At 53.3% G+C, this 117511-nt stretch overlaps 1 protein-coding gene across 2 annotated transcripts; it reads left to right on the top strand.

Annotated features, from left to right (window-relative positions):
- The first annotated feature begins 18829 nt into the window (after window positions 1-18829).
- MGAT5B (alpha-1,6-mannosylglycoprotein 6-beta-N-acetylglucosaminyltransferase B) lies at window positions 18830-80378 on the top strand. 2 transcript variants are annotated; one of them, XM_051635066.1, is made up of 17 exons: window positions 18830-18988; window positions 25330-25442; window positions 40312-40456; window positions 49431-49543; window positions 50096-50169; window positions 51519-51689; window positions 52490-52654; window positions 53339-53508; window positions 63330-63461; window positions 64357-64490; window positions 65161-65291; window positions 67839-67994; window positions 68875-69021; window positions 70705-70821; window positions 77701-77775; window positions 78258-78532; window positions 80058-80378. In XM_051635066.1, exons 1-17 carry the CDS (start codon window positions 18921-18923, stop codon window positions 80254-80256), a joined length of 2385 nt encoding a protein of 794 aa, XP_051491026.1. In that variant the 5' UTR covers window positions 18830-18920; the 3' UTR covers window positions 80257-80378. The 2 variants fall into 2 exon arrangements, with proteins under 2 accessions (XP_051491026.1, XP_051491027.1); XM_051635067.1 differs by lacking the exon at window positions 18830-18988 and adding an exon at window positions 25077-25110.
- The last annotated feature ends 37133 nt before the right edge of the window (window positions 80379-117511 follow it).

Raw genomic sequence — 117511 nt, 5'->3', positions numbered from 1 at the left:
TCTTAGACCTCGTGCTGGGGGATTTCAGCTGATTTCTAAGTACTAGAAGCCAGAGAGAGGCTTGAGTTGAGGGCAGGGTGACCTGTGTGTTTGCAGAGGGCTTCTTGCATCCTCCTGAAGCAGCTGGAACGTGATGCTCTGTGGGTCAGGATGTGGGATAGAGCTGCTCTCCAACAGGAGCCCTTCTGCTGGTGCTTCTGCCCTCCCCTCTGTCTCAATAATTATTTTCCATCAATAAGAAGGTGCTCGGTTCTGTACAGCAGATGGAAGATGGTTTTAATTATTATTATTTTTAGAATCGAGGCCTCTGTAGCATATTCTGTACTGCAAGGAGTGAGGTGATGTTGTCTTTGAGGCACGGAGCAGGAGCAGCCCCGTTCTGCCGCTGTCCCAGGGCACTGACCAGGAGTTGCTGATGGCTCAGGAAGAGCTGGGGCCTCTGTGATGAGCAAAATGGCAAGTTTAGTTGCATCAGCACCCGGGTGTAAAGCTAACTCCTCACTCCAGCTCAAGGTCAGTAGCTGGGTGGCTGTAGAGGCTGCAGGTCCTGGGCTCAGGGTCAGCTGGGGTGGGAAACCAGTGATCCGGAGGAACTGGGAGAAGTGTGGTAGCTGATCCTCCCTGGGAAGGACTGAATTTTGGAGCAAATTCTTCTAGCTGTGGAGGAGAGACATTTTGAAGGGGCAAGAGGGACACAGGAAGGGAGGGGGAGGTGTGGTGCTGGTGGGGAGTGGATGGCCAGCTGGTAAGGGACTGGTGGGCAGGATGCCCGTCTGGGTGGGGGTTTGAGGATGAGGGTGATCCTGGAAACTTCCCTGGCTCTTTGTGGGGTGGCAGCTTCATCCTGTTGGTTCAGAAGGGTGAGGAAGAGCCTCAGAGTATTAACCCCCCGAGGATATTGTGTGGAATGGGAGAGGCACCTTGTGGTGTTTTTGCACTCGGTGTGATTTGTTGGGGGCCTGGCTGGGGATGCTGTGCCCTCCCCAGCCCCTTCACCCTCCCGGGGTGACCAGGGCTCAGAGCAGTGACACTGCAGGCTCTGGGCTGGGCTTTGGGTGCAGGAGGTCAGGTCCCACCTTCCTGCCCTGCTTTGGGGTGGGATGTGTGACCACTGCACAGAGGGGTTTGCTCCTGTTCCTGGGGCTCTCTAGGGCTCCCAAGCTCCTCTGCAAAGCACCTGCAGAGGAGTGGGTGGAAATAAGCAGGTGCCAAGAGCCTGAGGGGAGCAGAGGAAGCTTCTTCTACAGCTGGCAATAAAGTCCTGAAAATGGCAGCCTTTCTCTTCCCCAAGGCATCATTTTGCCACCCTCCAAGACCTGTAGCTGGGGCAGCCCATGACCAGGGTGAGCTGAGCACTCGTGCCATCCCCTGCTGAGGCTGCTTTCTAGCAGCACTCACTGGCAGTTTATTGCTCTGCTGGGCACATAGAGCTGCTGACCTGCATTTGGCTTCCACCTTATCTAGCAGAGGGACAATTCCAGCCTCTGTAATTAATGAGTTTCTCCTGCCAGAGTCCTGGGTGAAGCATCAACACAGGAAATTGGCCAGGCTAAGTGCTGTCTGTGCTTGGATCCTGGCTGCCCAGGCAGACCTTAGTCAGCTGAGATGGATTGTGGCTTGGTTGCTGAATTCATTTTTCATCCTGGGATCTGAAGGCAGACATGGGAGCAGCTCCTGTGCAGCTTGAGCTGCACAATTACCACCCCTGTCCTCTGTCTGGGGCCTCATTGACTGCAAATAACCCACGTGCTGATGCAGAAAGATCAAGGCTTGTTGGTCTGTGTCCCTGGGGCTTGCCTGGCCTTTGGTTTTGCTGTCACACTTGGGGACCAGACAGGCCAACACGGCTTCCTAAGGAGGTAAGGTTACAAAGCAAGGGGTTCAGGCTCTGGGATCAAGCTGGCTGCTAAAAGGCAACACAACTGCTCTGGTCTGACCTGGGATTTGGTTGATCTCAACAGCTCCCCTGGGGTGTGGATTCTGAGATGGGCAGGCTCCCAGGCACAGTGACAGCCACTGCTTCAGGGAAGAACCAAGGGATTTGGCACCAGATCAGCTGAGCTTGGCCCCGGGGCCAGGCTGTGACAGTGCTGGGGCCATGGGGATGCAGCTGCCTCTGCCTACAGCTGCTTCTGCGCTGGGTGCCTAATGCTTGAGGTGCTTCCATTTGCTGTTGTTGGCAAATACAGACGTTTTGGAGGCTGTTGGATGGTTGGGCAAGGATGCAGCCCCTTCCCATCACACTGATGGACTTCTGCCAGGCCAGGGTGAGGGAGGGAGCAGATCTGAGTCCCCTGAGGAGAAGAGATGCTGAGCGTGTTCCGACAGGGAGCAGGTTCATCCTGTGTGTGTGTGTGAGAGGGAAAGTGCATTTTTCAGAAGTAGCTTTTCCCAGCATTGCAGTTCATCTTGTTAATAAATCTCATGTAACACCTCCCTGCAGAGCAGCCTCACAAAACCAGCTCAACCAGGAGCCAGTCGAGATCAGAGATAAGCCTCCTAAGCCCTTATCATCCAATGCAATCAGACTCCCCATCTGCTGTCAAAGGCCCCTGGAGCCAGCCCTGCTGCTGCCCACAGGATGCTCTGTCAGATGCTCTGTCACTGCTGCCCCTTCCCTGCCTCTCTCTGCATTCTCCTTGTGTCACCTTAGATTAGTGACCTTGTGTCCCAGGTTTGTGTCTCCCCTTGGAAGTTGGTGGAGCTGATGGGCTGAGGTGACCACACACAGCTCAGCTGAAAAGCCAGCACCAGGTGGTTGATGGAGCCAGGTTCTATGTTGTGCTGTGTGCTCCAGTATGGAAAGAAGACCCCTCTCCTGGGGTTGCTTCTGAGAGTGTTTGCAGGAGGAGGAGATGGAGGGAAGCTCTCATGATGGGTATTTATTGATGAGATGAGTGGGAGTGCTTGGTTTCCTTTCCTCCTCCCTCTGTGTCTGAGCTCAGGGAGGGGAGCAAGGGGAGCCCTGGGGTGTGATGCTGCAGCACCTCAGGTCTCTGCAGATGCTCACCAAGGGGCTGGAGGAATCTGGTCTGAGCTGAGGACCCTAGTTTGCAGGCAGGGCACCAGGATGTGACATGACTTCAAAATGGCATCTGAGCACAGAGCAGAGATGTGGAGGTGGGGCTGTGGTGTGCAGTGTCACCTCTCCTACCAGACCATCTTTCCTGTCCTCCTGCTCCTCAGGTTGATCATCACAGAATTCCAGACTACCTGAGCTTGGAAAGGACCTCTGGAGGTCATTTGGTTCAACCCTCTTCTCAAGCAGGGCCACCCACGGCAGCTTGCCCAGGACTATGTCCAGTTGGCTTTTGGATATCTCCAAGGATGGAAGCTCCACCATGTGTCTCCTCCTCAGCTGGTCAGCATGATCTGTGACTGACTCCATGAGCAACAGGGCAACCTCACTCTGAGGGCTGATCTAGTTGAAGATCATCACCCCTACTCATTGCAGTGGGGTGGACTAGATGACCTTGAAACATCCCTACTAACCAGAACTATCCTAGGACACCTTGTGCCCAAGGTGCAGAGGCTTTGCCTCTCTTGGTGACCCTCATTGGTCTCAGTGACAGTGATGGAGCAAGAGTGGGATGGCTGGCTGGAGATCCATCACCAGTGCAGTGGGTGAGCAGCCACCCAGGCACCTTCTGCTCTGTTCCAACATCACACTTTCCCCACCAGCCACATACTAATTTTGGGGACCCACTAACAGCTCCTACTTCTTTCTCCAGTCATATTTCCTTTGAAATACTCACCATTCAAAAGCAAAATCCACCCCAGGTAATCTCAGGATTCAACTTGCTGCACAAAATGAGCAAAAACAACAGCAGGTAAAGAAAGGCTTAATTTAGTGACTCATTTTCTATAAAGTAATTATTTCTTTAAAAACCTGGGATTTGCTAAAAGTACCACAATCACTTTCTTCCATTATGGCTGCAGAATGAAGAGCTCATTTAATTAGTAAACATTTGGCGTGTCTTTAAATAGGTTTTTAATTACATTAAAAGGACATTGTTGGGGTGTCTTTCATCATTTTTAACAGACCTGGATTCCACCCCCACCCCTCACAGTCAGATGCAACTCTTGGGGTTTGATTGGCTCCTCCACTTCCCTAAAAAGGCTTTTTAAAGGGTTGGTTTGTTAGTTTGGAGCTAAGTTCTCCTGCCTCAGCTGTTTCTCTGCTCACTGGCAGCAGGGCTCGTGGCCTCCTTTGGGACTGGGGTGAGGGTGTCCCTGCCCTGGGCACTGCTACCCATGGCTCAGCACCTTTTGGGTTTGGTGGTTGCTCTCCTGCCCCAGCCAGCCCTGAGGGGCACCCCGTGCTCTGCACCCCCTGCTCAGCTACCTGCTTTTGCCCCATGAATCACCCCGTGTTGGTTCTGCCCCATCCCTGGTGCAGCAGGTGCTGGGGCTACAGCCCTGCAGCTCTCCCAGTAAATCCCCAGTGCTCTAACCCAGCTTGCTGGGAACTTCTGGAGAAAATTCAGCCCTGGGTGAGTCCCCAGGCTCCTGTTTGGCTTTGGATACATGACATGCTCCTTCCCCAGGCTGTGAGATGATGCTGGTAGGGGCCAAACCTGATTAATCCCAGCTGGTGACAGAAGTGCTGCTCATCCCCTGCTGGGGCAGGGGGCTGGCTGTGCCCGTGGGGTGGGTACATGATAGATGAGGCTCTGAGCAGCTGCCCTGAGAGTGGCAGGGGCTGTTTCTCTGCACCCCCCTGGCAGAAGCTGAGTTTCCTGACCTCTTTGGAGGCAGGTTTGCTAATGGAGATGGATGGAGCTGCTGCAGGGCGGGCAGCCTGGCCTGAACTGAGGCTCCCTGGGGTGTCCCCAGGGGAAAGAACAGCAGAAACCAGAGTGTGGTGTTGGGGAGGCAGTGCCAGCAGGACCTCCCAGGGATGGGTGGCACTGGGGCTGGCTGGGGACACGTGCTGGTCCTTTCTGCTCACCTCTGAGCCGTGTCTCTGCTCTTCATGCCTTCCACAGGCTGAACAACCAGACCGAGATGCCTCTTGTTTAATGTCTGCTTGTGTTTCAGTCATCACTGCTGTGTCCTCTGAGCAGCAGGAGCTGCAGGGAATGGAAGTACCCAGTGTCTTTGCCTGTAAGACTTTCTGCTCTGCTGGGTGCTGGCAGACTTCGCTGCAGCCACGTTCTTCTCCAGCATGGTCTGAGTACCTCCTCTCAGGTTCCTCGAATTTTCCTCTTACTCCCATCTTTTCTTCTCCAGCCCATCCACCACCTGCTCCCTCTCAGCTCCCCAGCAGGTCCTTTGCTTCTTGTGCAGTGACCATCATCCTCCACATGGCCTCAAATCAAGACACTGGGTATTCCTGACCCCAAAGCCAGTGGAGACATGGAGCAATGGGGAGTGGAGCCGTGGCCTTTCATCCCTTGTTGATCTCCTGCTTCCCACCTCAGTGCCAGCTCCAGTTTCCAGGGAGACAGCTGCTGGGAAGAGAGTGGAAGCACTGGAGCTGGCAGGATTGCACAGCTCAGCATCAGGCAGTGGGTGCCTCACAGTCCCCTCTGCTCCAGCCTGTCCCACCCCTCAGGGGACCGAGGGACCTCTGTCCTGCCTGCATTGCTGTGTGACAGTGCCCTGGGCAGAGGGGACAGTGCTGCAAGGGCTGGCCCTTTCCTGGATCCCTCCTCGGGGCTCTAAAGCCACTTTGCTTTGCAAGGTGAGGGACAGAGAGGGCTGCAGGGGGACAGGGTGGTGGTGGGAGCTGTGCTGGCTGCTCTGCCACTGTCCATGTCTCCCGTGCCCTGCAGTGTCTGTCCCCTGGAGGTACTGAGGGGATGGGTGCTGGGATGGAGGAATAAAACCCAGCCTGTGCTGGTGTCCTGGGAATGTGGCTGCCCTGATGCTCCTCCGTGCCCTGTCCCTGGCATCATGCTGAGGTCTCCAAGGTGGAACCTGACCAGCTTCATCCCTGCACCCACCACTGATGATGAAATGGAGCAAATGGTTGTGAATAACCATGTCCACAGCTTTGCAGGAGTTCCATGAAATACAAATGCATGATAACACCTGCATAGATTATTCAGTATCATCAGCACAGGGGATATTTCCCTGATAATTCCTGGAGCTTGATTGTCCCACCTGCTGGGTGTGCAGCAGAAAGGGAAGGCTCTGGGCATCCCAGGTCTTTCAGCTCTTCCCATTGTTCTTAGATTGCCAGCTCTTCTCCCTCCTTCCTGGGTGTGCTTTCCCCCAGCTCCCAGTGCTATTAACACCTCTAATTAGAGCTGCTTCTTGATGCACTGCAGTTTGTCTAAGTGCAGCTGATCCAGGCAGGAAGCCTTCAGAAGGGAACAACAGCTCCCTGCCCTGCAGTGATGTTCCTGCCCTGTTCCTCAGCTCCACAGCTGGAGGAACAAGGAGAAAAGCTGGATGGGAAAGAAAGAGCCAACTAAATGTGAGCTGCCAGCCCAGCCAAGACCATGCTCTGGCTCTGCACAGCTCCAGGTTCCACTGGCATTTTCCTCTCCAGCAGTCATTCCTGAGCATGTTGTGCGTGCAGGATCCCGTGGGAGAAAGGTGTCCCCAAGGGTGTCTGCCTGTGTTCAGTGCTGCCCCTTGGGAATGCCTTCTGTCAGGAATACACCCCTCACAGTGGGTGCTCCAAGGAGGTGGCGTTTTCTTCTGGGCACTTAGAGAAACACCCTCCCTGTGGGGTCACCCAGAGAGCAGTTCCTGGTCCTGAGGTCCAGGATGTGGCTGCTACTGGTGTGACTGGCACAGCGAGAGAGAGTGGAAGGAGTAACATGACACCCTGAGAACATGTGTTTGGACTCTGCCAGTGGCTGGTCAAGAGTCTGTGCCATGCCCTGCATGTGCTGAGGCAGTTTTCCTGATCTCATCTTGCTTTGAACTCAGCAGCTCCTCCTGGACCACCTTCAGGTCCGGGTGCTCCAGGAGGCAGAGCTGGCCCTAAAGCACAGCCACCCCCAGCATCTCTAACCATCAGACACCCCAGGGACATGGTGGAAAGGGTGATGCACTCCAGAAGGACCATTTCCCTCCCCCCTTTGCCTTCAGGTTGTATTAATTCCTCGTGTAATGAAGTCTCTATTCATAATGGCTGCAGGATCTGGCTGGTGAGCGGGGTAATGAGATTCTCTACCTGCTGTTCCTGTGCTGCTGTGATTGTGTTTGGAGGATGAAATTCTGTGTGGATTAATTAAAACGAAAAACAAAAGTAAAAAAAAAACAACACAACAAAACAACCAACAAAACAGGAATGACTTTGAGTTATTTACTAGTTTCCAGGGGACAAAGCAGTAGTTTCAAGTGTCTTACTGCAGGTGTTTGGAGGGGGGACGTTCCCTCCTCCGAGCGAGGAGCCCAGTCTGGTTATTTACTGGGGTTGGAGGAGATTTAGCAGTCCCCAAGAATGCCAAGAACAGCTCCAACTGCTCCTCAGTTTGCTGACTCTGATTTTCTCCTCTTGGTTTTGGAACTTCAGAAGAGACAGGCTCTGAGACAGCTTTGAGGTGGGGCTAAGGGGAAACACAGGCTGCGCCGGCAGCACGATCCTCCCTCGTGTCCCACTTGGTGTAAGGGAAAACCCCAGCCCACGGTGCCCTGAGGAACTGCCTGCTCTTGGGCAGCTTTCCATCCCTGCCAGGGTGCCTCTGGGTCACACAAATGCCACCACCTGTCCCTTGTGGTGTCCCCTTTCGGATCCCCATCGTGCCAGAGGAATCCTGTCAAGTGCCCTCTGGAGCTGGCTGAGGTTTTGTCCCTAAAGGACACGTCTGGGTCCCAAGCCACGGCTGGATCTGACCCCAGGGAAAAGCCACCAGGTGCCATGTCACAGCTGTCCCACTGCAGCAGGGTCCTGTGACCAGGGTGGCTTTGGCAGAGCATCCCTGCCATGCTGGGAGGGCTGGTGTGAAGTCGGGTGCTGAGATCCCATCCTCCTTCACACCCTCTTATCCGGTGGATCAGCAGCATTTTGGGGGATTGCTCTGTGCTCTTCCTGCTGCTTTTACTCAACTGCTTCTCCCCTGGTTGCCTTCATCCGTCTCCTCTCAACCAAGGTCCTCGGGAGCTGCCTAATTGACTTCAAAGGGAACAGGACTTGCTTGAAATTGAGCTTTGCATTCCTCTCAGCCTCCAAGACAGAGTGCCTGGCAACCCCCTCTCTGCCTCCTGCAGCAGTTCACCTTCACTGGTTTGTCTGTGGAGAAGAATTATAGAGAGAAAGAAAGAAAGAGAGAGAGAGAAATGAAAGAAAACAGTGCAAAAAAATTTCCCATTTCATAATACACAGGGTGGTCAATATTCCTTTGTCTCCATATTCAAATGATGAATCCTGCTGAGGAGAACCAAGTGGAACTGCCTCGTTGGGGATGAGAAGTTAATCTTTAAAGCCAATAAAGATTCAGGACAATATAATTGCTTTAAGATTTGATACTTCAGACTATTCCAAGTTCCAGTTTTTAACCTGACGACCTAGATCCTTGGCAATGGAGACGATTCAAGTGAGGACCAAGGACACCTTGGCATTCTGGAGAGATGTGGTGATGCTGTGGACCCTCAGGATTGCTCACAGCCCAGGTGACACAGCGGGGGACACGTGGGGGACATGTGAGAGCTGGAGACTGCCTGTCCCCAAAAGAGCAGAGTGGACAGGGAAGGGGAAGAGGAGTGGGATGGGAAAGGATTTAGGAAGAGGTGCAGGACACACCCAACCCATGTGGTATGACAGGATTTGGCCAGGAGTTGCTGCTCGTGAGGGCAGATTTTGGCAGGTCCAGGCTGTGGCTGTGACACAGACATGCCCAGCTTTGGGAGCTGCCCTGTGCCCCTGTCCCCAGCAGGATGCTGCCCCTGCTTGCCCTGTGCCCCTGTCCCCAGCAGGATGCTGCCCCTGCTTGCCCTGTGCCCCTGTCCCCAGCAGGATGCTGCCCCTGCTTGCCCTGTGCCCCTGTCCCCAGCAGGATGCTGCCCCTGCTTGCCCTGTGCCCCTGTCCCCAGCAGGGATGCTGCCCCTGCTTGCCCTGTGCCCCCACCCTGTCCCCCTGCTTCAGGCCCAGTGATTTCGAGTGGTGGGAAGTTGAGGTGTCCTCACCTCTGCAACCCTCATGTGTGACATAAGATCACTCCAGGTGTCGAGGCAGGAGGGGGTAGAAACACCTTCCTCTCTTCTCACTTGTCCCTGCTGGGGGACAGGAGGCCACCCTGAAGGCAAGGCACACACCCGAGCGAAGCTAATGAAGCAGCTAATTACAGGTCATTATTCACCAAGGAGATTCCTGGGGCTGGAGCTGGGGAACAGGACTGCAGTGGCTCAGTGGCCCTTGAAGGAAGCTCAACCCCAGGTCCCAGACATGTCAGGAGGCAGGGGCAGGGGGACACGGCTGCTGGGCCACATCTTGGGGGATGAGAGATCCTCTCCCAGCAGCAGCTGCACCCCGTGCCTCCCTGCTGGTGCCCATCAGGCTGGTTTCGTGCAGCGCAGTCCCAGATGCCCCACGGGGGTGAAATCTGCACCGTGTCAGCCCAGAATGAAGCGTCTGCTGCAGAGGCAGGGACCTGGATCTTGCTCCAGGAAAAGCTGGATCAGCAAAGCACAGCACCCTTTTCCCTTCCCTGCTGGGAGGGGGGACAGAATTAAACCCCAATCTTCTCTGCTGTTGTGGTTTTGCAGTTTATGTATGGGAAGGGAACACATTAGCAACGAGGTAGATCATTATGTGCTTATATTATCAGCAGTAAAGCAAAGTCACTTTTAATTCCTAATTCCACCATTGTCTGACACATTTCTCTGGGAGTTTTCTATTCATCCATGTATTTTTTTTTTTCTGGGTCTCCACTAATAGAAATTGCTTTGTTGTTAAACTCAATTTCACTCTTGACTGGATTGAAATATGTTTATTTCCCTTCTCTAATAATAATAATAATAAAAATCTAAAATGATTTCAACTCATTGTGTGTGAAAAGTGAACATTTTTCTTCATATGGCCTATCAGGTTGAAGTGTCTGAGGGTTTTGGAGGTTTATTTATTAATGGTCTAATTGCAGGATCTCAGCCCATAGCTGGGGGCTTTCCAGTTGTTGCTGTATGAGTTTGAATAAGTCAGGACAAGATATGAGTTCCTGGGTGATTCTGATGTCTTTTAGCAGAGCTAGGGCTGTAAAAAATGAGGCTTCTCCCATTTTCTTTGAGCAGTGGAGGCAGTAAGATGCCTCCCAGCATAGCTAGGGTGGGTGGGCACCTGAAGAAATAAAGCACCCTGAGCATGTCCTGGTGCTGCCTGAAGGGGTCTGCGGGTGGCTGCCTCCTCCCCAACCCCTGCTCAGATAACCCCTGGCACCAGCAGCTCCTGGGGCTGATCCTGCTGTCTGGATGGGGCTGAGAGGGGGAGGAAGGTGCTGGTGGCTCCCAGGCTCTGCCAGGTGCTTTGTGTTAAGAGGGAGAGTTGATAACAAGAGCTGCCTGTGCCCAGTGTCTGTACCTGCCTCCAGCAGTGCTGGGCTTGCTGTGATCCTGCTGGGCTTGCTGTGAGTTTTGGGGCTTTGGGGGATGGGCCCGGGCAGCATCCAGAGTCTGGGAAGGGGTCTGTCCCACTGGTTACTGAGAAGTGACTGGAAGGAAAGCCCAGTAGGAGGTGGGGACCCCCAAAAGCAGCTGGAAACTCCCAATGTGTTTGCTGCAGTGAGGGCACCTCAGGGAGCCTTCAGCCCATCCTGAGATCTCCTGCCCTCCCCTTCCACCCGTTGTTCAAAAGGGAGCACCCTGTTTGGGGGCTGATGGTGCTGTGCCCACTTCCCAGCACAGAGGTGTCCCAAGCGTCCCCAGAAAGCATCTCTCTCGGTGGGATGAGGCTGAGGACATGACTGGGACGAAGCAGTGGATTTCCTGCTCGGCTCTGGCGTAGTTGATCCATCATCTCCTCCTTCCAGCCCTCGGGGACCAACAGCAGCAACGGCTGAGCCCTTTTCCCCACCATCTGGGAGGAGCCGGGGCTCCGGGGGGTGCTGCAGGGACGTGGGGTGTGAATTCCGTGCTCGTGGGTGATGAACCCGTGTCAAGAAGCACGGCATTAGCTTGTGGAGCCCTGGCTGCCGGTGGGGCTGCATCACCCCCCGGTGATAACGCTGTGGGCTCTGTACCCTCCCCAGCTCCCTCCCTGGGGTGGGGGAGAGGAACGGGAGCTGCCCCGCAGCCCCCAGCGGGATGTCCCCGCAGCCCAGGCAGGGCCGGGCTTTGGCAGCCAAGGGGTGAGCAGGAGGGGGGGGTGAGGTGTGAGATGAAGACCCGCGGCTCCCCCCGCGGGGGGGTGGGTGCCCCGGCTGCAGAGCTGGGTGCCGGTGGGAGCTGCGGGTCCCTTGCGAGGGTCCAGCAGCGCTCGGGGGGGCAGCTCCGAGGGCTCCCCTGGCTGAGGCGGTGGCTGCTCCTCTCCCTCCCGATGCGGTGCGAGGGACGGGGCTGGCGGACACGCACCCTCAGCTCCCCCTGGGTGCTGGGACAGCCGGACTCGGGGACCCCCTGCCCGTGGGGCAGAGGCAGCAGCTCCTCGCAGAGCCCGCCGGAGGGGCTGCCAGCCCCGGGCTGCGGCCGCCCTCCCGCAGGGATTAAAAGGCTGGGGAGTTCTTGCTCTCCTTAACCCCTGCCTTCGTTTTCTTTAATTACAGCTGAAGCTTGACATGCCTCGTCCCTCTTCATTCTCTCCATGTTGCCTGAAGCCTCCCAGCAGCCTGCTGCTCCTGGCTCTGGCACTCCCCTGTGTGACAGGGGAGGGCAGTGTCCTGCCCAGGCTCCCTGAGCTCGCTTTGCGGTGTTGATACAAGCCCTGCACCCCTGCAGAAGTGGGGGGAGGCTGTTGGGGGGGGGGGGGCGCGTTATGAGCTCTCCTTTCTTCTCAGCCCCTTGGTGCGCTGTCTTGCATCCTCCTCCTGTCTCGAGCTCAACTCTCCCAGTTGCTCACGTCGGTGCCCGCAGGTCAGTGGGCTGGTGTGGCTGAGCCTGGGTATAAACCCCCCGCTGGGATGGCTGGGGGCACTGGGAGCTCCTGGACAGCCCCATCTGGGGAGGCAGCGCTGGCTGAGGGGCTCAGGGTAGTGTAATAAGCCCGGGAGGCTCCTCCAGCCTGTTTTTCTCGTGGTCCCCTCTTTGTGGTGTCCTTTTGATGCTAATTCAGTGGCTGAGCAATGAATTGTCCTGCCGGGACCGTGCCGGGCTGGAAAACGCAGCTCTGCTGAGTGTGACAGCGGGACAGAGGAGGGGACAAACCTGAGCTGGCAGCTCGGAGACGTCTGCCCAACAAAGGGACAGACCCAGCCCTTGGGTCTGACTGGGATTGGTTGGGTTTGTTGATTTTTTTTTTTTTAGTGTCTGGATCCAACCCGGAACGTGGTGCCTTGTCTCCTTCCCAGCAGGGGTTCTCTGGGGGGGGTTCAACCTCAAATAACCTCACCCCAAATGAGGATGCTCTGTCCCCTGGGAGCTGGGGTTCAGCATCTCCTATCCACCCTCCCTGGCTGCTCTCCCTCACCCAGGGCTTGATCCCTTCTTTGCTTCCCCTTCCCTGCCCAGGCTGGAGCTGGGCAGAGCTGCCCACTCCTGCCACGACTGTGAGGGGGGGGTCTCTGTTCTGCTCCCTGCTGTGTCAGGAGTCTCCCTCAGGGCATTTCCAGCCCTGTCCATGCACTGCACTGAAGAAAACACATCTCAGTAATCTGCTGTACAGCTCTCCCTCTCTCTTTAATTTTTAATTGCTGCTCTTGTTTCCTCTGGGCATCTCCCCTTGCAGCAGGGCAGTCAGAAAACCTTTCTGACTGATAAAGCTGGTTCAGGCTTTTCTTTTTACCTTTTTATGTTTTCTTCTTGGTGAAGCCAGGGTCATTGCTGGTTTTAATTAACACTGCAAGAAAAATACACTCATTTCCTTTTCGAAGAAGAGAATGGGAAATTCAGCTTCTCTTCTGCTCTCAAAACACACAGTCCTGTTGGGAGCTGAGGAGCCATCCTCACCTCCATTATTTTCCTCTGCTGTAAGTGAATTAGCAGCTAATGGAAGTGAAGGACTCACTGTGCTGACAAGCTTGCAAGGGCAGGAGCTTCCCAGATTCCCTATGCAAGGCTGTGCTGATGCTGCCCTGTGCTGACAGGAGCTGCAGGATCCCATGTTTCACACCTGACCTGGCTGTGCACCTCCAGCAGGTACCAGAGCTGTAAGTCCTGTGCTGTGTTCCCAGCATCCTGCAAAGCTGCTCCTGCTCCCCGGGCAGCCTGGAGTGATCTGGTGATCTTGGGGACCCTGGCCAGGCTGCTGAGGGCTGCAGTCAACCTCTAACCCTGCCCAGTCTGTGCCTGGAGGATGCTGCTGACCATAATCTTTCAGTCATGCAGAATCCTAGAACTGTTCAGGTTGGAAAAGACCCTTGGGATCACTGAGTCCAGCTCTACAAAGTTCTCCCCTAAACCACATCCACCAACACCACATCCAAATGACCCTTAAACACATCCAGGGATGGTGACTCCACCACCTCCCTGGGCAGCCTGTTCCAGTGTCAAGTGCTGTACATGACTGTGGGCTTCCAGCTGTTGGCCCAAGGAAGGAGAGGGTAGAGATGAACATTTGCCTGGGGTTATGTTGCACCTCAGCCATGCAGGGAGCCCCTGCGACCAGACAGAATTCCCAGGCACCCTCACAGTGGGTAAAACACCTCCCAGAGTGATGTCAAGTACACTCTCACAGGTGCTTTTTATCTGAGCAGCACTTGAGACTTTCCAGCTTTGAAGGGAAATGTTCCATCTTCTGGAGGCTGCAATTGTAGGGGACTCCAAGCAGATGAGCCTTTCACACCCACAGCTTCAGTGCTCTGGCAGCAGCAATGCCACCTGTGCTGCTTGCTGCTGGAAGTGTCCCACCAGCCACAGCACCTCCCAGTTTCTCTTGGTCCCTTTCAGCAGTCTCAAGGACACGTGTGGCTCCTGGGCTCCCGGAGGGTGAGGATGCACAGGTGGCTTGAGGGCACTGCCACCCCCTCCCTGCTCTTGCCCAGTGCCCTCTGCAAACACCCACATCTGAAGAAATTCAGGGCTGTTTTTTTGCTGCCCCTGGGAACAGGCAGAAAGGCTGGATGCAGTGCAGGGGAGGAGAAGTGCTGCCTGGATGGGAGCCCCACAGACACCCTAGGACCAAGTTGCCCATCCAGGCAGTTCCAGGGTGGCTGGTGATGCTCACTGGCACAGGAGATAGATACCAGACTGGAAGCCTTTCTGCCTTGTTGCTACAGAGATGGACAGAGGTGTGAATGCAGTAATTGAGGCTGAGCCAGCAGTGGAGCTGGAGCTGTTTTATCTCAATAAAGAGCGCCTTGTACCCAGCCGTGTCACTGGAGGGGGGATGGAGAAGTTACTGTGACTAAATGATCTTCTGCCCAGAGCATTTGGGCATTTGCAGTTCTTGCAATCAAATTAGATTTCTTCTCTCAAGGGCGAAATTGTGTGCAGGCAGAACTTGAGAAAGTAGCTTGTCGTAGCACATCACAAGTCGGTGGTTTGCTGGGATTCTCTTCCTCTCTGATCATTATTTTTCCATGAAGAGTCAGTAGCTTGAGGCTCAAGAGGAGGACCCAAGAAGAAACCTGGGCAGAGTCAGAGCCCCAGGTTCTGGAAAGCATTGAAAAGGGGTCCTGGGCTGGAATGGGGACTCTCTGGAAGGTCCTGGTGTCCTCTGGAGCTCCAGAAGCACTTGTGCGTGGCTCACCAAAAGCCAACATGAACACTGCTGTTGAGACCTGTCTGGAGGTTCCCATGGGTGTGCTGCCCAGTCTGTGCCCTTTACAGGGACAGGCTGTTTCAACCTCTGTCTATGGTGGTTTACAGCCCACCTTGCATTTATAACCCCTTTTTATCCTGTTAGCGTGGTATAGCCCCTCATGTTCTGGCCAGGGCTAGGGAGCTTCGGGGCTCGTGGTAACATGGTTACCCAACACTAGCTGAAAATTCCCGAGGGGTTTTGCTGGGCCAGTGGCACAGGGGGAGTCCTGGAGGATGCTCCAGTGTTGGGGCTGGAACCAAAGCTCTGCCCTGGGTGACAGGAGATGTTCCAAGTCTACCTCTGGCTGGGCAGGAGCTCTAACTGGTGGGAAACTGTTTTCTTTCACACCAGCTGGCTGATAGAGGTGGTTCCCTCCATTCCCTGCTGCTGCCTGAGTCAGAATAACAACAAACATACATGTGTGTGTGCCTATAACTTCAGTATATTGATTTTTGGGGCCGTTGTTTCTCAGCTGCCAAAGAAGATAATTCACCACTTTATTACCATCCTTGGATTTTAGATTTATCCCTCTAAACAGACAATGAACTGGTAGTTAATTAAGCTTTTTGTTTCAAGCAGCAGCACAGGGAAGGGACTGTCTGCAGCAGCACTTCTCCTTGGTGATGAGGGCTCTGGGAATGCCACATTTTTATCCATGGGGTGATGGATTCTGCACCTGATGGTGCTGGAGGTGACTGCAGAGGTGACTGTGCTGCTGTGCAGGTAAGTGGACAGTTGCAGTCGAATGTGCTGGCAAAATAAAAGCTCGTTGAATGGGGATTGCCAAGAGCAAAGAGTTCTGTGCTTGATTTTCTTATACATTTTTTTTTGCAGGCTGGTGCTGCAGGAGGCACCTGGAGGAAACCAAGGCAGCTGAGCTGCCTTCTGCCTGCTCAAGGCACAGCCAGGCACTCAGGGAGCTGTGGGTCAGCCCTGGAGGGAGCAATGGGGGAGGCACCATCTCCTCCCTGGTCCCTTTCCCCCTTGATGACCCTCCCCCCTAAGAATTACAAAACTAATATGTTGTTTCTCACCAGCCTTTTCCTGCTGGGATGTCTCCACCATTGGCTTCAGGGAAGAGATGCCACTTGGCATGACCTGACACTTGTGGGATGCACTGAGGGACCTCAGCACTATCCCTGTGGAGGTGAGAGGGGGGTTCTGACCCACAGCAAAATTCACCCCACTCTGAAACCCTTGGCAGCCCCTGGTGCTGCATCCTCTGGGAAGGGATGCTCTGTTTTCCTCTCAGCCTCTTGGGAAGATGTAGCTGGTTCCTGGCACAGGAGAGGCAGGGATTTAGCTGCTCCATGGACCACTTCATGGTGTGTGTTCACACACATTAGGAAGGTTTCCAGCCCCCATCGTGCTGAGCTGGGCTCAGAGCAAACAGCTCTGCCTCCCACTGCCGTGGCTGGAGTGGAGCAGCAAGTGCACAAACAACAGGTTGTAAAGGTTTTATCACAGGTCAGATGGGGATGGAGGGTTTCCTGTCAGAGGAGCAGGAGCTGGGAATGGAAAAGGCAGGCAGGAGCAAGGAAATTGGGGTGGTGGGATCTCCCCAGCACCTTTAATCTGCTGCTTCCCTCCTTTCCCAAAGGTCAGGTGAAGAAAACCAGGTACTCTGGTTTTCTCTGGAAAACCCTGGTTTTCCAGAGAAGGGCAGATGCACCAAAAGACTCCCAACTGCACCTAAAATGACAGCTCAGTGTGTCCATCTGCTTCAGCCTGGTGTTATCCTCCTCAGACTCAGTGTGGTAACAACCCCTTCCCTGTCTTCTGCCCATGAAAAACGTGGATGAACACAAAAACCCTTCTGTGTTTCTGAAATCCTAAAAGCTATGGTTTTCCTTCTCACTTCTCCTTGGCAAAAGGTGCTGTTCCATGGGGAGAAAAGGGCTGTTTTGTGGAAAATTTCCAGCTGTATTTTGTCTCTCAGCTCACCTGGGGCTGATGCTGTTGCAGAACATGCTGCCTGCAGCTCTGCTGACCAAAGCCATCCCTGGCCTGCAGCAAGGAGGACGAAGCAGAGGGAGTGCCTGGGATCCCTATGGAAATGGGAATTATGGTACCACAACAGCTGTAACCCAGCATTTCCTTGACATCAGCCTCACGGGGAAACGCCAGGATTCTGCAGAAGCAAAAGAACCCACAATTATTTCATAAAAGAGGGGGTGACTGGCTGCTTGGTGCTGGCACAGGACTCGCTGGGTAGGTGGATGTGTCATGCCAGGTTGTTGGGCTTGGAGGAACAATTCATCCCCAGGAAGAAACAGGATGGAGGAGGGCTGGGAGAGCCCATGGGAGGAGAGCATCCCACCACGGGGAAGGCAAAGGAGCAGCTTCAATTCAGAGTCACCCTGTGCTTTATGGTGGCATCAGGTGCAGAGAGGGATGGGTGGTTTGAGGGGGGCACGTTTGCACCACAGCCCCCCCTGGTTCTGTCCCAGAGCCTGATGTGCCCAGTGAGGACAACTACCCCCTTCCAGCTCTCTGCCGTTTTCTGCTCGCCCTGTTGGGGGGTGCATCCCCTCCCTTACGGCTGGTGGGGTGCACCCGTGCAGGCCAAGCACCCTGGAGTGCTGGAAAGGGGGTGTCCCCGGGCTCTGCGCACATCCGGCTCCTTTCAGTGAGGCTTTTTGTGCCCGTCACCTTCCACCCGGGAGCGTCTCTGCTGAGCTCAGCAGCAGCTTCTCCTGCCTCACATCTCACGGCCCCTTCTCCGTCTTCCCAAGGACGCTTCCCTGCCCCTTATCACACCACCCTGATCCTTTCGGCAGCACCCGGGGGTGCCCGGGGACACGGGGAAGGCCGTGGCTGCCTGTGTCCCCCCCCCGCAGAAGCCAGGCAGGGTTGGGGGGGGGGGAACCGGTGCTGTCAGAACCAAACCCCAGACCCCCCCTTTTTTCTCCCGCAGCGGGGCTTGCCTCGCTCCTCTCAGCCCCTCCAGAAGCCCCGCGGGGGGCTGCTTTTAAACCCTCCCCCCCCTCCAGCTCCTTCTCAACAAGGGCCACCCCCGGCTCCCAAAGCCACCTGCCCCGGGACTGTCACCTGCCCCGGGACTGTCACCTGCCCGGGGACGCGGCTGCCGGCCCCGAAACCCCCAGAATCCTTTCCCACCCCCCTCCCCCCCACCCCCCAAAGGCAGCATCCCTCTCCGCACCCCCAAACCCACCCCCCACCCCCCCCAAAGGCAGCATCCCTCTCCGCACCCCCAAACCCACCCCCCCACCCCCCAAAGGCAGCATCCCTCTCCGCACTCTCAAACCTACCCCCCCCCAAAGGCAGCATCCCTCTCCGCACCCCCAAACCCACCCCCCCCCCCCCAAAGGCAGCATCCCTCTCCGCACCCCCAAACTCACACCCCCCCCCAAAGGCAGCATCCCTCTCCGCACCCCCAAACCCACCCACCCCCAAAGGCAGCATCCCTCTCCGCACCCCCAAACCCACCGCCCCCCCCCCAACGGCAGCATCCCTCTCCGCACCCCCAAACCCACCGCCCCCCCCCCAAAGGCAGCATCCCTCTCCGCACCCCCAAACCCACCCCCCCCCCCAAAGGCAGCATCCCTCTCCGCACCCCCAAACTCACACCCCCCCCCCCCAAAGGCAGCATCCCTCTCCGCACCCCCAAACCCACCCCCCCCCCCAAAGGCAGCATCCCTCTCCGCACCCCCAAACTCACACCCCCCCCCCCAAAGGCAGCATCCCTCTCCGCACCCCCAAACCCACCGCCCCCCCCCCAAAGGCAGCATCCCTCTCCGCACCCCCAAACCCCCCCGCCCCGGGCTCCGCAGCCGCGTTACCACTAGATGGCAACGGCGCTGCCGGCGCATCCTGCGCGGGGCGGTGCGGGGCGGAGCTGCTTGCGCGGGGCTGCGCGGAGCGGAGCGGGGCAGGGCAGGGCAAGGCAGAGCAGAGCGCGGGGGGCTCCGCAGGGGCTGCGCGGAGCGGAGGGGCCGGGCGATGGGCTCGGCCGGCCGTGGGTAGGGGTAGGGCGGGCGGGGAGGTGCCCGCTCCGCGCCCCGCCATGCGCCCCCGCGGAGCCCCGCGCTCCGCCCGCTGAGCCCCGCTGGTCGCCTCGGGAAAAAGGGGGGAGGGGGTGCGGGGGCCGCCCCCTCCCCGCAACTTCGAACGATGATCACAGTCAACGCGGATGGGAAGATAATGGTCAGGAGATGCCTCGTCACCTTGAGACCCTTTAGGTAAAGTTGGCGTTGGTCTCTCTCGCTCCGCACGGGTCTGCTGCCCGCCTCGTTCGGTTCCCTGCGGGGTGGGAAGCGGGTGCGGGAGCACGTTTGGGGTTTTTTTTTTTGGGGGGGTTGAGCCCAGGTGAGGATGCCAGGAGTGCAGGGGAATTCGCCCCCGGGTCAGGCTGCTGGTCCTGCAGCGCTTCGCTGGTCGCGCCGGGTTCTTTTGGGGGGTTAATCGTAGGGGCTGTTTGCCAGTGTCTTTTAAAATACTTTTCTCAGAGGTGGCGGTAATCACGGGGGAATCGGTCCTTTGGTTTAAATCCACTCGTGCTGATCGTGATTTTGAAACCCCTGGCAGCAGGGCTGGGGTTGATGATACCCAAGCCTCAAACCCTCCAGCTCCAGCACCTCCGTGCCCACCTATTGCTTTCCACCCCCCCTGCTTGGTATAACTCTCCCCATTTTTGCCTCCACGCATTCACTTCCCCTCTCTGGTCCTTCCTCTCCAGCTTCCTTCTTTCACTGGAGATGTGCTTTGGTTGCTCCCAGGCTTGAGACACAGGAGAGATGCTGGGAATTGTTAGTTTTTCTATGGGGAGAAGGACCAACAACCCAGAAAAGGGGGAAGTGCCGGTGGAGCAAAGCACAGGGTGGGGTGAACAGCATTCCCTGCTGTTTTGGGGGGGCAGGGATCACCCGGGATCACCAGAGGGATCTGTTTGCTGCTTTTTTGCTTAGTCCAGGTCACTGCCTGGAGCTGGGAAGGAGAATGGGGCTGTGTTTGTGCCCCTTGTTTGTGCTCAGGTTTTGGGGGTGTTCTCTGCCTCTCCCTGGGAGCTGCCTGGCTCTGTGCTGCTTGCCAGGAGGGATTCCTGGATCCCACAGGAGTGCCCTGGTTCTGGGCGACTCAGCCGAGGAGATACTAGAAGGTGGGGGTGGTGGAGCTGGGGTGTGGAGGGTCCCCATGGCTTGGGCTTGCTCCGAGTGTGTGGTGGGGAATGGGTGTGAGAGGTGGGAGGAACACGGGGGCTCCTTGCTTGGCTGTTTGCTTTCTTCATGGGTTTGAAGTCTGTAGTGAGGAAGTGACTGGGCTGAGCATCCCCCTCCCCTGTGTCCTGGCCATCACCCCTGGGGCATGGGAAACCCATCTTCAGCTGTGACCTGAGATCAGGCTGGGGGAGCACAGGGAGTGAGTAGCAGGGGTGTCACCATGTCTCACAAATCCTCTGATTTGAGGATGAGGATGTGTGTGGGTGAGGGGTTTGAGGCAGGAGAGCACCAGGCTGGGGGGTCTCTGGTGTCCTGTAGCAGAGTGGAGCACCTGCATGGTCCTCTCTGTGTGCTCTTGGCTGGCTTCTGCTCTCAAACCAGGGCAGGCCAGTAAGGGTGCCACTGGAACCAGTGGGGTTATCCTGTTGTTAACCAGTCAGGCTTTCCCTGTGTAAGAGGAGAATCTGATTCCCAGCACCCTCTCTTTGCTGTACTGCAGCGTTCAGCTCTGCACCTCCTCCACGTTGCTGTCGTGCTGAGCCTGACCCCTCCACGTCACTGTCCTGTGTCCCCTTGTTCCCAGCCCAGCGTGGGCAACTGTTGGCCCTGCCCTGCTTCAGCCAGAACCGGGTGCAAATCACCACTGTCTCCCCGAAATCAGCACAGCTCCCCAAAAATCACCCCCTCACATTCTCAGCTGAATCAGGGATGACCTGCAGGGCTGGGAGAAGATACTGGCAATCAGGATGGGTCCTGTCCATCAGATGCTTGTTGGTGGCTGGGCAAAGCAGCTTCCTTGCTCTAGGGAAGCCCATGGTGTGATGTCCTGGCAGCAGTGCCATCAGCAAACAGCGGGCAGGAAACCTGACCCTTTGCACCAAAACATTTCATTCATCACACTCCAGACACTCTTAGCAAAGCAACGCAAAGCCCTGAGCTGTGAAAGCACCTGCAGCAAATGAGAAGGGGAAAGAGAGCAAATGAGTGTAAGAACAGTTTGTAGAAACGTCCGAGGATGGCTCTGATTTAATCTCAGCAGGAAAAAAAAATAGGTGTTTAATTTGTGCCAGTGCCAGGCAAGAATTCACTGTGAAGCCCTGGTCCGGCTCATCCAGCTCTTGGTTTGATGGAACACAGGATGTTCAGACAAGTTTGTCAGCTGGAAGTCAAAGCCAGGCTTTTCATGTGTTTATAACGTTGGCCAGCAAGAGAATTCACTGTGGTCCCCTTCCTTCAGGAAGATTCTGGTGCCTGAGCATCATTTCGACAGCGCCACGACAGTGTCGGGCTCTGGGCAAAACAAGGTTTGCAGGAGAGGGAACATATTTTATCAGCCTGGCTGCTGCTGTTGAAAATTGTGGCTCAGCCTTTGGGCTCAAGAGGCTCGGGTGTTGAAAACTTATCTAATAAAATGTATTGCCTGTCTCTGGAGCCCTTGGGTGGGTAATATTCTGCCTGAGGGTCCCAGCTGGATGAGGCAGCTGTCCTGAGGAGTCCCTGTGGACACACAGTCCCAGTGTCACAGCCCTGTCCCACTGGGTGCTGCTGGCCTTCCTTCCCCCCATCACCTCCCAGCTCATCACTCAGACCCTCCTGGCTGCATCCAGCCTTCAGTTCCATGGGCCAAAATCTGCAGTGATTGGGGCATCACTTCCAGTTTGCACTAAAGACTTGGAGAATTTGGCTTCCTCCTCCTTTGGGCACTCAGATAGAACCTAGAAACGTGGAGGTTTCATTTTGGGGAGGATGTGGAGAGGGACTTGGCACCAGAACCGTGCCTGGGTGATGAATGAAACGTGATGTGGGGTGACAGGCAAAGCCAGTGTGCAGTGTAGGTCTTATTTGGTCATTGGAGCTCGGTGGTCCTCAGAGAGTGAGGCTTGATTTTGGGAACAGTGCATTCGATGGGAAATTTGGAAGGTCTGGGCCCTGGTATGTTTTACCTGCTTCATGCTATTTGTTTTCTGCACAAAGAGTTTCCACTTAGTTGCAGGGCCAAGCATTTTTATTCACCTGGAGAAGATCAGCACAAAGAATGAGATGGGGTTGTCAGGCTGAGCTCCCTGCAGACTCCTTGGAGCTCTGCTGCTGGGCTGGATCCAGTTCTCTCCTAGGCACATTAATCCTGGTTAGGCTCCGATTTGAGGGGAAAAAAAGCTCTCTCTTAGGAAAAAAGCATCCTGCATCTCCCCAGCTCTCTGTAATCCAGTCAAATAAAAAAGCTTTTGTCTCCTAATGAGATGCTAGATCACCTTTGAATCTTTTTTCTTTCCTTCCTTTCCTTTTTTCTCAGTGCTTCACCATCACTCCTGCCAGAGTGTAATTATGAAGATTAAAATGCGTAAACAAGGTCTTGCATAATGATGAAGACATTGTCAATAGGAGGGGTGAGAATGAAGAGCAGGATCAGCTCTGAGTATTTCATCAAGTGATGCTTCTTTAGAAAACCCCTTGGGGGAGGAGGCAGCTGGCAGCAGGACGGAGCCTTTGGGTGGGTTTTGTACCCTGATGTGCTCCCAGGGAGGACCCTCGGTCGTGGGGCATGGCTGGGCTTTCATGTCCTTCTCCAGCTTCTACCTTCTTCTCTGTGCTGTTGTCCTCTCCTGTTGAGGAGGTGCTATGGCACCCAGCTTTCCTCCCCTCCTGCTCTAAGGAGAGATTCAGCCCTCAGAGGCTGAGGTGGGTGCTGCACTGCCCCCCCACGTTGTGTTCCCTCTTCCAGCCCCAGTGCTGCACCGCATGGTGGGCACAGGGTGTGCTGGTGGGAACAGGTTAATGTCCCCAAGCCACCCCTTTCCCAAGCAATATATGGAACACCACGTTGCTTCACAGCATCAGGGGTGCTCTGTCACCTCTGCAGTCATCTCCACTGCCAGGGCTTGGACCTGGCTTCCTGGAAGCCCTTCTCTGGGGTCAAGTTTGGGAGGTGTGTAGTCACCTCCACGTGCAAATGCTGCAGCTCGATGGTTCTTCAGCCTGTGCTGGGGGGTTGGCTGTGCTCTGTGAGCAGGGCACACCAGCCATGCCTGCAGGCAGGCAGGCCTTGAGGGTGGGCATCTGGATTGGCCCAGTGCACGATGTTTTTTATAGCTTGTTTAAACTGCTTTCCAAGCCCCAGAGCAGGCTTGCTCGGAAATAAAAGGGCCTTGAGCTGCTTCCCTCCTGGGATGCCTGCACAGGGATGTCGGGCAGTTTTACTCCTGCACTGGAGTGTCCCCTCTCCCAGGTGAGTCAGCTCTCCCCAGAGGGTTGGTGAGTGTTGCACTGGGTTGAATGTGCTGCTGACACAGAGCTCATTAATGCTAATGAGCCCAGGGTGTTGCTTTTTCTCTTGATTAGGCAGGGGGTTGGGAGCTGCAGGGTGCTGCTTGTCCACAGCCCGTGGCCAGGTGATCTTCATCTGCTGCAGGACCCGCTTGGGGATGGGCAGGGCTGGATGGGGTTAAATGCTGGTCTGTGGTGGGCAGGGCTGATCCTCCTTGGAGCAGGCAGGAGCTCAGATGTGTCTTGGTAGTGTGAGGGCATCGTTGGAGCTGATGGGATGGAGGTAGGGAGCTTGGGGGGGCCTGGGAAGGTGCTGTGTCTTGCCCAGGAGCCTCTCTGGGTAGGACAAGCCTGGCCATGCCACGCTGGGACAGTAGGGACCTGCCCTGGGAGCTTCTCTAGCAGGTCTCCCCAGGGAAGCCCAGTCCTGCTTGGGCTGCTTGTCACTGTACTTCAGCTCTCAACATCTCCTGTAGCTAACGAGTGCTTTGAAGCAAGTTACTTTATTTGCCAGTGCTTTCTAGCAACAGGTAATTGCAGGGCTGGTGTGCTGCAGCCCAGACTTAGTGGTTGGCTCCTAATCCTCTGACTTTGAACTACACAGTAATGATTAGATGGAGGGCTGTGGCATTCCCTTGCAAGCCTTTCTCTGGAGCTGCCTGTTTTTTTGGGGGGTGGCTGCACTGTGTTCCTGTGCGGGGCTCCTGAGCCTTGTGGATGAAGCTGTGAACTTGTAGAAGGGGGTTTCTGGTTCCTGCCCTCGGTGGTTAACTTCCCTTCAGCTCGGGGATGCTGAGAGGCAGAACTACCAGTGGGCACCCCAAAGGGGTTGTTCATCTCTCTCTGTCCTAAGTAGGATTTCTTTATTTGAAGACCATCCTGTTGTTTCACAAGCCAGTTGTCTTTTCTTCTTGCCCTCCTTGATTTTTTTTCCCTGGCTTTGTCCAGCTGAGACCCAGGATGCAGCCGTGGCTCGGGAGCTCTTGGCCTGGGCACCCAGCAGCAGCTCTGCTGGGGCTTTGCCTGTGTCTGTTGGAGGATGCTGAACTGTTGGAGCATCCTGAACCTCCATGGAGACTTGGAGGCAGCAGCAGCATCTCGGAGCCATGGACAGAGGCCAGGCATCCGTCCCCCAGCACAGCGTGCTCTGCCAGGGAGCCGGGAGCCTCGACCTTGTGCTCTGGGTGCACAATAACCCTCCTGCCTGCAGAGCTGCTGCCTCCTGCCTTTTCATCCCCAGAAATGGGACTGGCCTGGATTTGGCCGGAATAGGAGCAGAGCTGATTGCTCTCCCCTCTCTCACAGCCAGAGCTGACCACGAGCTTGGCTGGCAGTGACGTGCAGGTTGGCATCCTGCTCAGTGTGTCCCCGTGGGAGCTGCTTTCCTGCTGCCCATCCCGTGCTCTGGAGGATCAAAGCAGTGATGGGACAGTCCCAGCTCCCCAAGGGTCCCTCCTTGTCCTGCTGTGCACGGGGCTGCCCGTGCCTGCAGTGCTGGGCACAGTGGCAGAAACTGGTGGCCTAGTTACAGGGGAACAAAAGACCTTTTTTGTGGGGGGGAAAAATAAAGTAAAAGGCTTTTTTAGATCCTTTGGGAGGAAGGGAAGGTACAAGGTCTCTCTTTTCTCTGGAGGGTCATGGGAATTGTCTGTTGTAGTGGTTCATGGGGGCTGCTGGGTCTAGTGGAGGGTCACAGGGGCAGTTGTGGTCGGGCTCAGCTTTCCCAGCCCTTTGCTCTTTCTCAAGCTCTGCCCATCAGAGCAGGCTGGGGACAAGTCAGAGGGTGTTGTCAGGCACAACCCACCTGCTCGGGGCCAGGGTTTGGGCAGAAGCACCTCGGGGCTCTTTGGAAAGCCGGTGTGGGTCTGGCTGTGATTGGGGTAGAGTACTGGTGTGCTCTGGTAGGGCTGGGGCAGCAGGGCTGGAGAGGGTGAACTTGGGGATGGAGCTGCTGGGAAGGAGGCAGGGATGGTCTTGGCTTCCAAACGTCCCCCCAGAAAGCAGCTCGTGCTGCTGTGCAGAGGGGATACCCTGGGGGGTGAAGGGTGGTGGGGCTTTCCTCATCCCACATCACTACAGCTTTGCTTTCCCTCCTGCAGGATTTTCGTGCTGGGCATTGGATTTTTCACCCTGTGCTTCCTGATGACATCCCTGGGAGGGCAGTTCTCAGCCAAGCGCCCGGGGGACTCGCCCTTCACCATCCGCACCGAAGGTGAGCGTGGCTCCCTGCCCCTCCTGTCCTGTGGGATGCTGAGCTGGTGGGCACCAGGGATGCAGGGAAGATGGTGCTTGGGTGTCTCCATTCCCAAGGCTCCCTCCTGAGCTGTTTCAGGGGCGTCAGGATGGCTCTGGGTCCTGTTGGCCCTTCTTGCCGTGGCACGGGGCATCCATGTGCCTAAAGCCTGGCTGTGGTGACATCCCGAGGTGTCACAGTGTGTGTGTGGGGGTGGATGCTGAGCCTGCCTTGTGGCAGAGGGGTGGGAAAACGTTGGTGACTGGGGCTGAGGGGATCAGACCTTCAGTGCTGGGGGTTGGTGGGGTTGCCTGGGCTGCACCGGGTCTGACGTGCTGAGGATTTGGCTCTGTAGTTTGGGCAGGTTCTCTAATTTCTCAAGCTTTTGGCTTCTTTGAGCTGTAACTGGCAGAGGCAAGTCCTGCTTTGTTAGAGAGCTCATCAATTCAATGTAAACCTATTTATTTTTTCTTTATTGGATGGATTTGCCAAGCAAGGTATTGCTTCCAGATGAATTGCTGTGGATTTGGCTGCTGTCCTGTCTCTTGTTGGGGAAGATTTGGTTTGTTCACAGTTTCACACACCCTTTTGAAACACAAAAGCATCCTCTCTGCTGTTTCTGGAGGAAGGATGCTGTTTGGGAAGAGGCTTGTATTCTTTGTTAACTGGCTTGGCAGGCACCACCTCAGAGGCCTTTTTCTGGCTCTTTAACACCAGGGTCAAGCTGGTGGGATTCAGCCTTTCCCATGACACCTGTACGTGAGGACTGGCCATCCCACGTGGTGATACAGCTGCTTTCAGCAGGGCTCCTTGAACACTCCCTGCTCCGCAGAGGAGACTGATGGCTGGAAAAACCTCATCCAAAAAGGCAGGAGGGATGAAACACACTCAGCCTCACTGGTGCCACTGGGAAACAGGGAATCAAAGCCACCAGGAAGCTGGTGAGATGGGGTAACTCCATCCTTGCAGGCTTTCAAAACACGTCTAGTCCTCAGGTCTGCTCTGCTGGGAGCAGGAGGTGAGGGAAGGGACCCCAGAGGTCCCACCTGGCTGGGGTGATGCTGGGCTCATGGGGAGGAGCACCCAATGCCTGTTGGAGTCAGTGCAGGTTGATGGGACCAGAAATGGATGTGCTTCTTGTTACTGCAGAGCCTCAATAGGTCTGTTTGAATAACAAACTGGCATTTAATTAGCAGGCATTATGGATCCCAAGGAAACCCAGGAAGTACTGCTGGCTGTTATTGCTGCTGTTAAGTGCAAAATGCTGGTCTGAAGAGCAGGTTAATTTTGCTGGGCTTGATTAGCTCTTGATGTCAGTAACGGAGGGGATTGGGTCAGCATTGACACAAACCTTCCAGGCAGGTTTAGGAGATCTTGGAGGAGTCCTTGGATCTGCCACATGTTGAAGGCCAGGCTTGACTATTCCCTGGGACTGGGCTCCCAGTGGGAAACCCTCTGGGGGACACTGGTGGTCCCACTTGGGGAGGGAGCCTGCACCCTGCTGCTGTTCTTCTCTGCATGGAGCATTTGGTTTAGTGGGCCTGTTTCAGCATTATTCATTGATTAATTTGGTGCTGCCAGCTGGCAGCATCTCTTCCCCAAACCTCTGGCTTTGAGCTGCTTTACCAGCCTGTGTGTTTAGTCAGGTGTGTTTGTGGCTAATGAGTGTCTGCTCCTGCCACCCTTCCCAGGGGTGATGATCCTGCTTTTTGGGGCCATTTGCTCCAGTCCTTGTTTTCTGGTGTCCTCCCAGGCTCAGCAGTGATGCTCTACAAGGGAAGCTGCTCATGGCTTAAACACCTGCAGGGCTGAGTGGCTGCAAAGAGCCAGGGGGTTAGTCCATCACCTGAGCACTTAGAAGTCATTTGTATCAGAGAAATCCTGTTGGATTGTGGATAAGTGGTAAAAAACATGGTCCAGGCTGGGCTGGGGCTGCTCCCCTTTCTCCCTGAGTGTCCTGACCAGCCCATATTGAACCTCAGGTATTGCAATCCAAGGGGAAGCTTATGGAAATGTCCCAGGCTGTCCAAAGCTTTCTTAGCTTCTGAGCTGTGCAAGCAGCCAGTCAAAACCAAAAATGAAGATAGGTGTGAGACATGAAAAGGAGAAATGCATCATGTCACAGTCCAAAAGTTAATCCCATTTTTAATCTTATTTTTACATGTGAATCCCTTTCTTGAAGGCTCTCTCCAAAAGCTGAACTTCTTGGAGTGTGCCAGCAATCATTCCTCAGCTGGCTTGGTGATTAGATGCAGCAGGGGCTTTGTGTTTTCACAATAAATAAATCAAAAAAACCCTTCTGAATCACAAGTTATTTTATCCTAATCCGCTGCTGTCGAGTCAACACAGACAGAGGTGCCTTTGTTTTGAAATGGCCACCGAGAGAATTTGTTCTACAAACAAAGATCTAGATTAAAAAAACCCAAGAGAACAGACAAGTCTGGAAGTCCTGAATGTGGGAGATACTTTGGGAAGGGCTCTAGACTCCAGGGACTGAGTTTTCTGTGCCCTCTTTTGGCCTTCTCATTAGTAGTGAAAATGTTTGGTGGTTTTTGCTGAGGTTTTGGGTCTTTTTCCCAAGTGTCTCTCTCTTTGGGTTTAGTTTCCCTGCCTTGAGGCAGGAGGCTGATGATGAAGAAACACCAGGATCTTTAATTGTGGTCCTTGCAGTGAGGCTGGGGAGGGATTTGGCTGTTGTCCCTCTACCCCGGGCTGGTTGTGGTGGTGATGGACATCCCACTGGTGGAGCTTGCTGCTGGGGATTAGCAGAGGAAAATCTGTTATTAAGTGTTAAAAATACCATTGGAGGTGGCTGGAATATTGCCTGCAACTGCTGTAGCTAGTTTAAAAAACAAATAAATCACAAGGCTGCTGAATTCTCCTGCTGTTGATTCCTGTTTGTTAGGGTATGAGGTGCTGGAGGAGTTTGTTTCTGGCCCGCGGGATGTGTAGGACGGGTCCTGATGTCCTGAGATGGCTGGAGCTGAGCTCTGCCCTCACTGGAAGCTCCTGATTCTTGCCAGAGGGCTCTGGTTTAATTTCAGCTGACCTCAGTGGTACTTTGCTACAAGTGGCTCACGCAGCTGGAGGTGTCTCGGTGCTCGGGGTCTGAGCTGTGGAGCAGCTCGTGTGCAGGTCCTTGAGCCTCGATGCCTTTGGGAAGTGGTGGTTTGCTGAGCACTTGGGTGGTTCCTGTTCCTGTATCTGTCTCTTCAACCTGTTTTCAAGTGTTTCCTGCTCGGATTGGTGCTCAGCTTGAGAGCTCAACATCTGCCCTTTTTCCACCCCAAAATGAGCTCCCGGCAACATCTCCAGCTGGTTTCCTGTTGGTGACCAGAGTTGGGCTCCTGCCTTGTGTTTCCTCAACTGCTTTGGCAACAGGGTAAATGGGAGCAGGGGAGGAAGGACAAGGGAAGGGGAGAGCTGATTTTAGAGCACAAGCTGGAAAATGGAAGTGAGCAGGAGTGAAGCACATTCTCTGCAAGGCTGTTGCACCTTTTCCTGGGTTGCTCCATGTGTTTCAGGGTCTGATCTCCAGGCTGCAGGATATGGATCCCAAGGGGATATTAAGCAGGTTGTGGACTGGGCCAGAGGGTTTTCCAGTCCTGCACCACTGGGACTTTCTGCAGCTGGGATATGGTCTGGAGGTGGGCAGAGCACCAGAGCCTGTGGAGACTTCCCTTGGTCTGTGGCACAGCAGAAGTGCAGGTGGCCAGAAAACAGCTTCTGCTGCAGAAGCCTCTGAGGTTTGGTCATTCACTTCCATTTTGTAGGGAAAGAAAATGAAATGTGGGAAAGTTTTGAAGAAAGCTTGATGGAAAACCCCCCCTTGCTGGCTTGGGGCATCTTGCCCTGCACTCAGGGTGAAGTTGAGCACTGCTGCTCTCCTGGGTGGTCAGAGTGGCTCTGGTTTGCTGTGTTGGGGTACAGGAGAGGTCCAGCAGACAGCAGCCATGGTGTGTGTTGCGCTGGAAGTGGGTGTTCACCATCACCTGGCAGAAATCCTGCCCTGCTCTCCCCAAACCCAGGACCCCTCCTGCCTTCCAGCTTCTGGAGGGCTCTGCCTCTCCCGCTGCTGTCGTGGGCTCCAGTTCCTGGAGTCTCACCTGCTTAAAACAATTTGTTCCATCCATGAACACAGAAGAGGAGAGAGAGGGAGGTGGCTCAGGGCTGTGCAGCACAGCTGAATAGTTGGATGTTTGTGGCTTGTTCCTCTCTGGAGCAGGGATGTTAGTGGAGGAGGGGGGTGGGGGGGGGGGGGTGCAGAGGGGTGGGAATGATGCTGCAGAGGATAATGATGAAGGTTGCTCAGGGTTTTGTAGGGCATCTTCACCATTCCAGAGCCACGTACCGTGAAGTGATGGGATCTCGTGTTATTTCAATCCCTTGAATTGTTCCCTGAGGAGCAGAGCAAAGAGGCCAAATGGAAATGTGAGAGCCTACATGATCTCCTCAGAGGGGTCCTTTGCCCCTGCTCCAGTCTCTGCTGGTTTTCCTTCTGCTCCAGCCACATCCCAGCTGGCTTAGCACAGCCAAGTACCATCAGCATTTGTTCTCACAGAAGATGCAGAAGGTCAAGCTTGGATTTGCTAATGATCAGAGTAAGCTTGAAAAACTGTTGTCCTCCCTTGCAGTCAGCTTTGCTGGGAGGGGAGGAAGAGGAGGAGGAGAAGGCGTGTGTGCATGATCCTGACCTGCTGCATGCCCTCTGTGTGCTGCTCCTCAGGAGGGGATGCCTTGGCTCAGCCCTGCCCGTGAGGTCCTGGTTGCAGTGAGATGCTGCTGGGTCTGAAGGAGCTTTAAAGCACAACACAGAAGTGTTCATCCTCCCATCCCAGTTTCCTCGCTCTTGGGAAAGGTAACTTCTGGACCCATTTGTACCCCTGGGTCAGGGCCACTTGGATCCCAGTCTGCTCCTCAGTTCTCAGCAGAGCACATAGTTCTCCTGGCAGAAGCTTGAACTGGGCAAAATACCTGAAAGTTGCTTTTGGGCTTTGACAATCCCTTTGCTTACCTGACCTCGCCATAGAGAGCACCTGGGTGTGTGGGCTTGGGCTGCTGCCTCCTTGAGACATGATGCACAGACGTGAGGTTCCAGGGATGCTCGTGTTCCCTTTGCTTTCAAAAAGTCATGGGAATTACAGATTTATCCTGCTGCCTTTAGTGCAGGGTGAAGGCGACAAGAAAAGCAGTTGCAACAGCTCCTGTAACCAAGTGCTGGTGATTGGGTCGCAGGCAGGGAGGGAACTGGGCAGCCTCTGCTGGGCAAGCTCGGGGCTAATTATTCCCAGTTTCTTCCCAGATGAGTTATAACCCTCTCCCAGGCTGCTTGGGTGATGTTTTGATGTTGCCTGCTGGTTCAGTGGCTTGTAAGCAGCTTGTCAGGATCTGCTGCTCAGCGTGTCTCGCCCGCAGCTGCTGGGATGCTTTGCTCAGGCAGAGGGATGAGGCTGTTCCCATCATCTGCAGCTGGAATCTGCTTATGTGAAACCCTCTGGAAAAGCAGCAGGAGGTTCCCCTCTTCCTGCAGTGCCTGCGAGGCCAGGATCCAGAGTGTTTCCCTGGCTGTGGGTCACCTCCCTGACACAAGCTGGAACGCGCAGATCCTGTGTGTCCCCAGGGCTTAATTTTGCTGCTGCCACTTCCAGAGCTGGATTAGGGGCTCCTGGAGTTGCTGGAGGGGTGGCAGCCAGGGGACACCCATGGGCTGGAGTGTGCTGTGCAGCTCTGCACTGCCTGGGGCTCATTTCCAGCCTCGCTGTGTCCCTCCCATCCAAAGCTGCTCCAGGAGCAACCAGCTGGTGCTGTCAGAAGTTGTCTGGTCAGTGCCAAGCTGAGCTGGTCGGTACTGGGAGCACCTCCATGAGGTGCTGGAGAAGATGGGCTTTTGAGTTGTCTTCCCCTAGGGAAGTGGTGGGGCCACTCTCTAGCTGGCCTGGAGATGTGCTCTGGCAGCTCCTGCTGCTCTGGACCATCCTCTCACTTCCTCAGCTGAGCATCGGTGGGGAGAAGAGGATTTATGGAGAGCCCAGATGCAGGGTGAGGGCCTCAAGCACTGCCTCCACCCTGGCTCTGCTCCCTGCTGGCACCTGCCAGGTGCTGGGTTGTCCCAGGGGCTCTTTGAAGTGGGTAATGCTGTGTGTGGCAGCAGGAACAACTTATTCTGCTCTTCCTGCTGAGTGTGGGGAGGTTTCTTCAGTGATGGATCAAAGTGGTGCTCTGTGTTGAGGAATGGCTGTTGGTGATGGGTACTGCTGGGGGTGACTGGGGGGGTCACCTACCCCCCAGGTGCTGCTGGCTCTGCCATGGGTGACACAGGGGTCACCTTAGTCTGTGTTGTTGTTTTTTAACAGACCACTGCTTTGCCCATGTGAAGAAAGAGGGTGTTTGATCAACAGCATGTGTCCTCTCCTGCACCTGCTTCTTCTGGTGTCCCCATGGGCCACCTCAATTTGGTCCCAGGGTGCTGCATCTCCCACTGGGTTGGTGAACGTGCTCTGTGCTCCCATCTCCAGCCCCTCCTTTGAAAGGGAGTTTGAAGTGGAAGTGTAAAACTTTACTGCTCCCCTTAAACTGCTATTTCAGGCAGAGGAAGCAGTGCTGTTAAAGTAAGGAAAATAGAGACATCCATGGGGGCTCCACGTGACTCCAGGAGTTACTGCCCGGGATGTGCTGGGGGAATGAAATGCAGGGCACAGAGGGGTGAGAAGGCATGGAAAAACTGCTCTAGGAGGGGTTCAGGCTTAATCCACCCTGGGAGCACGTCTCTTCCTGAAGAAGTGCCCACCTGGTCCAATTCTTGTTCAGAGCCGGATGCCCGCGGGAGGGAGGGAGGAAGGAAGGAGGGTAGGAGCATGCCACCAGACTTATTGGAAGATGGAAGAGTGGATTCACGAGTCTCAAGCTGGTGGAGCTGAGGATCTGTGGGCAGTGATGTGCTCTGCCCTGCTGCCGCCGGGCCAGAGGAGGGAGCAGCAGCATCCCACTGATCCTGGCATCTCCCTGAGCAGCGGCTCGCAGGGAACGAACACATCAATTAATCGATTTTCTGTAGCTCAGAAGGAAGTCAAATGGCGTTTCCATCAAGGTGTGCTGAGCTAACACACCCCTCCGTGGCCAGAACTAATCTTAATGTCTATATTTTTTTTTTTTATTACACCTTTTCACTTCTAAATCAAAATTCACCCTGAGCCCAGGAGGCAGCAGGGACGTCAGGAAACAACCCCAGCCCGGTGGGAACTGCAGCAGCATCTGTAAAAGCTGGCTTTTCCCCACCGGTTTCTTTGTTTCTCTGGCCTAAATGAGAGAGCAGGGCTGGGCAGAGATGAGCTGAGGCTGGTCCCACAGCTCTGCCAGTGCCCCAACTGGTTCTGCTGGGGCTGCCCCAACTCGGCTGCTGCTGCCGGGAGGATCTGGCTGCTCAGCTCAGCAGAGGCTGGTGGGTCTGAAGGAAAGGGATGATTTATTCATCCCTGAAAAAAGAGTGGCAGGATGCCCAGCACTGTTTGGCCAATATTTTTGGCTGAAGGAGAAATGGTAATAATTTTGGAAATGTTAAATTAGTGAGTTCTGCTGTTTCAGAAACATAAGGGTTTGGGACAGCTGTAAATAAGGCAGGAGCACTGGGCATCCTTCCTGCAGCTGGGCCTGGGGTGTGCAAAAATGCCTGGTGGAATCATTCCTCTGCCCAAGGGGTTGGGGTTGATTTCCTGCAGTCCTTGGGGCAGGGTTTTTCCATACAGTTTTTCCTGGGTCAGCCAGAGGGGCTGTTAGAAGAAGAACTAGTTGAGTTTAGCACTGATGCTCTTGGAACGATGCAGAGACCAAGAGCAGAAGCAAAGGTTGGTGATGGATGGAAGGGGACTTGGGTCTGTGGAGCTGCTCTGGGGCTGGAACTCTTGTCTTGGACTCTCCCTGTGCCCTGGGACTGCTCGTTGCCTGGAACTGGAGGTCCCAGCTGCAAAACCAGGATCCAGCTTTGCTTCCAGTGCTGACAGCATCCAGCCTGGCACAGGATCCAGCTGGATCCTGGGAGCTCTGGTGTCTTCTGGGCTTTGCTACTGGTAACTGCCCTTGAGCCAGCCCTGCCCTGAAGCCCTTGTGTTTTAGGAAGCAATTTAAAATCGATGTAAATCTGGTAATTTGAAAGCTTTGCCTGCAGTGTGAGGTGTTTTGGAGCACTGCAGAATAGCTTAAAATGCAATTTAAAATAGCTCTGGTGGCAATAGAGGAGCAACTAAAAATACCCTGCTGGTACTTTAAAAAAGAATTAAAAAAAATGAAAGGGAGGTGAGAAAGGAGAAAAAATGGGTTAAAAGGGTATGATTGAAAAAACCCCAAACCTGCAGGGCAGCTTGTGCTGGGATTGTACATGTTAGTTTCCTCTTCCCCAGCAAATCTCCTGGGCTGCTGGGGAGAGGAGGAGACTGCCTGGGGGGTGGTGGCTTGTGGCAGGACTTGGGGACCGTCCCCCTGTCCCACAGGGAGCACCGTGTCTCTGCTTTGAGTTTGAGGGGGTAAGGAGAAAGAGAAGCTGGGAGGGAACAGCCCTGCGCTCTCCTTTGCGGTGAGGAAAGGGTTCCTGCCTGCGGCTGGAGGTGTCTGTGCTGCTCAGCATCCTGCCTTGCTTATTGATAGGGAAAGAGGGAGCGGACGTGCCTTGGGGTGGAGGCAGAGCTGCAGGCTGCTCGGGGTGGGGAAGCTGCTGGAGACCCTTGTGCGGGCTCAGCTCGGGGTCCCGCAGCCCAAGGGTTGTCCCGAAGTGGGGAGAGAGACCCCAGCCCCCGGGGGGCTGTGTCAGCAGAGCCCTGAGGGGGCTCCTGCCTGGCTTGGGGGTGGCACGAAGCTGCCAGCCCCCCCGTGCCAGGACCTGGTGGGCTCTGCCCGCTCCGGGATGCAGCGAGAGGGAGTGAAAACACCCCCCAGGCTGCACCTTTGCTGCCGGTGGCACAGCAGTGGATGAGGGGATGGGTAAACCCAGGGGTAGGTGATAGCAGGCAGGACAAAAACTGCTTGCCCAGGTGATGACTTGAGGTTGATGACCAGGGAACAGCTTCCTTAACTGGCCCTTTCCAGCAGCTCAGCAGCAGGTCCATGGTGCAGCGTCTGCTTCCCTGGCAGCCCCAGGCTGCTTCTTTGGGCACCTCCACGTCCAAAATCACCACTGCTGGCCTGATTGCTCCTCCCTGTGTGGCTCCTGGTGCTCTCTGCCTGGGGGCACTGGCTGAGCAGATCCATATTTTCTGGGTATGGCTTAAAATAACAACCCCCTAACGGTCTGATGGCAAGTGTGGGTGGTTTGCAGGAGGCAGCAACTGGCTGGGTGCCCAGGCTGGTGAGTGGGTGCCCTGGAGGATTGTAGCCATGTGCTTCATCCATCCCTGGAGCAGCTCCCTGGACACGAGGTGGTCGTTGCCACCCAGAGCTTTGGCCTGTCTTGTTGCCAGTTGGTGCTGGGTCTCTGGGCTGCGATTGTAATGGATTATGTGTCAGGGTGAGCTGGAGACCTGGGCTAGTTGGCTCTTTGGTGTTTTAATCTGCTTGAATCAAAATCAATAGTGAAGGTAAACAGAGAATGGTGGGGGAGGAGAGAAGGCCTGGGGCTTTGCTCCCCAGGAATGGGGAAGGTGCTGGGGTGGGTGCCCCCCTGGGAAGATGGGTCCACCTGAGGAGCCAGCTGGTGAGGTCTGGGTCTGGCTGTGCTGTGTGGGACATCCTCCAGTTTCTTCTTTGAGAGTACATTGTCCTTTTTGAAGGGTTTAAGTAGGCTGGAGCTGCCCTTTAAAAGAGAAAAACAAAGCAAAGCAAATGATGCTTTAGGTTGAAATAAATTCAGCTTGTATTTTCAGTGGACATAAGTAATATCTTACCATCTCTGAGCAAATTCCCTGCTTGTACTGGAGCATAAAGCTGTCGTGAGGCAGCCAGGCAGGGATGTGACATGTCTGAGAAGGGGGTGTGTGGGGGAAATCAACAACAAATCAGCCATGTTAAGAACAGTGGAGATTTATCGTGGAATTGCATTTTAAACGTCAGGGGGTTGTTTTGGTGTCATTCACGTGGGTCTGTGGAGGTGTGGGTCGAGGCTGTGCCTTGGTCTCCCCCCAGTACAGTCAGTGATGGGATTGTGTGGCTACCAGGGGAGGGAAGGTTTTGCTGCCTTGAAACTGGACTGGTTTTTGGGTGGAAAAGCTCCCTGAAAGTGACAGAGGTGAGGTGCCACCTCTGTACCCGTGGGGTGGCACAGGGGTCCTGCACCCACTTGGAGGAAAACACAAGGGATGCACTGGACTGGGCACCAGGGTGCAGCTCAAACACCGTTTCTCCTTCATCTTTCTCTTTCCCCCTCTTCTTGACATGAAGCTGACTCCGAGCAGCCTGAGACCTTCCGAGTGGGATGGGGCTGAGTGACCCAGGGACAGGGAGCTGTCATCTGGGTCCAGCAGCTACACAGGGCAAGGTTTGAATCAGTTCAAGTAACTAAAGACAACGTGGCCCCAAAACGCTTATTTGTTTCTCCCAAAGGGCTTCAGCTCCTTTTGAAAACCTCAGCCCAGGCGTCCCAGAGCCACGTGCAAACTGGTGTGATGGGGTGACACCCTGCATGCTGCCCCCCTGCTTCTGAAGTGCTGGGTGGAGCTGGCTCCCAGCATGAGCTTGGGGAGGCTGTTCAGGATTCCCAGGACACGATGCCTGAGCAAGGAAATCCACTCCTTCCCCCTTGGCACACCCTGGGCTTTGCCAGTGCCACCCCACAGCATCTCCACCAGTCCTAGTTCACCCTGAGCTGCCCAGCAGGGAGGCCCTGCTGAAGATGCTCCTTGAAATGCTGCTTCCTCCTGCGTGGTGGCCCTGAGACATCTGGCCCTGAACATCTCCCTGGTGTCCAGGGCAGCCTGCACAGGCAGAAGAACTCACCCTTGTGTCCTCCTGGCTCCTGTGCCAGGTAATGGCACAGGGTGGGACACCTGCCCAGGGACACAGACACTCCAAAGAAGTATTTGAAAGCCAAGTGCATCGTTAGTCAATTCCTCAGGGTTTCGACCCATCCAAATTTGAGCATGTTGGCTATTTCACTGGTTTCCCAGGGAAACTATTTCTTTTTATTTTCACTAGACATCACCCTTGGGGATGCTTCCTGGTTTTTTTTTTTTTCCCCATGATTTCATCCAATTACTTACTCTGTGCTCTTCTGAAGCACCATAAATAATTCTCCTCCCTCCGCTGTGTTTACCAGCGTCTCTCGTGAAATCCAGGAAGATATGATTGATTGCAATCATTATTTCCTACTGCTGCTCTGAAACCCACTGTCAGGCTCAGTGATTGCCTTTAAAGAGTGGCTGCCACTCAGGAGAACTGTCAAACCCTTGTCATCCTTTAGCAAACCCCAATTAATCCGTTGAGCAGTTTGACTTGTGTTTGTTTTCTCATCGTCGCTGATTATCAGGAGGGATTAGAATATTTCTCCTTTGTTATTAGCATCTTCTCTGTTTCGTTGTGGTTTATTTAAAATAAATAAGTGCCTTGCAGGACCGTTTTATTGGGGTTTCATGCCATTGAGTTGGGGTTTAGCTTGTTTGGTTTGCCTGTGGTGGTGTTTGGAGTCTTGTGAGGATCTTTATTGCTGGTTCAAGAGGAGAAGTTGGACTCACCTCCATCCTCCATCTCCCCATCTCTGGCACAGGTTGTTGGGCAGCCCAGCAGCTGTTGGGGGGAGGGGGATGTTTGGGTCCTTGTTTAATATTAACAAATTAATCCTGGCTCTTGCATTTTGGAAAGAGTGGCTTCAGCACTTTTCTTCCTTTCCTTTGGTTTTAATGAGACACACTTTCCAAGAGATGTCATAATCGTTGCCAAAAATGTCAAATTGTTCTTGTTATCCTCCTTAAGCTTCTGGAACAACAACAACAAAAAAAAAACAAACAACAAACCAGGAACAGAAAAAGAGAGGTGTTGATGAGGAAGGGCTTTAACTTCATCTCCCAGAGCTGGGGGAGATGTGCCCTGTGACAGCTCAGTTTTCTGGCAGGGTGCCTGAAAAGATAACCCAGTGAAGGCTGAGATATTTATTTTTTTAATTACTATTTTTACTTAGGATTTGGGATGGGGTTTGTTTTTTTTTTAATTTCTTGATGGGAGAAGGAATATGTCCGCTCACTGTTGACAGCCAATCTCAGAGGTTTGCTGTTGAAAAGCAGCCTGGAGTTGCTTGAAACCAGCTGGGAAATTGGATGATGGAGGGGAACCTCCATCCACCTCACTCCAAAGCTGAGCTCAAGATCTAAGTTCTGCCCCTCTGACAGTTCTGGGGTGTCTTTGCAGGAGCAAATCTGGAGCAAAAATCCCTGCTTGGGAAGCAGTTGGTCTGGGAAGGCAGTGGGAGAGCTGGGCTGGTGCTGGGGGCTCATGTGTGGGGACAGGGCTCATGGTGCTGCTTGCTCCTGGCTTCTCTAGGATCCAGGGGGAAAGGGTTTCATTCCCCAGTGGGAATACCCCAGTCCCTCCATAGTGATTTAGGAGCAGAGCTGTCTTGTTGGGGTGTACTTCTGTGGCAGGGACTCAGAGATGTCCTCACCTGGGGTGTGGGTATAGCTTGAGCAGGAGGAAATCTCCATCCTTTGCTCCTGATTGAGGTTGGGGGGGGATCCCTGGGGAGCTTTGCCCGTGTGATGGGGACAAGGACCTGGACAGCCCTGGGTGCCCTGCATGGACATCAACTCACTGCTGCCTATGGAAATCTGAGCCCTGGGTGGTTCTGTGCCTCAGTTTCCCTTATCTCTCTGCCCACCATTAGGGTCCTGTAGTGGGGCTGGAGAAGGAGCTTTTCCCGGGTCTCTGCAGGACAAGCTGTGTGTGTGTGTGTGTGTGTGTAGGTTTTATTCAAGGGCAAGAGCTGTTTCTCTGCCTGGGCTTTGTGAGCAGCCATTTAAATTTCAAATGAGCTTCACCACTCAACAGGCCTTCATAAAGAAATGTGGTGATTATGGTTTAATTCCTTCTGGCCAGCTGCAGTGACTGTATCAGGTTCTTTTCCTGTCCTCCAGACTCACCAGCCAGCACAGGAGCGTGTGAGAAGGATGCACGGTCCACACCTCACTCCAAAGCTGAGCTCAAGATCTAAGTTCTGCCCCTCTGACAGTTCTGGGGTCTCTTTGCAGGAGCAAATCTGGAGCAAAAATCCCTGCTTGGGAAGCAGTTGGTCCTGGAAGGCACCCAGGGCAAGGGTTTGGAGGGTGTGGGGTCTGTGAGCCATGAGCATAGCCCAGCTGTGGTGGAGATGTGACTGGAATGGGCTGAGTCCCAGCAGTGAAAGCCTGTGGGGAAATAACTAATGTGGATTTTCTGACTTGAGCACATTTCAGAGCTTTTCTGGTTTCCTCAGCTGTGTCTTTGCCCAGTTTGCTCAGCTGTGTTTGGGGAGGCCCCTCTACAAACTGAGCTCCAAGGTCCAAGTTTTCACTTCCCAGCATCTTGTAACTCTGAGTTCATTAGCACTTCTGCCCTTTCATGGGACCAGCTGTGCCTTGTGTTCCACCCAGGAGATTGGGAGATCTTCCTGCTGGGAAAGGCAAAGGTGGCTCCTGCAATTCCAGACCCCTCCAGGGATGGCTGGGGCTGCACAAGACCTCAGGCACCCACAGATTCAAGAAGAAGTCGCTGACTTCTTACCATGGGAGTGCCAGGAACATTTGGGAAGAGCCTGCTTTCAATCCCCATGAGTGGCTGGCTTTTCATCCATAAATGCAGGGACCCCAGGGGATGCACCAGCACAGCCACCCCCTGGCTCTGCAAGGCCCAGTTTTGCATCTGTTCAGAGATGCACAAGATGTCCATGATTCCCAGGAGCCACCTGAGGTGTCTGGCAGCCACTTGCCTTCCCGGGACCTCCCACCCAGCTCCTGCTGCTCCTGAAATTAAATCTGTTCTGCCCCTTGAAAAGCACATGTGAGTGGAACAGCAGAGATAAGCCAAACGGGAGAAGTTGAGGGGATTATGCACTGATTAAGTTATTAGTAACGTGAAATGAGCCAGGCAGAGATGAAACAGGAGCTTTATTTTCTGTTCCTTGGCTTCGGGCTCAGGGCTGCCTGTCACTAGACAGCAAATCAGCCCGAGAGCTCCTGGATCCCCCCCCCCCAGTGCCTTTGGCACAGCAGTGGGTCCCTGCAAAGCCCTGGGGAGCAGAGTGTTCAGTGGGGCTGGGAACCAGGGGGCTTCCACGCTGGGGGGGGTTTGCTGAGGTGCAGCACTTGGAGGCAGAGTTATTATTCCTAGTGCTGGGGCAACCACCCCCTGGCAGATTTAGGTAGAAAAGAAATTCTTCTCTGCAACAGGAAAATCCAGTGCTGCTGAGAGGGGATGTGAGGGCAAAGCCACCTGTTTGCTCTGTTTCCCATGGTCTTCCTTAAGTATCCTCTGCAGGATGTTTCTGGGCCAGGTGGGCCTTGGGGAGTGATAAAGAGAAGAGCAAATGAAAAGCTGTTTGGTTCTTGGTTGTGAATGAAGTTGGTTTCCCTTAAACAGGATAGGGTGGACAAGTCAGGAGTTGATGCCTGGGGATGGGTGGGCCAGGTGAGGAGGCTGGATCCAGAGCTGGGATTTGGGCACAAGTGGGGATTAACTCTTGTTTGGGCAGGACCATGGGGCTGTGGGGCTGTTGGTGGAGCCAGGGAGGGGGCAGCAGGGACAGGAGGACACCGAGATGGTCCATAAACCACCCAGCCCATCAGTGGGGCAGGGGAGCTCAGGATCACGGGCAGCTTTGGGGCTGAGAGAGTGGGGAGGGGGGATTTTGTGGGTCCAACACGGCAGCACCCAGCCCCTGACCTTGCTCTCTGTGTGCCTGCAGTGATGGGTGCCCTGGAGTCCCGAGGGGTCCTGCGGCGAATGAGCGACATGCTGGAGATGCTGATGAAGAGGATGGACATCCTGGCCAGGCTGGAGAACAGCACTGACTTCCACAAAGGGGATGAAGCTCGATTCCCTCTGGACAGGTCAGTCAGCCACACCGATGCCCCCGCGAGACCCTTGGTTAGGGGGTTTGCAGGAGGAGGAAGCCCTTGGTGTGCTCTGTGGTGTGGGGATGGGGGAGCCCAGCAGCAGGTGGGGCTGGGGCTGATCTTCTGCAGTCTCATAGTTTTTTTCTGTTTCTGGAACCCTTTGAGGGATTTCTGATTCCTGTGATCTTGAGGGTTTGCTGTAGCACCTGTCCCAGCTACTCGTGTTCAGTGTGGGAGGGTGTTTCTGCACCACCCTGTCATGGTGGAGCCGGAGGTGGGACTTGCTGGTGGTTGGAGCAGTAGTTGGTGTGTGGAGTGTTCTCCCTCTGCCATTCAATCCCAGAGTGAGCTTCAGGCCACTTTCTTTGGGTTCAAATCCCTCGGGTAGCTGTGGATTATTGTGTGAGATCCGTGGCTGATGGGCTCAACCTTAGAGGTGAACAAGGCTCACAATGCAAAGAAGGAAACTGTTGGGTCTTGAAGGACTTGCTGGGCAGAGCTGCCATCCTGGCTCCCTGCATCTGCCCCAGCTGGCAGCTTGAGAGATGTTGCTTGACTAAAGAGACATTTCCCTTTGCTTTCAGAGCCTTGGAACATTTATCAATACTAATTTGGTTTGTCACACCAAGGCCTGCAAAAATGGTCCTAAAAGAGACTTGAGCCAGGAGGGGCAGAGGTGGAAGCACCGAGGGGCAGCTCTCGGGACCAGCTTTGCAATGCAAAAAAAACCAACCCCAAACCAGCATGGATTTTGCTGAGATGGAGTCATGGGTGACACACGAGCAGGGACACGACATGCAATGGGCTCCTGTGCCCTGTGCTGTGCCACTGGAGCTGCAGTGCATCCTGACATTCCCACCTCTGCCGTGGCCCTGCCCGGCAGCCGGCGGGGGTTGTGGTGCCTCCCTGTTCCCACCATCATTTCCATTTCTCTCCCTCCCCTTATGAGTCTATTTTGTGCCTATAATGGAAAATAGAGTAAGTGAGCCTGTAATTAAAGGCTGTGCAGTTCTGCACCGCATGCACAGATGAATTAAAGCTGCTCAGACAGCCTCAGAGTGCATGGGCTTGCTTTTTAAACGACATCATTTCAACCACTGAAAAATATAATTTACCTCAGTCATGGCAGGTGCTGGGGATTGTGTTGTTCTGAGGCTGGCTGGTGCCCAAGCACACAAGGAGGACAACAATAATCCCAGAGAGGAAGGGACAGGATTATTAGGGCCAGCAACGGGAAGGCACTTACATGGGATGATTTTCTTGGCCCATTTCGTGTTAAAAGAATCAGTAGTTTCAGGTGATGGTAATTTCTGGACACCACCAGCCAAGAGAGAAACTTAAAAGCATTTCTGTGAACTGGCTGCTGTCACTGTGCATGGGGATCTGGTGACTCCAGGGCCATTGCTTGGAGACCAGAGAGGATGGGAGCTTCTGGACCCTGCAGATCAAAACAGCCTCAGGCTCTGTGTATGGGCTGAGATTACCCATGTCTTAGTTTTCAGGAATAGAAAATCAGGGACAACTAGTTTATCACCATTATCACCTCATAAATTACTCATTAACTACATTCAAGTCCCTTCACCTGATTCTGCATCAGAACAGATCTCCTTGTCCTCCCCTGGGCTCTGAAGATTGGGTTCTGGCCATGGGGCAGCGCATCTCCAGATGAAACAACCCTTGTGGGAAGGTTTCTTGTGGCTTTTTGCTGTGACTGTCTGTGGTGAAGCACTGGCAACATTTGCAAACACTTGTGCAGCGTTTCCCAAGCTCTCCCTCCTTCCCTGCAGCCCTCAGGCTCAGCTGGGGTTTGTGGTCAGAGGAGCTGTGTTGGTGTTACAGCTGTGCTGGGTCTCAGCTGCTGTCAGCAGCTCTGGCTCTGCTGCCACATGTGCTCTCTCACCCATGTGGTCCTTTTGTGGCTTGTCCTGGTCCCTGCCCTCCCTCACAGGGTCCAGGAGGCAGCTGGAAGGGTGCAGAGCCAATATTCCTTGTTTTTCCCCTGCTCCAAGCAGGACCTGGCTCTGGCTGACCCCCTACTCTGGTGGCTGCTCCATGGAGCATCCTGGGGGGAATCGAACAGCAGCTGGTATGAAACTTGGGCTGAACCCCCACCCAGTGGGGGTACTGAGATCCCTGTCCCTTTGGGGGTGACCAGCTGCAGCCCCTGTGCTGAGGGGGAACGGGCACCACCAATGGCACCAGGGCCAAGTGGTGTCTCTTGAACCCAGATCAGCCCTGGGGCCGTGGAGATGCCCTGGTGCTGATTGGTATTAGGACCCCAAGATTCCACCAAGGGCCCATTTCCACCTTCCCCCCTGGCTCTGTCCTTTAATCACCAGTGACTGACTTGAAGCTGTCAGTGAAAGCTAGTGCAATTAAAGGGTGCTCATTTCAAAGGGATTTTATTCTTCACAGCACCTCTGGTTAGAGCAGCAGCCGCCTTCATCTCCTTCCCTGCTCAGCAGAGCTGTGAGCACGAGCTTGGCAATTCTGCCTGCACAAAAGTGGATTAGTCCTTGGTTTTACAAAGTGCTCTCCTGCTTTTAATGCTGGATCTCTGATGAAATCAGGGTGGGGGCTTGGTTTTGCAGAGCCCTAGTGAGAGGGAAGGAGGTGAAGGGTTTGATGGGCTTTATGGAGTAGCCCATGAATGCTGTCCCCCCTGCCCCAGCACCACTCTGGTGGAGGGTGGGGATGGCTTTTCCCTTGGAAAGTGCAAGGAGGGATTGATATATATATATATATAGATATAGATATATAAGGTGCAATTAATGATGTGCCTTGGAAAGCCTCCCAGCTGCCAGGGCAGGCATCTTGATGTGGCCAAAAGTTGCTCCAAGATCTTTCCTGCTGCGTCGGTGCTGATTGAATATCCTGTGGGTGCCTCTCTGTGTAGCCCACCAGCCCCGTGTGATGCTTTAGGTGTAAAACTCTTGGAGAACCAAAATGTCCAACGTCCTCCTTAGAAGGGCTGCCTGGGCTTTTGTGGGATGGGATAAGGGGACACAGGCTGCACCCATGAACCAGCCTGCTGGGCCCCCAGGAGTTGCTGGATCCCTTCTTTAGCCCTCTCTGGGCTGCCCACACCCTGCCTGTGCTGGGAAGGTAAGGGATGGGTTTTCTAATGAGGCTGAGCAGCCTGCCAGTCAGCCAGAGAAAAATCAATACCACTGCTAATTGAATACAACCCTGATAAATCATCAGTGGGAAAGGAAACTGGAAGTACTTACGGGAGCCTCCCGGAGAGCACTGGGCAAGGGAAATACTGGTTTGCAGTGGAAGTGTTGGTCTTCTGCTGGAAAGCACTTGGATTGGAGGGTGTTGGTCTGGAGTGGCTGACCAAGCTGGCACTGTGAGCCAAGAGCACTGGGGCTTGGAGGAGCCCTTTCCCAGGAGGGAGCTGCCCCTACCTACCCTGTGCCCACAGGGAGGTGGCAGAGGGAAAGGCTGGAGCCTGCAGCCCTGGCATCCCTGGGCAGCCCTCTTCCCCACACAGTGGTTAGCCTGTAAAGGGTGTCATGTGCTAAGGACTGATTAATCTTCAGGCTTAATTACTGCCAAGGCTCAGTTAATTTCCACACACTTTAAGTATTTGTTCTTGTAATCATTACATGACTCCCTATTCCCCCAGTAATTAAACGTCTTGCAATATGACACTAAATGGGTGATATTCCTGCATCCTGCCAGCCTGGCTCTATTAATTCCTGAATTGTCACCCTTGATAAGCTAAATTTAGTGAGACCCCTGCCAGATGCTGTGCTGCCCTGTGAGCCCGGTGAGCCTGGAGAGGGCTTGGACCTCTCTGTGCATCATCTCCCCCATCTCCTCCGTGTGCTTTGGGGCTCAGCGAGGGCACCTGTGAGGGGAGGCTGGTGCTCCGTGGGGTGAAAGCCATCTGGGAAAGCCTGCAGGGAAGGTAAGACCCATCCTGTGATCCAGGCCAGCCTTCTGGGTTGGTGTTTTGTCCAGCAGAGCTGGGCCCTGGGGCCAGCATCAGGGATGTGGGTGGCAGGGGAGCCCAGCAGCTGGTACTGTGGGTGCCAGCCACCTCCTTGGAGGGATGTAGAGATGTACACAAGGGGATGGATCCCCATCGATCCTCCAGCATCACTGAGATTTACCCAGATTCTCTTAAGCCAGAGGGGCAAAACTCTTAATTGCTCTGTCTTCCCAGGCACTTATATTTTCCTTTTTCAGTTAGATGAGGGTTTTTCCCAAAGTCCTCTGGGACCCCTTGGCTTGTCTCCCAACTGTTGAATGACCCCGAGTTTGTCCTGGATGGATGGATGGACAGACAGACAGACAGGGAGAGGGGAACCTGAGCCTGTGGGGTGACCTGCTGGAAATGCCCTAGGGGTTCATTTCTCCAGGAGATACCCCAGCTCTGTTAATGGGCAGCACCTCGAAAGCTTTTCCCCAGGGAAGGGTTGTCTATCAGTGCCACCTTCAGGATTTCAGTTTCCCATCCTGGAGAGCAAGGCTGTCATGGAGCTGGAGGTCAGGAGGGTGATTTGTGTCCCTGGAGCAGGAAGAGCCCAATGCCAGGCCCGGGCACTGTTCCCAGCTGCTTTCTGTTGTGCCTTGAGCCTTGGGGAAAACAAACCAAACCAAACGACTTTAAAGAGGCAAATGACAACACAGACATGGTAACGAGCAAGTTGAAATCCTTTGGTAAACTGCTCTCTGCAAATGTTGCATTTGTTGATGTATTATCTTCAGAACATCTGCTTTTCTCCATCTGTATTGGTCTTCCCAAAGTCACAGCTTTCACCAGTTAATAGCAAGAAATATCAGATGAGCAAGCAAATATGTTTAGGGCTCGTGTTATGAAGACAACACACAAATAGAAAGAGATTCATCTTTTCATAATGCCACTTTTATAAAAGGCAATAAAAATACAGTACCTTGTAAAGGGATAAACAGGCTGATTCTGAGCTGCTGCGGGTTTGGGGACAAGAGACAAAGTGAAGGGAACCAAATTAATGCATAAAAAAGTACAGGAAAACTCAGCCTCTGGCTATATTATATGGCAAATGATCTGCCAATGGGGTAAGATACATCTTAATAGCAGGTTTTGAAACGAGATGAATACTGTATACAGTGCATTATAAGGAGCAGTGTGATCTGAATCTTAATCAACACAGGGGAATATAAATCTGAAAATAATAAAGACAAAATCAATATTGATGGTTAGGAGTAAAAGTGCTGTATTTGCTGTAGTAAACGGTTTTAAGGTCCCGGGGAAAAATTTGTTCTAGAAAACTCACAGTAATTTACTATCGTTTCAATAACTGGCACTGCCCCAGTGCATTTTGGTGGCATTTATATTGTTGCTATAAGATTTAAAAAGCAACAAGAAAATAATAATAAAAAAAAAACCCACCAAGCCCTAAGCAGTGGTAGGGCTGGAACTGAGCTCTTTCCACGGGGCTGGATCCCAGCTGGGATGGAGACACGTGGTGGGATGTTCCCCTTCTGCTTCACTCTCCTTGAGCAGAACAAGCACTTACCTTGTCCTTCCCAGTGCTACCAGTTACAAATAATAAGGCATCAGCTTCTGATGAGCTACAGGAAACCTTTTTACATTGAGGTTTTCTCTTAAATGCCTTGTTTTCTTGTCCTCTGCCCAGGTGAGAAGGGGCTGTAACGACAGGTGATGTCACTTCTGCTTGACCTTCTTGTTGTCTCTTTAATAAGTTACATGAAATTTGCTGCTCAAGTCACAGCCTTAAAAGCCTAAAAGCAGCAAGGTGGCTGACCTGGTGCTGCCCGTGTTGGTGCCAACAGGGAGGCCCAGCAGTGCTCCCAGGCTGGGAGTGTGGCTCTTCATTCCAGGCATGGAATCCCTCACTCAAAGTTGTGGGGATTTGGAGAAAACTAGTTGGACAAGTAAGGGCGTTAGGCATGCAAGTGGTGGGAGATTTGATCCTGGTTCTTTATGTTGAAGGGACGTTTTCTACCATTTTTCCAACTTCTTAATATATGCCAAGACCCACAGTGGATGTTTTGGTGTCACTTTGCAGTAACTTTGCCTTTTGGGGCAAGGCTGGTGGAGCCCAAGCGACACGACTGTCTTGTTTGCAAGAGCTGGAGGTGCTGTCAGAGTGGGATGATCAGACACACATTTTACATCAAAGGGCTTTGGGTTCAAACCTTTGTGTTCAAGGAGCAGATGTCACATATAAGAGCCAGGCAAGCTGGCACAGAAGCTGGACCAGGTCCATCATCCAGTGGAAACCACCACTGTGGCCAGAGCTCCAGCAGGGCTCAGGCTGGTGGGGAGGCTGAGCCTGGAAGAAAGCCATTTATTTAGGATAATAATCCTGATTTTTTGTTTGAGTGTGTTGGTGGGTGCCCAGTGCTCAGCCCTGGTTGAACTGAGGTCTGGAGGTCCTCAGGGAGGAGGTGGGGACCAAGGTTGCTGTTGTCTTTGGGGTTTCACCTAATTACTTGGGTGTTTGGAGGGAGGACTGGAATAGACTCCTTCTGGGAGGAGATATGGGGTTGTGGGCTAATGTAGGTGCTCTGAAGTGTGGGAGCAGGGCTGCCACCACTGTGCTCATCCTCCCTCCTTGCCATGAGTGATGGAGAAACCTGAGGAGCAGGTTTCAACCCTCTCCTGTTGTTGAAGCAGGAGACTGAACTCTCTGGCTCTAAATTCACTGCATCCTTGGGATATTTGCTCCTAAACTGCACATCCCAGCTGGTCCCTGTTCACTGAGCACCCAAGCATCACCTGCATGGTCTGATGGCTGCTTGGCAGTGGAAAAAGGGTTGCAGAAATGGGGGTTTGTGAGCCTTCAGGGCTGGCAGACCTAGGTACCCCTCAGACCTGGAGGCATTTTATCTCTTTGGAGCCACACTGACAAGCAGAGCTCATCACAGGTCATTTTTGTGTCTGTATTTTACCAGAGCCTCGCGAGCCCCCTCCCTGCTGCAGCAGTCACAGTAGCTGGCAAGATACCTGGGGTTTATTCTCTGCAAAGGTTGAAAGTTTCTTGGGGGCAATGGTGTCCTCTGCCTTTAATTATGATTTCTTAAAAGCCACAGATGTGTGGCTCCCTGTGGAGAAACGCAGCCCGAATATTGAGGATCATAAACCATGCCAGAAGGAAAAATGTGGGCTTGCTCACAAATGGACTTTAAATCAACAACCAAAGCAGTATCTGTTCATAAAACCAGGATTTTTTTAGCCTTGAGGACAGAGTTGCTTTAAATCCCGACCTTCAGGTTCACTGATCTCCTGGAGAACAAGCATTAAACTTCCCCAGGAAGGACCTGATATCAGCACGTGTTTTTGGTGCCAAGAATGTTCAAGGTAGCCCTTTTGGTTTTGCTCACTGCTCGTGACATTTCCTTGTATGATAATGATCTTGGCAGCAGCAGGAGGAAAAACTGATGACCCAGATGCTGCAGAAGGGGAAGTTATTTACTGAGATAACGGTGCTCGCTGGGACGTGGTGGTTGTTTGTGGTGGAAGCAGCAGGCGAGGTGTGGAGGGTGGAGAGCTTGCTCTTTGTCAAGCCTAGCAGGGCACTGCTGCTGATGGATGGAGTTCTCATGGCCTTTGAGACATGACACCAGGTTTTAATTGACACCAGGCTCTTTGCAGCCTGCACAGCGTGTTGTGTAGATGAGTTTAGTGGTGCTGGTCACCCAGGGTGGGTATTGATTGTCAGGTTCAGTTCCATGGATGGTGTATGGTGGGGTCTGATCACCAGCCTTGGTGGGAAGATGCCCCTGTGACACCTGGCTGAACTGTGGCTGCTGACATGTCACATCCCACCAGTTGGGTATAGGCAGGGTTAACCCTCTGTTAGTTAATCTCTTTTAACAACTCAGTTGGTGAGATTAACCTCTTGAGTTCTCTGCATAGTACTCTGAGAGTAGGACCCTTCCCCAGCAAGTTTATACAAAACACAACTTGACTTAAATCTGAGTAAGATTATAAACCCTGTCAAAAAAACCACACCACACTGTCACTCTCAAAGCCATGGGTTACACCTGGCAGAACTTAGCAAGATGGAAACTTAGACTAGATGTTAGAAAGAATTTCTTTACCAAAAGAGTGATTGCACTCTGGAACAGGCTGCCCAGGGAGATGGTGGAGTCACCATCCCTGGAAGTGTTGAACAGAAATATAGATGTGGTGCTTAGGGACATGATTTAAGCACCCAGTGGGTAGATGAGGTTATGGTTGGTGGATTTAGGTTATGGTTGGACTTGATGATCTTCAAGGTCTTTTCCAACCAGGATGGTTCTGTGAAACAACCGGTTGCAAACAGCAAAACTTAGCAAAATTAGAAATGATGTTACCCTTATGTGCCAAGAATAAGGCTAGAGAGAGAGAGAGAAACCCATCCCTGTCCCTGCACAGCCCTCACCTCTGCTCCTTACCAGGGGGGACCTGGACATCCCATCTCCTGCAGCTTTGGTGGGTGGGCTGGCTCAGGCCATCCATGTCACCTTTTGCATTTGTCCTCATTCTGCTCCAGCTCCCCAAGCTTCCTCAACCCTCCTCCAGTTTTCCTTGCTTTTCTCTGCCTTTTAAATTTTTTTTTTATGTTTTCCTTCCCCTTTCTTTCCCAGCAGGGCTTCCCACACGTGCTGCAAGGCCAATAATTGCAGCAGAGCTTTTTCAAACACAGCACATCTCGACTAAGACAACCAATTTTTTCCAGCCTATTTAATATTTCCCCGTGCAGGATGCACAGATGTAACCATCTTTGTCAGCACACTGAGAAAAACCAGCAGAAATACTGGTTGACAGAGGTTTTAATCAAACCTCTTGGAAGGCAGTGCCCTCTTTGCCCAGTACACTCTGGACCAGGTTGTTCCCGTGTTGCATCCTGGAGCTAAGTTCAACCTGCTGGCAGCTTCCAAGGATGGCCAGTTTGCTGCAAGCACCCCTGGGTGCCACCGAGTGGGAGGTATCATGTTTTCAGGGTGTGTTTGGTTTTCTCCCCAGGTTCCAGCCAGCAGCTGGGTTGATGGAGAGGATCCAAGCTATAGCTCAAAACGTCTCGGACATTGCAATAAAAGTAGATCAGATTCTCCGGAACAGCCTCCTGAATGGGAAAGGTGAGTGTCCCCATGGGTCCCCCAAGCTCCAGACCTCCTAGGTGTTGCAGTTGCAATAGGGAGATCCAGATTTCACCCAAAATTAGGTGAAAAGGCAGGAGTGTGAATGCCTGATCTGAGGTTACCCAACTCACTCCTGTCTGAGCAGGGCACCTGAAGCACCTCAGCAGACCTACCAGAGTGGTTTGTGTCCAACTCTGCTGATGCAGCATGTGGTCAGACCCCATCTCCTTAAGGGACAGGAGGTACTGAGTGTGCTCTGAGCCTTCCCAGAGGTTTCCAGGGCTCTCACCTTGGTATTACAGCCGGGAAAAGGCAGCTGCATAGGGAAACACACTTTGTGGTCTGTAACAGCAGTAATGTTCTGCTGGAAGTGCTGCCTCACTTGGCCCAGCAGGTCTTGAGAGCCAGGGAGATGAATGTGCAGAGGAGCAAGACCAGAGAAACTGGTTCCTGCAACCCCATCCCATCCAATCCCATCCCCTCCTAGCATTTCTAGCTGCTCTGCTGACACATCCTAGCTCTTTCCATGCCTAAGTTGTCTTTCTGCAGTGATGGAAGGCAGGAGGGACCAGTGTGAGGTGCCCAGGGACCCCAAGTACCCTGACTGCGCTGGGAAAGTGGAGGTGAGTCAGGGTTCCCTGTCTGGAAGAGGGGCTTGATCCAGGGTGGAAGCTTCTGGGAAGGGCACAAAGCAGCAACCCGGGGGTTTAAACCAGGAAAGGTGGTGAGGAAGGGGGTTGTTTTCCAGAATCAATCTCTTTGCTTTAAAATGGCCCCGTTGCAGAAGGAGGAGCAGAGCTAAAGGTGTGGAAAGCAAAGCGTGGCTGTGCTGTGAGGAGAAAACACAAGGGACGTGTCCAGCCTCCTCTGGGAGCCTTTGCTGTACCAGTGTAACTGTGTTCCCAGGGGTGTGCAGGAGCAGCAGAATCAGCCCTGTGAGCCCACCCTCCCTGCAGCCCTCCTGGTTGTCACTCCTGTGTTTAATGACACGCGTGGTGAGCAGGAGGCACTGCCACATCATCTTTAAGTACCTGGAGATTGAGCTGGTGGCTGGGGAATGATCTCAGCGTGGCACAGAAGAGCATCTCACTAAGGCAGCCAGGACCTCCATCCTGAATAGGATGTCCTGCCTGACCCATCCTGCTCTTTACACCTGAATGCAGCCTGGCATTTGGCCCAGAGCATGATGGCTTGGTCAGAGAGCATATTTACAGCAACTAATTTAAAACATCTCCCTCTTCCCTCCCCTTCCCAGCCTCCTGCTTCAAGCTCCTGCTTCTGCAGGGTTGGGTCTCCCTGAAAAGATGTTGAAGGGTATATTGAAATGATACCAGGGGGGTTGTACTGGAGTCAATTTGGAATGTAATTGAATTGTGGAAGGCTGTAATTCCATCTCCTGTCCCAGTGATTGCTGAATTTTAACTACTGGGCACAGCGACCTGTCTACTGAGTAGATTTGGTTTTGTAGTTGAATTAGGAAGAGGCTGGAAAAGAACCACTGTGGGGGGTGATAAATCACTGCTCAGCTTGAGGGTTAACCTCCTTCATGTGGAATCATCACGTGGAGACCACGGGTGGGTCTGTCTCCTTCCCCAGGGGCAGTGAGATCAGCTCAGCTTGCTCCCGGCCGAGCTAACAAGGAGAAAACCCTGTGGGTATAATTTCCTGGAGATTCATGGCTGTGCCCTCAGGGAAGGCCGGAACTGGTGCTGGAAAGCCAGGGAGCTCCCAAAAAAACCTCCTGGCTCTTCCTCTGCCCTGTGTGCCCTGGAGGCACCAGGTGGGTGAACCCGTGCTGGGTGCCCCGTGGTTCGCAGCCCTTTATCCACCTCCTGCCCCTCATTTCTAGCTCCCAGCTGGAGAAGGGTGATGGAGAAGAGAGGTTGCCTGTAGCGGGGGCAGCTCATGGGGCTGCCATGTCCCCTCCTGGCTGGAGGAGATGAGCCCCACGTGTTTCTTTGCCCCCTGGCAGTGGATGAGGGCCAGGTGGACCTCCGACCCCTGCTATGCGTTTTTTGGCGTGGACGGCACCGAGTGCTCGTTCCTCATCTACCTCAGCGAAGTCGAGTGGTTCTGCCCTCCCCTGCCCTGGAGAAACCGGACAGCAGCTCTGCCTTCCCCCCCACCACTGCCCCGGGTGCAGGTAAGGTGGGGACAGCCTGTGTCCAGGTGGTCCCAGGGGGGTTTGGGGGGAGATGGTGGCTTCAAGGCTGCTGGAAAGAAATGTTCCCAGCGCCGGCGGTGTCAGCAGGGCCACGGTGCTGCAGGTGGGTTTTCGTGGAGTCACAGAGTGGTTTGGGCCAAAGGCACCTTTGAAGCTCATCCAGTTCAGTCCCCCTGCCATGGGTAGGGACACCTTCAACCTGACCAGGTTCCTCCTTGAATATTTCTAGGGATTGGGGCATCTACCACCTCTCTAGGCAACCTGTGCCAGTGTCTCCCCACCCTCATGGTAACAAATTTCTTCCTTACATCTAGTATAAATCTTCCCTCTTTCACTTTAAAACCACCAACCCTCATCCTATCACTCAAGCTCTGCCTAAAAGTGTGTCCCCATCACCCTTATCAGCCCCCTATAACTACTAAAAGGCACAGTAAGGTCTCCCTGGAGCCTTCTTGTCTCCAGGCTGAGCAACCCTGACCCTCTCAGCCTGCCCTCATAGCAGAGGTGCTTCCAGCCCTCTGATCATTTCTGTGGCACCACTCAAGCAGGTCCATGTCTTTCCTGTGCTGAGGAATCTGGGGTGTCACCAGATGCTCCGGGTACACCTGGGATTTGGTGCATTAAGCAGAGGAGCCCCAGTGTTGGGTCTGGTGACCTGGGAAGCTCTCCATCCAGGTGGGACCCACAGCCACGATGGGCAACCCTCCGCCAGCCCCGTGGCAGCTCCTCTCCTGGTTGCTTTCCCTGCACTCAAAACACCGAGCGTGCTCCTTTCCCAGGCAGCTTTCCAGAGTGACCTGGCTCACCTCCTGGAGCTGATTGGCACGGGCAAGGAGTCCCTCAGCTTCATGAAGAAGAGGATCCGGCACTTGGCCCGGCAGTGGCTGCGGGCAGCTCGGCGCCTCGAGCAGAAGCTGAAGGGCCAGCAAAGGGACCAGAAACACGTAGGAGCAAATTGTACTCTTGGGTGGAGGGCGGGGAGGTCAGGGTGGGGGATGGAAAAGCTGAGTCCTTGGGAGCCCAGGGAGTGGAGACAGGTGGGATGTGAGCCAGCTGGGAGGGACGTTCCTTGATGGAAGTGTGTGGGCCTGCAGGATGGGTCTGTGGTCCGTGGGGGTGACTCTGCCCGCCTGCAGGACATGGCAGGATGGGTGTTGCTGAATCAGGGGGTGGATTTTTGGAGACAGGTCCTGGTGGATGGGAGGTGATGCCCAGCCAGCCATCAGCAGCAAGCAGGGTTGCTTGCAGGAGGTTGGCACGTCTCCTCCATGGGGGGTGCCAAGAGGGCTGACCCTCCCTCCCCTTGGTGTCTTTGCCATGTCCTGCCCTTCAGTCCCTGTGTGCCACGGCTCCCATCTGTGGGATGGGCCTGGATGTGCATTGGGAATGTGAAGCTCCCAAGGAGCACCAGAGGATGGGAGCTGGTAGCCTCTGCCTGCTGGGTCTCTGCTAATTGGACACAGACCACTTGTCTTTATACCTGAGTGATTTCCCTGAGTAATTACAGCCTGCAAAAGGGGCTGGAGGGAATCGAGAGCCATAAGTGATTTTGGACTGGAAAAATACAAGTTACCCCTTTCCCTCAGCACCACTTGTCCCAGTGCTGATCCCTCTCCTTGTCTCTCCAGATCTTGATCCACATTGGCTTCCTGACAGAGGAGTCTGGGGACGTGTTCAGCCCGCGGGTGCTGAAGGGGGGCCCGCTGGGGGAGATGGTGCAGTGGGCTGACATCCTGGCTGCTCTCTTCCTCCTGGGACACAGCCTGAGGGTCACTGTCTCCCTGAAGGAGCTGCAGAGGTGGGTGCTATGGGTGCGTGGTCCCCCCGCCGAGAGGGTCTGCCCCTCTGTGTGTGTGGGTTGCATCGAGGTTTTGCATGAAGTCATGAAGTCTCCAGAGGCTTGTGCTGGCTTTTTACCCTCAGGCAGTGCTGGTGCAGGGGTTGGGTGGGTGCAGTCCAACAACATCACGGCTGGGACTGATCCCATCCCTCCTGCATCCCAGGAAAGTGAGGAGGACTGGGGCAAACTTATTCTTTGCAGCTGGGCTTTGTGTGGGGCTGATGTGGAGATGTCTGGGGCAGGGCTCTGCCCTGTGGTCCTGGTGCTGGAGCTGAGCAGCATAAGTCCCCACCCATGTCCCCTGAGCCCTGCATAGAGCTGGGTGTGGGAAAGGCTCCTTTTTACCCCTCATTCCCCAGGGACACTCTTTGTGGGGCTGGTGACCACGTGGCTACAGGATGCAGGTGTCCTGCAGGTCGCTGCTGCTTCCCACTGTGCACACCTGCACTCAACCCCCATGGCTTTGTTGGTGTTGCTTGAGCAGCAAGCTTCTTTCTTCCACCCCTTCTCTCTCTACCCTGAGGCTGGCAGCTGGGGCAGGGGCTTGCCAGGGGGTGGCAGCCACCAAGGGGTCCCTCCTCAGGAGGGTGCTGGTGGTGGCTTCAAGACCTGCAGGAGGAATTCCCCACCTCTTGGGCACTTCCCACAGAAGGACAGGATTTTTCTGTTGTGGGACGTGGAGCAAAATGGGGTGAGAATGTGCAAAGAGCTACACCAGGCCACCCTGGCACTCTGCCTCCAAGAGGGACCAAGATTAGATGGGAAAAGTAAGAGGAAGAAGATGCACACATGCTGTGTTCCTCACTGCTGCCTCAGTTCTGATCTTACTGGGCTGCTACCTGTAACCTCGCAAGGTTTCCTCACCTCCTACAGGACAGCTCGAGTTGGAGGGCAGGTGCCAGGGAAAATGCAAATTAGGGTGGTTTATAAATCAAGAAAAAATAGCCTGAAGCTGCTTCCAGGACTGGGCAGGTTTTGGGTGATGCTGAGACAGCAACGGCTGTGTCATGAGCCGTGCTGAGAAGAGAGCGAAAAAAACCCAACAATCCTGGGAAAAAAAACCCCAGCAAAAATCCCTGCCCAGCCCCTGAGGCATTCAGAATTAATGAACAGAATTAGCTCCTGAGGAATTAACTAAAAAAAAAAAAATAATAATCCTGCTCCTAATGTGAAAGGCAGCAGCCTCTCAAAGAGGCGGGCGGGCGTGTGTGGTGGTGCTGAGCTAAAGTGACGGGCTAAATAATACCTGTGTACTCAAGGATGAAAGAAGCTAATGGCTGGGAGGGCTGTGGTGGGGTTGTGTGCTCCTTGTTTGTGATTTTTTAATGAAGAGCCTCACAGTGGTCATTTTAACGAGGGAAAGGAGCTGGCTGAGGCTTCCTGGGGTGGGTTGCAGCATCTGTTTCCCTCTGTGTGTGGCTCTGGAGGGAGCGGTGTTGCTGCCTGTGGTGTTTCACCTTCCTCAGAAGGGCAGGAGCTTTGGCATCCGTTGGCAATGATGGTTTGGGATGTTTCTCCTGGGATGCCTAGGAATGGCAGCTTTGACTCTTCCCCTGTGTAGCTGCTAGGCTGGGGCTGCACATCTTGCACTTCTCTCTGTCCCAGTGACAGAAACCGTCTCCACCTCCCTGAGCACGTGGGTGTGTGTCCTGTGCCTGGCTTGGATGACATTTTAAGTGCTGGACACCCACGTTGTGGGTCCACTTCCATGTTGATGGGCTGGGGCTGTAGCTGGGTCCTCCCTGTCCCTTTGGAGACCAAGTCCAGTGTTGAGTCCACTGGTTTATTTTTCTTTGGCACCCCCTGCTCCTTTCTTGGCTTGGAGCTGTAGCTGCTCCCACCCTCATGGCCTTCATGCAGAAAAGGCCAGTGCCCATAAATTATTCAGCATTGAATAACCTCTCTCCTGGTTTGTTTTTTGTCTCTCCAAATTTCTGAGGTGATTTTTCTACACGTATTGATCCCTGGCAAGGGATTACTGGAAGGTCTGTGGGCATCCTCTGCAGCTGGCCCTTATCTGAGAGCTCTTGGTTATTAGCACCAATATTGATTGCAATGCAGCAGTGCCCGGGGGTGGTGGTCAGGACTGGGTCAGAAATGCTGGGCATCAGGCAAATGAGGAGGAAAAGTTAGACCCTGGTCCAAAAAGCTGGTGATGGAGAGCTGGGCATAAAAAGAAGGTTGGGAATATGACCGTGTGTCCTGGGCACCTCTCTGTGCTGGGAAGCAACCCTGGGGAAAGCAGCAGATGCTGAGCAGTGAAGAGCAGGGGTGCTAAATGGTTCTTCCCCTCTTTGGGGGACTGGGGTGAATCTGGGGTGAAGGCATGGAGCTCTGGGGTTTACAGGATTGCTCCACAGCTCATCTCTGCACCAGCTGAGTGCTCCTGTGAGGGCTGAGATGTGCTGTGGAGCTCAGCCCTGCTTTTCCAGACCTAGTTTATCTGGCTGATCTTTTTTTGCCTGCTGTGGACCTTAAAGACCTCTGACTTCCTCTGCTGTGTCCTACCAGAGACTAATTTTATTCTTGTAGCCAAACTAAGTGCAGGTGTTGGTTCTCTTTTGCATTTCCCAGTGAATTTGTGAGCTGCTCCTGATGCATCTGGACAGGCAAGGAGTGAAACATGGGGTTACCCAGGGCTGGTGCAAGGCACTGCTGGGCATGTGCAGCTCCCTGGGAGGGAAGCAAAGCCTCCAGCTGGAACAGGAGCTGCTTTCCATCAGGGATGTAAGTGCAGTGGACAGAGCCAGCAGCATTCTGAGCCCTGCCTTGAAGCAGGGAGGGAGGAAAGATCCCAAACCTGACTAAACCCACTTGATTCTTGCTGAAAATCCCTTGGTGCTGCTTTGGTGGCCATGAACAGACTTCCAGGGAAGTGAGAATCAAGGCTGAGGGGGCTGGTGTGTGTGTGTGTGTGTTTGTGTGTGTTGCTTGGTAGGGAAGGAGTGGGAAGTGCTTGAAAAACCTGAGCTGGGTTGTTAATGAGGCAGCTTAGAAGTAGATGTTGGAAAACTACAAGCAGCACCTTCAGAGCTTGGTGGAGCCCGGGCTGAGGCGCGGGGAGCAGAAACTCCTCCTGCAGCCCCGGGGGCAGGTGGGGAGGGATGGCTGAGCCTTTCCCTTTGGGGGAAGGGGCAGGATGGGTGCTGCAGGGACCTCCACCTCCTACCTTGCTCCTTAAGGCCTGAGAATGGTCGTGTTGGCATCTCCATCTGCTTTTTGTGGGGCCCAGGGAGTCGGTGGCGCTGCTGGAGCCGCAGGGAGGGAGCATGGATCCCGCTGCCGCCGGGAGGTGCTTTTTGCAGTGGGGCCCCTTGAAATGAGCTGCTCACAAGGCAGGACAGAAAGTCGAAGAAAACAGGATTTGATGCCTCGTGGGGTCAGAGCTTTACAAAGTGTTCTTGGAGCTGAATTGCTCCGGTGTCAAGTTCTAGGCTCCTAATACTGGCCCTGGCAAGGCACTTAATTTTAAGCACGGGCTTGTGTCCTGTGCTGGCAGCCCTTTCCCTGCTGAGCAGTAGCTGTGGGCAGCGTGTGGTTTGGGTGATGAGCTGCTCTCCCTGTGCCAGGGCAGCGTGGCAGGGGTGGGATGAGGTTCAGCTCCTGCTGCTCTCCTCTCATTGCCTGGCCCATACTTAATTAGAGCTGCTATTTTCCTGTGCTTTCCACAGTCACTGAGGTGTATTCAGGCTGCAAAAAGGCCCGTTAAGATGGAAACACAATGTCCAGACAAAGGCATTTCTAATTATTTTCTGGCAGATGAAAGCCATCTTTCTGTCTTGCTTCTGTTCACATGAAAGCCCACGCAGTGCCCAGGCTCCAGGCATCACCTTCCCTTGCCAGTTGGCAAATCCAGTCCTGACATTGTGCAGATGAGCCAGAAGATGTTCGTGGAAATAGCCAGAAGTGACTGGTCATGTGTGGTCCTGATGGGGCTGCGTGATGTGGCCGTGGGATTTGTCAGCTCTGCCTCAGATGTAGCATCAGATGTTCCTGTTACACAAGATGAGTGTTTCTATAAGCTGTTAGGGCAACTGGGTTGTTCTTTTTCTGGCCAGGCTTTGCTGTTTGTGCTGGGACATGGTTGGATGTGGGATGCTGCAGGCTTTGGAAAGGCTGGAGGGTTGGTTGCAGGTCTTAGGGGAAGCTGAAGCTGATGCCCCTGATTGTGGGTGCTTGTCTGCTGCAAACCTGTGCAAAGACAGAGGTGATGGAGACTGAACCAAGTGGTCACACAAATGCTGGACACCCCACTGTGGGTTTGAGCCTTATTGGATTCTCCATGGTGCAGTTTATCTGGGACATGTTTCCATCTTAGAGGATGGGGTAAGCAAGGATCTGGGGTATTAGTGGGTACAAATCAGCTTTGCTCTTGTGGTGTTGGTGAAGATTTGGCTCAAACTGTCCCATTACTCTGATCTGCTGGAGCAGTTGGGACAGCCCATCTGTCCAAGGGTCTGCTCAGGAGCAATGAATGTGCTCTGCTTTTGCTGCTGCCCAGAGAAGCCCAAGTTTTTATCTCCCTGTCTTGGGAAGTTTGTTCATTATTCACTCACAGCCGTGTAGCTCCTCAATTAAAAGCTGGGTGCATCAAAAGGAGACTGCAAAAGCTGCTCCTGGTAATTACAGCAGCTTCCCAGCACCTCAGAGGAGAAACCTCAGAGCTTTGCTGGCAGCAGCCAGGTGAGGTTTGGGGATGAGCTGCCCTCTCATGGAGAGGAGCAGCAGGGAGGGAGCTCTTCCACCTTTGAGGGCTTCATTTTGGAGAAGAGGAAGATGCATAAATTAGCAGGAATTACCAAGGTGTTAAATTGCACTCCTTCATGAAATATGTTTATTTTGTCACCAAATGGGGACTTGCTGGCTGGCTTCTTTGCCATTGCAGAAACCTGTGCTTTGTCACGTAACCTTTTAAATCATTGGGTATTTTATATAAGTTTGGTCCTCCCTGTGGGGACCCAGAGCCCCTCTGGGCTGGTGAGGATGGAGGTTTCAGCACATCTGGTCCAACCAGGAGTCCCTGGATCAAATCCTGCTTCCAGCCCCACGGGAATGTTGACTTTCCATTTCTGGAGTCTTTCAACCCCCTTATAAGATGCAAAGCATCCAGCAGCCTTCACTCCTCGTGGCTTATCTTTGCAGCTCAGAAAACAAATGCCTTCCTGGGGTCTCCTAGTAGAGGGGATCTCCTGCTGGAGCTGGAGCTGCTCAGGCAAGCAGCAAAATCTCAGCATTAGTTGTCTCCTGGGGATGTTCTGCCAAGGTTTCCAGCAAGTGCCATGACAGGAAAACAGGGTTTTGTTGAACCTTGGAAATCAATCAATTGATTGCTGAACCCCCAGATGTGTAGGGCTGTGTCACACAGGATTGATGATGGGCCAGAGGCACAGTCCAGGTGTGTGTTGCAAAAGTAAAACCATGGCAGGCAGCTTAAAAATCATCGTGTAATTGCTTGAAAAATCTCCACTTTTGAGGTAATTGTGTCCCTTCTAGCAGAAGGAAGAGCTGGAAGCAGAGACCATGTAACGGGGTGTTTGTTTTGTGGGTTCTGATTTGCACTTTAAATTGCTCATGAGGGGCTTGTCCCAGCCCCCAGGTAGTTGCTTGGGCTCAGCTCCAGCACCTTTCATCCCTGGATAATGGTCCTGTGCTTCCTGGGCTCTTGTAGACAAGGAGAAGCTGAGGGAGCAGAGGTTTCCTCCATTTCCCCCACTGCAGTCTGTGTTGCTGATGACAGCAGATGCAGACAGAGAAGATGCAATTAGATACAATATAGGATATTGGCCCAGCCTGCCAGAAGATGCCCATGAGATCCATTTAGTGCTGGACTTTTCAGCCCCAGGAGTGATAACGTGGAAGGAAACGTTGGGTTAATTGGAAAATAGGTCAATGGTATGTAAAGATAACCCTGCAGTCATCTGATTTCAGAGAGCCTGCACCATGCTCAGGCAGGGAATGTGTCCCCTGGTTGATTAAAGTACTTATAAGGAGAAAAGAAGAGGACAAGAAGCTGCTAGAGATTTATTCTGGAGTAGGCACAGCTGGTGGAGGCAGCTGGTGGAGAAGAGAGCTCAGCACTTGGACTGAAGCCTCATCGGCTGCTCCTCTCCCAAAGAGAGCTGATGTGCTCATCTGGATGTGGGGATGGGACAAGCCACAGGGGCTCTGGAGCTGCTTGCCATCCTCATCTGATCTGGGAAAGAAGGTTTCTCCAGGAGCTGGGATCAAGCAGTTTTCAAAAACAAATCTCCTGGCCGTGCTGGCTGGGAAGGCAACGTTTGCACTCATCAATTTTATTTGCATAATTTCAAGCACCATTAGTGGTACCATGGCACGAGGAAAAAAAATCAGGGAATTTCAGTCCAACCATGAGTGAAATTGGGTTTAGTAGAAAATTAGTTGACTTAACTGGCAAATGATGAAAGCTTGAATAAAGAATGTTTAAATAAGGAGGAATGAAGAAAAAATCCTCCCCCCCCCCAGCCTCAGAGGTGCAGCCTGGATTTGCCTGATTGGAATATTAAAATCAGTGGTTATAAAGTGCTTAGGAAGGATGAAGGGGGTAAATGAAAGAGAGGTGTTCTGTTTCAGAGACACTGGTCCTGCTTTCAGATCTATTCCTGCCTCTCAGCCTCAGTGCTGGGAGTATAAACGGGGGTGGCAATTCCCAAACATCTGGAGAGGGGCCACGTGGCAGATGAGGGTGATGAGAGGGAGCAAGGGAGCTGGACCTGCTCTAGCTGACAGGTGGGAAGTTTTTTTGAAGCTTCTATATGAGATACATTCATTTCTGTCTCCTGAAGCCCCTTGTCAAGCTTGGTTAGGGCTTTTTAAAGTTAGGAATAGTTTTGTAAGGCTGCAGCTCGTGTGATGCCTACCAGAGAGGACGGGTTGTGCTGCAAGAGAAGTGTTACAGTGAGGGGCTTTTTAGTTAAATACAAGCTTTATGGCTTAGCTTTAGTCAGAACTCAGAGATGGTTTGAGGAGCACCCAGAGGAGCAGAGCAGGAGGTGCTGCCTGGCTTGGGGGATCAGCAGAGGCACACTCACCCTCCAGCAGCCAAGGTATCATAGCTGTTGAATACACATTCCTGGTGGCTGAGCTAAAAGCAGTAGCTGTGCTAGCAGAGGGGATATTCAGCATTGCAGCTCTAGGGAAGCTTTGGGGTCTTTTTGGTTTTGGCTTAAGAAATTCCCCTTCTGCTTCAACCTCTTCCTTGCTGCCCTACTTCACGTCCTGAGGTGGCTGTTGGAGGCGAGAGCCTTTCTGCTCCTGCCCAGTTCTGTTCCATCCCAATCAGCAACGTCGTGTAAAATTGTGCATGAAAGTGGTAAAACCGCCGCCTGTTTCCCCCGCGGCGGAGCTGGCCGGGCTGCCCTCAGCTGCCACCTCATCTTCCTTGTGACAAGAGCAATGAAGCAGCTGCAAGCACAGCTCTTTGCCTGCAATTGAAATTCCGTGGGTTTCCTGGCTTTGGCAAGCCACGCAATTCCACGTTTGCTCTCTGGAGTCACGGGCGTGGGGAGGAGTTTGGGACGAGCCACAGAATCGTGGGATGGTTTGGGTTGGAGGGGACCTGAAAGATCATCAGGTTCCAACCTCCCTGCTATGAGCAGGGACACCTCCCACCAGACCAGGCTGCACAAGCCTCATCCAGCCTGGCCTTGAGCACCTCCAGGGATGGGGCTTCCACAACCTCTCTGGGCATCCTGTTCCAGTGCCTCACTGGCCTCAGGTTGAGACAGGGCTGGAAGAAGGATCTCGGTGCCCAACACTCAAGGGCTTTCAAGCCATATCACAGAAGAAAGAGATGTGGCCTAGAGCAGACCAAGAGCCCTTTATTGCAGCTATAATGGCCAACCAATTTTACTGGCTACATAGGACCCTTCTGATGATGTTGGTGAAGACCCGTGAGAGATTGGAGAACAAATGCTTGTGTTAACTGCACAGCTTGGCTGTTCCCCAGATGGAAGAACCATTAATTCCCTCTTCAAGCAGCCATGGGATTGCTGGATGAAGTGCTGTGTGTTGTTTTATGTCTGGGCAAGGGATGAGGACCTTGTGGAAGGGCTCCTTGGAGAATGGACCCTTGGACTGAGGGTCCATTTGAGCTTCAGCTGAACAACAGGTAAAACCCAGGTGGGGCTGGAAAGAGGATTTTCAGGTGCAGAAGGAGAAATGCAGAGAAATTAGGAGAATCAGTAAGAGAGGTCACGGAGAGTGAAGGCTTCAAAGCTTGGAAATGTAAAACCTGGCTGGACTTTTTGTTCTGAAAAAAAGGGAACATACTTGTATGGATGGCTGAGATCAATTCCCATCTCCAAACAGGTGCTAGGAGTGAGTGAAGAGCCTGGAAGAAAACACAGACAGACGTCTTGGCAGGCAGGATCTAGGGGTGAGATTTCACACTGCCTGAGCTCAGGCTGGCAAAGCAAAACACAAATTCCTCAGCCCAGTTAGAAGGACCAAGAAAGAAACAGGGTGAGTGTGTGGTGGGAGCGGGGCAGAGCCCAGGGGGCACCGAATGAGCTCCATGTTTTGGTTTTCCATGAGATAAGCCCACCTCCAGAGCCCTGAGGATGTTGCTGGGTGCTGTTTGGGTGTGAGTGGACTTACGGGGGTGGAGATGAAGAAGTATGGTCTTGTAGGAGGACAAAAAAAATACAAGATCATTGAAACTGAGGGGTAGATCGTTTGTATTTCTGAGCAAACTGGCGCTCAGAAATCACAAGTACATGTAACAAGGATTTTTAGAGAAACCTGCTGAAGCTGGAAGGTGTCACAGTTTTTTTTCCTGAGAAGGAGGAAGTGTGGTCCAGACAAGCAGATGGGCTGTCAGGCTGACATCAGTGGTACACTTGGCGGAGCAGCTTTGGAGAGAGGGATCCATCAGTTCACGGGGGTAATTGGAAAAGGCAGGAGACATGCTGCAGGTTCACTAGCCTTGTATCGTGCCAGATTAATCACACATCACCTTGGCAGCAAGGTAACCAGAGATCTTGATAAAGAGATTGCAGTCCCTCTAGTTTCTCTGGCTTTTCAAAATGCCTTTTATTTGCTGGAGCAGGGAAGAGGGGCCGAGTCCAGCTGATGTAAGGAAGTGGCTAAAAACCCAGCAAGTGAGAGCCAGGGTCTGTCTGGCTTGGCTTTATTGAACTATTTCATAAATGGGACAAAAAAGTGAGAAATATTCATTAAATGTGCACAACATCCAAGGACAGACAGAGCCACTGGAGTCAAGAAGCTGAGGGTGTGATGGGGATGTGATGGGTACCTGTAAGGATGGGGTTAAGTGAAACAGTGCATGGTGTGTGCTGGGAGGGATGTGGGGCTGGCAACAGGGAGACTGAGGCTCAGCTGGGAGCCTTGCAGGCAGGAGGAAGGGAAAGACTCTGCAAGTCTGTCACTGATGTGACTGAGGTGAAGGCAAATGAAATCTGGTGTCTTTCACTAGAGAGATGGAGGGAATGTGTGTGTTGACTGCCATGCTGGGGAGCCCTTGCTGGGAATGCTGTGCAAAAGCCTCAGCACCCGCAGGTGAGGAGCAGGAGCTCAGCTGGAGCAGGTGTAAAGGTGGAGAGGGACCAGGACTCCCCAAAACCTCAGCTGTTTGGCCCAGGAAATAAAGACTGAGGAGAGGAGAACCATCTGCCTCGCGCTCCATCAAGTGGGGAGCTGGTGGGTGGTGCCTGTTAAACCCCCAGCGGGGAAATGAGGGTTTGTGGTGCAGGGCTTTCGTGGTGCTGGGAGGCTGATCCATCCCTCCTGCCTCTCCCCAGTCACTTAGGGGTGCCACCAGGACGGGGGAACTGCCCCTTGACCAGTCCTTTGCCTTTCGACCTGATTTACACTGACTACCACGGGCTCCAGCAGATGAAGCAGCACATGGGGCTCTCCTTTAAGAAATACAGGTAAGCAAAGTCACTCCCTTCTTTTACTCTCCACTTCCCTAATTTTAAGCAAAGGCTAATGCTCATGACCTCAAAGAGTAGCCCCCACCTCCAAGGAGCTGGACCCTCGGATTTCAGCTTCCTTTTTTGCCTGGCTCTGGCAGCAGCCACCGTGCTGTGCCACGACAAAACTTGCTCCACAGCCTCACGTGTTTGACACCAAAACTCATTAGAAGATATTTAATTGGAAAAAAAAAAACAAACCCACAGTCTGTGTGTTCCTGGGGTGTGTGTGTTTGTGCTGCCAGGGGCCCTGCCTGCAGCCAGGCTGGGCACCCCACAGAGGGAAGCACCAACCTTTTCTGTTTGCAGGAAGAAGAGCCCTGTCCCTGTCTCCTTCGTCATCCAGACAAATGTCATCATCCCCTGGTACATCAACAGCCAGGAAAATATGCGATTTAATTTAGTGCTGATAGTCCTGCTATTTATTATGTTTTCTCCCATCTCTTCCACTCTCCTACACAATTTTATTAGAGAGAAGAATGACACGCGGCGTTATTGCTTTTATTATAAATGTGTTTGGTCTCACGTTCAGCTGGTTTTGCTCTTCCCTTGCTTCATCCTCCCTTTGTCTCCTCTGTCTTGTGCTGGTAATGCCTGCCTCAGCATTCCCAGGATATTGGGAGAAGCATTAGCAAGACTTCAGGAGATACATCCTTCCCACAACCGTCAGGGAGATGAAAGCCTTGCAAGGGGAAGAGGCGCGTTAGAGCAGAGGGCAGGGAAGGGCTCTTGGGATGTTCCTGCACCCTCTGTTTGGGGGCCAGATGATGGACAAGCTGCCTGGGGACATCAGATGTCCCTGGTAGTGGGGTTTTCTCAAACTGAGGTCCTTGGGTCGTGTCTCCTCTCCCAGGTGCCGCGTCCGGGTCATCGATACCTTTGGGACAGAGCCAGCCTACAACCACGAGGAGTACGCCACGCTGCGCGGCTACCGCACCAACTGGGGCTACTGGAACCTGCAGCCCACCCAGTTCATGACCATGTTCCGTGAGTGGGGGGCTGGGGACCCAGCAGGGCAGGTTCAGACACCACAGCAGCAGGTCTCAGCCCCTTTAGGAAGTGATACATGGACGGTGATGTCCTCCCCGGCTCCATTCTTGCATGCAAGGAGCTCCCAAATCTGCTTGTTCATCTCTTGGGCTGTAGATTCCAGGTTGAGAGACCTGGCTCCTCCCTCAGTGAGGGGTTGCTGGCTCCAGCATAGCCAGGGCCAAACTCAGGGCACAGCCAGAAGCTTCCAGCTCCTGGGAGGGGTGACACAGGGCAGGTTTGGTTGCAAAGCCTGGTTTTATTTCAGTTGGGGTTCTAAAGGTAAAAGGCACTTGGATGACTTGGATTTGCCTGTGCCCTGGAGAGGTGATGTGCTTGTCTGAGAGGAGGGCACTGGCCCACTGAGAAACTCAGACGTTGGGCAGAGCCCATTTGGCAGCCTTAAAAATGCTTTGTCTTATAAAGAGCCACTGGAGCTGGTTGCAGGGCCTGATGTTGATGAGCTGCCTGGATGTGGATTCATGCCACTTTTCCTCCAAGCTCCAGCAAGGCTCTGGGGCTGGACTAATCTCAGTCCCCTCGCTGCCATGGGGCTGGGCCCTTGGCACTAATGAGGTCCCAGGAACCATCTGTCCAGCCACGTGTCTTCTCCCTTTGGTGTCTACAGCTCACACCCCTGACAACTCTTTCATGGGCTTCGTGTCTGAGGAGCTCAACAAGACGGAGAGGCAGCTCATCAAGTCCAACAAAGTGAGCAGCATGGCAGTGGTGTATGGGAAGGAGGCCAGCATCTGGAAGGTGGGTGTCCTTGGGCAGGCAGATCTGTGGGCTGGCAGCAGCCTCTGGCACTTCCCCTGAGCTTTTGAGGCAGAGATGCTGCAGGTGTTTGTAGAGAAATGTCCTTGTCCCCTTCGTAGAGGGGAAACTGAGGCTGCTGCAGTGATGTGATGTGCCCAGCACCTCCCAGCAAGCCAGGCATGGTGGGACTGTCCCCTGCTCTTGGCTCGAGGTGATGCTTCCTCCCTGCAGGCTGCTGCTGAGCCTTCCATAGCCATGGTTCTGGGTATGAATTAGGATTGCTGGTGGTGGTTTCCTGCGCTATGATGGGGATGGTTTGTCTTTGCTTTCGAGTGCCCTGTGGAAGGGCATCGTGCCACCCTCCTGCCCACCTGTGTCTGTCATGCCCGAGAGAGGGGCTGGGCAGCAGTGCAGGACCCCTCTCCAGCCCTAGTGCTGGTCCTTTCTGGGACCCCACACTCAGCCACATCTGGTGCACCCTGGCTGAGGCCACCTCCCAGCCAGCAGACATGGGGTAAAGCCCTTTACTGTGTTCCCCCAACCCCAAACTGCTCTGCCAGTGAGGAAAAAAACCAACAATACCCCCGAGCCCCCAAAACACCCCTCTGCATCTCCTGTAGTGGCCAGGAGGTGTGTATACTCCCCTCTCTCTTACCCAGAGCTGCCCAGCTGCTTTTCCTTCCAGGGCTTTAAAGCAGAAGAGTTAATTCTCCAGGTCTCTTGATTTATTTCTATTTTTTTCTTCCCTTTGTGCCACCACCTGGGGCTGTTCCAGTTGCAGGTACTGTACCACACCAGCTGCTGCTGGGCTTTACCTCTGCACATCTTGCAAATGAAAAGACTTTGCTGGATTTGACTTTGCCTGGGCATGGGCTGGGTCCTCCTGAGCTCCCACATCTGAAACCAAAGCCCCCCCCTCAGCATCTGCATAGCTCAGATGCTCCCCAAAACCTCACTGAAACCCACTAGCTTTGATTTTAGGGGAACTGTAACATTTTGCTTTCTTTTTCTACCAGTTCCTCACCCAGAAGTTTCATTTGAGCTTAGGTAGGTTCATTTGAGGAGGCACTAAAGAGAGTTAAAACCTCAGAACAGCCATTTGTCTCCACCCCTAGTGCTACAAACATTTGCTCCTTTTCTCCTTTCCCCCACAATTCACAAATAACATGAGTTTCTCTAAAACTGCATATTTAAGGTAATTTGTTGCTGGATGAAGGGGCTGGGGCTGGTTCTTGCTGGTGGCTGTTCCTTGGAGCCAGGCTTTGCATCTTGTGCCCTCCCCGTGTGCTAAAATAAGGGGAAATCGAAGCTTTTCCTTAATTTGAGTGATTTTGGGATTTAGGAAGGAAAAGAGCACCTCCATTTTCTGGAATCAGCTGCTTATTTACAAGCCTTGGACCAAGTGCTGTCTCCAGAGCAGGATCTTTTTGACATTTACAAACGTTTCATTAAATCAACCTTCCCCTTATTTCTCATTTCCTGCCCCTCTGAACTTCTCAGCTCACAATGGGAGCTGAAGTTGCAAGAAGCTGGGAAAGGCCCTTTTCCCACAGGTTGCTGCCCAGATCTCAGGGATCAAAGCAGCTCCTAATGCTGGGATGGAGCAGTGAGGTGGGTCTCCCACGCCAGTCCCCCCACCATGCCAGGGCCTTTGGGGATTGGTCCCCCCTGGTGATGCTTGGCACTACCCAGGGACTATAGGTTGTGTTTCCCATCTCCCCAAGCCCTTTGCATTAAGGAATCACCCTCAAAACGGTGCCAGTTTGGGTGTTAGTGGCACCATGGCCAGGATTTCACCCTTCAGCCTTATCCCACCAACAGCATTTTCTTTTAGCTTTAGAGAAGTCCAGGGCTACATGGCTGAGGGCAGAAACAGGGTGTTCAGAGAGGCTTTAAGGTAACATATGGAGTTTTATTCCCCATTTATACCTCCTTATTCCCTCCCAGTTGATGCTTTTTTGGAGCCTATTGCAGCACTGGAACAAACTGAAAATACATTAACCAAAGGATGGTCCCTGTGTGGTTTTTTCCAAGCAGAAAAAAAAATCTACAGCAGAGAAATTGTTAAAATGCTTTGCAGAGAAAAAGGAGGAAAGCCTTCAAAAGAGGAAAACTGCTGACCTTCTTGATTTTTCCAGGTAGTAAAACAGGATTAAACCTGAGTAAGAAAATCCCAGGGAGATGTTAAGTGGAATGAGGCTGTTAGCAAGAACTGGCCTTTGCAAACTTGCCCCTGAATTCTGTAATTCAGCAGGTCCAGGGTGAAAGTTGCCCATGGAGGTGGCAGGGAAGGCAGGAGCTGGAGATGCTTATGTTCATGGTGCTGGTTTCCACAGCTGTCCAGGCTTGCTGGGAGCCTGGAGAGGTCCAGGATGCATTTCCAAGGGCTGTGGAGTGGAGGGTGTGGGTTTGGCTCTGCTGTGGGTCAGTCTGAAGCACCGTGTTTGCTCCAGGATGGCAGTTTGGGAGTTAAATCTCAAAAATGGGGGGCGGGGGTGGATCAGCCTGGGCTTCTGGTGCACTTCACACCTCCACCTTCCTTCCCAGGGCAAGGAGAAGTTCCTGGCCATCCTCAACAAGTACATGGAGATCCATGGCACAGTTTATTACGAGACGCAGCGGCCGCCCGAGGTCCCGGCGTTCGTGAAGAACCACGGGCTGCTGCCACAGCACGAGTTCCAGCAGCTGCTGAGGAAGGCAAAGGTGGGTGAAACCAGCCAGGCTGTCCATGGGACACTGTCTCCCTTTAGCCAGCCTGCAGACAGGACTCAGACACCTTCAGAAATACAACCTAATGAAAGGAGGGGGTGGCTCCTCTCAGGCACCATCAGCAGGGCTAATTAGCCAGGAGCGAGCAGAGCACATCGTTTCAGATCAAGATGTGGCTGATGAGTTTCTCCTTGAAGACCGTCTGCAGACGGAGCACACATTTTCCTGATGAATTCATATATTGCTAAGTGGGGTGTTGGTTGGATTTTCTTGTAATCCAATGCCTGGGATAGAAATAGATGGGATTCTGGGAGCGTGCGCAGGGTGCGAGCACATCCCAGTCGCCTTCAGCTGCTCTCTGGGGGAAATGCTGTTGGTTCTCCAGCCCAAATGGCTTTGGCAAACCAGTATTTCTCCATGCAGGACCAGTTATAGAATCATTTTGGTTGAAAAAGGCCTTTAAGATCATCCAATCCAACCATTCACCCAGCACTACCAAGGCCACCACTGACCCGTGTCCCTCAGCACCACATCTACGTGGCTTTTCAATACTCCCAGAGATGGTGACTCCACCACTGTCCTGGGCAGCCTGTTCCAGGGCCTGACAACCTTTCCAGTGAAGAGATTTTTCCTAATATCCAGTCTAAACTTCCCCAAATAGCCACCACAGCGTGACTTGAAGCTGTGAGCCACAGAACGGGGAGTTTTTAGCACGTTTTCAGCTCCAGGGTGTTCAATTCTGTGGAGCTGCTTTGAGAGGCTTGGTGAGCAGGACCAGAGCAGGAGATAGGGGTGCTGGCGGGTTACTCAGGAGGCTTTATTCTGTGGGGTTGTCCCTGTTTGCTCACCAGTGTGTGGGTTTGCTCCCTTGCAGCTCTTCATTGGCTTTGGGTTCCCCTACGAGGGTCCTGCCCCACTGGAGGCCATCGCCAACGGCTGCGTCTTCCTGCAGGCGCGTTTCAACCCCCCGCACAGCTCCCTCAACCACGAGTTCTTCCGTGGGAAGCCCACGTCAAGAGAGGTGAGTGTGGCAGGAGGTGAGCAGATGGGCTGGTTGGGACCACCCCCTTCTTTGCACCGGGGTCTGGGCTGGCTGGGGAAGGTGCAGTTGCTAAACTGAGTTTAAGATTTTTTTTGGTGGTTGTTGTTGGCGAGATGTCCTTCCAGCGCAGGTGGGGACCCCTCTTCCATCCTTGCATCGTCTCCATCTGGAGTGTTTGGATGCAAGGGGGCTCTGCTGTGGGTTTGGGGTGGCAAAGGAGAGTTGTAGAATCCTTGAATGGTTTGGGTTGGAAGGGACCTTAAAGATCATTGAGTTGCACCCCCCTGCTGTGGGGAGGGACACTTTCCACGGGCAGGGACATCTCCCACTAGACCAGGTTGCTCAAAGCCCCATCCAACCTGGCCTTTGAACCACCTTGAGAAGGTGGTGCAGGAAACTTCTGCAAAGCACAGACCCCAGGCAGCTCTTTCCCCATCAGCAGGGATCCACACATAACCTGTACCCTGCTCATCCCGTTGTGCACCCCGAAGGACACCAGGATCTCCATGGTGCTGCAAGGGTCCAAAATCCCTCCCAGGAATACCCATTGCTGGGAACACAATCTGAGTGCAGCAGGACCTCTTCAGAAGTTAAATGCTTGAGAAAATGGCCTCTTTTATTATTAATCAAGGGGATAATGCAGTGCAACCCTCATTCCTGCCGAGAAGGGCTGTGCTGGGGGGGCTGTGCAGCTCAGTCCTGCTGCAGCCTGGCTCAGAGGTGCCCATCGTGGGCTTGGGGGTAGGACTGTCCTCCCCCCACCCCGTGTCAGGCCCACGCACCCACCTAACAAGCTGCTGGTGTTAGCACCCATCCTGGGTGGGTGCTGTCATTGTGCTGCATCCAGGGGAGGGCTGTGAAATGCCCCGGGGTGTTTATGTGCTGGAGGGGAAGGAGGTGACCAATCTGTCAGCAAGAAATGAGACAGGATGGCAAGCTGGAGAGTACCCTGCTCTCCTCCTTCACTGGAGGGGTTTCAGGTCCCTCTGCTACACTTCTCCTTGCCTCTGAAACACCTTCTCTGCTCAGTATCCTCTCTCCTCCCTTCTCAAGAGGAGATCCAGGGCTCTGGCTGCCTTGCAGCAACATGGGGATGAAAAGGCAGCTCAGGGGCTGAAACGAGGTATATCGCCCCAAAAATGCCTGGTGAGTGGCAGGTGGTACCTCTGGGGCACCAGTGCATGGAGCTGCCTGTGGTATTGGGTGGCTGCAGCTTCCAGCATGGCTTTCTCCCAGTGCCAGACTTCCCTGGCCTTCAGTGGTGATGGATGTTCTCTCTGCCTTGCTTCTGGAGCTGGCAAACCTGAGACACATGGTGCCTTCCCAGGGCTTTGCTGCTTCTATCTATTTTTGCTCCTCCAGACCTACAAATGGTCCAGGTCCAGGGTAGGTTTTCCCCATGTTATGGGACATTCAGGGCTGGTGGATGCGATTTCAGTGTTGATGGGAGTGGGACATCCCCAGCCAGTGGGAGTTTTAGAGCATCAACCTGATGTCGGGGCAGCTGGGTTCAGAGGAAGCCTTTTTCCAACACATCTCCATGTGCAGTGGGTTAAAACCCAACATGTCTTTGCTGAAGCCTGATGTTCTTCTGCCATCAGGGCTGTGAGCAGCTGTTTTGGCAGGAGTTGCAGAAACCAGCTCACACTGCTGTGGTTTTAGGTGTCCTCCCAACATCCATATGCTGAAGACTTCATTGGGAAGCCACACGTGTGGACTGTTGACTACAATAACTCTGAGGAGTTTGAAGCTGCTATCAAAACCATCATGAGGACCCAGGTATGGCTTGGAGGAGGTGGCAAGGAGATGTCCCTTCTGTTGGGTTTGCAGGGACAGGTATCAGCAGTGGTCGCTGGGGCCTGGTTCTCCCTTTTGAGCATTAATTGCTTTTCCTTCCTTGCTTCCCCTTGGAAATGATTTGCACGTGCAGAGCAGAAATCCTCCTCTCCTGCCACTTCAGGGGGCCACAGGCTCTTGCCTTGCTTTGGTACTGAGTGTCATAGCCATTTCCCTAGGGCAGCACCTTTGAGGGATCCTGAGGAATCCTCTGGGCAGAACTGGAGCAAGGGAAAACCAAGATAAGGGAGATGGGGTTTGGGAGCAGGAGGTTGAGGTAGCTGGAGACGTGCAGCAGTGCTGGGACCTGGCGTGCTGCAAAGAGAGCACCTCCCTGCAAGTACCCTGAGAGCTACCGACCTTGTGCCTGCTGTTCCCTCATCTCACTGTTCATTGTTATCATTCCCATGGAGCAAATTGATAGGAAATAGCCTCAGAAGTTGTCTCTGTGAGGATAAAGGGATGTAAGGAAGGGGGGGTTGCAGATCCTCTCCCGGGAAGGCAGCATTCCCACTGCACCTGCCCTGGAAACCCTCCTGCATGAATATTTACCTCCTGGCCTGTGGTAGGAGCCTTTCAAGTTGTCTAAATTATTGAGGTCAGTTTTCTTGGAGAGGAGAAAAGTGCTGCTCTCTGTTTTGCTCACAGTTCACTTCACTGGGGATGAGCTGTCCCCTCATGGGGACAGTGATGCCCTGTCAAACCAGGGGGCTGGGGTTCCCAGTGCTGGGTGGGACTGGGGGGGGGACAGGGGTGATGCTGGCCAGAGAGGTGTCCTCCTTGCTTTTCCCCACATTAGAGGCTGCAGAGGTGTGTGTGTCTGGGGACTTCATTCAGCTGATAAAGCTGTGCCATCTGCCTGGGTCTCTTCACCACCCCGAGTTTGCAAAGACCCAGCAAGCCCGACTTAGAAATGCAGTTGTTGTTTTGCACATTCATTCTGATATCTCCATTAAAGTTGAATTAAAACCAATGCTGTTCCTGCTGCTGTGCTGCCAGGCAGCTTGACCCTCCACCATCTGGGCTGCAGAGACAGCCCCAGAATGAAGGCAACACCATGGGTGGGCAGCCAGGAGCTGCTGGTCTCTGTTTCGAGAGAGAGAAGGAAATTTTCAGTTCTTCCAGAAAGGCAAAAGAAAATGATGAAGCCTGGTGCTGCCGTGCTATTCAAATAATTTGAAAATGATTGGAGAATTCAAGGAAGGGGGAAGAGGGCTCTGCTGGCTCCTGAGCAGCTGTGCTGTGCTGCAGCAGCATCTGGATGTGCACCCGGGCATTTCGTGCTTCAGGATAATTCTGGTTTTTAAAACAAAGGATTTTAGGGAAGGATTTGGTGGTGTGCTGAGCTCTGGGCAGAGGGAGCCGGTGTGGAGACCTGCTCTTTCCAGCACCAGGAGCTCACCTGGCCGTGCTGATCCCTGTTTTACCCAGAGGTGTGAGTTCCCATCTCTGCTTTCCTCCCGTTCCGCTCTCCATGGAGCTGCGGTTGCCCTGCAGGCGCAGCACGTCCTGCCTCCCTCCCTCAACGAGCCTTTCTCCAGCTGCTTAAAGAGCTGTCCGAGGGAAGCAGGGCTGGAAGAAAGGGTGTCCCTAACACCGGTGTGTGGCCAGGCACCCTGGGTGACTGCTTTCCCTTTGCCATCCCATACGTGGCACCACATAGGGTCGGGTAAACTGTGTCCTCTGGGGCCAAGCAGCCAGAACTGCCTCTCAGAACCCTGATTCTGGCTGCACCCATTGCTGGGGGACCAGGGACCCTCACCCCAAGGTCCCCTCCCGTCAAGCATCCCACCCACTCTCATGGCCATCAACTGCCAGGGAGGCGATGTCCTAAATTTGCCTCAAATGAATAAAAAGCAGGTGCTGATGTCCCACTTGTGGTGGAAACCTGCAGTGGCTTTGGAGGGAAGAGATTCCTTCCCACCCAGAAGTGCTGGGTTAATCCCCTAACTCACCTCTCTGGGGTTTTTTTAATAGATATTAGATAAATCCTTCTGAAGGAGCAAGGAGTGACTGTGAATAACTTACAGCCACTTCTTTCTCCTCCCCCCCCCCCCCCCCCTTTTTCCCTCCCCCCCCCCCCCCCTCTTTTTGGCTTTTAAATAGCAAGGTCTGCTTTATTAGAGAAGCTGGCAAGGCAATTAAGCCTAAAAATTGACCTGCCTTACAGGTTTAAGAGCTTTATTATGGGCTTTGGCTTCAAGAATCCCTTGGTATCTTGTCTTTAAAATACTGTTTATGACAGCAGGAATTGAAAACAAGGACATTAGCAGGGGGAGCAGCAGAAAGCTGGTGGCCAGGCAGCTTAGTTTGCTGTTCCCAGCCAGTTACTGGAGCTTGGAAACACTTTCCCCCACTCCTCTGGTTTTCCTGAAGGTGAAACGAGGTGGTATTTTTATCAGGCTATTTAACAAATTTGTCTGTGTTTCAGAATAGCCACCCTCCATTTATCTTTTTCCCTCGAAACGTTTCATTTCGGTGGTGATTTTTCATTTCAACGTTACTGGAATGAAATCATATGGTTTTATTTCCCATCTGCCTGCCTTTGTTTGAAAATACCCTGCCAGTTTATTGAAAGGAAGGCTCGTATCCGAGATGATCCATTTCCCTTTGCTTCACTAATCCAAACAGAGTGCTGAACCTGAAACCATTTTTTTTTCCTTGTTCCCTGACGAGTGGAAACATTGGAAATTGAAAATTGGCCAGAAATGGGTCTTTTTTTTCTTTTTCTCTTTCTCCTCCCTTCTCTTTTTCTCCCCTTTTTCTCCCCTTTTTCTCCCCTTTTTCTCCCCTTTTTCTCCCCTTTTTCTCCCCCTTTTTCTCCCCCTTTTTCTCCCCCTTTTTCTCCCCCTTTTTCTCCCCCTTTTTCTCCCCCTTTTTCTCCTCTTTTTCTCCCCCTTTTCTCCCCCCCCCCTTCTCTCCCCCCTTTTCTCCCCTTTTCTCCCCCTTTTCTCCCTTTTCTCCCTTTTCTCTTTCTCTTTATTCTCCTTTTTCTCCTCCTCTTTACTCTTTCCTTCTCTTTTCTCCTTCTCTTTTCTCCTTCTCTTTTCTCCTTCTCTTTTCTCCTTCTCTTTTCTCCTTCTCTTTTCTCCTTCTCTTTTCTCCTTCTCTTTTCTCCTTCTCTTTTCTCCTTCTCTTTTCTCCTTCTCTTTTCTCCTTCTCTTTTCTCCTTCTCTTTTCTCCTTCTCTTTTCTCCTTCTCTTTTCTCCTTCTCTTTTCTCCTTCTCTTTTCTCCTTCTCTTTTCTCCTTCTCTTTTCTCCTTCTCTTCTCTCCTCCTTTTTTCTCCTCCTCTTTTCTCTCCTTTTTTTCTCTTTCCTCTTTTTTTAATCCTTTTTCTCCTTTTTGTCCCTGCATTTTTGTCCCTTCCCCCCCTCCATTGTATGACTGAAGAGTCACCCATCACGCACCTTTAGTTTCACATCTTCCCAGAAAAACTCAGTACAGCATCTCTGGGGATATGGGATGCTGTGGGAAGCTGTGAGAAGCTGTGAGATGTTTCCCTCCCTCTGCCTCTGCCAGCAGCTTCTCCCAGTGGCAACTGTGTCATGCTGGGATGCTGGGGACAGGGAGCCAGGGTGCTGGGAACCCCTCTAAGAGAGCTGGGAGCTGGCTGCATGAACCTGGTGGTAGTCCTGATGTGGTCAAGCTGACAATCAAGCTCACCCTGGTGTAGAGCACCCTGGCTCCGGGGGATTTGCTGATGCTTCAGCAATATTTAACATTTCTCTGTTCCTGCCCCTGGCTCCCAGGCTGAGGCTGTGCAGCCATCCCAATGGATACTGCAGACAGCCAGAGCTGTGGCTTGGGGTGGGATGTGTCATCCTTGCAGCTCCAGCCCTGCCCCAGCTCCAGCCAGGCTGGCAGAGCATCCTTTGGTGTGTCCAGAGCCACGGGGCTGCTGGCCAGGCTGGCTGACCAGCTGTGCCAATAAAGGAGTTGAGATGCTGCTTCTCCAACCCAGCTTTGCTTGGAACAAACTTGTTCTTTCTGAATCGTGACTTGGGTTTGCAATTTCGGTTTTTCTTCCCCAAGAAAAGCCCTTGTGCTCCCCTCCCTTGTCCTTTTGGAGGTGCCACCTGCTCCAGGTCATCCTGCAGCTGCTGGGGAAGGGTTTCAACAAGCTGTGCCTCTGCCATTTGTCCCACCTTGGAGCAGTTTTGGGTTTCCCTGATGGTTTACATCCCTGACCTATTTATAAGGAAAATTGAAATCATGGAAGCACCAAACCCTCTACCCCAGAGGGCAAATCCTGGCGCAGTTGGATGGCACTGAGAGGTAAATTGTGTCCTTCTGGCAAAGGTGATGCCAGGAGACTTGTCCTGGTGATGGCTTAGGGCTGTTAGCCAGAGGTCAGAGGCTGGAGAAGGAGAAAGGTTTGCAGGCAGCACAATTTTCTTGGCCTTCAGCTCTTTCCGTTGTCAGGAATAGTCCTCTCTCAAGTGATTTAATAGACCAAATATTCTGGTGTAGTGAAGGGAGAAGGCTTCATTATATCGAAGTCAAACATACAGGAATATAATGGAAAATTATACATTTCAGACTGTGCTTGAAAGGGTGCTGTATTAAACATCACAGCAAAAATAGCTGGTTAAAGTGTTCCCAGCCTGCTGGTACGTGCAGGCAGAGAATTGCATTATTTTCTACTTATTTGCCTGATGAACTTTGGGTTACTTTCTTTGCCTTCCCTCCCTCCTTCTCTGCCTTCCCCCTCTCTCTGCCTTCCCCCTCTCTCTGCCTTCCCCCTCTCTCTGCCTTCCCCCTCTCTCTGCCTTCCCCCTCTCTCTGCCTTCCCCCTCTCTCTGCCTTCCCCCTCTCTCTGCCTTCCCCCTCTCTCTGCCTTCCCCCTCTCTCTGCCTTCCCTCTCTTTGCCTTCCCCCTCTCTCTGCCTTCCCTCTCTCCCTTCTTTTCAAGGAAGGGAGATTTCTTGCTCTCTTCAGCTCTGGAGTTGCTGCTGAAGACTAAAAACCAGGGCTCTCCTGGTGGTATTCCCGTGGGGCACCAGTAACTCCACATTTGGCTGATGGAGAGAAGGGGCTGGAAGCCTCTGGCCCTGTGTCCCCACCTTGGGGGAAGGGTTGGCAAAGTCCATCTTCCCTGACCCCCCTGCTCCCTCAGGAGCATTGGTGGAGCGATGCCTGGGGTGCAGGGGTCCCCACTTTGGAGTCTCCCTCCTCCTTCCTGCGTCTCTGGGGAGATCCTGAGCTCCCAGTGCAGGGAGCAGCATTGCTGATGTGGCTGTCAAGAGGAGGCCAAGCCTGTCAGATTTTAATTAAACAATTATCTTCCTGAAATTGGCATTTTGTCTCAGTACAGGATCCACCGGCTGAATCCTAATGAGAGCAGGAGAGGAGAGCAGGAGGGGAGCAAGAGCCTTTGGGGAAGCCCCAGGGGGGGACAGAGGGGCACATGAGGGGGTGATGGGGCTGGAGGAAACGGGGCCTGCAACAGGCTCCTGGTGCCCTTGGATCCATCCTGGAAGCCTGTGGGATCACTGCTGGAATCACACCTGCAGCATCCCCTCTGGGTGCACATGCAGGTGCAGGGAGGGTTTCTGCCCCCACCCCACTGGGTGCAACAGCCAGGTTTTGGGGGAAAGAGGCTGTTTTACAGGGTTACATCTGCGTGCTGCCTGGCACAACGGGGTCCTGGGAAAAGCCCCCCAGCATCATGGCCATGATGGGAAGATGAGACTGAGTGTTGGTGATGCTTCCCATTGGAGATGCTTCCTGGCTGAGCCCGGGGAGGTTTCTCTCCCCTGAATGACTTGTCTCCTAGTCTGGCTCCTGCTTTTTGTGGCTGGGACAGATGGTTTTGCTTTGTGGAGGACTGTGTCCCAGTTAACTGAGCACCTCTCAGCAACTGGGAGGCAGGATGAGTGCCTGTCAGTGTGTCTGCCCTGGTTAGTGTGCACATCCGTAACGAGACGGAGCCGCCGGGATTTCCAGCCCTGCTGGGATCTCAGCTGGGAGATTCATGGCAGGGAGATGCTCAGAGGGATCTTCATGGCATCCTCAGCCTTTGAGCTTGGGTTTGACAGGTACTTCAAAAGGAGATCACTATTTTGGAGGTGTAGAGCTCAGAAAATAGAAGAAACTGTGTTTTTCAGATGAATTATCTTTGGAATGTTTTTGTTTATAATCCTTCTTCTGCATGAAGCTCTGCAGAGACACGTGGGGGCAGGGGGTCCTAGGAACAGCCCCATCCATGCATCAATGTCCTGTAGCTCATACACCATCTCCCTGGAAAAATAAGGGAGCCTGGAAAAAAAATCTGTCTTCCCAGGGCAGAAAGGTCCTTAAAAAATCATTTGCTCCAGAGGGAAAGGGTGCATCAGTGATGCAGCTCTTGTGTCAATGCCCTTCCCACAGGAAAGTCACCACTGGCACTGGAGAGCAGCTCTGGATTAGCTTGGCACCTTTACCAGTCCTGACTCCTCCCTTGGGTTTTAAAATTGGCCCCCCTTGCCCCACAGCTGCTGAGTGTTTCTTGGGCTGAAAAGGTTTGTGCTTGAATTGGACGTGACCTATTGCATGAAAACTGTGTTTCTTTTAGAACTCACCAAAATGCAGAAAGGTGAGACTGAAGTGGAACAGGGTGACTTGGTTTTCATCAGTATTTGAGTTCAACCCAAAGGAATCCTTCACCCTCTTTCTCTAGCTCTTGTGAAATGTTTCCAGTCCTGGTTTTTCTGCCCTGCTTGCTTTGATGGACAGACAGGAGCCATGGGCTTCAGTGGGTGGGGAGCCTAGGGCACTGCTGCCCCTGGCCCAGGGGAAGGGCTGTCCCCACTTGCTGCCCATGCTTTGCTCTTCCCTGCACAGGTGGACCCTTACCTGCCTTACGAGTACACCTGTGAGGGGATGCTGGAGAGGATCCATGCCTACATTCAGCACCAGGTGGGGGACCATCCCTGTTCTCCATGGGGTTCCCATCCCTGTTCTCCATGGGGTTCCCATCCCTGTTCTCCATGGGGTTCCATCCCTGTTCTCCATGGGGGATGATCCCTGTTCTCCCATCAGTCTATTCCTGTTCCTCTGGGTAAGCAACCACTGCCCTCCTGCATCTCTCCAGTGAGGGACCCCAGGTCCCAGCCCTGTGCAGCTGGTGGCCTGGTTGCAGAGAGCAGCAGGAGTTGGAGGCTGGGGGAGATTTGTCATGAACCAAAGGTTCTGGGGGTTGGTGGAGGGTGGCAGGGGTGGTGGGGCTGGGTCAAGGCCTTTCTGCTGCAGACAATAAAGCAGCATCCATCCATGCATGCAGGTGACCTCTACCTGAGGAGCAAACTCAACATCCCAAGTGTCCTTCTGTCCCACCAGCAACCTCCCAACGTCTCACCCTGCCCCTCCAGGCACTGACCCACTCTCTTCTCTCCCCCTAGGATTTCTGCACCACGTCATCTCCTCCTCTACCACCCAAGGCCAAGAGTCCTGCTATGCAAAGCCCTCCGAGCCCACTGGCCCTGTCCCCCAATGCCACCCACCTGGTGTGGTCCCCCCAGGCCAGCCGGGACCCCCGGGCCTGGCCCCCGCTGGACTCTCTGCAGGTCTGGGTGTCGGGGACCCAACACTCCTGCACCCAGACCTGCCGGCTGCACGGGCTGGTCTGCGAGCCCACCTTCTTCAGGTTCCTCAACAAGAAGGAGGTGTTTCTCCAGTGAGTTGGTAGAATCCTAGAATCACAGACTGGTTAGGGTTGGAAGGAACCCTAAAGATCATCTAGATCCCACCCTCCCTGCGTGGGCAGGGACACCTCCCACTAGACCAGCTTGCTCAGAGCCACATCCAACCTGCCCTTCAACACTTCTCAGCGAGGTGGTGGGGGGCACCAGCACCTAAACAATGTTCCCTTTGGTCTCCCCATCCCCAGCTCACCCATTTCCCTCCCCAAAATCCCATGGAGGTGCTGGTGTAGGCCTGGTGCTGCCTGCAGAGCAGCCCCTTGTTGGCCTTGACCAGCTTCACACTTCAGAAGGCAACGATTGCCTTTCCAGGCACGTTTCCTTCTCTCCCCCACCCCGTTCCTCTCCGCCTCCTCCGTGCTCTCTCCCCTTTTCTTTTCTTTTCTTTGCTTTTTTTTTTTAATGTTCTTCCCTATCAAGCAGCATTTTGAACACACAGTGGTGAAGTTTTAATGGAGTATAAATCTGCCAGCGGGCTCGGAGCTGCTCTGTAGGCAATTAAAACCTGAGCATTCCCGTGGCTGTCATGCTGGTCAGGCAGGCACCGTCTGTCCCACTGACATTTTGATATGATAAATTAGAGCTGGAGCTTGGATTTCGCTCCCTCCCCTCCATGTCCCCCTCCTGACACCACTGAGAAGACTCTGGCCCCATCCTCCTGACACCCACCCTTTAGATATTTATAAACATTGATGAGATCCCCCCTCAGCCTCTTTTTTCTCCAAGCTGAACAGCCCCAGCTCTCCCAGCCTTTCCTCACAGGGCAGATGTTCCAGTCCTCTGGAATCATCCGAGACACCCATTCTGGACTCCCTCCACCAGTCCCTTGTCCTTCTTGAACTGGCTGATTGTCCCTCTGTCCTCAGCACTGGTGAGGCCACACCTGGAGTGTTGTGTCCAGTTTTGGGCACCTCAGTTCAAGAGAGATCTGGAGGTGCTGGAGTGAGGACAGAGGAGGGCAAGGAAGCTGGGGAAGGGCCTGAGGAATCAATCTGATGAAGAAGGCTTGAAGGGGCTGGGAATGTTTAGTCTGAGGAAGAGGAGGCTGAGGGGAGACCTCATCAGTCTCTACAACTGCCTGAAAGGTCCTTGTAGAGAGGTTGGTGCTGGTCTCTTCTCACAGGTGATCAGTGACAGAACAAGAGGGAAGGGCTTCAAGCTGCACCAGGGCAGGGTTAGACTGGATATTAAGAAAAATTTCTTCACAGCAAGAGTGGTTAGAGACTGGCACAGGCTGCCCAGGGAGGCGGTGGAGTCTCCATCCCTGGTGTGTTGAAGGGTGGTTTGGATGTGGTGTTGGTGGATGTGGTTTAGGGGAGACCTTTGCAGAGCAGAGATGATGGTGGGACGGGGTGATCCCCAGGGGCTGTGCCAGCCTGAACGGTTCTGTGGTTCTATGGGGAGCCCAGAACTGTACCTGATACCCCAGGTGAGGCCTCGCAGCCTCCTCACCTGAACCGACCCCCCCCCCAACACACACCCTTTTACCTTCGCCCCCAGGCTCAGCATCGCCTGCGACAGCACCGAGCGCGAGATGAACCACCTGTACCCGGCGGTGGCCGAGAACGTCCGCGAGTGCTACCTCCAGAAGGAGCCCCTGCTCTTCAGCTGTGCAGGCCACAACGCCAAGTACCGGCGCCTCTGCCCCTGCCGCGACTACCGCCAGGGCCAGGTGGCTCTGTGCAGGGACTGCTGGTGACACGGCTGCGTGTGCCCTGCCAGCCCGGCCACCGGCGCCTCTTCCTCACAGCTTCTGCAATAGCCGAGGGAGGTGGGACACATCCCTCCCTTGGGGGTGTTGGGCTCTGGGGGTTGTTGCCATCCGCCGGCCGACCACGAATGACCACGTCCTGACCTTCGGTGTCGTTTCCTTCTCGAGGAGCATCGTCCGACCGCATCCGAACCCCCCGCGACCTGGTGGCGCTGGGACGGGGCGGTGGGGAGAGGAGGGCTGGATACGCTCTTCCCTCCTCTGGGAAATGGGACCAGCCACCAGCAGACTGAAGTTTTCAGGGTTTTCATCCTCGTCAAGCATCCCTAGGTTGTTTTATTTATTGATTTTATTTAATTTTTTAACCCTGCCCCCCCCCCCCGACAAGTGGTAAATTAAAGGGGAAGCAACACCCAGCCCTTCTGTGGGAGTTACTGGGGCAGAGATGTGCTGGGGAGGGGGGGAACTGGGGGGGTGCTGGTGCCTGCCTTGGCTGTGGGGCTGGGGGAAGACAAAGGCCAAGAAGAGCAGCTGGGTTGGATGGACCCAGCAGGGCCTGCACCCGCGGCGTCCCCAGGAGGAGCTGGTGGGGACTGGACAATGGAAAGTGAGAGCCAGGAGGGGCCGGGGAGAGCTCCAGGGAAGGGTGCAGGTCCCTGGGCAGTGCAGCCAACAGGGCAGAGGTGCCTGAAGCAAATTACCACTCCAGTTGTCCAACAACACAGGGCATGTCCTCTTGGCTGCCCTTGCCGTCTCCCCACTCCGGCCCCAGCAAGGGGGACACCCCACGGTGCTCCTGTCCTCCTGGCATCCCCTCAGCCAAGCCCTTGCCCCACCACAGCCAGACCTGTGCTGGGGGAGGCAGGACCTGGAACCCCTGCTGTTATCCTGGAGCAATCTGTCACCCTCAGCTCAAAATGACAGAGGCAGCCTCTGTCCCCCCTGCTGCACCAGCCCAGGGGAAGGATTGATGAAGTGATTTTTGAGCCTTGCAGCCAGCCAGCCTGTAACCAACAGCCAGGCAGGCCTCTCTGTGCAGAGCTGGACAGCAATGCCTCGTGCCTGTCACAGCCCCTGTCACCTTGGTCCCAAAGCATCCCCTGGCAAAGGCTCCCACACCACTGGGCCAGGCAGGAGCTGCCCCAGGGGAGCGACAGGAGGATTTGCAAGCATGAACCTCCAGTGATTCACTTCCTGAGGCTGTAAGGACTAAATAAAACCTGGCTTGATAGGGGATCTAAATGAGCTTTATAGACCAAGAGGTTCAAGATGCCTCTTGAGGCAGCACTGGTGGCACATCAGCTCCCTGGGCAGCTTTCTCTGCCAGTTCCACTCCACTGCTTTTAAAATAACCATCACCTCTTGGCAGCCCAGCCCCTGCCTCCCCCCCCCAGAGAGTCCCAGTTATCCCCTGGCAGCAGCATTTTTCTCCAAGCTGCAATAAAAGGTGGCTGGCTCACCTTTGCTGCTGTCCTGGGAATTAATGATCTGTCTGGAACCTTCTTGGATCTTGAGCCAGCCTGTAAATTCGGGGGGGGGGAGAAGGGGCTGAGCAGTGCTCTGGTGTTGCCTGTCATGTCTCTACCCCATCAGCTGCCACCCAGTCCTGCTTGTGGTGCTGCTGAGGGAAAACCTTTCTTGTTGGGCTGTCAGTGACTGCACATCATTCCGGGGTGCTGGATGCAACAGGGTCCTCAGGGCAGCCCCTCCTGCCTCATCCCACCTGGATCCCCAGCTGCTGGGAGCAGAGGGCTGCCTTGGTCTGTAAAATCCCACCTGAGGGCAAGGGGTGGGCCCAGCTGGTTCAGTAATGCCAGTGCTGGGTGGGAATGGTGGCTTTGGGTGCAGAACTGGCACCAAATTGTTTGTGGCCTGGGGGTGCCCGTGCCAGGGCTGCGTGTGGCTCAGGGTGTATTGGCTCCTATCACTGCTGGTCCTGGGCACCCCAACATGGAGATGACAGCAAGGGTTGGAGCTGCTGGGCTGGCAGCAGCTCCCAGAGGACCTGGCTTAAAAAAGAAGGGACTTGCTCACCTGGAAATGCTGTTTTCTCTGCCTATTCCTAGTCCTGGATATGTCTGAGCAATCACTGATACATCCCTCTGCCTTCCCAAGCCCTTTTCCAAGCAGGTCTCCAGTGCTTGCCCTGGTCTTCCCAGCCAGGACATGTTTCCATCTGGAAGGGACAGCTAAGGATGATACAGAGATTAAATTCACCTTTGATTAAGTAGGAGCATGGAAGAGGTGTAAAGGGAAGCCAAGACACTGCCATATGAAAGAGATTCCAATGATTACAGCTAATTACAACAAATAAATCTCTAGTTGGGAGGGGGAAGAGAGGGAAAAACAATGTCAAGACTATGAATAAAATCAAACAATTGCAAATCAAACAGGAACCTGTCAGCTACACCCTCTGGCTGCAGGTGGATGCCACAGTTCATTTAACAACCAGAGCACATGTGTGGGGAACCCCTGGGGTCTCCTTGGTGGGAGGGGAGCAGTGGGACCTTTTGATGGCATCTCTGGCAGCATCACAGCAAGAAGAGCTTCCTGGAAGGTTTGTTATTTATTTTTTTTTAACCTGTTTTCTTCCTCAGGCAGCTGTGACACCAGGACAGGGATGTCGAAAGAATGATATTGTTCTGGAAATCCATTTTCCATGCCTAGAATTGGAGCCAGGGGTGATTTCTGAGCCTCGCTCTCCTTAGTAATTCAGCTTCTTTCTGCATTTTGTGGGTTCTCCCACGCCCCGTTTTTCATGTTGATGGCATCAAAACCTTCCCCTACTGGGGCAGCAAAGGGGTCTGGCGAGAGGGTGTGTGGTCCCTGCCCTGGTGTCCCCTCACAGCATCCTGCTGCTGGCTGAGCATCTTTCTCCACCCCAGCATCTCCTCCTGCAGAGGTTTGGCCACCGTGGGCTCCTGGAGCAGGGGTTTGGGCAGTGGGTCACAGCCAGAGAGAGGTAACAGGGCTGCTCCATGCTCCCCTGGGGCTCATTAGGAAATCATTAAGCAGCTTTTCCCTCCCGCTCCCTGGGTAAAATGGCAAATTACATCCATGATGTGGCCAGTCCAGGCAAGAGAAACCCATTTATTTCCCTTAAGGGGTTTATCACCAGATGAAGGAGCTGCTGAAGATGTAAGCAGGGTGGTTTATTTCCCCAGGTGATGGATCAAGCTGCCACACAGGCTGTGGTAACCAGACCCCGCTGGCTGATGGACCCGTGGGCTCATGGATTCCAAGGTCTTGCTTTAATTCACTCCGGTCTCCCTGCTGTCAAGCTTTTTGTCCTTTTTTTTTTTTTTTTTAATCTATTTTCCCCCTGCCCCCCTTTAAAAAGACTTCCCAAAAGAAACTGCTGCATTTCATCTCCTGTCCCCCTCCTCTCTCCCTCCCTTTGGCAAAGGCAGAGCCGTAAAGAAAGTTAACAAATTGAAAATCCATCCTCAGACCTATGGAGTGAAAGGAGCAGTGAAATCTTTTGCCTTTTTTCTTTCTCCTTTTTTTTTTTTTCCTCTGGTAGAAAGGACTTGGGGAGGGTTGTGTGTGTGAAACCCTCTTTCAAAGCTGCAGGGCTGGCTGAATGTTCACTTTCTTATCAGCTGGAGCAGTGATGCCCAGTGACACTCATTGTGGCTCGTTAGCAGAAAGCCATTAAAGCTCTGGATCAATATTTTCTCAGGAGAGAGAGAGGGCTCATTCAATAATATTCCCCAAGCAGGCAGAGAAATCCCAATGCCCCAGCCACAAAGCAGAGCAAAACTGCTGAAGATGCAGCTTCTCCTGCCAGCACCCATGGGAGAGGGATGGGACATCCCCCAGCCCAGGCAGCTGGGAGCTAAGCCAGGATCCAGGTCTTGGCATCCAAGTCTTGGCATCCAGGTCTTCTGGAAAGGGGAAAAATGCAAGGTTGGAAGGATGTAGAGTGGGGGGGGGGGAGGTGTTTGGGGAGGATTAGGTGCCTCTGCAAGGCTGGACCCCCAACCCAGGGTTCCTGGGTGTAGGTGCCACCACCCCTGAAAAGAGCTCCAGGAAGGCAAAAATATATTAATGATGTTACATATCAATATTCCAAACATCTGGCTTTGGAAAGCTGGGAGGAAGGGGGCTGGAGGAGTGTGCAGCCTCCCTCCTCACCATCTTTCAGAGGGCTCCCACTGCCTGTCACCCTCTGTACCCCTGCTCCCAGTAAAGACCTGTTGGAAACAGGTCAGAGATTTGCTTTTACTTTTGGAGTGAGCTACCAGGCGTGTCAGCTTCTCTAGAAATATAAACCAGAAAGCAGGAAATAACCACCTGTCCTAATTTAGTTCCTCTCAGGATTCAAACCATCTGACAGCCTCTCTAAGAAACGAGGAAAGACTTTGCAACCTGCTTGGAAATGCAGCTGTTTCAGGGGGATACGTGCAAGTTCTGGGTGCAGGTTGCACTGCAACCCCTCCCAGCCCCAGGTCCTTCCCAAATGACCTCAATTTTATGTCACTGAGACCTGGACCCCTCGCTCCTGCTTAGCAAGTCAACCTGGGAACAGATGATGTTCTTGCAGCTTGAGGTGCTGCACAGCTGGCTCGGCGCTGCCGAGCGTGGAGGATTGTTTATTTATTCAATTAATGGAATTAATTAACTTTCAGGGGAGTGTTGAGAAGACTGGGAAGCAGCAGCAGCTCTGCCAGCAGCTTCGCTGCGGTGGGAGCAGGGGCAGGACCCTACACGTGGCTCAGGGGAGCAAGGTGAGCCTGGCCCTGCCACGCTGGGGCAGATGTGGATTGCAGAGTCACAGAGTGGTTTGGGTCAAAGGGACCTTTAGAGTTTGTCCAGTCCAACCCCCTGCAGTGAGCAGGGAGATTTTCAGCCAGATCAGGCTGCTCAGAGCCCCATCCAACCTGGTCATGAATGTTTCTAGGGATGGGGCATCTACCACCTCTGTGGGCAACCTGTTCCAGTGTCTCACCACCTTCCTGGCAATAAATTTCCTCCATATATCTAGTCTGAATCTCCCCTCTTTTAGTTTGAAACCATCACCCCTTGGTGCATCAGCCCCAATGCAGCTGCAGTGAAGATGTGTCTTGGCCACCGCTGTCCGCAGGCTCTTCAGCATTTCTGTCCCTCTGCAAAGCCTTGTTCAGGTCTGGTGTTCAGGTCTGGTGTTCAGGTTTGGTTCCTGGCCCCAGGTCTTGCCATTTGAGCTCCTCTTTAGCACCCAGTCTCTGCTCTTCCTCTGCCCCAGATGGGGAGGTGGCATGGTGGCATGACCAGCCCTCTGCCCTTCCAGCTGTGGCCAGATACAGGACTAAGCAGTCCATAAAAGGAATCTGGGAGGTAATGGATTTCCACACTTAATTAACTCAACAAATTAATCCCAATTAGAAGCAGTAATTGGGATTACAGCAGTTAATCATCTTCCCCCCCCCAAGCAACAACCACACTATCTGCCTCAACTTCGGTGCAGGAGCAGAGGACATGGAGTGATGTGTCCCTGACAGCAGAGCAGCTGCCCGGGCACATCCTGGGCAGGAGGGGCTGGATGGGGTCTGCTCCCCTTCCTGTGCTGCTCCTGGGGTGGGTGATGGGGGGGATGGCACTGTGTGACCCCCCCCAAGGAAGTGCCAGGGGTTTCCAAGAGCACAGTGGATGGGGCTGCTCATGCTCATGTTCGAGCAGTTTCCTACCAGAAGACTAAGCTGTGGGGAGGTGTCACTGGAGTTGTTGTCTTCCTCCATTGCTGTTCCGTGCTAAAATGAGCCTGAATGGAAACATCTGCTTCTTGTTCTTCTTCTGAGCCTGTTAATTAAGCAGTGTCCTGTGTTGGTCTCAGTGGGAATATGGAGCAGACCTTTCCTCCTGCCTGCTCCTGATCGCCTGTTGTCCCATGGGCTCTGGACCCAGCTCCAAATCCATCCTGCTTCCCCCCTCTGCTCCCTAAAACCCATCCAGCCAAACCCCAACTCCTCTTCCCTGCACCTTTCTCCTCCCATGGGAGCATCATGCCAGGGCTTTGCTGTGACTTTGCTGAGTTTGCTTTTTGGGGCTGCAGGATGAGAGCTGTTGGGCAGCCAACATCTCCTGCCCTGGTGCTGGGAAAGATGCTGCTGGTGCTGGTTTGGCTTCAGGTCCTTTCTTGCTCTGCTGAGGACCAGCTGGGGGCTGAAATGGGAACTCTTGGAGGGACTTCACCCCAAGGGCTGGCTCCCAGCATGGCCCCAGTGGAAAATATTGGGTGCTGGTGTCCAGGAGGCATCAAAGCAGTGAGGAAAAACTCTACTAAATGCCCCAGAGAGGACAAACTCACTGCAGCAGTTCCCAGAATCATCCCTGCCAGTATTTCAGCAGCCCATAAAATTCACAATTATCCTGCTTCTTACATTTATCTTCAGCCAAAGCCCCTGAGACCTCCTGCCCTGCAGGTCTCTGAGTTCTCCTCACCACAGGGTTCTGCTGCAGAGGGAGGTGATGCCCTCCTCATCCTCCCCCTCGGGCCACTGCCTTCCCACACCCACCTCCAGCTCCTGCCATCGCCCCCAGGGGGCTCAGCTGCTTTTGTAGATGTTTTGGGTTTTTTTTCGTTTGAGTGTTTTTGTTAGAAGTGGTGCTGAACGGGAGAAGTAAAAACTCAAGGACCTCGGTGGTATTTTTAGCCCTGCCCTGGTGACTGGCCTGAAATCCTCCACAGGACTGTAAAATACCATTAATCTGCCTCTGCCAGGCCTCGTTTTTACAGAGTTTATCTCCTTTTGCTACCAGAGGGATGGTTTGTGATCCTGCTTCTTGCAATTTGAGAGGGCACCAAGTACCTGCCAGGGACTCCAGCTCCAACAGACAGGGGGGAACCCTCAGAAGGGAGACAATTTGTTGTTGTCACTGGTTGAATTTGCAGCAAGTCTGTGCCCTGTCTGGCTGCTCTGGTACCTGGGCAGATGTTGTCACAGAATCATGGAATGGTTTGGGTTGGAAGGGACCTTAAAGATCATCCAGTTCCACCCCCTGCATGGACAGGGACACCTCCCACCAGCCCAGGTGGCTCCAAGCCCCATCCAGCCTGCCCTTCAACACTGTCAGGGATGGGGCAGCCACAGCTTCCCTGGGCAACCTGGGCCAGGGTCTCACCACCCTCACACTCAAGAATTTCCTCCTCATGTCTAAACGAAATCCCCCCTCTTCCAGTTTTAATCCATTACTTCTTGCCCTCTCACTACAAGCCCTTGTCAAAAGTCCCTCCCCAGCTTTCCTGCAGGTCCTTCAGGTATTGAAAGGTGGCTATGAGGTCCCCCTGGAGCCTTCTCTTCTCCAGGCTGTGTCTGTGCAGCTGGAGTGAGCTGCACTGGTTGTACTGGTTTTCTTGCCGGGAGGAGCTGCTGGTGATGTTCTCAGGGTTGGGGGAGAACCCCTGAACAATGCCCCACCACCCTGCAGGGGGAGGTAGAAGAAGGCTTATTGCCATGGTGAGACAGCTGAAAATTGGCTGCTGTGGAAGCCAGTTTGGGAGTCTGTGGGACCATCCTGCCCAGACTGGTCCCCATGTCAGGGGAACAGTGCTGATCCATGTGGCTGGGAGAGTGGAGTCCCTGGAGCAGGGCTGAGCACCTGCTGCATCACCCAGAAAGAGTCACTGGGCAGGAGAGAGAGGGACAAACTGGAGTAATGCAGCCCCAAACTGGGGAACCCGGCAGCCCAAACTGGAGAAACGTGGGCTGGTGGGGAAAGACCTGATGGATATTCTGGGCTCTCGGCCACCCAACCTGAGTTGCACAGAAACATGAACACTAGAGTGGCTGAGGGTGGAAACGTGGCACAAGCCACATCTCCTGAGAGGAGTTACCTGCAGGCTGAGAGGGAAGAGCAGGACTGGGATGAGTGGCCAGTGGGAGCAGTGGGAGGGACAGGGGATGCTCCGAGCTTGCAGCAAGGATGTGATGGGAATTCTGATGGGAATTCTGCTGAATAGCTCTTCCTCCCCACCCAGAGCCAATAAAGCACCTCCTGTTTGGGTTCTGTGCTTGCTTTGCTTCCTCAAATAGGACCTTGGGAAGAGAGGCCTCATCACCCCCAGGCTGAGCCTCCCCATTGCAAGAGAGGGTGTCCTCAGTGGGGACTGAGGTGGCCCCTGTCACCTTTCCCATGGGTGAAGCTCACTGTGTCATGCAGCAGTGTTTGAAACACCCCAGGATGTCTCCATGCCCTTCCAGCCTTGCTGCTGGCACAGGCTGGGCTGGCAGGGTATGATGATCCCCTCCCTGCCACCCAGGACAGGGAGAAGCAGCTGTGCCTTCTCCCACTCTCTCCTCTCCCCACTGTCTCCCTGCATCCAGCAGCATCTCTCCCTGGGCAGAGGGACCCTTTGCAGGCCCCTCACCACGAGCTGGTGGGACTCCAACACACCCACTTGCCTTTTTGCATGCATGAAAACACCCACCAACATGTCCAGCCATCTACTGTCTGCCAAGGAGCTGCCCAGGGGGACACAGCACTCCAGACATGCCCCCTTGATTCGGGGGGGTTTGGAAGCCACCTCCACATGGAGACATCCTCCCCCCAGCTGTGCCTCAGCCCCAGGGGGCCAGCAGAGTCTCTGGCTGCAAAATTCAAGATTGATTGTCCCCACGTGGGATGGGATGAAGTGATGGTGAAGGGATGGGAGAACACAGGGCCTGGGGAGTGGGGTGAGGGTTCCTCTGCTTCTAGACAGGCAACGAGGGTCCTTCTGCCCTCAGGACCTATTCCCAGGGCTCTATATATGCAGGGGTCCATATGCTTCTCCTGGAGCTGCCCCAGCTGGGAGGGTGGGAGCAGCTGGGGGCTATAAAGGGCTGTGAGAGGGGATTTGGGCTGTGCTGCTGCAGGTGGGGGCTCTGGGGTGATCCCAGAGTCTGGCTGTGGGAGGAGGAGGCAGGATGGTTGAGGGCCCTGAGGTGAGTTGATATCCCCTCCTCTGGGGTGGTGTTGGCAGGAACACGGGTGTTGGTTTGGAGGCTGTCAGGGGTTTCCCCTCCACCCTGAGTCTCAGCAGCCTGGTTGAGCTGGGCAGGGCTTGTGGCTGGGACCTCCAGGTTTGGGGGGATTTGTTCTTCCTGGAATGGCTGATCCCCAAAACCTGCTGCCTGTGGCAGGGGGTGTTGGAGAGGCTGTGCCCCTGCTGCTGGGCTGGCAGCCAGGAGCTCAGCTTCCTCTTACCCCACACAGCTCTCACACTAACTGCAACCTCAGGGTGCCCTTTAAGTTTTAATGCTTCAATAAAACAGTAATTACAAACATTGCAGTTTGAGTTTTTTAAGCAGAAAGTATTAACTTTCCAGGGTTTAATTATTCAAGAGAATTAATGAAAGTGGGGCTGGATCCTGCTGGCTACCTTGGCTTTCCCCAGGGGGGCTGGGGTTGATCTGCTCTGCAGGGAGGAGGGCTGGGGGGGTGATGAAGCCCATCCCTGGTGCCTCAGGGCTGCCCAGGGATGCTGGGGTGCTGTTAGTTAGCAGAGGTGGAGGGGAGCCTGGATGGGGGGGTAGCAATGCTCTGGGTTGGTTCAGGGTGAGGAGAGGTGCAGGGGATCAGCTAGACCTCCCCCCACCCCCTTAGTGGCTCTTTCTCTGCTCCCTGCAGGATTTCCAGCCAAGGAGGTGCAGGATCTGGCCACAGGATGAAGCTCTTGGGCAGGTCAGTGACTGTGGGGATCTGAGCCAGTGCAGGGGAGACTGGGCATTAACCCGAGTGGAGAAACTGAGGCAGGTGTCACCCCAGGAGGGAGCGTGGCCCCGTGTCCTCCACCCAGTGTCTGCACCTGTGCTCTGAGTTTCTGTTTTCTGGATCTTTCTGCAGCCTTGATCCTTCTCCCAGTTCCCTGGGACAATTTCAGGCTTGTTTTTGATTACCCTGCTAGGGCACAGTGTTGTTGAGAGCACCTGTGCTGGGAAACGGGTCTGCTGAGACTGGGAGTGCTCCCAGGGCTGCCCAAACCAAGTGAACCAGTTGGTGTCTTGGCAAAACTGGTGGATTCAGGCTGGTTGATGTTGGACCCCCACCCTGCATGGGTGGGGTTGGGAAAGCTGTGATGGATGGAAGGGATGGGGAAGCAGCGGGGGGGTGAAATATTCCCTGTCAGGAGTGAGTGGTGGGGCTGCAGGGGCTCAGGTGGGGGGCACTCTGCTGAGATGAGACCTGACAGGCTCTCCAGCTCATTGCATCCACATCTCAGATCTCAGCCACTCTTCCACGGAGGCATCATACCAGCATATCCACATGGTGATGGCCTTCAGCAACCAGCCCTGGGTAAGGTCTCAGGGAACCGTGTTTGCTCGAAAAGCAAGTTGTTGTTGTTGTATTAATATTGAACTGTCATAACTTCATTAAGAAGCAAACCTGCCTGATCAACCATCTGTAACAAGGTGGTAAGAGCCCAGTGATGGCCAGAACTCCTGGCAGGATGAAAATGGCTCTTTGTCAGGGCTGGGTGAACAAATTGAAGAGGCTGAAGGAGGCAGCGAGGGCTGGTGGGGAGCAGAGATGACAGCTCTGCTGCTGAGGTGCTGGGGGTGGGGAAGGAATGGGGCCTCATTTGCAAGGGAAATGAAATGATCACCTGCTCTGCCTGCAGTCCTGTGCTGCAGAGCCTGATGTGCTGGATGAGGAGTGGAGGGGGGGCTCCCAGGAGGACCCAGCACCTGGAGTGGGAGCAGGTGGTTGTGCTGATGAAGCTGTTGTAGCCCTCTGAGGGGTCTGGGGGTGACTGGCTGCCCATGGGGTGAGCTTGTACCTCCTTCACCACCTCCCTGCTTATCAGAGCCTGGTCTTGCACTGTTTGGGCTGTATCAAGGGAAGGTCACAGCAGGGAGTGTTGGTCAGTCACTCCTGAAATAGGAGTGGTGAGGTAAGGAGAGGAGATGATGCTGGCCAGGATGAGATCTCTGCTGAAGCCAGTGAAGCCTCGTGCTGTGACACTGCTGTCATTCCAGTTCGTGTCCCCAGGTAGGTCCCATCACAAGTAGGACAGCAGTTTTGGCCCACCTGCATGTGATGGGGAGGTGGGGGCTTCACAGGCAGCTTCAGCCTGTGCTAGGGCAGTGTGTGTGTCCCTTGGGGCACAGGGCAGCCTGTGTCAAGGGCAGGGTATAACCAGCTCCACCCCCACCCTGGGGATGCTCCTCTTTCTGTAACATGAATATTTCCTCATTCCCATTCCTTAGACACACTGTCCGTAGTTCCCAGATGGAAAAACAACTCTCTGGGCTCTGTCCCTCAGGGTGATGTCTGCTGGGCTGGAAATATGAGGGAAATAGGCTTAAAAGAGGAGAGTCAGTGAGACAAGGAGTGATTTAACTGGCACAGTTAATGAGTTGTGGCAGCTCTGGTCTGGCTGAAAGACCTGGTGGCTCCACAGGGGGAGACCATGGAGCTCTGTCACCAGTCATCTGGGGCATTTTATTTGGGTCTTAACTTTGATTTAACTTCAGTAGATTGTCAAGACAAAAAGTAATTCTCAGGCACTTCATTCAGAGGCTATATATATATATATATATATATAAAATCCAAAACGGGGTAGTTTGCAGTTGTCAAAATGATTTTTCTAGTCCTTCAGAATAATATCTCAAAACTGACCCAGATTTTTACAAGGCACTCTGGTGTTCAAAGAGCTTCCTGTCTGTGCAGAAGATGGGTCTGTAAAATATGTATGACTTCTTTTTCCCTTGGTAGTTTTACAGCAAGCCTGTGCCTTGCCTCACTCCTGGGGGATCTGCAAGGGCAGGATCCTTCGTGGGAAACACCATCAGATCCATCTGTAGGCACCTGCAAATCATCCCAGGCTGAGAGGTGTGAGGCCAAGCAATGGATTCTCTTTGGGTCTCATTTCACTTCAAAGGCACCTGCCAGGTGCTTTTTGCTGAGGGCAGGAGGGGCTGGGAAGCACAGAACAGATGGGAAGCTGGAGGAGGGCAGAGGATGAAGGATGATGGCTGAGTTTGTGCCCTGGGGGTGCCTGGAGGGGCAGGGAAATATTGCTAGCAGGGTGCTGGAGAGGACAATGCCAGGTTAATTGCTCTTTCCTTGTTCATCTAGTTAATTGGTTGGGTGCTGGAGAAGAAGGAAAAGGCATCCCTGGGTTGTCCATCTGGAGAAAGAGAAGGGCTGGCACTGTGCTCCTGGCTGTGCTCCTGGCTGCTTCTGGGAGATCTCTCCATGTCCCTCCTGACCTTCTCCTTTGTATCTCTCAGGGTAGGAGACCCTCAACAGGGCAGCCTTGTCAGGGCTCACTGTGGGGGGAGTGTGAGCAGCGCTCTCCTTCTGACCACCAAAAAGCCCCAGGAGAGAGAACTGGGGTGACAGGTGATGCTGGTGCCATGGGGGGCTGTCCCCCCAGACCCACAGCTGCCCTGTCCTAAGCCTGTGCATCTGGGGAGCAGACAGGATGGATGACTGAGGAGGAGGCAAAATGGGTTTGCCAAAGGGAAGGTCCCTGGGCTGCTCTGTGCCTGGTGGTGCCAACAGCCAGGGCTTTGCTCCTCAGCCAGAGCCTGCATGGAGAGAGCTGGTGGGGCTGCTCTAGAGGCAGAGGGGAAACCAGGACATTTCCAACCTGTATTAGGTATTCACTCATGACCTTCTCAAAGCTCAGCAGCTTTGTCACCTACCAAATAGGAAAGCCTGGTGTTCCCTTAGCTGGCCCAGCACAGAATGGCCCAAGGAACATAATGGGTTGCCTCAGTGTCTGTCTGTCTGTCTAGCACAGTGCAGGGGGTGCCAGGCACACATCCAAGGCTGGACCAGCTCTTGGAACCTCCCACGCTGCTGTTCCAGGGTGGCACTGTGAAAACCAAGACAAGAAGGAACTTTCTTAATTGGAGTTTTGCTCAGGTATTTCTGGTGTGAGATGCCAGGTTGGATGGGGCTCAGATCTACCTGGTCTAGTGGGAGGTGTCCCTGCCCATTCGGGGGGGTTGGAACTGGATGATCTTTAAGGTCCTTTCCAACCCAAACCATTCCATGATTCTCTGGCATGTTGTGATATCTACCTGCACCACTGCAGGAGAAAACCTGTAGCTTTCCCTGCAGGAAGGCTCGGGAGGTGAGAGAGAAGGGGAAAAATTGTTGCAAAAACCTTTAGATCCTGTTTCCAAATGGTTTATTGGAAGTTTGCTCTTCTGCAGAAGTGTATTACACACACACACACAGATCCAAGAGCCCATAAAAGGAGGCTGAGGGTATGTTCAGAGAAAAATCTGATGCTGCAGCTGCCTTGAAGAGTGCAATGACCCAAACTGAGCTCATTTGTTATGGGCATACACACTTTGTTTCACCCTCTACAACTGAACAGCACAGCTGGACCTGGGAATGTGTTGCCTGTGAGAACATGGTAGGTTAAAAAAAAAGTAAAGCCTAGCTGTAAGAATTTGTTAAAGGAGTGTGGGGAGGACTTTGGCTGCATCTTGCAGGCTGCAGCAGCTCTGTGTCCTGCCAGCCCCAGCACCAGGTGTGTGTTCCTGCAGGAGATGGAGCCCAGGAGCATCAAGGGGCTCTTCTGCCTTTAGCAAAACATAATAAAAGGATGGATGGATATTTCCAAGCCTGGATGCTCTAGGCAAGCTGCCTGCAAGGCAGGCTGCTACCTCCCAAAAATGGGGAGGTGGGGGACAGAGAGGAAGAGAAAAAGAAGCCAGATAAAAGCAGGGTCTGTGCCCAAAGTGCCTTCTATTTATGATTTCACAAGGTCAACAATAATCCCCACAGCTACAAGCACATAAAAATTGATTCTTTCCTGAAGAGATTGATGGATTCGTGGTCGGGGCATTTTCTCTGATCCTGCTGCCCTCCAGCCATGGCTGAAATTTATGGTGCTGCTGTTCCTTTCTCTGTAGAGAACTAAATAGCTTCTCTAAAAGCAAGCAAACGCTTTCAGTTCAGACCTGGGGTCCTGGGAGTTTGCTGTAAATAAGGGAAATGCTTCCTCCAGCTGCCAGGCTGTATTTTTGCAGGTGAGCAGCTTTCTCCTTGCTGCCTGCCTGCTCTGGCCTGTGGGCTCCTCGTCCTGCCCCATCCCTCGGTGTGGGGCCTCACCCCAGGGCACACACCCCTCTGCTCCTGCAGGAAACCTCACCTCCAGGCAGGAATTGCCCAGCCCAGGGCCGAGGAGCAAGGCAGTGCCAGGCAACACCCCACAGGGCTGGAGGCTCTTTCATTTTTGTCCTGCTGCTTTCACAGGGGGGAAGAAGGGTTGAATGCCTCTAAACCTTCCAGCTCCTTCCCCAACCCTTCCCAAAACAAGCTCATCTCACCACTCAGATGTTGCCTGGACATCTCCTCCGATCTTTTTCTTTTTTTTTTCATTTTAAAAATACCCAGCTTTGAAGTCCCGACGTTTGAAACCACTTTGTTTTCCACCAGTGGCAGGAAGCTGCCAAACAAAGCCCATTTCTTTTCCTGGGCTTCGTCCCTGCAGCGATTCAATCCTCGGCACTCTTGAATTCCCCAGAAGTTTGCCTGGTAGGGGTGAGGTTTGTGCATGAGCAGCTGTAATATCCCAGCGAGCGAGGAGCTGGTGCTCTTTGTATCTCCCTTCTGGTTAACAAGCAGCTTTGGGTTTGCTCAAAAAGCCATTTCTGTGAGTCTTACTGTGGAGCTTCGTTCTGTTGAGGGCGTTCTATAAACTGCTGCCGTACAAAGGGATCCCAGTGATGGAGAAGAGATGGGTTTGGGAGGCTGGAGAGGGGTGGGCTGGTGGGGATGTGTGAGGAGACTCGATGCTGGGCTTTTTTAATGACCACTCGTGTGTCCAACAAAGCTTTTGAAAAGCTTTTCAGACAGCACAGGGCTCCCTCCTTCTGATGTGCTGGGGTTTCTCGTGCTGGAAATAGGGAGAGGTGGAAACGCTGCCTGAGGCTCCTGGTGGGTGCTGGGTGTGGGTCCTTGCTGTGCTGGTGGTGGTTCTCCAAACTGCAGGGCTTGGCTTGTGGCACCAGCAAAGCTGGGGCAGTGCCACCCGTGGTCCTGCAAGCCCTTCCCAAAGGAGGGCAGGGGGGGCCCAGGGGATTCCTTCATCTCTGGTGTCCGTGCTTTCCCAGCCACCCCCTTGCATTGCATCCCACCCCCCTGCTGAAAGGGCAGGGTGGGTGGTGAAGAGGAGCCCCATGTCAGCTGGAAAGCAGCTTGCATCCAAGGGACATGAGCAATGAAGTAGCCCGGGCACAGGCAGAGCTGTCCCGTTCAGAAATCCTGGTGGGAATCCTAGTGATGAGGCACTTGGCTGCCCTCAGGGAGTCACAGCTCTGGAGGTGTCAGTGCTGCTTTGCTGTGGGTCACCAGCAGTGCCACTCACCAACCTGGGTCTGCTCCCTGCAGCTTGATGTGTCAGATGGGAACAACCCGATGTCCTCCAGGCTGCCCTGGAGCAAAGGTCCCTTCCCACCCCCGAGGACCCTGCAAGCAAGCCTTTGGGTGGAGGGAAGGAAGCCCAGATGACTCCACCTTCTCCTTCACTCCCACTTCAGCCTCTCTGGAGTGGTGCTGAGCTTCCCTGCGAGGGTCCAGCAGCAGCCCCTGCCCTGCAGCAGACCTGCTCAGGGAGTGTTACCTTTCTGCAAGCTGGGACAAGCTGTCTGGACCAAAGGCAGGGGCACAACTCCGTGGTGTCTCTTCTTTTATCCAGCCCCCTTCACTTTTCCCAGCCTCTTTTTATGAGTGTTGAAAGCAGCCTGGCCTCAGAAGATGTGGGTTCCTGCTGCAGGGGAGGGTCCTGCAGCCCCCAGGCCAGGGATGCCCAGGGAATACACTGCAGAGCGTGGTGACACCTGAGTGTTGTCACACCTGCAGTTCTCCTCATGCTCTGCAAGCAGCTGGTCCAGAGAGGATGAGAGGCAGATTCCATCCCGTTTTCCCAGTTTTGCATGGAAGCTGGGATGCTATGGGAGACAGGGATGGTCCCTGTGGCAGGGTGCTGGTTAGGCAACTCCCTCAGGAGTTGACAGGGACCTGTCACAGGAGGAAAAACAAACTCCTGCCTGTGTCAAAAGCTAGAGCTGAATCTGCTCCACTGATTTCCCAGGTGAGATCTCTGCTGATGTTTAGAAAGAGTAAATGAGATGACCTGGATAACTACAGGCCTGTCAGCTCCACTTCGATCCCAGGCAAACGGATGGAGGGGCTGATGTGGGGATTGATTGATTAATAAAGCATTAAAAGAGAATAACACCAGTAAATGACAGTAAAGGTCTTGATGTCCACCAAGAGGTGAAAGGCAGTAGGTTTTGCAGCACCAGCTTTTTGTGGCAAAGGTGGCTGGTTTGGAGAGGGGGGGGGGTTGTGCAAAGTGTTTTCCTTGGAGGAAAAACAGGAAGAAACCAGGGCAGCCAGCTGGGATTTTGTGCCACCCTCCTGGAAGTCAAGGTGGGGGGTGAGGTCCCGGGGGCTAAATCCATGTCCCACCACCCACTGAGTGCCTGTTGTCTCCATCCCAGCTTCAAACCCAGCTGGCTGTGGGGAGCACAGCCCCTTCCAGCATCCCACTGGAGCTGCATCCTCCCAGCCACAAGGTGACCATGGAAGAGAAAACCAGGAAAACTCATTTCTACCCTGCTCATCCCAGTGTTGCACATCCTTCCATGTTCTCCTGGCTTCCTCCCAGCCAGGAGAGGGGGGCTGTCAGCATCCGTGCAGGATCCAGCCCTGTGCTGGCTGTGGAACTTGCCTCTTTTTCCAGTTGCCATAGGAACAGACGAAGGGCTCCACAGCATCTCGGTGGGGTGTGTGTCTGGGTCATGCTGTGGAGCAGGCAACCATTTGATAGTGATAATAAATTCAGGGAATTGGGAGTTTGGCCGAAGTAGCAGGCAAGAAAAGGGACTTGAAAAGGCAGAATGGAGATAAATGAACAAAAATAATTTTATGACAGGTGACCACACGTGGTGTTGGACTTCACTGAAATCCTTCTCTGGAGTTCAGGCACGAGGGGCTGGGAACACAGATTGGGAGGAATGATTTGTCCCTGAAGCATGAAGATAGAAAGGCAAAGGCAGCACCTGAAAGCGTTTAGGGACTATTAGATTTCAAAAACCTTCATTATCTTCAGGCCTCGTGATGTCTGGATGAGAATTACTGCTGGCCAAAGATTTACCATCCCTCCATTTGCGTGACAGGGACTGGAGAGGCACCAAATCATCAGAGACAAGAGCTGCCCTAGCAGAGACAACACTGAAGGTCATTGCAAACCTGCTGGAAACCTCTGTACAGGGGGAAGGAGGTGGGTGGCTTGGTGGAGCCCTGCAGATCCATGCTGAAGTGGAGATCCCCAGGGTCTCCCAAAGCAGTGTGGGGCTGGGGGGGGCTGGGAGCTCCCCTGGGATCTTGGGGTGCTCCTGGGCCAGCTGGTATTGGCAGAAGGTCGATTTCTGGGGCTCTCACCCATGTGTTTGTGCTTGCTTGATCCTCTCTTACACCGTGGTGTTGAGAAGCTCTCTTGCTCCAGGAGCTGAGGACACCAACTCAAGGTGCTACTCAGGTGATCCTCACCCACACAGCAAACTCCCTGTGTGTCCTGCTGGACCTTTGTTCCGTGCAGCATTTTTATTGCTCATTTTACCCACCTGGTGAAGCCAAGAAGCTCCTTGCTAATGGAGACCATCCTGGAGGGAGGTCTGTCTGTGGTAACACCAGCTTTCATGCAGCAAATCTCCACAGCAAGAGTTTGGTGGCAGGAAAATGCAGGCAGTAGGTAGGGGAGAGGGTGGCAGGTCATTGACCAGAGCTGGCACCCATTGCCACAGTGTCCCCCTCATGGGCTTAGAGGGGCTAAAAATGGGTGAAATCAGACATAACAGGCAATCTTTGTGTTTTCCCAGCCCTCAGAGCACTAAGGAAGGAGGCAGGGCTGGGGGTTGGTGCAGACCCTGTTGGTCCCAGTGCTGCTGGCAAGGGGTAGCAAGTTCCAACCCCCCAGCCCACGATCCCTCCTTCCCCTGATTGCGCTGGGAATCAAGACCCAGTTTATCTCACCCTGTCCCACTGGCTGCAAGGAGCAGAATTTCTCGTGCTGGTTTCATCCCCTCATGATGTCAAACAAGTTGGAGTTCTTTTGGGGGTGGCTAATAGGTGCCAGTGTTCACCCCTTGGCAGCAGGAGGCCCAGGTGGAGCCTTGGAAGTTGTTTTTGGGCAAGACAAAGAAAACCTCCAGCTGATGCTCTTTAGAGGAGACACCTGGCTCACCTGGGACATCTGGTGCTGGGGCTTTGCAAACACTTCCCTGGCCATGGCTTTTTGTTCAGCTTATGCCTGGTTTGGTTTAACAAGGGGGGAGTAGGAACTTGGAACTTGCTGAGCTGGGCTGTGGCCAGGCACCAGAACCCATGGTAGCTCAGTCCCCATGCTGCTCCTCAAGCAGGGAACTGGCTGTGGGATCTGTACCCTCCCAGGTGGCTTGAGTGGTCCAAAGGTGCCTCTCGCTCCTCCCAGAGACCAAATCATGGCTTGTGTGCTCCAGCAGAAGGAATCACAGTGTCCTGGTCTTTCTGTTTTCCCATCTCCAGCAAAGAGCAGCTCTCATGGCCACAGCTATGGGGCACCTTCCTCTGGGCTGCCTTGAGGCATCTCCTCTCTCTTCTGAGGGGCAGGAGGATGATGGGGAGAGGGGATGAAGACCTGCAGCCTGGGATGAAAAGTATGAAGCTCAGGTCTCCATTTGGAGGCATGGCAAGGGACCAAGAGTGGGGACCAGGCAGGCACAGCTCAGCATGGTCCCACCTGCAGGCAACAGGCATCAAAAGGGGGGTTCAACCTGGCCCTGCCTTTGCTGGGGAGCCCCTACCCTGGGCTGTCACAGCTGGTTGATGCCCCTTAAAATCCTCCCACACCTTCAAGCAGATGTTGCTAGCTATTCCCAGCAAAGGAAAAACATCCTTTTCCTTGGGCTAGGACTGGGGAAGGGGAATATTTGCTCGAGTCCATGTTTTTCTTTGTTCTGGAAAGCTTCTCCAGCTGCACAGAAGGTCTGCTGCTATTTTGAGGTCCCTTTCCTTCCCCACCATCCCCAGAGGCTCCTTGCTGAGCCGTGGAATAGAAAACGACAAATTATTGCTACATCTTGCTGAGCCTCTTCTCTAGGAAAGAAGGATGGTCTAGTTTGCTGGGGGGAGGGGATGTGCTTTGGCAGCGAGTCAGAGGGAGAGATGCCAGGAAGGAACTGGATTTTTTCCTGAGGATCTTCCCAGGATGCTGCCATCACCAGTGGGAAGCTGGCACATATCTCCTGCCCCTTCCCACCCCATCCAGCTTGCAGGATCCCTACCTGGGAGGATCTCTCCCTGCATATCCTGCCCTTCCAAACCCTGAGAGGGGATGGATTTGGTGGGTGCTGGTCCTGCCTCCTTGACCCCCCCCTACAGTCAGGAACAACTGGGGAACAAACATCTTTCCAAGTGTGTACCTGATGAAACCAGGGCTGGGAAGGGTTTAACAACCCTGAGCACCTCTTGGCACTTGTAACTGAGTTTATTTTAACCCAGGAGAGCTCAGCACCAGCCTGAGAGCCACAGGGGGATGAGACCCAGCAGATCCCTGCCACTGTCCCACCACATCCCACCTCAGCCCTTCTGAGGGTGGAAGGAGCTTTAAAGCTGAAGACTCCAGAGACAGTTGGTTCCAGCCACCTGTTTTCATCAAGGCCTAAATTAGCAAAGCAGAAAGCTTGCTTTAAATGATCAGCTTTAATCTTGCTTCTCATTTGTACCTTTTATTTCTTTTCTTAGCTCAATTCCTCTTGGTTGGTAACAGTTAATCTGCAGGTTTACTTCTTTTACAACCCCTTTTTTTTATTCCTAAACAGGAGAAAACACACTGATGTATGCAAGGTTACTTAAGCAATGATGGAGCTTGAATTATATTTATGGCAGTTCTCCACGTTTGCATTTTATTAGGTTATAGTTTAGGGAAATGTGCATTTCTTTTGTATTAGATGATTATTAATTTTGGACTCACACCCTGTGCCTTGATCTATTCAGATGGAAATCGGGTTTCAATTTAAGAAGCCCAAAAATCAGCATCAAAAATGGGTTTTATTAGTAACACAAAACCATTTCAAATGTGCTAGCTACAGAGAAAAAAAATAAGCTTATCTGAGGATGCATTTAAAGCTGATTTCCTAAACAAGACAAGCACTGTCTGCAATGAGGGAGCTGAGCTCTTTGTTCCTGATTTTCATATTCTTTATGATTTTAAAATTAATATATTGCTCAGTCTTTATTCAAAGGCAGGAAAGGGAAAACGAGCTTTTCTGGCTTTCCCCCCCCCCTCCCCATCTCACATTCCTCAGTTTTGCAGTGACTGAATGAGTGGAAAATGTTGGTGCAGAGAGGTTTGTGTTTTGCCTGAGCTTTTGTGGGTGCTGGATCCAGCCCTTTGGCCAGAACCTTCCAACACTTCAGTGGTTTTAGAGCTTCTTTATGGAGCTGACAAGCAGCCATGGGATGCTGAAGGTTTTTCTCCAAGCTGCTTAAAGGACAGTAGGTTAAGTCTCAACAACACATTTCTCTGTTTTTATTAGACAAGTGTACTTAAGGTAAAGAGAACCTGGTCTCAAACTGGAAACACTGAAAATAAAGGTGAGAACCCAATGTGGCCCAGCAATGGTTGCAGCTGACAGGGAGCACTTCAGCTCCTCATCTTCCCAGACACAGGAATGATCATGATGCTGCAGCACTGAGTCCAGTCCATAACTTCTCTTTCTCCTTCCTAGGAAAGGGATTTTTTTTCCCTATTTGCAGGTAGGAGCTGACAGTAATTGGCCTCTGCTGCCTGGCTGGGGTTTTCACTTGAACAATACCACACAAAATAAATGGCCCAGTGTTGTTCTCAACAGTTTTCTGCACACCAGCTCCAGCCTGGGCTTGGAATCTACCATTCTGTACCTTGCACACAAAGAGGGACAGTGCCACCCTAAGAAAAATGATGGATTATTAGATTCGTGCTAATAAAAAAGTCCTCTGGGTGGGTAAGCTCATGTCTTTTTGGAGAGGTTGGAGCAGTTTTCTGGGCACATCCTTGTAGCTTCACTCCTAAAGAGCAGGGATGCTGGAAGGGAGGTCTCAACAGCCCAGCTCCATCAGGCACCTTGGGCACATCTGCCATCTCCAGGGACCACATCTCCTGTTCCCTCAGGGATGCCCGAGGACCAAGCCTGGTCCCCAGCTCAGCCTGGGGAACGTTTTGGGAGCTCCTTGTGGGGCTGGCTGCAGATTCACCATCTGCCTTCACCCCTGAGCAGTGCTCCCACTGCAAAAAAAAAAAAAAAAAAAAATCAGAATTCAAAAAAAAGGCAAAAGAAGGAAAACACAGAAACAAGTCACTTCGGTGCTTTCGATTCCCCAGCAAATTGGCACCAGTTTAATGTGTATATATCACTAATGCTGTTTTACAAGCTGCAGTCCCACTGGCATAATTTTTTTTTTTAAAAAGAATCCCTTTTCCAGTGTAATTGCTGTTTGTTTTGTCATTTCTCAGTGGACAATTACAGCTGAAAAACAAAAGTGTCTTTGAAGATTGCGAGCAGCCGATGCGGGCTCATTAATGCACTATTAATACACTGCTGAAATGCACTTGAACTCCACCTGCCCGAGGCCTGAGACTGAAAAATCTGCCTTTGCAAAGCAATCATTTATTTCATCTATTTAAAATAGTCCCAGTATTAGCCTGGTCTCTTGGATACATTTCAACGTCAGCGTTTTGGGAGGCTGAAATGTCTCCCCGGGGTTTGTTCCGTTCCTTGGTCATTCAGAGAAACCCAAAGCTGGGAAAAAGAATCCTTTTTTGGTTTTTTTTTCTTTGAGGAGGGAGGAAGGCAGAGACAAACCTGACCACGGTGTGGGACATCTTGCCTGGCTTGTCCCAGGACAGGAGGCTTTTGCTGCGTCTGATAGCGGGAATGAAGGAATAGGAAGAACAGAAAGAGATTTTGATTCAAAGAAGCAGCCAAGAGTGGCCCAGGGTCACCCCCTGAGCTCAGCAGGCAGGTGATGCCTCAGGGGGGGGGAGTGGGAAAGTTTCCTGAAGATGGAGAGATGTCAGAGTAAGGAAAGTTGTTAAAACACCCAAAAAAAAAGATGAAAAAAAGCAGCTTTCCTGGCCAGCTCAGTTTTACCTTCCCTGCTGTAAGAGCGTTTGCCCTGGTGAAGCAGGGGGTCCTGCTGCTCACCACCCACCTGAGGCTGACTTAGGTGTTTCATTGCCCATCAGGAATGTTCTTCCCTAATTCACAGAAATGGGACATTTGTGAACAAACCCGTTTGCTGAAGCAGCTCCCAGCCGGGCTGGGGGAGCACCCTGAGGTGCTTGGTCCCTCTGCTGCACCACAGCTCACTGCCCCTGCTTCCTGGGTCCTGTCCTGCTGCATCCCACCCCATGTCCTCCTGTTCTGCTGTGCTGTGTCCTGCTGCATCCCATCCCTCTGATCCCATCCTGCTGCATCTCATCCCTCTGATCCCATCCTGCTGCATCCCATCCCTGTGACCCCATCCCTCTACATCTCATCCCATCCTGCTGCATCCCATCCCTGTGACCCCATCCCTCTACATCTCATCCCATCCTGCTGCATCCTTCCCATCCCATTCTGCTGGATCCCATCCTGCTGGATCCCATCCCATCCTGCTGGATCCCATCCCACTGCATCCCATCCCACAGACCCCACCCAACACCATGGCAGAGGCTACAACTGGGACACACGTGTCCCAGGGCAAAGGGCTTTTCCCAAAGGGAAGGAAGGACTTTTCTTCCTGCGTTGCAAGTAGGGAAGATGGCCCTAGAGCAGGAAGGAGTTTGCTGGGGCCATTGGAGTGGGGGTGGTGGAGACACTGGGCAGGGGAGGTGGAAGCTGCATCCCTGGGAGATGCTGGGCTGGGCCATGTGGCTTTGCCAGTCCCAGGGAGAGCTCAGGCATGATGAGGCAGCAGTGCTGTGGTTTGATACATGCCTAGGTACAAGTTTTGGGGCACTTTTCTGTGCTTTCCAATATATCCCTGGCAATGTGCAACCCTGAAGGCCCAGGAGCCTCCTCCTTCAGCACCCGGCGCGGCCGGGCAGGGCAACAGGGTGGCAGCAGGTGACTGAAAAGGCTGGATGGAAAAGGAGAAGGGAAAAGGGAGTTGCTCAAAGCACCTGCCATTAAGCCATTCTTTCAAAACTGAAAAAGCTCCCTCCAGTCAACCTGACAAGGTTTAAGAACCTGTGTCTGGCAGGGAGGCGGGCGGCCCTGGAATTACGGTGCAATAATTGCTCGGTACTTAAAGTCCAGGTCTAGAAGATCTCCAAGTAATAACTCATTGGAAAGATATCGAGCTCTCATCACAAAGAGGAAATATGGCCTCTAAACAGGCAGCTAATGGCATGAGATTTATCTGATGGCAAATCACCCACGTTCATTACTCTCTGCAGTACAGCCAGAGAGAGAAAGACAAAACTAGCTGAAGGAGAGATGGAAGGAGGGAAGGACAAGTTTCCTGCCAGTATTTCTCCAAGGGTGGCTCCAGAGATCTGTGCAGCAGTTATTTGCACCCAGGGCCACTGCCAGCATGACCCAGCCAGGAAAACCCACTTTATGTGCCTCTTCCTCCCTGGAGACACCAAAAATGTTTTCCGTTATTATTTTCACACTATTCAGAGTTCTTGTTGAGAAAATCCTTAACATTCATCAAGGAAAAATTAGGCCTGGTGGAAGTTTTATTGTTCTTGCTCATCTTTTCCAGAGCCCTGGCTCCAGGGCTGAACAAAGACCAGATACTCTTTTATTCCTTTCCAGCTCCTAAACATCTCCTGTACCGAGGGTTTGAACTCCTTATGGCTTCCTCTGCTTTACAGCTTCCTTCCTCCCCACTTCTTTTGGTCTCTTCCAGGTATTTCTGGCAGAGGAAATGGTTTTCTGCCTGCCCCAGGTTCTTTCTAAGTGATGGGTAATGTTTTCCAAATGAAGAGTGAGGTGAGGGACCAGTCTACAGGAGATGCTGGGTGAGCCCACGCAAGGGAAACCCCAGCTGGGCACCCCATGAAAACAACCCTGGTCTTTAAATCCATCATCCTGGATCTAAGATACATCTCATTTCTCACCCGTGTTTCTCTGGAACTGTGGGTTTCCTTTGCAGTCCCACAGCATGGTGTCCAAAGCAGATGGGGAGGAGGGGGAACCTGCAGGACTTTTAAAAGCCATCAGTGATGGGGACAGCAGGACTGACAGACCATGGACACATCTCCTTCCAACTCAGGGTGATGCTTTGACTTGAAATGTAGCTGAAATCACTGGCTGACTCCAAAAAAAGTCCTCATTTATGCCACCAGCTGCTGTTGAAATGCCTGAAGGACTTAACCCCTTCTCAAGACCTAGGAATGACCCACCCCCCACGCAACAGCCCCCGAGGTTTGCTGAGCCCTGGCAGGTTGTACCTTGCAAAAGAAGAAACCCTGCTAATTAGAGGTTGCATTTCTTTGCAAATGAGATGTAGTGCCTTGATAGAAAGAGGCTCCTTCATCAATAAATTGTCCTTTGTCTTGGGGTTATGGAGGAAAACTGGGAGAGAGCAGCAGTGCTTCTTCCCACTCCCTTTGCCTTTTCTAGGAAATCAGAGGGACACAGTGGGTTGGGGTATGTTTGATTCAGGCTGTTGTTGGTTTTGTGTCCTGTTTTCTGATGGTCAAGAGGAAGTTATAAGACCTCAAAATAGCCAAAATAGCCTTGGTTTTCTTCTGGGGGGGGGGATGCTTTGTTTCCAAGAGGACTATTTCCTTCCAGCACGATGACAAGAATGGTCTAGAAATGATGTGAAACCTTATTTCCTGTTAGCTGTGGACAACTCACATCCAAGTCAGCATTTCATGCTTGTCCCAGGTTGGCAGTTTGTCATTTTTATGTGACTGGAGATCCTGAGCTGTCACAGAGCCAGGACCAAGCTCCCCCCTGGGACATTCCCCCAGCAAGGCTCAGCCCTGGGACTCTCTGCAACCCTAATTCATCTAATTGTGTGCCTGGAAAAAACCCAACCAGCTCAAGGCAGGGAGGGGAGACACTTGTTTCTTCATTTGCTTGGCCACCATCTCTTTTTGGAAGGTAGCTCAGCAGCATTGCTAGTATTTTCTGCTTTTCATCACCTTTTCTCAGCTTCCCAAACAACTGCCACCTCCTTCCCCTGGAACAGATGCATTTTAGGGATGGACCAGATGTCCTTGGAGTCCAGAGATGGTAATTAATTAATTAGGTTAAATCTGGTGGCAGTTTCAACCATCCTGTTCTTGGAGACCTTCCTAACAGGGCTGGCTGCTGGCAGAAGTCCTGCCTGACTTGGGTCACCACCAAATGTGGCCACCAAGATCCTTGTAGCATCAGCCAGGATGCCCCAAAGGCTTCCTCAACCCACAGCAGAGACCTCCCAAGTTTCATCCCAATCTCAGAAATTCCTGCAACCATTTTGTATCATCTAGGCCTGCCCATGGCCAGACCTGAAGAGACAGCAGCAGGGGGTGATGCTCCAGCCTTGTGCAAGGCAGTGGGACAGCCCAGAGCCCTGGGGACCACTGGGGAAGGCACAGAGATGCTGGCCCCCACGGTGGCTTTGTCCCCTCTGCCCAGGTGGTGCTGAGATGGGTTGGATTGACAAGGGGAGCAACAATTTGCAGAGTCTGTTTGGAGCCAGGAACATCAAGGATAAATCACTCATAACTGGGAGGATAATAACAACAGGGGCCTCTGGGGAAATCTGCAGTGAACGGCAGCTTCTTGATTATTTCTTTTTTTCCTTTTTCACTTGAAGTCACTTAATGAACCCTCGTGCTGAAATCTTCAGAAAGATTCACCTTGGGGGGGATTGGGAAATATTGATAAATAGCACTTGGCACTTCTGAGGCTCTCAGTGAGTGGCACAAACCTTGTCCCAGCAGTGTCACTGGATGCCTCTCTGGTTTTTCCCCTCCACGGCTCTTCCTACCTGCAAGGTGCTGGAGGGTCCAGCAAGAGCTTCACACCCCCCAGCCCTCTACTCCACACCCCCTTGCACCTCTCCCTGGAGCCTGATCCCAAGGGAAGCAGCTATTTGCTCAGCAGGAAGCCACATTTAATCCCCAACTTTCCTGAGAAGCAATATATTAGCTATAAAGCAGCTTCCACACTTTATTTGCTGGTAATTTACAGCCCACGCTGCGAGACAGGGTAATATTTGCCAGCAATTAAGCAGGGGCTGACTCAACAACAGGCAGCTGGGGTCAGGTTTGTAAGTGTTCATCACTCAGCAACCAGCAGGGATTTGGGGATGCAGAGGCCACCCTGCTGCCCAGCACCCCCTGCCCCAGCAGCTCTGGCTGTTGGGCCCTGGAGCTCCTGCCCATGCAGGCTGATTTGCTGCTGGAGGAAGAGGAGATATTTGTTAGAGAGAGGAGGAAAAGGCTGGAGGAGCCATCAGCAAAGATGCAAAGCGGGGTGTCTGGGACAGTTTAAGCCAAGCCTGGCAAGCTGTGGATCAGGGGCTGGGCTGAGTGACTAACACAGAGGGAGGTTTCCATGAAATCCTTCAGGATTTCAGCTGCCTTCCCCCAGCAGCCAGTCACCTCCTCCCATCCTGCTGGTTGCCTGCCAGCCCTGCTGACCTGGCCGGGCTCTGGGTGGTACAGACCAGAGAAGAGGGGTTTTTTTCAGCCCAACTAAACCCTGCACAGAATCCCTGCATGAAAATGCCCAGATTTTTCTAGCTTCCCCATGGGTGAAATGGGGATGCAGGACCAGTGAGCCTGGGTCTAAGCAAGAAGCACCTGATGCTTGGGAGGGAGACCATGCTCCTTCTCTGCTGCTGCCCAGGGTCCCCCTGTCACAGCTAATTACTCTTTGATCTTCCCAAGAGCCATGGAGAAGAAGTGTTTGACTTGGATTTACATCTCTCTGCAGAGATTCTCGCTGTACTTTGGATGTGTGACATGTCACTACAGACACAGCCCATGACCCAGGTTAGCCTTGGGTTACAAGTTGGGAAACTGAGGCACAGCACTCAGTGGTCACTCAGCATCACCCAGCAGAGCCTGTGGCAGTCCTGCCAGCAGCCCTGGGTGCCACCTGGGCTGGGGCCAGCCCACACCTCCCAACATGATGCAGGTTGCCTGGTGGAGAGGTCCCAGAGTGCTCTCCTCTTCCACCTGAGGGCACATCACACTGTCCCTCCCTGCCCATCATGTCCTTGACTCCTTGATCCTTCAGAGAGCTCCTCTGCCCCTTCTGCTCTGGGTTAACTTTGCTGCAGAAAGTTAGTCTATTGCCCAGCTGTTTTGGTCTCATCCCTGCCAGGAGCAGCCAAGTAAAATCCTGGGGAGTGATGAGGGCAGAAAGGGAAGAAATGGGATGGGACCAACAAGTTCCATTGCTGTGGGGGCAGCTGGGTTACAGCCAGGGCAGGGAAGGGTTAACAATCCTGGTTCAGGGTGCTATAAAAGGGAGAAGGAGGGTTTGTATCTCTTCTGTTGGTTTCTTTAGGGGAGGGAGGAGGCCAAAGGCAGGTGCTGCTCATGGGCAGCTAAGGGCAGCCCCTGCCCCACCTTGCAGAGGAGCTGTGATGCTGCTGGAGGGATCCTGGTGCCTTGGGTCTGGAGCCATCCCTGTCCCCAGCACTCTGAGGTATGTGGTCTGTGTCTGTCTCTAGAAACGTGGAAAGGTTGGAGCATCCAGGGTTGTGTTCCCTTCTTGGCCCTGGTGGGCACTGCCTTCTCTTCTCTTGGCTGCTGTAATCGTCCTTTAGCAGGTGCTGGGCCCCAGCCAGGCTGCTGGTGCCACAACTGGATCTGGCCTGGGAGCAGGGATGGGATGTGTGAGCCCTGGGGCAGGTGAGGGGGTCCCAGTGGCAGGAGGTGATGGCAGCTCCTAAGGCCATTGGAGCTGGATGTAGCTGATGGGGAAGGAGCAGCAGCCTTTGCAAATGGGGGTAATAACTGGAGGAACTGCCCAACATCCTCGAGTCTTTGGGAGGGGGAAAGCCCTTCCCTGCTCTCTGGGGACAGCCAGCAGGGCTGAGATCCCCTTCTTGGGCTGGCAGGGGCTGGGGTATCCCAAGGGATGTGCACCCTGGAGCAGATCTGGGCAAGACAAGTACCCTGCCCGTGGCTTGGGCTGCCTTGTCCTGCCCGACACAGCAGCAAGAGAGAGACAGAAATGAACCCACTTTGCTTCTGGGCTCTGCTGCAACTAAAGCAGCATTTCACAGCCAGAGATAAGAGGCTGGAATGAACCCCAGTGCCTGTGGGAGGGGGTTCAGCTCCCTGGCCACAGGGACATCGTGGCTGGCAGGGCTCTCCCCAGTTGTCACCCTTTGAGGGGACCCTGTGCCACTCCCCCCTGGGGGGCCTTGCTCTTCAGCTAACCAGGGGTCCACGGCTCCTTGCCTAGCAACTTCCAACGAGGAAAGGAAAGCACAGGGCCAGTCTGTATAATACCTGCTGAATTCTCACTTTTGCCATAAACCATTATTCATTATCTGTGTTTTGCTGGATAACCTGGACCCTGTTGGAAAAGTGCTATTTCTTCTGCAGTCAGCTGTATTTTAATAAGTTACATTATGGGTAAAACATCCCCAGAGGAAATCCAAGCATCATTCCATTTATCAGCCATGCAAAGTTCAGAATAAAAATACTCCAAGGTGAGGTAATGTACTGTGACATTGTGCAAGTTAATTTATAAAAGAATTAACTGTGTTTAGAACAGTAGGAGAGAGGAAGAAACTGCTTTCTCCAGCCAGCCAGCTTTGGAATGGCCCTAAAATGAAATGTGCTGGTAGAAAAGGAGTCCTGCCTCGAAGATGGTGGGTTTGTTTTACAAGTCCAGGTGTTGAAAGTGCAATGAGTAAAACCAGAGTCAAAACAGAGCTGCAGATCCCTGGGCAGCTCAACCTGGGGAACTTCTTGGTGTTGGGTAATTCCCACCAGCTAGAGCACTGCTGCACTGCCTGGTATCCTTGTGACTGTTAATTAAGTCATGTTAAGGAGGGTTCTGGATCCCTGCAGGGCTCACCAGGGTGTTTCAGGGCCTCTGGATTCTTCCAACCCAAGCTCACAGCTCCGTGGCCACCATGAGCATCCCGTGTGCTCCAAGGTTCTGGAGTGGGGAGGGGGCAGGAGCACTGCCATGTGTCCTCTGGGGGAGAAGGGGGCTGAAAGCTGTGGCTGCCAGCTGTGAAAGTCCTGGGATATGATTATCCCAGGAGATTTCCACACTGGTTTCTGTGGCACCTTCAGGACATGGGATCTCTTCTGGGTGAATCCTGGCAGCTCCTTGGCTCTGCTCCCCTCCCTGCAGCCAGGGATGTAGGCACATCCCAAATCCATGATGCCAGGCTGGGAACGTGCAGCCCCTGCTGGAGATGTTCCCCTGAGCTGTGGGTCCTGCACACCCAACCTGCTGCTGAGAGTGGAGAGATCCTCCAGGGCTTTCATAGAGTCACAGAACCGTTCAGGCTGGCACAGCCCCTGGGGATCACCCCGTCCCACCATCATCCCTGCTCTGCAAAGGTCTCCCCTAAACCACATCCACCAACACCACATCCAAACCACCCTTCAACACACCAGGGATGGTGACTCCACCGCCTCCCTGGGCAGCCTGTGCCAGTCTCTAACCACTCTTGCTGTGAAGAAATTTTTCTTAATATCCAGTCTAACCCTGCCCTGGTGCAGCTTGAAGCCCTTCCCTCTTGTTCTGTCACTGATCACCTGTGAGAAGAGACCAGCACCAGCCTCTCTACAAGGACCTTTCAGGCAGTTGTAGAGACTGATGAGGTCTCCCCTCAGCCTCCTCTTCCTCAGACTAAACATTCCCAGCTCCTTCCAGCCTTCTTAATCAGATTGATTCTCCAGGCCCTTCCCCAGCTTCCTTGCCCTCCTCTGTCCTCACTCCAGCACCTCCATTTCTCTCTTGAACTGAGGCTTCATTCCAGGGAGTGCTTCCAGATGATTTCTTCCCCTAACCTGGCACCTTTTGCCTCTACTCTGCAAAAGCAGAGAGGAGTCTCTGTTTGGTGCTTATTCTTCAACATAGTGATCTATAATAGATCAAGAAAATGAAACTGCTGGAGGAAGAGAGGACCAGCTTGGGTGCTCAGGTGGCCTAATGAAGTCCCATCCAAGTTCCTGTTTGTTGTCAGCTATTAATTCTCTCTCCGATTCAGTCCTCAAATTACTTTCCTTAGAACTGGGTCTAAATATGAAAATCAATTAAGAAGGGAACAAGTAGCTACATCTGGGCGAGGGAAGAGGAGGCAAATATAATGACAAATCACTCAGTTCCTTTCAAGCATGCAAATTAACATTTAGAGTGTATTTTGAGGAAGGGGAGCTTGGAAATGCTGCTTCACAGAAACCACTAGATCAATTTTTCCAAGCCTGAGTGCTAGAGATTCTTCAAAGTTACCCAGGGCTCTGTCTCGGGATAAAAATATAAAGAAGACAATAAATCAATGCTGATAATTAATTTAACAGAATCTATTCCTTTTTTTTTTTTCCCTTCCAGTCAATGCGAAGAGAAAATCACAGAGTGGCTGAATTTTACATTTCCACAGAGATTGTGCTGGGACAAAATGAATAAATGCTCATAAATTACTCCAACAGCTCTGCTATGTTGTTGAAGTGGGGCTTTTTAATTAACTGGAGGGATTTGTCATCACTTTCCCCCTTGTAAGGGAGAGCCTGGGCAGCCCAGCCCTTCTGAGATGATGCAACTGCAGACCAGAAGGTGGAAGAGCTTTAAGCTGGGAAACATCCATTCCCAGCTCCTTCTTTAGGGAGATGGGGGGTTTTTAGCACTTCTTTCACCTGTTGCCTGGTTTGATCTGCCTTGCAAAGCCCAGTGCCCATCCTGGGAGCTAATGTCCCAACCAGGATCCTGCCTGTGACCTGCAAATAGGAACTGGGGAGGTTGTGGAGTGTTGCTCTACTGGGGACAGAATTTTTTTGTTAGTAGAGTTTGTGACAATAGGACAAGGTGGGGGATGTTTTTAAACTAAAGGATGGGATTTTCAGACTAGATATAAGGGGAAAAAAAAATATGATGAGGGTGGTGAGACACTGGCCCAGGTTGCCCAGGGAGGTGGTAGATGCCCCATCTCTGGAAACATTCAAGGTCAAGTTGGACGTGGCTCTGAGCAGCCTGATCTGGTTGAAGATGTCCCTGCTCACTGCAGGGGGTTGGACTGGACAAGCTTGAAAGGTCCCTTTGACCCAAACCATTGTGCCATTCTATAAATAGTTTGGGGTCTTGCAGGGTTAGTGAATAGCCTGAGGTTTGCAGAGTTACTCCATGATGCTGGGCTTGGCTGCTGGAGCAGGGATGAGCAGGCAGAGCAGCAGCCACAGCCTTTGCTCCATCCCGCAGCAGGGAGGAGCTGGCTTCTAATGATTCCAAGCTCATCTTCCCTCCCATTAGAAACGAATGGGAAGTGGATGGATTTGGTAATGAATCCTCACTAGGGTACTCTGGGTTTAAAGCAAAACCTGTCCAGTTAAATGCATCCTGTGGAAATGGAGTTGATTGCTGTAATCTTCCAACTTCAATGGGGTGGCAGCTTTAGCATCTCGCCAGACAGGCTGTGCAAAGAATATGAAAGATAGAAAATAAGAAAGAAAACTGTTCTCAGGCAGGTCTTGCCTTTGGTCTCAGCTTCAACAGTGAGAGCAGTGAGAGAAGTTGGGGACCAGTGGCTGCAGCATCCAGCTGGGTCTGCCTGGCTGCCCTTTCCTGCCAGGAGGAGCTGCCAGGGGAGCTGCCTGCACCCCGAGGAAGGAAAAGATCTGCATTGATTTTCCAGACTTATTTATTGTACAGTTTGCTGTGGCCTAAACCATGCTGGCCTGAGCATGGGTTTTTTTTCACCCTCTCTGGTGAAAATGAGGAGCAGACCCCACTAATTAGAGCTGGAGCACTCAGATATCCCCTCACCAACCTCTTTTAAACCCTCTGTGCTCTCTCACTCTAGAACAAACCACCATACCCAGTTCAGCAGGAGCCCAAGCCATCCTGGGATGGGTTCAGGTGCCCTCTGATCCCAGTTCTCTTGCTACAAACCCCCACGAGCTCCAGGACTGGGTTTTGCAGCAGAACAGCACTGAGCCTCGCATAGGCTTTTTTTTTTCAGTCTGCCCTCATTAACAAACAAATCTCTTGGCAGATGAGGTTCCATGTGATGGATACTGGCCACGATCCGAGTAGGGCAGGAGATCATGTTCAATGATTTTATTAGCAAGATGAGGCTCATCAGGGTGATCCACACACTGGCTCCAGGCAGGATGCAGCAGGTTGGTGCTCATGGTGGGCTCAGAATCTGCTCACTCCAGTGGAGTGGCCGGTCTGGTCCCATCACCCCTCCCAGGGCTTTGAAACTGTGTCTGCCCTTCTTACTGGCCTGGGCTGCCTGGCAGCTGCTTAAAATGAAGGAATTTCTCTTCTCTATGATCAAAATAATACTAAAGATACATCAAAACAGAGGATGATCAAGGGTTAAACTTTTTTGTGGGGGCCATTCAATTGCTGTGTCTGTGTTTGGAGTTTTTGTGGAGCTCCTGCCCTCAGTTTTCTTAGCATCAAACCCCAGCACGTTTGTCACAGGGAAGGAGAACATCAACTGACATTTTGAGGCCAGGGCCAAATATGTCACTTGTCAGGCAGCTCCTCAGCTGCCTCTGTGTGTTTGCTGGGGAAGATGGAAGGGACATTCCTGGCCCAGGTCACTGGTGCCACCAAGGGCAGTGGGGAACAAGCTGGTCCCACACTGCCTGCTGCACCCCCCATCCTGTCTGCCACTGTCCTTCTGTCCTGTTTGTGTTCAAGCACATCTGGCCCAGACAAACCCCTCAGCCAGAGCCCATAGAAGCAGCTGCAGAAGCCCAGGGGGGTCACTGAGAGTGAATTTCTCCAGCTGGGGTGTGTTTGTGGTCCATGCCTTGGGGGAAGCTGCAGGGCTCTGCAGGGGCACATGCCCAGGAGCTCAGAGGTTTTGCACAGCCCCAGCAATGATGGGAAAGTGCAGCTGAAGGTGAATTGAGCTCATGGTTTGCTTCCTTTGCACACAAAGCCAAGGTAAAGATGAAACCTAGACAGGGCTGTGTCACTTGAGCTGGCAGGACCCCTCTCCAGCCCCTGTTTGTCTCACCGTCCACCCCAGAAGGCTTGTACAAAGCAGTTTTTGTCTATGCCACCCTCAAACAAGCCCAAGACACCTCTGAGCCTCCTTGGAGGCCCTGCCACCCCTGTCTTGCAGCTGAGGAAAGGAAAAATGCCTACTGAGTGTGAGGATCCAAGCAGGGAAGGGAGGTCACACAGTCCTTGCTCTTGCCCAGAGGTGAGCAGCAGGGAGGAGGGGAAGGCAGAGATGAAACACCCTGTTAACTGCCTAAGTGTGACATGCCAGGCTGCCCAGCACCCTGAAAGCTGGGGAGTTTAATCAAAATGATGTTGTCAGGCTGAATAGCATCAGTGGGAGAAGCACCCAGGTTTGGCACGTCTGTGGTGGCAGGGAAGCCTTTTTGCCCGCTCTTGTCTTCACTGGTGTTTTGGCAGGTCAGCTCCCATTGATTTTGGGGTGGGAGCAGGAGCGTTGGATCCCGGGGTGAAACAAGCCCTGCAGACCAGCTGGGTCACCTCACCATGCCATGGGAGGTGGCAGGTGAGGGACTTGGCCCCAAGCAGGTGACATGTCCACTCTGTGAGGTGACAACACGGAGGTGGAGGGTATTGTTTGCACACAAGAAAGAAGCTGTTTGGAAAACAGGAAACGTGGGAAGGTTTGGCAAGAGGTCAGATGGGGGGCGAATCTTCTTCTCTCCAGCAGCAATCCCTGGGTTAAAGCCCTGGGGTGATGCTTCTGCTGCAGCCAGTCCCTGGACCCAGGGCAATGCCAGTCCAGGGGCTGCCTGTGCCCCTTCCCTGGTATTGTTCACAGCAAAGATGCTCCAGGAGGGCTCTGCTTCCCTGCTTTTCTCTGCCTCCCTGACAGCCCTCTCCCTGTGTGTGCCGGGGCTGAAATTACTCATCCCTCCCCTCATCTTCTGGCTCTGTCAGAGAAAAATTGGTTGCTCTCAGCCTGAGCAGCAGTGCTAATAGCAGAAGTGGTTTTATTTGCCATCAGGACAGGGGTCGGGGTGGGGAGCACTGACCCCTGTGGATCATTAGCTGTGCATGTGTGATCTTTCCAGGGAGTGAGGCTCAGCATCTCCCTCCTTTTCTGCTCCATTTAAGCATTGGTCTTGACTGTTCCACTGTCCAATGTCCCCTCATAGCTGGGAAAACCTGAAGCATTCCCCCTCTACCTCCCCTGCCCCCCTGAGATGCTGGGGGGGATTTGTCAGCACCCAGTCCCAGTGGTGCCACGGGGCTTCACCTGCCACACGAACCTTTTGCAGAGGTTCGTGCAGCTCTCAGCTTGCTGCCCATCTTTTTGGGGCAGGAAAGGCTCTCAGCAGTGGGAGGGATGTGAAGGGGGTGCAGAGGGAAGGGCAGGAGGGTCCTGAGGGGAACATGGGCAGAGCTGATGCTGGCCACCTCAGCCAGAGTGAATGCTGCAAGTGTTTTCTTGTGCCGTTTTTCAGATGTGTTTGCCCCAGATGTTCAGATATCTCCTTTGGGGAAAACACTGCAGGCAAACTGGGGTGTTAGGGAGCCAAAGGGAGGAGAGGCTGTGAGGATCCTGGCAGGATCCTGGGAAACCATACCAATTCACAGAAATGGGACATTTGTGAACAAACCCGTTTGCTGAAGCAGCTCCCAGCTGGGCTGGGGGAGCACCCCGAGGTGCTTGGTCCCTCTGCTGCACCACAGCTCACTGCCCCTGCTCCCTGGGTCCTGTCCTGCTGCATCCCACCCCATGTCCTCCTGTTCTGCTGTGCTGTGTCCTGCTGCATCCCATCCCTCTGATCTCATCCCTCTGATCCCATCCTGCTGCATCCCAACCCTCTGCTACATCCCATCCCTTCCCTCTGATCCCATCCTGCTGCATCCCATCCCTCTGATCCCATCCCTCTACATCTCATCCTATCCTGCTGCCCCCTTTCCCATCCCATTCTGCTGGATCCCACCCTGCTGCATCTCAATCCTTTGTTCAATATTGTATGAAAAATGAGACCTTCATTGGACTCTCGGGGTAATAAAAGGTACCAGTGTGAACTGGGATGAGAGGTTTGATTGGGGTTTTTTTTTTGCTGCTTCATTTCTTTCTGTGAGGAATGACATCAGTAGCATCCCAGCCACAAAGGCAGGGCTTTCTTGGAAAAGATCCAGGCTGGTTTGAGACTATGTTGCTCTGAACGACAAGAAAAGGAAGAAGGAGAGGAAGGAAAGAAGGAAGGAAACCCAAGCTGGAAAGAATTGAAAGAAAGAAATTCCAGCAGCCACCTCTCCTGCTCCAGCACTGCTAAGCCAACAGCTGAAGGTTTATTTGCACTGGCTAAGCTGAAGTGAGCAACTTAATTCCATTTTAATTCTCCTCAGAAGGCTTCAGAAAGCCTAGGAGCTGTTTCCTTGCCTGCAGTTCCCCCCAGGCAGCCCCGGCCCCGTCGGTTGGGATGTTATTGCTCCTTCCCAGTACCGGTGCGACTGGAGCCCTGGAGCAGGACTGGGGGAGCTGCTGAGGATGAGGCCACTGCTTCCTGAGCGCTCTGTGCAGTGATCTGCCCGGGGGGGCCTCGCTGTGTCCCCCCTGGGGGCAGCGAGGAGCAAGGTGACCCCGCCACCTGCCACGAGGCCACCCCGGCGTTTGTCACCCGGGGCTCAGCCAAATGCATCTCTGAGGCTCCTGGGGAGACGCAGGTGAGACCTCTGATCCACGCCTGCAGGCGGCAGGTCGCGCTGGGGGTCACCAAGCCTTGCATGGAGGGGTCCTGCCCCAACGATCCCCCCCCCGCCCCAACGATCCCCCCCCCGCCCCGTTCTGCTTCCCCAGCGCTGCTGGCAGGATCTGCCCGTCCCAGCTCCAGTCTTCGCTGACATCTAGTGGCAACGGGGACACTCAGAGCCGGCAGGAAGGTGGCTGCTCGGGAGCCAAAAAGCCGGTGCTAACTCTCTCCTGCAGGTCCCCATCCCTGGTGGGATGTTCTCCCCCGGGTCAAAGCCCCGGGGGACACCCCTCCTTGCTCTACACACCAGGCAGGGACCCTGCAAAGGGTGTCCCTGCCACCCCCTCGGCTCTGCAGGTGGGGACATCGAGGTGGGGAGGGTGTGTGTGGCCTTGAGGACCATGTCCCTCTGGTTTGGTTCTTTTATCCTGAGACTACAGAGGGGGAGGGGGGGAGCCTGGCCCTCCCTTGTGCTAAGGGAAAGAGAAACCATGAGTTTGCTCATCTGAGACCCACAGCAGGAGACACTGACCAGCCCCAGGGCAGAAGGCTTTTTAAACAGATGATGGTCCAGGGTGAAAAGGCTTGATTCAGCACTTTTCAAATATAACAGCAAACTTCTGCTGGCTGCAGGTTTCCTGCTCTGTCACCCTTGTCCCTTCTCCTCCAGCAGCCGGGAGCAGGGCAGCCCTGCGGGGCGAGGACGGGTTTGAAATGTGCCAGTGGAGGCTTTAGCCATGAGGGCTCCTCACATCTTCTCAGCTAAAGGAACAAAAAGTCTTGGCATGGGGGGCTAGCCTGGGTCAGCTCCACCTGCTCAAATGGAGCTAAAAGTTGCTGGAGGAGGAAAAGAAGGAAGCAGGAGAGACAGCTGTGAAGAGCGGAGGGTGTTGAGGCTGGATGGGGTGGGATGAGCCTGGCTGCATGGAGATGGGTTTGTCTTGATGGAGATGGGTTTGTCTTGATGGAGATGGGTGAGATGCCACCTGGTCTTGTCACCCCACCGAGGACAACAGATGAAGATGCTCTGCACCCACAAATCCAGTTTGCAAAACCTGAGCTGGTGCCGCCACCCAGTGCAACCCCAACTGCTCCCTGGCGGAGCTGCCCGTGGGGCTGGAGCTCACCCTTGGTGCCTGGACTCATTTTACCTCCTCCACCAAAACAACCAAACCTGACTCACTCTGTTGCAGTGCAAACACATCTTTGCTGCTTTTTTTGATCTCCACAGTCCTGATTGTTCCTCTCAAAGAGCCCAGCTCAGCCTCAAGACAACTCTCTTAATTTCACTGAGACTGAAGGTTGGATGATTGGGCAGGACCCCAGCCAGGTGGCTGCCTGGGGAACCAGAGCCAGTGGGTGTGGTGAAAATAAGGTGATGGGGTTTCACATCCCACCTGATGCTGCAGGGTTGCTGAGCTGAGGAGCCTGATCTTGCAGCAGAAAGCTGCTCAG

The sequence above is a fragment of the Apus apus genome, chromosome 17 (assembly GCF_020740795.1).
Source record: "Apus apus isolate bApuApu2 chromosome 17, bApuApu2.pri.cur, whole genome shotgun sequence".
Lineage (NCBI taxonomy): Eukaryota > Metazoa > Chordata > Aves > Apodiformes > Apodidae > Apus > Apus apus.
Note: the sequence above shows the minus strand (reverse complement) of the source record. Positions and strands in the feature narration are given on the sequence as shown.

What these genes read in the sequence shown, in the direction of transcription:
- MGAT5B (XM_051635066.1), top strand. Translation starts at nt 18,921, where the DNA reads ATGATCACAGTCAACGCGGATGGGAAGATAATGGTCAGGAGATGCCTC. An exon ending in ACTGCGCTGGGAAAGTGGAG is followed by an intron (nt 50,170 to 51,518) that starts GTGAGTCAGGGT and finishes GCCCCCTGGCAG; the next exon opens with TGGATGAGGGCCAGGTGGAC. An exon ending in AAGAAGGAGGTGTTTCTCCA is followed by an intron (nt 78,533 to 80,057) that starts GTGAGTTGGTAG and finishes CTTCGCCCCCAG; the next exon opens with GCTCAGCATCGCCTGCGACA.